The 144,179-nt window shown below is 43.8% G+C and overlaps 6 protein-coding genes across 7 annotated transcripts; 3 read left to right on the forward strand and 3 right to left on the reverse strand.

Moving 5' to 3' along the window:
- Positions 1-7,127: 7,127 nt before the first annotated feature.
- jcadb (junctional cadherin 5 associated b) lies at positions 7,128-16,208 on the reverse strand (the record flags this gene model as incomplete). The annotated part of the gene is made up of 3 exons (XM_080011233.1): positions 7,128-7,162; positions 8,303-12,180; positions 15,805-16,208. 3 exons carry the CDS (start codon positions 16,206-16,208, stop codon positions 7,128-7,130), a joined length of 4,317 nt encoding a protein of 1,438 aa, XP_079867359.1.
- A 15,543-nt stretch (positions 16,209-31,751) lies between these two features.
- Positions 31,752-46,481, reverse strand: kcnj9 (potassium inwardly rectifying channel subfamily J member 9; the record flags this gene model as incomplete). Its single annotated transcript, XM_080010634.1, has 7 exons — positions 31,752-32,033; positions 33,572-33,702; positions 34,289-34,486; positions 34,679-34,871; positions 38,246-38,447; positions 42,403-42,616; positions 46,142-46,481. 7 exons carry the CDS (start codon positions 46,479-46,481, stop codon positions 31,752-31,754), a joined length of 1,560 nt encoding a protein of 519 aa, XP_079866760.1.
- Positions 46,482-49,382: 2,901 nt separating this feature from the next.
- eif3f (eukaryotic translation initiation factor 3, subunit F) lies at positions 49,383-56,502 on the forward strand. The gene is made up of 8 exons (XM_080010784.1): positions 49,383-49,511; positions 50,187-50,257; positions 50,365-50,444; positions 50,535-50,672; positions 50,761-50,852; positions 51,265-51,401; positions 52,145-52,258; positions 56,322-56,502. The coding sequence occupies exons 1-8, from the start codon at positions 49,400-49,402 to the stop codon at positions 56,397-56,399; spliced, it is 822 nt and encodes a 273-aa protein (XP_079866910.1). The 5' UTR covers positions 49,383-49,399; the 3' UTR covers positions 56,400-56,502.
- Positions 56,503-57,121: 619 nt separating this feature from the next.
- LOC307237969 (MICOS complex subunit MIC26-like) lies at positions 57,122-57,928 on the reverse strand. The gene has a single exon (XM_080010785.1). The coding sequence runs from the start codon at positions 57,849-57,851 to the stop codon at positions 57,333-57,335; it is 519 nt and encodes a 172-aa protein (XP_079866911.1). The 5' UTR covers positions 57,852-57,928; the 3' UTR covers positions 57,122-57,332.
- A 1,202-nt stretch (positions 57,929-59,130) lies between these two features.
- dnaaf6 (dynein axonemal assembly factor 6) lies at positions 59,131-61,663 on the forward strand (the record flags this gene model as incomplete). Its single annotated transcript, XM_080011234.1, has 6 exons — positions 59,131-59,226; positions 59,334-59,406; positions 59,951-60,056; positions 60,289-60,385; positions 61,345-61,430; positions 61,534-61,663. The coding sequence occupies 6 exons, from the start codon at positions 59,131-59,133 to the stop codon at positions 61,661-61,663; spliced, it is 588 nt and encodes a 195-aa protein (XP_079867360.1).
- A 6,310-nt stretch (positions 61,664-67,973) lies between these two features.
- On the forward strand, positions 67,974-99,278 carry pip4p1a (phosphatidylinositol-4,5-bisphosphate 4-phosphatase 1a). Of its 2 annotated transcripts, none has more exons than XM_080011412.1 (7): positions 67,974-68,133; positions 69,325-69,518; positions 78,174-78,280; positions 85,284-85,389; positions 86,819-86,871; positions 93,702-93,792; positions 96,810-99,278. In XM_080011412.1, exons 1-7 carry the CDS (start codon positions 67,986-67,988, stop codon positions 96,951-96,953), a joined length of 843 nt encoding a protein of 280 aa, XP_079867538.1. In that variant the 5' UTR covers positions 67,974-67,985; the 3' UTR covers positions 96,954-99,278. The 2 variants fall into 2 exon arrangements, with proteins under 2 accessions (XP_079867538.1, XP_079867537.1); XM_080011411.1 differs by lacking the exon at positions 67,974-68,133 and adding an exon at positions 69,163-69,196.
- The last annotated feature ends 44,901 nt before the right edge of the window (positions 99,279-144,179 follow it).

Raw genomic sequence — 144,179 nt, forward strand, 5'->3', positions numbered from 1 at the left:
TGTGGCAGGAAGAATTAAATTTGCCCCGATTGTATGCAGCTTACCAGGCTTGGCTATGAGTCGGACGACCCGATAGGACGCTTCCACTGCCTTTGCGTTCCTGGTGCCCATGATGTGTCAATGACTTTATTCTTGCCCTGATACTCCTTGAGTTTATTAACGAAAAATTCATGCGGCTTGGACATGTACTGTTGGTGTTTTGTCCCGAGGTGACGGTTCAGTTTACACGGCTTCAGAGCTTCATTTGATAAAATCTCGGAACACACCACGCACAGCAGTAACGGTTCATCTTCGTTGGCTGTCCAAATAAATGCCAATGATAAATATTCAGCGTTATACTTTCTCTGAACCTTTGTTTTTTTCAGGCGGGACTGTCCCGCCTGTCTAATCCATTTTGACCGCAAGTTTGAAAATGTACAGGTGCATCATTTTTTATTTATTTTTTCAATAAAAGTGTTTTGCCCATGATTTGGCGGCCCACTTGCAATACCCTCGCGGCCCACCAGTGTAGAAGACAAGGCAAACCTTATAATAATAATTAATTGTAAATAATCAACGTCCAGGTCCAGAAAGTACATTAAAAAAAAAGGTATTAAAAAAGAAAAGTACTCCAATGTCCAATGTTGCCTTTGGACAAAAATGTAAAAGGTGCTGCCTTGGTTTTGCTCCGATAGTCCAGGGGTTCTCAAGCTTTTTTCAACCAAGGGCCCCTAATATGAGAGGGAATAAACAGAAGACTCCATCACGTATGTTCCAAAAAATAATTTGATATGAGGCCTATTTCTTCCACTGTGTGGAAAAACAACTATTAGAATTTGTATAAGTATATATTTTAATATTATTACTATTTGAAACATTTGAAACAATCAAGGGAAATGTATTAGAATTATTTGTATTGCACCATTTCAAAATACAGAATATGAAAAAAATGTGTTAAATTAAGATACATTTAATTTAATAAAACAGAAAATCTCAAGCACAAATCATTATATATGTTTATATATATGTAAAAATATATTTAATTTTATATTGATGTATATTTTATAAATATATATTTCTATTTATTTATATTATATATATTTCTATTATATATTATATCATATTTATATTTTATTTACCCCCTGGCTAAGTGCCACCGACCCATGGGGGTCCCTGGACCCCACTTTAAGGATCCCTGCACCAGTCTACTGAACCAACGGATCCACATTTTGTTTTAAGATTTATAGTCAGAACACCAGCTAACCCGCCATAGCGTTAGCGCCATTTCACACAGAGCAGCCTCTCATTTTCAAAATAAGAGTGCCATAATAAAAAAAAACACATTTTATTTTTTGTCTTAAATGTCAACGTTCACGCGACTAAGAGCGCTTAAACTATACGTTTCTGATCTGACAACACAAATTGTGGCAGAGGGATTGGAGGTTGCACGACATGGGAGCTGACTGTCGAGTGTAGCTAGCTACCCAGAGCTAGCTGTGACTTTCAACTGATAGCGATCAATATCAGTTCAAAAGCAATAACTAAAGTGACCATTACGAGACGCCAGCGAGTCTCCGGTATCCTTATCTGTTTCAGTTCTAATGTGCATATTTATTATTCAACCATGCAGTTTATGGTAGAAATGCTGTAAAGCTATGTACTGTTAACTTTATGAAACGTTTTTTGGTGGAAAAAACGGGTTTTTTTTAACTTAAATGAAGCTTTTTAAATTTTTTTTTTTTTACTAGTTTAAAATATGGGCGAAAGATGCTCTTTAAGCATGTGTAGCAGTACACGCCTGCCCCACGCCCCACACGTGGTGTTTTCACAGCGACATGGAGACACAGGCGATGGGGTTGAAAAGCACCAGTTTTAATGTAGTGTCGAGAGTGGGCGAGGTGAAACAAGCCCGGAGCAGAGGAAAACATGTCATGACAGAGTCAGTAAGCTTTTTTATATTATGCTATAGTCATTACTTAAAGTTTAAAGTCCTGACTTTGTTGCTTGCGTGCGTGCAGACACACACATACACACACACACACACACACACACACACACACACACACACACACACACACACACACACACACACACACACACATTACTCTCTGTTCCTGTCTCAAAGAAGACTTTGGAGTCATGAATTGTAATTTTTAATTTGGGAGGAGTGGTCTGTGAAACTATAACTGTTTAATTTCAAAATTATTTCACTGTTTTAAAGTCATGGCACTGGCATTTAGACAAAATAGGTTACCATTGGCCCTAGTTATTGTTAAATGTAACTTTAAGTATAGACGATAGATAGACAGATAGATAGATAGATAGATAGATAGATAGACAGATAGATAGATAGATAGATAGATAGATATATAGATAGATAGACAGATAGATAGATAGATAGATAGATAGATAGATAGATATATAGATAGATAGATAGATAGATAGATAGACAGATAGATAGATAGATAGATAGATAGATAGATAGATAGATATATAGATAGATAGATAGATAGATAGATAGATAGATAGATAGAAAGATAGATAGATAGATAGATAGATAGATAGATAGATAGACAGATAGATAGATAGATAGATAGATAGATAGATAGAAAGATAGATAGATAGATAGATAGATAGATAGATAGATAGATAGATGGATGGATCCAAAATAGGCAGTAAAGTATAAAGAATGAAAAAAATGGCAATATGCAATAAATCTAAGAATTGGCGAAACAATAGAAATATTGGCAATAGACAGTGGAAAACACCTAAAATGAACAAGCACATAAAAGAACATATACAAAAACATAAATAATTACAATGAGAAATTTACCAGAAAAAATGCACCTAAAAATAAACAATGAACTATAAAAAATGGCAATATACAATAAACCTAATAATAAACAATAAAAAATACACCTAAAATGAAAACAAAAACGAGAAAAAATAGAAGTTTATCATTAAACTTGTAAATAACTCCAAAATACAATTCCATTGTAATTGAGGTCAGAAATTGTCAGTAACGCACAAACGAGCTCTCGTCAACGGCCCTGTTGGGAATAGGAACACAGACACGGCCTTCATGCAAAGAGTTTATTTATGAATCAGACTGCAGTTTTATACAACGGTAGCACAATCATATGACTATGGATTATGCTCATATTTATAGATACAAAGATAAAGGTATGCCGGGAAAAAGAAACAAAGGTGAATGAGCCTTCTTTTGATTTACTCTAAAAATAGCTTTTACTTGGCATAGTCTTGAAAATCAAGTTATGAAACATAATGTCTTGCCCGTTGGTTTTGCTATCGGAGTACCAAATGCAAATATACTTTATGAAAAACATTTTTTTCCTCCTCTCTCTCGCATTTCATGCAAGGAAGGGGAAAAAGATGTCTGTGAGTACAAAAAGCACTTAAATCTCATATGAAAATAGAAAATATTACAAGTGTGCATAATCACTCTGCGTTGCACGTAACCTGCAGTACAAAAAGGTCAAATGACACCATGTTCAAGTGTACCTGACAAGCCAATTAGTGTGTGTGTGTGTGTGTGTGTGTGTGTGTGTGTGTGTGTGTGTGTGTATGGATGCGTGTGTGGTGATTGCGGGTGGTTGTGTACCGAAATAGCCGTGTTTGTGTTGTGTTGTTTTAGTCCGGGGGCAGTTAAGATATGAGTCTTACCAAATGAATTAGAGGCGAAATGTGTGTTTTTGAAACTCAGCGGACGTGGGGGCTCGTCTTTCCCTGTAATCGTTGACCGCGGGGCTCGATTCGGAACACTTGAATCCTCATCCTTTGCAATCGAGTAAAAATTACACGCTTGAAGTGTCATCTGAAGTTCACAGTTTCGATTCAATGTTTTTATCCAACAAATAAAAACCTAGCATGGAACGGACTGCTACTAGACCTCTCTCCAGCTGCAGAGCCGCAGGGTTTGATTGTAAGAGAGCTAAGATATGGAACAGTGCTTAGTACATTAGTAGTATTTGGCATTGCCTCAAATATAATGTAATGCACACGTAATAAGGCGACATGATCATTCCAGATTTACAGCAAATATGTCATCAAAATCCGAGTCGATAAAAATGCTACAGCTGCAGAAATGCTACATAACAATAGAGCGGAACTTGATCGATGGTCGAACAGGGAGGGACTTCTACAGGTCGGTCGTCGATGGGTGAAGCCGGCTTTACACCGAATCCGACAAACTGGAAGAATAGACCGGAAGTCCATTCATCCCTATGTAGAGTCGGATTCGGCACACGAAGAGTCATGGCGCACTGCGGTGCCAGATTTCGGCGATCAAAGCTCCATTACGTGTTCAAAATGTTAAACTCTTGCAAAAGTTCTGGATCGACACTACGACCGGAAGCCACCGTTGCTAAGCAACTGCTAAGCGGCGTTGTTGAACCTGCTTTAAACTGCAAGTTACATATAAACCCTTTATATGTGTGTATATTATTGATGTTGGCTGTTGCTATAATCACCATTAAGAAAGCTTCTATTGTACGGTCGGAATGAATTTTGCTAATAAAGAGAAAATTAAAAAATATGAAAAGATCAAAAGGCATGTAAGTAAAGCTCTTTTCAAACACTATAAAAAGGGTGTTTTGTAGAGCACTGTCATCCAATGAAAATGTCAAAGGCAAGTTTTTGGGAAAACAGAACAAAGATAGAATAGAGATAGTGTGGTGGCGTAACCTAGATGCAGTTCATCCGACGGCCACCGGGGGGAGGAGGATCCGACTGTGGGATGCATTATCGAACTCAGCGCAAAGCCGGCTTTACACTTTACACTTCACCGTCGCAGAAAAAAAACAAGGTCGATGCGATTATCGGGCCTTTTTCTTCCTCTCTCCTTGGATCAAACGCGGTCTAACTAAGCAGAGCTTTGTCGTCGCACTTTTCTCTTCGCAAATACCTGCTTTTTATCTGCGGAAAAAAGACGAGGCCATAACACATTTGTATCCCTTACCGGTGAGAAGTGTCAGCGACGGACCATTTACTGTACACAGAATGGATACACAGAAAGAAAGACAGAAGGAGGAAATTGTGTCCGCACGGATAAAAACAGCGTATTTTCACATTTCTTTTTATTTCTAAACGTGTCGGTACGAACCGTTAACAAACATGATTTGGGCTTAGAAGACGTACAAAGACAAACGGAAATACCCCGAACAAACAAACAATCGAACAAACAAAGGAACCCATATAATTATTTTGAACATAGAACATAGCAAATACAGCCGGGATGGAATGACGGTAGTTAAATATCACAAAGAGCGTCCACCATCAACTCTTATTTTCTTTCTTTTTTGCGTTTATGAAAAACAAGAAGAAGCATTTATCAAACTATGGCACAATCGAGGGGGGTGGGGCATTCCCAGCAAATGAACGGCTTCAGCGGCGACGCGCCCTGACCTCTCCAAACCCCGAACAAACTGTGCGAGCAAGGCACGCTTACTAAAAATCGCTCGTAAGATTTTTTTGTTTGTTTTGTTTTGTTTAAAGCACTAGAAAAAGTAAGTATACTCTTAATATGATACTATACAGACGTATGGTTTACTTTCAGCTTGATATAAGCGCGGGGGAGGAAATCATAAATCCGATGGCTAAAATACAAAATATCTCTTAAAATATTTAAAATAGATTTTATTTTCATTTACTTTTTTGTACACTATGCAAACCGATTGACAATTCGATGGTTTTTAAAAAAAATAAATATTCAGTGAAATGCTGTCTCTTTTCGACACAGATGCGTGGAAATGTAGATTTCTATAACAATAAATAAATAAATAAATAAATAAATAAATAAATAAATAAAAAAGCCCCCCCCCATCCTATCGATACCCTGACGCGATTCCCTGTAATATTTAATTCCAACAACACTTGACGACGGTTGCACATGGTTTTTTGAGCTGTTCAGACAACAATATTGCTCGTTTCTTTTGTTGTTCTTCACCCAGTTAACTCTTGTTTTCTCTTTTGTTTCTATTTTTTTTCTCCGCCTTTATTGCTTCCGGAAGAAATTACCTGGGAATTTAGTTTAGAGTTCTGCAGTGGGACGGGTCAGTGGAATATCCGGAGACTACAAAAAGGCTGAGTAACACACACACACACACACACCCACACCCACACACGTGCACGCACACACACACGTATACAATCACGCACGTGCGTCTGGATACAGAAGGCAACTCTCTCTCTTTCTCTCTCCCACGAAGAACCGATGCAGATGTGATCTTCTCTGTTGATCACATCTGCATCGATAAGTCAAGCTCTTCACTGAAGAGCTCGGCGGGAAAGGGTTTTACAGCGTGAGACGAGGGGCACAATGTCAGAAACAAACAAACAAACAGACAAATAAATAAATAAATAAATAAATAAATAATCAAACAAACAAATAAATATATAAAATAAGGCTGATTTAAATAGGGTCCGAAAAAGCAAAACAGTTTTTGAGCCAGAGACAGTGGTAGTGTCCGGTTATCGCCCCCTACCGCCACAATCGAGAATGCAGTTTCGTTTTGGTGTAGTTCCAACTACTGATCCCCCTCACCCCACCCCCACGTATACGTTATGAAAAAAATCAAAATAAAAAATACAAAGTAAGCGCTTACATTCATACCCCTCTCTCTCTCTCCCCGCTCTCTGGGGGGGGGGGGGGGGGGGTGGGAGCAGGGGGTGAGGGGCGAGGTGAGGGCAGAAATCTCTCTGGATGGAGGCCGGCAGATGAGGGTCAAGCCGCTAGCTCGTAGAAACCCCATAAGAGGGGAAGTGGAGTCGGGACTGGGACAGGGACCTGGAAGCCTGGAACCCCCCCCTAATTTGCGAGGGGGGTGGGCGTGGGGGTGGGACACCTCCCTTTTGGCAGTGGAACAGCACTCTCAGAAGTCAACGGCCGCACGCCCAGGGGTGAGGAGGGTCGGGTGCGTGTACACAATGCTCTCGTCGGACAAGAAGGCCATTTCAGTTTGTTTGTTTGTCGTTGTTGTTGTCTTTTTTTTTTTGCTCTCTTGTTTTTTTCTTTCTCCCAGGGATAAGGATGAAGGCATTCTAAGTAGGCAGCCAGGTCACAGTGTTGGAGCTTAAAAAAAAAACTCTGATGGTGATGATGGTCGCGATCTTTCTTTTGTTTCGTTTTTTTACACTCTCTCCACTCGGCCTGGGTCGCTCGGATCTGGGGTGTAGAGATGAAAAAAATTATCATTTGAGTTAGTTTGCACTGCTTCTCAATTCATGTTTCATTACTGTAAATAAGACAGTGGTTCCAAACTGGGGCATGAAGGCCCCCTAGAGGTCTTCAAAGGGATTTCAGGGGATCTGCAGCAAAATTATTAATATATATGTTGATTTCTTTTTATTTTTCACACGTTATCATTTCTCCACCACAAACTATATTTACTCAACTCCACAAATTATGCTGATTTTTGTTGTGAGATTTGCCACTTTGTTGTCAGTTTAAGTTACATATTAGAACTGCAGTTTATTATAGGCAGACAAAGTATTTTGACTTTTTTTTTTGAGGAGGGGGTCCTCTACTAGTGTGTCGAGTGTCGTCCTCCAGTTTGGGAACCCCTGTGATAAGAAACCAGGAATTCCAAATAGGAAATGCAACTCAAATAGGCCACAGTGAGCAATAGAGAAAACATCAATGTATCATGAAAGGTGATTTTTTTTTCGAAGTAAATTAGTGATTAGAGACATATTAAAAGAGCTGTCATTGTCATGAAATTTCAAGTGACGATTAATGGTCATACAAATAGTTGCTATCGACCATTTTTCTTCTTTATTTTATCATGGGAACATAAATCATTTTTGGACTGAAGATGGAGGGGGTTCATCCATTTTTGTGAAATTACACCATCAAGTTGCGATTTGATCCAATTGCGTTATAAGAGTTCAAGATAGGGGCAAACCCAAACAATCTTTTACAAACAATGTATGAGCCTAAACCAAAACATTTCCTAAACATTTTCTGTATAATTTATCAAAGCTACGGAAAAATGAATGGAAGTCTAAATTTGCACTGGCATTTGTTGTAGAATAACAAACGTCAGTCAAGCATAAATAACATTGGGGCAATACTGCTTTGGATCATAATGTGTCACAGCGGTTCATTTTGAATATTTTTTTTTCAAATCACACAATTTGCTGTTATTTGAGCTTTCAGATCAAGAACAAATTGTGAATCACAAACATCACATACATGTATTGTCCAGGGTACAATCATATTCAAACATGCAAGATTAACATTATAATCTCCATTGGCTTTTTTGACATCCAATAAAAACTACGAGAATGTCAATGCAAACTGTACCTGATGACGCTTCTGCATCTTGCACCACTGTCTCTACAGAAGCCTGTTGTGAATGGGTGACCAAACTATCATAGACTTGGTCTCTCTGTGGGGTAGGGAGGGTCTCCTCCTTCTGCCCCTCTTCCCCCTCTATTTCCCCCTCTCCAGAGTCAGTGCTACGGATGCTGAGCCGCCTCATGCGGTAGACAGCGTCCACCTCCCTCATCTGTGGGGGCCGGTCAAAGGGCACCCGGATAGGGGAAGCAGCCATCTTGTCCTGCATGCTTACTGAGCGGCTGGGTGGCCCTCGCACCCTCCTCTCCCCTTCCAAGCTCAAAGACAGCCTGCGGTCTGGGTTCAGGGGCACTGAGAGCGGCAATCTGTCTGGCGGGAACTCCGGTAACCCCGGGTGGTCCCTCCCCAGATGGGTCCGCAAGACGACTCTATGCTCCGAGACAGCAAACGGCCTCTTCTCTTGGTCCTGTCTATTGTCAGATGTCACAGAGCCCTGTCCCTGGCATCCATCTTTCACCTTCTGGGTCTGTTTGTCTCCATCGCCTTCTGTTGCGTCCCCTGTTGCGGCATCTCTGTCAGCTAACTTTTCTTCCTTAGTGAGAGGTTCTCTAACACTCTGTTCCCCTGTGACTTGGGACTCTAGAGGCACATCCATCTCTGATACCCTGACTGCGCCCTCATCTATAGCTTTGTTCTCTATTTTGATCTCTGCTGTCTTAATTGCACGGAAGCTGTTTGTGTCCTCTGCCGAAGCGGCATCTGGTCTCTGGACCTCTCTCTCCTTGTCCTCCATTGACGAATGTTGCTCAATCATTTCAAGGCATAGGTTAGACCCTAAAGGGTTAAATCTAAACTCACTGGGCTCCTTTGCTTTTGTATCCTCCTCTGGGCTTTCCATTGCAGCGCGTTGCGGCGGACTGCCGTTTTGATTAGTCGAACTGTCCGAGCTGTTCTCTTCATGGAGCGGAGGCAGTGGACCTTGTCTCAACTGATTCTCTAGTTCTCGTTTGCAAATCGGGCACTCCTCCTCGGAGTCAGCGTTGAGATCTCGAGGAGGCTCTCCGGAACTGCCTGCGGAGGCTGCGTTGACATCGGCAGAGTCTCTGGACTGGCGCAAAGCCTGGCATATGTCCTCGTAATCAGGTGGACTGGTGAGTGTGGAGGCATCCTGCATGGGCTGTCTGTCTGCCCAAGGAACCTCGGCCGCCACTGTGTTGGTCGTTGGGCTAAAGTCACAAATCTGCGTCTCGATCGGTTCATCCGGCAAGTCGAGCTTCACCGTCCTACCATCACTGCTGCTCCTCCTGCGCGAAAGATGCGCCATGACCCTGTATTCTCTGAAGCCTGTCTCCCGAGGTGGGACGGGGAGCTCCTCCCGAAGCTGCTTACTGAAGGTTACGGACTTTGTTGCAGGTCTGGAAAAGGCGCTCTTGACCTCCCTGTACTCTGGATCAACAGACCAGCTCACTGCGCTGCGCCTAAGGCTGCTTGGTTTGTTGAGGGGTTCCGATGTCAACCTTATCTTGATACGTTCAGGGATCTGCACAGAACCATTGGGTACTTTATTGCTGGCAGTGCCTAGCTCCAAGATGTCTTTGTAGGCCTCATTGAGGTCCTCTATGCACTTGTCAACACTGGGCTGTTTGCTGTTCTGTTGCTCCTGATCCTGAATGTCTTTGTTGACAGTCTCTAGCTCTTTGACAGCATCCCATGGTCGTTGGCCAACCGGCTTCAGGAGGAACTGACCAAACGCCTCCTGCCCACCACTCGCTGCTGGTTTGGCCTCCTCCATGTTTCCTGAGGGTGGGGCTGCTTGCGTTTGAGCTGTGCTCTTGTTCAGCTGGTTGGAGAAAGTGGAGGTCAGGGAGAAGGCGCTGTTGCTGGACAGTTTTAAACTCTTCACCCCCTTTATGGGAAAAGTGAAGGCAGTGTTCACCACAGTGCTGCTATCCGGGGGAGCATCGCTGCCCTGGGGGACAGGGTCTTGTTGTGCTTCCTTGTTTTCTGTCTCGGGAGCCGCTGGTTTTTGGACTTCCGGACTTGTTTGCGTCTCCTGGTCTCTGTATTGGTTTGCAGGCCAGGATCCCGACAGTTTGAGCTCCTTGTAATGGTTTATCTTAGGAGGTCTGCAGGGTAATCTTTTCACCATTTTGCTGCTGGCTCGGCTGCTTGTTTTGCTGCTTGCTATGCTACCAGTCAGTGCTTGCAGCTCAGCCTCAGCCGAAGATGTGCTTTGGAGACTTTGGTTTGTTAAGTGGCCGGTCTTGTTCTCACTAGGACTGTCCACTGGGTCTAGCGGCTTCTCGTCATTGTTATTCTGGTCACGTGATGATCCACCGATCTGTGGGGTAACGGGAACCGACACCAAACAAAAAATGGTCTCACTAAGTTTCTTTTTTAAATTCTTGGATTTGTCTTTCTCAGGCGGTTCCGGGGGCTCCGTCTTTTTGACCTCTGTCACAGTTTCCACTGTACCCTGGTCGGGAGGCTTGATTGGTGGCGGTGGAGGTTTACCTAGGATGGACGAAGGAAAAAACTGACTTCGGCTTTGCTCAGGAGCTACACTATCACTACCTTTGTTTATTCCCCTGTTGGACCACCGATTGCTGCTGTCGTTGTCATTGAGAGATGTCTTGTGGATGTCAGAATTGAGAGCTAGCCCCTGTTGTGGGGGAAAGGCACTATCATGTGTAGATTGTCCTAAAACCTTAGCGCAGGGAATCTCTTTGTTGATGTTCCGGATCTTGTCCGAGTCAGTGAGAGAATTTCCAACGGGCCCTCCTGAGATTTGTCTCACTCTTGGGTCTTCAATGGGTAAGTAACGGGCATGACCTGGAGGTTCTTCATACCCAGACCGTGCTGGTTTCCGATAGGATGCACCTCGATCCCCATAGTGTTCCAGCCATGAACCTGCCTGTCTCGACAACCATCTACCAGGATCTGAGTTGGGCATCTGCAGGGCCTCTGCCCTCCATCTAAGGTTTGCCATTTCGTTGCGGTTTAGTTGAACTGCTCTTTGAGGTGGGGCTCTTTTATAGGAAGGGGGTGGTATGTAACCAGGAGGTTCAATACCAAAGATGGCAGAGTGTTGTGCGAAATAGTCCTGTCTCTGCAACTCCCCACCCCTGGGATAGTAGACAAGCCTGTCTTTTTGTCTGGCACCCTGATCTATAGCGAGCATTTCTGCGCTACCCCTAGTCTGCTGGTGAATCTCGTATGATGGAGGCTTTAACGGCCTGCTAAACCTGGGCTTTGGTAAAAGTGCAACATGGCTGCTTGGCCAGGCATTCCGGCCCCACCTGTCTCTGCTGACAGCACCGCTGTAGATGTACCGACTGTAAGGCCCAGTGAAAACAGTGCTATTCATTCTCTGCTGTCTGTCAGGTAAGCTTGGCCTGGATGCAACAAGTTCTCTGCGTTCGGTCCCATCCGGCGACAAAACCCTAGGGAGAGACTGTGACTTTGCTTTAGTTCTGGGATGGAAAGTACCCTCACTAGTCCTCAGGCGGTACTGTTCCAGAGCCCACCTATCCCCTTCCCCATCAGACAGCTGCCTCCCCAGCCCCACTGCGGGTTTCCATTCCTCAGTGCCCAGGCTCTGGCACTTCCTCTCCCCCGTCACCCTCAACTGGCCGGGGGCAGCGTCCAGGTCCCTCAGCCAGGAAATGTCCTCCCATAGCTGCTGTGCATGTCTCTCTGCCCTGTGTTCTTCCGCTGCGATCAAGGCCTGTGGCCTCCAGGCACCGGCGGAGGCCCTCAGCTCCCTGCCATCAGCATAGTCCAAAAGTACGCTAAAGTCCTGGCCCCGCCTTCTCCAGTAGGAGACGTCCCTCTCCTCATGGCTTAATGGCTCAGAGTAAGTCAAACTAGGGACATCATAGAACCTGGGAAGACAGAAATGTTCAGTGTTAGCAAGTTTCTTAAACAGCGAAAAAAAGGATGAAAAAATAGCACATTACTTTAATTGTCATTTTAATGGCTAAAATGTTTCTTATAGAAAATACTAAAATGTTTTTCAAAACAACAAGTAAGCTTCAGTCAAAATAATAATAATAATAATAATAATAATAATAATGATTATAATAATAATAATAATAATAGATAGCTGCAGGCAGCAATACACAGTTTCCAGTTTAGTCATGTTTGGTACATATTACAGGTGTCCGAGGTTCAGAGGTTCTCGAATCTGCGCTCTGTGATTAAATGCGGGGACATTTGGAGCGGTCCGAGGGGACTCGCTCCTACCGCAAATTCTTTCTTTAATTGCTCTCCTTTTGCAGGGATGGGGGCTGCACTGGGCTCGGGTTGGAAGGACTGTGAGTTCAAGTTCAACTAGTGTTTTAGGAAGACCCGCTGTATCAGCTCAGGGGGGCCTCATCCTCCTTATTACAATTTCACGGATTCTATTATTCTACACCGACACGGTACGAATGGATATTCTGAACCATAACGTGCACATCTATAGTACATAGTATGATGCCGTCACAAAGCGTCTTACTCTAAATCTCATCTCGTTCCATTAGTTTTCGAATGTTGGCATGTCGGTGACGCACGACCGTCCAGCTACTTTAGGTCAGATTTTTGGGGTTTTCACAAATTTCTGCTCTGTAAACTGTTTTCGTAGCTTTTGCCGTTGTTCTGTTCCAGAGTTTCAGCCCGAAATATTCTGAGGAAAAGAATCGAACAATAACAATAGCTGCAGACAGCAATACATGGTGTCTGTAATCGACACCAATTAGAAATGTTCGAGTTCCCATGGAACGTAGCCTCAGTTTGTGCTGTCGCTCATCTTTACATCAGCATTACGTCGAAAACTAGTTCAATTTTTCCAGTTTCCAATGAAGGCAGCATTAACTCATGTATTGACGCTGTGAGTCAAGTTTTCCGAGTCCTGGTGACACGTAGAATTACTTATACAAGGATGGTTTGTGATGTCACGTAGCGCCTTGCTTCACAAACCAATCAAGGTAGAACAAAATTCTTCAACTTCCTGTTAATTTTCGTTGGTTTTTCACTAATTCCTGCTCCTAATGGAGATCGATATGGATCAAACTTGAACCACGAGAGGTCTGGGATGTCCCGTTTCTAATGAGACCTCAACCATGTTGTGGGATCAGTGATTGTGGTGTGTGCAGGCTGGACCCCTAATAATAATGATAAGACAGATACACGTTGCATATTTCAAGCTACATTTGTTTATTTATGTATATATATATATATATATATTGACCTTTCGCTGACCTATCACACAAAGATGAAAAGATGAAGGTCAAGCTAAATATTTGGCTGACTCAAAAACAAAACAACAACCAGCAAATATCAAACAAGTACTTGTTTCAAGATTTCTCATCCAATTTAAAACCTTAAATCTTGCTGTTCAGCATTTTGTGATAATGAGAATTAAGCATATTGCACGTTTGTAAAATAATGCTTTGTGCTTTCAGCATCAGCGTTGCTTTGGGGACCAGAGGGGAATAAGTCTCCCCAGTAGAACTTGATAGAGAAGGGGCCGGCTCACCTGAGGCCAGGGTGCTTAGGTCGGCAGCTCTCTGCTCTCGTGAAGATGCCACAAAATTGTGCAAGTACTGCAATATTATATACATATTAGATTTGCTCTTTCGAGTCCCAGCCTGGGAAAAAAAAGCCTTTGTTTGCTTTCAAGTTTAACTTCAAAACTTCAAAAAAGGATGAGCGCTCTTACATTCTTCATTTTCAATTCAGCTCATTATTATTATTAAGCATATGCGCAATATAGGACGCTTTCAAAAATAGTATTCATTCACTATGAAATGGGGGTTTTCTCCCAAAATGTCCACCAGGTCAACAGTTCTGTCATGGATCACCCTGACCACAGCTTTTAGACAGGAGCTGAGACATCTGTATTTACATTTATTTATTTAGCACTTTTGTCCAAAGAGACTAGAAACAATTGAAGGATACATCGACCATTGGAGCAACCTCAAATTAAAGTGCCTGAGCACCCTGTTTCTAAATTCAACCAGATACAAGTGCAAGATGCTGTAAGGAATCTATATATATTTGGAATATGAAGTACTCATATTTTGTTAGTGCAATATGTTAATACAACTCTTAAAACGAGCCAACATCAACAAGAACAGGAAAAGTTAGTCACAGGTAAGCTAGGATCAGGTATTAAGGTGTTCCTAAAAGAACAGGGTCTTCAGGTTGCCATTAGTGGTTTTAATTCCTGCTCTACAACAGCTCAAGAGCTCGGGTGGCCATTAAAAACCTGTGGAAATGGGATCCTGGTCAAACGTTACATACACCAGTCCCTTCCTTGCTATAAAGAAAATAACAACAGCAACCAGACATTCAGAAAAAAAAATCAAAATCAAAAAAATCGAAAGTAATATAGAAATACAGAACAACCTTCACAATTAACCTTTTGGGGGGGGCAGTTTGTATCAGTGGAGCGCGAGTGTGCGCAAGAGAGAGAGGCTGAGTCAGTGCGCTAGTGACTGCCCGACTCATTCATTTAAGCAGCGCAGCGAGCAGATCTCGGGCGGCGGCATATGCTCGGCTGTGCAGCGGTGGGAAGCCGCGCTGTGCACACTTGCCCAGCAACATGCTTACATCACAGAGCACGTGCTGGGCGTTATGCGACGTTGCCCGTGTTTACAGTGGAGTGATTACGCGCGTGCCTGTCTTTGGGCATGTTCCGTTCTCTCCTCTCCATTGCAGTCTAAGGGGATCGAGCAAACCTTCACATGCTCGAATACTGTAGGTGCGATTTCAAAATATGGCTGTGAAAAAGGCAAAGGCCATCTCTCGAGATTCCTCAAATCCCGACGTAGGAGAAGGCAGTGGTGCCGCTGCGGCCACCAGTGTTCTGCAGCTGCGGATGGACCAAAGTAAAGATGGGAGGGAGGGAGGCAGGGAGGGGGCAGGGAGAGGGGAAGAATGGGAAGGAGGGAGGGAGGGAGGAAGCAAGGAAGGTAACGGAGGAGGTAACGATGGAAGTAAGGAAGGAAGGGATTTAGGGAGGAAGGGGATAGTAGGGGGGAAGGAAGGAAGGAAGGTTGACAGTAATGATGGAAGTAAGGGAGGCAGGGAGGGATGGAGGGAGCAAGGACAAAATGAAGGGAGGGAAAGAGCAATGGAGGAAATAATGATGGAAGGAAGGGAGGCAGGAAAGGGGAGGATGAAAATGAAGGAGGGAGGGAGAGACAATGGGGGAAGTAACAATGGAAGTAAGGAAGGAAGGGATTTAGGGAGGAAGGAAGGGAGGTGGGGGGGTGGAAAGGAGGAAGGAAGTTAAGGAGGGAAGGGGAAGAAAAAGAAGGAGGCTGTGTGGGTAGGGGGGACCCTGCGCAGTGCAGACGTGGGTTTGCAAAGCAATACCAGGGGGCCACATCGAGGGTGTGTGTGTGTGTGTGTGTGTGTGTGTGAGAAGCATGTGTGTGTGCGTGAACTCCTGGGTGTGTATTAAGATGTGAAGTTGGGGAGGAGGAAAGGGGGGAGGAGGAGGGGGAGAAGGCAGTACTCACCCGCTGTCGGTGGCCAGCGAGTCCCCCAGGGGCTGGATGTCCATGAGACTGACCAGGCCCAGCTCCTTCCTCCTCAGGCCGCGCTCCCCGGCCTCGCCGTCCAGCGCCGGGTAACCCTTGAGCAGCGCCTGCCTGCTGCCATAGATCCCACTGGCAGGGGCCCCACGCTCTGCCTCATACCCATTGAAGGTCCCGTCCCGCCGGCCCGCCCGGCTGCTGAGACCGAGACCGAGGCCGAGACCACTGCTGCCAAGCCCACCGCTGAGACCGCCGGTGTCCAGCAGCTCCCGCGCCGGGCAGTCAGTGGGCCGCTTGTCATAGGAGGGCGTGGCCGACGGTGGCGGCGGGGCACTCCTGGGCAGTTTGTATCCGTGGGAAATGAGGAGGTCCTCTACGCTGTACATGGTGGCTCTCTCTCTCTCTCTCTCTCTCTCTCTCTCTCTCTCTCTCTCTCTCTCTCTCTCTCTCTCTCTCTCTCTCTCTCTCTCTCTCTCTCTCTCGAGGGCAGAGAGGTGTGTGTGTGTGTGTGTGTGTGTGTGTGTGTGTGTGTGTGTGTGTGTGTGTGTGTGTGTATGTGTGTGTGTGTGTGTGTGTGTGTTGACTTATGCGCAGAGCTACTTCTTCTGCTTGTGTTGGCGGAGGCTGGAGCTCTTTGGCTGAGCGGAGGTCATCACTGCGTGGGACAAAAAAGGCAGGGTTAACTACTACTACTACTACTACTACTTCTACTACTACTCAAAGTTTTTTTTAATGAGAATAACAACACAATAAATAAACAAATCTGTAGAAATTTGATGTGTAAGTGATGATGCAGGGTGAGGGATGGGAAACTGATTCAGGAATTGGAACATAATTTAATAGTAATGAAAATGAAAATAATAACAGTAATACTTATACAAAAAAATTTAATAAAATAACTAAATAAATAACCCCCAGAAACAAACACTATACGCACTTTGATCAACAACCACACAATCAACAAATTTAATTTAGTCACCTAATTTTCCTATTTCAATATGCATTTGACAGTAGACAAAGCTAGTTTGGTAAGATCAACCAGAGTGTAATGGCTATGGAATAATGACACCACCAGCCATTAGCCGATGGGCGGACGGTGGAGCAATCTACTCCAGCTAGATCATAAACCCTTGAATATAAAAACGACTTATTTAAATCGGTTGAGAAATGTAAACGTTATGGTGCTTTTTAATCCACAAAAAGCGCAGCTCCCTGTTAACTTGTATTTGTTTACAGGCCAGTCTTGCCCGTTCCAATATGGCGCCGACCTTGACCTATCGCAGCAACGAGCCGAACCAGTCAATGCGGCGTCTATGTACGTCTATTATGTCTATGATTGAACCAAAAGAAATAAAATTTAACTAAAATTGTGACAATTTCAATTCACCTCTTCAGTGAACATGCTTCTCTCTTCTCTAATTTCCCTCTAAAGTAGTGTTAATCAGATGTTGAGACCTCTGAGGAAAACGTTGCGACAGCGGCACAAAAATTGTCAATTGCCCCTTTAACGAAAGAAAACTCTCCTGCTAACTGACTTAAACAAAAACCCTCTAAAATAATATCAAATTTTCAAATTAAATGATATGTTTGTATCATAATAAGAATAATAATAATAGTAAGAATAACAAGAATAAGAATAAAAAACACAGCTGCAGGCAGCAATACGCAGGGTGCAGTTTAGTCGTGTTAGGTATGTATTACAGTTTCCCAGGTTCTCTGAAATGCAGCGCGATCTTCCGCGTTTACTTTCAACGCAGCATGGGCTCCCCCCTGTCTGTCGTCTCCTGGTTGCTCGTCTTGCAGAGCAACCACGATGCGGTTTACACAGCGCAACCCGACTGTCTTTACCCGACTGTCTCCTGCCTCCGGGTCCTATTGTAGTTTTCCGATGCGTTTCATGGGCTTGAAACGCATCGGAAAACTACAGGACTACAGTTTGTTACGACTTCCTCGAATCCCACAAAGTAAGGAGGAGACACAACACTGCATCTAACACCGGGTTAGATGTGAACAGAATCCCTTCGTTTACAAAAAGAACCCTGCAGTCTGGACCCTTAAAAATAATAAGAAGAAGAAGAAGAATAAGATAAAACCGTCTCAATGACCTACAGTTTGTTTATAGAGTTAAAACACATTGATGACACGGCAAGTGTCACTGTCAATTGTCCATCAATGGACTTGCCGTATAGTAGTATATTCTGTATATTTTTATATATTTGGCTATTTCTGTCCTGTATTTGTGTATTTTTGGCTATTTTTATTGTATTCGCATTTTATAATTGTTATTTATTGTTATTTATTTATCTTTTTTACTGTTTATTATCAGTAGAGAAATGCAAATTCCTTATGTTTGAAACTGTACTTGGCGGAATAAACTCATTCTGATTCCGATTCTACTGCATTGTTTTTTAGCTTTCTAGGGTTCAAGTTCAAGTTCAAGTTCAAGAGATTATTTGTCACATACATATACATACGGTGATACATATATGCAGTGAAATGTCTTGACACCCGGTGATTATGCACAGTAAGCTCTATAAGCTCTAAAAATACTAAAAATACAAAAATGTGGGTTATGGCTAGCGGTCAGCCATATCATATCATGTGTCATGTGAAGTGGTTGTGTGAAGAAAATTACTACAAGAAGAGAAAAATGCATGAAGTCTGTACAGTGAAAATGAACAATTGATTTTCCATTGGTTTCGTAGGATTATAAGAATACATGTTGTGTGTGTGTGTGTGTGTGTGTGTGTGTGTGTGTGTGTGTGTGTGTGTGTGTGTGTTGTGACTAAGCAGACGATTTTGGCGTCAGGGGCCAAAGTCTTTGAAAGACGAGCGGCGGGTTTTTGCCCTAAAAAGGCTTCGGCAACTTTTGCCCTTTCTGTTTAGGACGTGACGCAAACGATCCACAGCCTTCCTCGGGCGACATCTCTGAGAATGAATATACAGCCTAGTCTAGTGACTATCCAAGAACCACATGTTATGTTAACGAGGCTAGACGAAAATTTGCCTGTTTAAAGTGGAAATCCATAAGTCTCAGAATTCCATTCAAACCGGCCATGTTTGAGTTTATATCTGGGTTTTACGAACAAATTACTTTCTCAAAAGTTCCACAGTATGCCTTGTGATCAAATAATTGCAAATAATTGTTTTTTCTTGGTCACTTAAGGTGGCCTTTCGTTTCTTGCAGGTCACCCCGATCTTTGCGTTTTCGCCCGGAAAGGTGGACCCCGCCACCAACAATGGAGACAGCACATAGTGGACGCAAATCCATAACACAAACACAGATTAGCACTTTAAAGTACTCTGTTGAATGAAAGAATGCAATTAGCTGGGAAGACCCCACCGTTTGCATTCTGGGAATTGTAGTTTACCAGTGATACGTTTTTTCATGCACGCCATCTCAAAAGTGCCACCTTCTGAAAAACTATCATTGTTATGAAACAATAAATGCATAAATGCACAGAATAATAGACGGGCCATGCTACTATAGTGAGCATGAACTTAGAATGAACAAAAAATGTACTTAAACTAAAAATTAAAGGATTAACTTGGATCATGCATTTTCCAATATGTTTTGTAAATAAATGATTCAAATACTATTTCAGAATACATTATATCATTGAAAGAGTACAGCACTATCCAAATGTAACCATTAAAAGCACTAATTGTGTTTTTAAATGTGTATTTTGTGCTGCAAAAGTCTGAAAATGCTTTTAAAACTTTAAAACAGAACTTCTGTTTCCAAAACCTTAATCTTTAATAAGTCATAGCTTCCCAAATATTTGCTTGATTCCCACAAGTGATACATTGTTTCTAAGCTCTACACTTTCATATTATGTGAAATTTAGAAATGTGACCATAAAGTACCCGGCTGTCACATATATGTGCAGGTTGTGTCTCTGGGGGCTCTCGCATGGGGCGAGGTGCGCGGTGTGCTGCAGTCTAGACTCTATTGGTGTGTATTGGTTGCTTGGCGCAGGATCTGTGCGGTCCATTTTTGTTTGAACGTCCAAATTTGTTTGAACTGATGCTGTGTTCAGTGGGAGCTCGGAAAATTGTAATTCGGCTCGGAAAACTCAAATTTGTGACTAACGAGACTAACCCGGACCCTGTGCATTGCTGCCTGCAGCTATATTAACATTAATATGATTAATTAATTGTTTGTGTTTTTTTTGCATTGACCAGGAAACGTGACTTACATGTGCATTACAATATAAAATAAGATAAAATGGTACTGTATTGATACCCCACAGGGAAAATTTGGACATTGCAGCAGCTCAGTATATACATTCGAAAGAAAAAGATAATTTAGATAAAGTAATAAATGAATGATTGTAATAATGAATGTAGCTCCCATGTAATAAACAATGATGTGATTATTCCGGTTATCAAGACATTATTCGCAGGGATGTCAAAAAAAAGCTGACGGGGACGCAGCCCCACCCTCGGGAGCCGCCACCCCGGAGGTCCCCGTTTGCTGGCGAAACAAACTTTCCAAAACCAACACTCGCTCCCATGACCTTAACATGACCTCAGCAGTCACTCACGCACACTTTGCAGACGGGAGTTTATTTTTGTTATTGTGACTGAGTGTAAACTGGCGTCCCAAGTCCTCCTCCAATCAGAAAGCAAATCGCAACTGCACCAAAGGCAGTATACGAAATACAAACAACCCCCGTCGACACCATAGGGGGGAACCTTCTCGACGAGTCAAAGTAGACCCCGGGACCCCGGCGGGCCGCGCCTAAAACTTGTATTTTTCCCGATGAGACAAGATGAGAAGTGCCACTTTTGACAAGGTCGCGACTGGGGGGGTGGGGGTGGGGCAGCTGGAGAAGCAGGGCACATCTGCCTTATTGCATAGCAACAGGGGAAGTGTCACGATTGATCACAACATAATTGTGACAGTTTGTTTTTTTTACCTGCGTGTTATCGATTCCTCCGTTCCTGGCGGAAAGCCCTCGATACAGTCAATGGGAGGGTTCTGGAGAGTCGTTTTCTTTGCAGGCCAGAATTGGTACCCATATTCGCTTTTCGCAGGCGAATATCGCCAAACAACAAACGACATGGCATGAAACGCTCTTGGGGGTCTCTGAGATAAGTTGGATGGGGCCTGGATTGACTTCGAACTTGCTTTCTACACATACACACACACACACACACACACACACACACACACACACACACACACACACACCCTGGTGGGTGGGGAGGCCCCCAATGTGCAGGCCAGAGGAGTCTGCATGCACAGGTAGGCCTATAGCAGCCACTGTAACACATCAGCACTAGCAGGCAGCACCACCCTAATTGCTAAGGGAGCATACCTACGTCTTACCTAGTGACAGGGAGATGGGGAGGGTGGGGAGGGTGCGGAGGAAAAGGGGTGGGGGGCGAGGGGAGGAGAGAAGGGGGAGAGAGGGGAGGGTGATCATAAAAAAAAAAAGAGAAGAAAACGCTTATCTCAACTAATATCAGCAATACATAATTAAGGGAAGGACTTGGTCGAGAACATGCGATTTCCACGCAAAACACATCTGCCCGGTGACTGGCTTCTCCCCTCTTCTCCCCGGGCCCTGACATTATATGAATGAATAATGATTTGCAATAGATCTATTATATCATCGCGCGTGCCTATCAATAATACATCACCGGAGTCAGAATAACAGGATAGGTGTACAGATAAATATGTACACGCGTGGATACAGTGCATGTGTTATATGACCTACTCCAGCCTTGCTACACTGCGGTGTTATATGGCACAGCCTGCATCAAATTCACTGCTTTGAAACGATTTTCCAGTCCACACAGTTGCGCCCAATTCCGCAAGTGCAGTGCTTATAATAATAATAATAATAATAATAATAATAATAATAATAAATAAAAATCTCTACACCTGCACGCAACTGTAAGTTGAAGATTTCTGCAGATGCGTGTTTACCGCCAAGACCCGCTGCCCCTGCACTGGGAAGGGAAAAAATGTACAGTATATACAGCCTATATATATATATATATATATATATATAGAATACAACCCCTCCCTGCAATGAAAAATGACGGTTGACATGGGAAGGAAAAAAAACTAAAAAAAAAAAACAATCTTGCAAAAAAAAAAAAAGCATGGATGCCACAACATTGCAAAAGAAAGGGCGTAGCGGCGGAGAGAGAGAGAGAGAGAGAGGGAGCGAGAGGGAGAGAGGGAGGCTCCTACCTGGGAGGATGCGTGGCACGGCCGCTGCGGTTCCCCTGCGCCCCGCTTCAGTGAGAGAGAGAGAGAGGGAGAGAGGGAGAGGGAGAGGGAAGCGAGCACCGCGCAGGGGCCGTGGTGCGGGAGCCGTGCGGAGCCGAGCGGAGCGCGCCTATTGGCGGGCAGGGGCGCGCCGGTTGCTGACTGCCTGGAGTGGGCTCTCCGCCTTTCGCCGGGGGTTGCCAGGTCGCGCGGCGGTTTCCAGCCCGGAGGTCCGCTTCAAAATCCCGGCCCCGCCCTCCCGCCCCTCTGCCCCCAAGAAACTTCGTGACGTTCCCATTTCATCCGTCCACACAATTTCCTTAGGCTTCAGGCGGTTACTTGGATTATAATATATTCTGTTTTTCATCGTTTTATTATTTTCTATTCTATTATTTATATACACCGATCAGCCACAACATTAAAACCACTGACAGGTGAAGTGAATAACATTGCTCATCTCGTTCCAATGGCACCTGTCAAGAGGTGGGATATATTAAGCAGCAAGTGAACAGTCAGTTCTTGAAGTTGATGTGTTGGAAGCAGGAAAAATTGGCAAGCGTAAGGATCTGAGTGACTTTGACAAGGGTCAAACTGTAATGGCCGGACGACTGGATCAGAGCATCTCCACAACGGCAGGTTAGTACCTAGCAAAAGTGGTCCAAGGATGAACCGGTGAGTCATGGGCGCCCATGGGCTCATTGATGCATGTGGGGAGCCAAGTCCAGCCCGTCTGATCTGATCCCACAGAGGAGCTACTGTAGCACAAATTGCTGAAAAAGTTAATGCTGCTATGATAGAAAGGAGTCAGAACACACAGTGCATTGCAGCTTGCTGCGTATGGGACTGAGTGTCCATGCCTGACCCCTGTCCACCACCAAAAGCGCCTACAATGGCCACGTAAGCATCAGAACTGGACCATGGAGCAATGGAGAAGGTGACCAGTCCAAGACCAAGACCTCTCTCAAGGCGTTTCCGTTCGCAGAACTGCCGCTCACTGGATGTTCTTTGTTTTTCGCACCCTTCTGAGTAAACTCTACAGAGTGTTGTGCATGAAAATCCCAGGAGATCAGCAGTTACAGAAATACTCAAACCAGCCCGTCTGGCGCCAACAATCATGCCATAGTCGAAAACACTGAGATAACATATTTTCCCCATTCTGATGGTTCATGTGAACATTAACTGAGGCTGCTATCCCGTATCTGCATGATATTATACATAATATATCCAATATTTCATTTTTGATTCTATTATTTTTTAGGTTTATACTATTGCCAAGTGTTTCTGTGTTATGTTTTTTTTTTGCATATTGCCAACATATTGTTTCTAATTATTCTATCTATCTATCTATGTATCTATCTATGTATGTATTTATCTATCTATGTATCTATGTATGTATCTATGTATGTATGTATGTATCTATCTATCTATCTATCTATCTATCTATCTATCTATCTATCTATCTATCTATCTATCTGTCTATCTATCTATCTATCTATCTATCTATCTATCTATCTATCTATCTATCTATCTATCTATCTATCTATCTATCTGTCTATCTATCTATCTATCTATCTGTCTATCTATCTATCTATCTATCTATCTATCTATCTATCTATCTATCTATCTATCTATCTATCTATCTATCTATCTATCTATCTATCTATCTATCTGTCTATTTATCTATCTATCTATTTATATAATATAATATAATATTTTTATTATATTATATTATATTATATTATAGAGAATTATACTATATTATTCTATATTATAAGAACCTCTACTATACTATATATAATATAATATCATATAATATGATTATATTAATAATTATGATATTATATTATATGTTAAGATGACTGAAATGCAGCTCTCCATTCATTTCAGCTAGTTTGACGGTTAGTAGTTATGGTTACTAGTGAACCACGTGAGGCGCACGTGCTTCGCACGCTTGCTACGTTTCCAAAATAGTGGCAAAAAAAAACAAGCCACGCTCATCCTGTGCCTCACATCCAAAGTAGCTCCGATTTATGTGGAGAGAAAACAAAATCCTGTGAAGCTGGCAACCGTGCTCCTGCTGAGGCAGGGTGCGCTCCTCGCAGAGAGGGGTGTCGAAATGGTTTCTTCCAAAGTGTTTATCACAAGTTTGCAGTTTTTTGATAGCAACCTCCATTGCGTCATGGATAGAGTGGCCTTTTGACATGGACGTCAATGAAGGCGACGGGTTATGTGTGACTCTCACGTAGGCCCCTGAAACTGTCTTTCTTTCTTTCTTTCTTTCTTCCAAATACAGAAAGAGAGCTAGAGAGAGTGCCAGACCCCTGGGGGCCCCCTTTTATAGGATGAAAAGGTAAGCCTTGAGTTCTAACACGATCCATCTGAACATCCGAAATAAGTTATTTTAAAAAATATATTTTTTTAATTATTAAAATTGTAAAAATAAATGTGTTTTTCCACTTTATAACCACCCCACCCCTCCCAGATACAGAATGTCAAATTAAGAATCAGAATCATAATGAGTTTTATTTTCCGCCAAACACATTTTCACGTACAAGGAATTCGTCATGTCTGAAAAACAAAGAAATTAAAATATTGAAAACAATTAAATAAAAATAAAAATAGCCTCATATCGGCAAATAGCCAAAAATACAGAACAGTCTGAAAAAAGCCAAATATATACAAATAGTCCAAAATGCAGAATATAAATAGCTAAATATCTAAAAAATATACAGAATACTGTATACAACATACGACTCTATGCCCTGGATAAATTATTGGTATATGTATATTGGGTATAAATGATACATTATAACTGTACTTACTAAGTTATTACAGTCTACGGTGTTATAACAGTGTTATTGTATTATTTTGCACACATATTACACAAGTTGTGTGAATGTGTATGTGTGTGTGAATCTATAGTGCTGTAACCGGTACGGCCTTCAACGTACAGCTGCCACGCCCTTGGTGATGGTGATGACTCGTCAGGCGGTGTGGTGTCCCCTTGAATTGGGATGTAATTGGGCGTCCTCAATCAGATTTTAAATGGTGTCAAAACCTTGCCGTCCAGAGCCGGACCACGTGGATTGCGGCTCATTGAATCTCATCAGCTGGCACAGGAAGTACATCCTCTGCTGCCGCTGCCACTAAACATACAGTGTGCATACTAAACACATGGGCTGTGTGCAAGGTGTCCATTTGCCTTTGTTAAAGACGCTACTATTTTCTGAATGAGCCGCCGGCTGTTAATTGCGTTTGTTAATGAGAAGAGGGTCCACCTTTCGGCCAGCCTTGTCTGTCTATTCCTGTCGGTGTAGACTTCAACTCTGAATCCAACACCACTCTCCAAATCCTTTTCTCAAATGTTGACTCTTGTGGGGACTTTCCTGTTGCCTGGAGCAGATGCTATTGTCTTTCTCTCCACAGAACAAGGGCTCGTTTTCAACGTCTTGTCCTGTTGTTGGTGCTGTACCACGTGAAGGTTAGGGTGCTGTAGCAACTTTTCTGTAACCTGAAAGTGCCATGGCATCACCATCTTGTTGGTGAGATACACCACTTTCAAGACCTCTGAAGGTGTCCTGTGGTATCTGGCACCAAGACGTTAGCAGCAGATCATTTAAGTGCTGTAAGTTGTGAGGTGGGGCCTCCATGAATCGGGCTTGTTGTTCCAGCACATCCCACAGATGCTCCATCAGATCGCACATCGCTTCCATTGCTCCATCATCCAGTTCGCTCACATGCCCATTTGTAGACGCTGTCGGTGGTGGACAGGAGTCTGCATGGGCACTCTGAACGGTCTGCGGCTACGCAGCCCCATATGCAGTAAGCTGTGTTCTGAAACCTTTCTATCATAACCAGCATAAACTTTTTCACTAATTTGTGCTACAGTAGCTGTTCTGTGAGATCTGACCAGACATCTAGACTTTGCTCCGCACGCCCATGACCCTTAACACCCCACAAGACCTGCCGTTGTCAAATCTGCTCAGATCCTTACACTTGCCCATTTTTCCTGCTTCCAACACGTCATCTTCAAGAACTGACTGTTCACTTGCTGCCTAATATATCCCACCTCTTGACATGAGCCATTGTAACGAGATGAGCAATGTTATTCACTTCACCTGTCAGTGGATTTAATGTTGCCGCTGATCGGTGTGTGTCGTATGGAACATGCTTCTATCCAATAAGCCAAACAGTACAGTTGTTGCTCCACCAAATAGCAACATAATGCCACATAACACTTAGTATTTTTTGTATTTTTCGAGCTTATAGAGCTTATTGTGCGTAATCACTGGGTGTCATGACATTTCACTGCATATATTTATGACCGTATGTATATGTATGTGACAAATAATCTCTTGAACTCGAACTTCAACTATCTACTAAAGCACACATTGACTACTGAGGTCACAACGCCACGTGCGGTCACCTGAAGACTGGTATAATAATGTTTCATAAAATACTTAGTGAAATAGGTTTGAAATGTCATCATCAAATATCATCATTCATCATTTCGATTAGTCACACGCTAATATAATTTCGGGACCTAAAAACAGGCTCATGGGCCAAAAAAGGGTTGCGAACCCCTGGACCAAAGCCTCCTGACTTTAGCGCCCTCATGAGTCTGACATTTTGTTCAATTTTTGAGCCCATTCATTCCATTTTCTCCCTCAAATATTCTCTGTTGTGAACACACACACACACACACACACACACACACACACACACACACACACACACACACACACACACACACACACACACACACACACAAAAAACAATTTATTCTCTCCATCCTCTGCCTTCACAGACCATTGGGACATTGTTAAGCTCTGTTCAGGCTGTTGACACATTTGACTTTACCATGATACAATACCAATATTTAAGCATGTTTGACAAAGTGTAGGACACATTGGGATTGTGCAATGTACAGAAAGTCTCAAAAAGGAAAGTGATGAATAACAAAGTCAGTGAAGAATTCAAGATGATCACCATTAAGAACATGGATTGGGAAATTAATTATAAGAATTAGCAGATCTTCAGCAGGAGTTTCATATTAATTAGAGATTTCTAGGGATCATCAGATTTCTTTTAAATCTAGCGACGGCCTGAATAACGGATATTCCTCATCTGAGAAGAGATATTATTTAGTGAAGTGAATGGTTACAGCCTCCTAGCATTCCAGAGCTTGATCTAACACGACCAGAAACAATAGTCATAACATAATTAAAGAACCCAGAATTGCGATTGTGGCCCCGCCCCTTGCGGCCGCCTGTGCGAGCGCCTTCTGTCGATTACGCACATTTTAGTATTTTTAGTATTTTTGCAGCTTATAGAGCTTATTGTGCGTAATCACCAGGTGTCACGACATTTCACTGCATATATGTATATATATATATATATGACCGTATGTATATGTATGTGACAAATAATCTCTTGAACTTGAACTTGAACTTGATCTTGAATTACTATGCGCTGCATTCCAGAGTGCTATTCACACTCATTACAGCAGGTGGGCGCTATTTAGTGAAACTATAGACAAATCCATGTAATAGCCACAAGTAGCCCACCCTACATTACTGCAGTGTTTAGCCATTACTAGACTCATTTCGTGGATTTGGAAGGTGTATTTCCTTATTTTCAATGGAGTTATAGGCTAGTTTATCCCATCTGCAGCCATGCATTGAACTAACACAGTTAGGATGCAGCCCGTCAATGTCTAGGTTCTGGACACACAGGGGTGAAATGAGTGTTGACCTTCTTGTCTGAATCTGGGCGAGATTCCCCTTAAAAAAACGAATTCCCTGCAAAAAGTTGAAGTATCCCTTTAAGCAATACCGGCGATTGTCTTTTGATGTGTCCTGTAGACTGCCACATCCATATTTTGTTTAAAAAAATATATATATAATAATATTAATAAAAAAAGTAGAGGAATTGTGGAAGAATGGTCTAGAATGGTCAAGTAATATCCTGCTCTACCTCCTCTGCAAAGCCATTTCTTTTCAACATTTCCGGGAAGAAATTGACTTTTTGGTAGAGGAGGGTACTTTCGGTTCTCAGTTCTTGGTTAGGAGGTGAGAATGAAGGCTCTGTGGCAGGTATTCAACAATTTTATATTGGTCGTATTTATTAAAAGTCAATTGAGTGTTCAATATTAATAAAATACTGTAATATATCGGACTGTAATATATCGGGTGTACTAATAATGTATACCGGATATACCTATAACGTAATCTGTGCATAGAATTGCATTTTGTATATTCTGTATATTTTTGCCTATTTCTGTTCTGTATACGGTATTTGGCTATTTGTGTATATTTGGCAATTTTTTATTATCATTATATATTTTTTTATATAAAGATGAATATTTTTTCAGACCGTTAAGCTTGCTCAACTCATTCTGATTCTGATTCAAAGCCTTTATCTTTTGAGATGATTCAAATTCTACGCAGCCAAATTGCCCCTTGACAACTATAGGTCGAGGATATGTAAGTACTTCATATACATTAGCAAATATTCCAAATTGAAGAATGCACAAATGCATGGCAGAAGAGGAATTTGAATAAATTATAGTGGCTGGGGGACGGAGAAAGATACATCTCCATTTATATATACATTATAAAGGTGTCATGGGTATGTGCGTACCCTTACCTTGTCAATGCTGATAAAAATAAATTTATATTTGGAACCCAAATTCCTACCCATAATGGTGGCTTGGATGCCAAGCCACCATTCCAATAACACTGTCAATATCACATATTGTATACACAGTAGATGTAGAGCTTGTCATAGCTTACATGTTATATAAAGCTGGGCCTATTTCAATGTTTAATCCCTGCATCCACTCTCCTTTAAGACGTTGATAGGTTTTGGAAATGCGCAGTTATTATTACAAGGCAAACAAATGATGGGCTACTTCTAACTTGACCAGTGGCATGGGGAGTTGGCCTCTCATCCTAAAAGCAGGAAAGATCTGACGTTGGATTTAGTTCGGGTAGATAAACACCTCATTAATTCCCCCAACTAGAGATTGGCTTTTTATTAGTATCGCCAAACAAGACTTTGTCTCACTATTCATCCCCCTTTGATATTAAGCCGCTCCTGTCACATTGGGAAACCTTGGGGGTTATCTGCGACTGACAGGCGGCCATTACAGCAAAGACCAACGCCCATCATGCCCTTTTCCCTATAAATGACAATTCACTCACTGTCAATTCACTCATCTGTCTGGTGCACAGATGTAACATCACAACGTGGCATTTTATTTAACCGTTGCACGAGCCCCCGTGTCGAGCTAAACTCCCCTGATCTGGTCTGGAAGCCTCGCTTATCCCCTTTCACACACACACACACACACACACACACACACACACACACACACACACACTGCTTGCCATCGCCCTGTCCCCAACCCCGGTTGCCTAGGAGACAGCTGAGACGGGGACCCCTTTCATTATAGAGCAACAGGACTGTGACTGGCTGGAGGAAGCGTACGATTCCTATTGCCACCTGGTGGTCTAAATGGAAATCGCAGCCAGAGAAGTTCACAATTCTGCCTAGTAACCCATGATGCTGTGACGCTGCCCTATACATCCATCATATAGATTACTATTTAAAGGACTATTAGCACGCATATATACACGCTTGGCCAAATGATAACACTTTTACATTCAGGGATGATCGCAAACTCGGGGTAATGATTTTGATTTTGAGGGAGCGCTTGCATTGTAAAGAATTACTTTCACTGTCCTTCTCTGTTCTCCATTGTCAGATTTTATTGCAATCTTCTCCTGGCCTGACTCCAGCAATTGTGTCTGGAAAGTTTAAACAAAGTATATAAAGGTTGACGTCATCGGGAAAAGGGACGCTGTCAAAACCGTAAAATAACGGCTGTCGCGGCCCACGGTGAAAACCTTTAAAATATACTATACATCCCGTGGGATTAAAGTAACATCGCCGTACACACCGTGGATGCGCTTTGTAAATCATCGCAGTAATAATGTCACCGGACGGGAGACGGTGGTGTTATGGCATTGCACTTATCTATTGGCCCTTAATGTGATAAACGGCGTGTACTGCTGACTAGAAAAACTGTCGGTAGAAGAATATAGAAGAGAGCCCTAATGAAGGATATTTCATGGAGAAGAACAAAAAGCAATCGTCAGACAGGGTGATTTGGAATATAGTGAATATAGAGTAGTTTATTCATTCTAGTAGTGTGTGTTATATTACATATTAAAAACAAGTATAAAGGCTCACGTATGTACAAAGCAGCAGAAGAAAGCTAGAGGTTTGGGATAAACTGAGCGGGACACCGTTGTGCTTTTTGAACTCCTACTCGCAAAAGACAAAAAGAACATTACTCCCTGTGCTACTCGAGTGGTACGTGGAAACAATTTGACAGAGATATACACAGATGGTCTCGTTATACACACACGGCCTCGTTGCCAGGGCGTCCCGGGTCGGAGCCGTTTTCTCAACCCTCGGTTTGGCGTGCGAGTTCACATTAGTGCTTGACATTGACGAACACGACCAACCTAAAATCTCCGGAGTGGGGATTCGCCACTGACGTTAATTAGAATTCATTTCACGCCCCGGTCACACCTGCTTCACCGACAAAACCATTTTTAAGAACGGCATTTGTGGGCTAATTCATCAGGATAACATGATCACTTTGCTCGTTCCTCGGACGTCACCTCGAAACAAAACATCCACAGGTCTAGACGCTAAGGACTTGTATACTCTATACCAGGGTTTCCCAACCTTTTTTCCTGCCACGCCACTCTTTTCCACTTTGTTAACCACTAAACACGTCAGAAACATGTAGAACTGCGCTTATTATTGTAGCCTACTAGTAGTGATGCAAGACTCGCAACCAACACTTTTAAATGACTCTGGAGTCTGCAGTGACTCCGGCAAAAGGGCGGGAGGGGGAGTGAATCTTCAATTCACAAACTGAAAATAATTAACTCTCATTCATGCGTTAAACCAACCGAATCAAACAGAGTTGGAAAGAGTTGGAAAAGTGAACGACTTGTTATATATATATATATATATATATATATATATATATATATATAAAAAACACAACTACTAGCAGTTGGCACTTTCAGAGTTAGACTTGTTCTGATGAACACAGAGCTGGTGTTCTGGATGGAGCTGATGAATTAGATCCATTAGTACAGCCTAGCAATTTTGACCTTGCAACACAAAAGCTAATCTCCATTATTTCTTTTTCTATTTTTCGTAAGCGGAATTTGAAAATGTTTTTACGGCATACTAGTGTGTCGCGGCACAGCGGTTGAAAGAACACTGCTCTAAAGAGACACGGCGGACCCTTTAACCGGGGTGCGTACTCTTCCGTTACTCAGATTACATTCCCAGGACAAACGTTTTCTCCAGTTAAACACACAGTCCGGGTCTACGCCTTTATTGTCGACCCAGCTTGAAGCATAGTGTTGTCATTTAAATATTGATATAGGCAAGGGTGATTGGAGCAAACACAATAAAATAAATAAATAGCACTCACACACACGCACGCACACTTGCACACACACACACACACACACACACTTGTGACGGAGATCAACTAAAAATCAAAGACGAGATAACGACAAATAAAATTTCCCATATGTTAACTAGTAACACTTAGCTATTCCCGCTATCGCGTGATCCCCGCCGCCTCTCCTTATAAACGTTCCGTAGGTTAGGCCTCTGATTCTGATTGGTCAGTGGTGGTGGCGGTGGTGATGCTGCCGTTCAGCTCCCCCAGCCCCGATTGTTCCTGGATGCCCGTGATCCCCCCGACCGTGAAGGCGGGGCCCACCCCCCCTTTGCCATTGGCCGAGTCGCCATCCGGCTTCTGGGCCGCTTGGTTGGCCAGCGTGGGCTCCTCATCCAGCCTGCTGGATATGGACCAGTACAGGTGAGCCTCCAGCCTGGCCGCTGCCAATGAGAGCTCTCGCGCCGAACTGGAGGGCGTGTCTACCTGGAATAAGAGACACACCTTATCAGAGTGGTTTAATAGTAAGCCAGAAACCTTTAAGAGGTTTTTTTTAAATCTCCGCAAAGCCAGTGCAGGCCATGCGCACTAGTGAGTCGAGACACGCCAAGGATGCGATGGTGGTGAGCTCGAGCTTGCGTTCTTCTAACTAAATCCATAATTCTTTTAATGATTTTCACAAGAATACCGTGTCCACCAGAGCGATCCGACTCTTCTGATACTCATAACCATGCATCCCACCAAATGCATCAAATGAACAAAGAGACGAGAAATCGAACGACTCTTCTCACGGAGTGACTCGTCAGGAACTGAATCTCAAAAAAGAATCAAACCTTTCTTCAGTAGTGTGTACCTTGGCCTTTAAAGGATACTTAGTGCCATATTTTGTGGCCATATGATTTAGTGTAAATTGAACAGAGTAACATATTTCATGATGGCATGAAAATCTAAAGCTTATGGGGGGTCTAGTGGAATATTTCTATGCTTCATTACTGCCACTTGTAAAAGTGAGTGTCATTTTCAGCCCAAATCGTAAAGGGGATTGTTTCAATCCAATGGAAGGTTATGAAACAAAAAAGAATATTCACCAGAATCCATATACTTTCTGTTAAATTGTGTGTCTCCACTCAATTGATACCAGATAACTGTTAATGAATGTTTCTTCTCTGGAAGCGATGGCAAAAAACTACTGTGGGACTATGTCCAGCTTATGAACTTTAAATCTTATTATATAACAATAGCAATACCCATAGACTATATAAAGTAATGTTAATTGAACTTTACATTTTTTTCCAATGTAATGCTTGTCACTGCAGTGACTGCAACAACTGCTGTACTGTATGTTCCGTCTGAATTTCCAACACATTATTAAGCCTTGTGAAACGCTGCCGCTACTGGCAACGGAGGAGTATTGCCACAACATATACTTTCTCCGCCATAAAATATTGAGCTTTCAGTATAGAATGAGAAACGGAGGAGTGAGGCAATCTACATTGCAAGAAAGGGGAACAAGGTGTTGAAAAGTGCATGGTTGAACCCATGACTATGGGGAGGAGGTTAGATAAGACATAATCTCACAGGTTTTTTTTGTTTTTACATAGTATACTATATTTTATACACATACATCACCTTAGCACCTTAACTACATGAGTTGAAATTGTTGTTTTTCTTCACCAAGATGCGAACTGCAGCACGTGATATTTACATGCTTACAAGTACTAATAGTAATTTCAGTGATGGGATTGCGTCTTGGCTACGTTTACTGAATTTCATTTGTTTTATGTGTATTTTCGTCTGTCCGATGCCCACCGGATCTCGCAGGATACTGAAAATCGTTTCTTTCTTTCGAAAAAAGTTCTTAAATCGAATCACAATAAGGCTGGATCTATGGAGCTTTTATTTAGGGAAGGCCCTGTTTCAAATGGGTGTTATGTTAATTTTGTTAAATATGTGTTTAAATATATGAAGACAGTTCTCTGAAACACTTGAGTCCCCCGTTGGGCATAGTTTGAAACGGTGGCTACCTCGAACGTGTGATGGAAGGCCCCGTAGTCCACGTCGAAGAAGCCCTCGGCTAGCGACATCATCGGACTGAATCGGTGTCCCCAGAGCACTTCCTCCGCTAGGTAGGAACTTCTTGCCTGGCATGTCATACCTGCCAGACATTATTATGTACAATGTTGAAGACCCAAAGTTTCCAAATCCTTTCAGTAAAATGAATATGTCCGTCACATACAGTATGTAAAAGCCCAAATAACTAACTCAGTGACTCATTCAATTATAAACGCCCAGATTTGGTTCTGTAACAAAGTACCGCTAACAAACGGTGATCAGACGTCCTGGTTTGTCGGAGACTGTCCTGGTTTCAAGCTGTGTTTCCCAGTTCCCAACAGTAAAATGTCCCGGTTTTCAACATTCACTACCTAATTGTCTCCGTCGCCAACAGAGTGCCGGACGTGCGTCACTGACGAGAATTTCCACATTAAATACATTTAAAACCTTATTTTTTCTCATTTGAAATTCATGGGGAGGGGCTGGCAGGTTCAAACCATAGGGCATGCAAAACATACTGCATATTTACATTACATTTAAGACATTTAGCATTAGGCTGTACATGCTCATGTGCCAATTCCCCCAAGCAGCTCAGCCCATAAAGGATCTGCTAAAGATCTTTGGCTGATCCTTTATTACCCAATCAAGCTTTTTTGTTTTTTAAACCGATAGAGAAGAAGCATCCTCACCGGTGGCCTCCACCATGCCCTCCAAGATGACGACGATCTCAAAGTCCTCCTTGGTCAGCTGCGCCTGGGACATGTCCCAGAAGGGAGAGCGCAGGTCGATCTCATGAGAGATGACCAGAGGGGAGACCAGGAAGAGGCGGTCGTCACCCGTCTCAAAGCCCACGCTGATGTCCGTCTGGTCCAGCGGGATGAACTCACCTGGAAAGAGGAGAAGATGAGAGGAGGAAGGTAGAGGAGAGAAGAGTGGATGTGAGTCGAGGGGAGAGGAGCTATAGCTACATGTTTCTATAGACATTACTCATTGGAACCCTATGTTCCAAAGGGTTCAAAGAGGAGTAAGTAAGTAAGTCGATAAGTCAATCAACCAATCGTGAAGCGTGCAGGTCTCACCCTCCTGGGTCTGTTTAGACTTGATGAGCTTGGCCCTCATGTTGGCCCCTACGATGTGGGAGCTCCGCAGGTCGCCCACGCGGTACATCAGGCACAGCTTGTCGTCCCTCAGTGAGATGACGGCGTGTTTGGAGAACACCAGTGTCTCCGCACGCTTGTTGGGCTGGGAGATCTTCACGAACATGCAGCCCACCTGAACACACATCGGAGGAAGAGGACCTTCATCGACCATCATTGTCACACCCAATGATGGATACCTTTTTATTTGACTTACTCCTGTCTATTCGTCTTTTGATAAGCTTTTACTTATACATTACTACTTAAGTCACTTTAAGAGAAGTTGGGTCAGTTAGGTGCCATCTTGGTAACACTCCTGGACAATCACGTTTGTGGCCAACAAGAAGAGACTCCTATATCTTCGGGGGGAATGGGGAGTCTATTTCTGTTATTCCTACACATATCACCGTTTCCATTTAATATTCAGACACACCAATGAAGTGTCAACAATGCAGAGTGTTATTCCATTGGACATTTATCACAGCAAAACCTCATCGTTACATTTTTCAAGTTAACTATGCTTCCACGCCTTCAAGACAAGCATGATCCGACCAACCAGGCATGATGGATGGATTTTCTTTATGATCGTGAACATTATCGCGTGGTAATCGGACAGTTTTGCTGACACCATGTCTGCCATCTTTACTGCTTTAGATTTTCCCATTAAAAACTGGTAGAGTGCTCTGTCTCCTCTATAATAACGCTGTCTCTGCTGTTGCTATATGAATTACATTAGGGATAACCCTAAACTTACATTCTGTCTTTAATGAATAATTCCATTAAAGGGGCAATCACAATCATTGGACAATTGGCGAAGAACAGCGCCCTCTAATGGAAGCCAAACGACAACGTTGCCAAACGTGAAGGTCCTCCTCCATGAAGCTTCTTAGCCTTCGTACTGTATCAAAGGGGTCGTTTACAGATTGAATGTAAATCAAAGCACGTTGGGGATGTAAAGAGAGAGTGCTGACTGGACTGCCTGTTTTGAGAGCATGAAATCTCAGAAAACATCTCTGTTATGCAGCACTTCCTGGTGTAGCGTGGGCAGGCTCGCCCAATCAGGACGTGAACAGCCTGGTGGAGCCTCGATACCAAAGATAATTTAGTTGATATCAATTTTGATTTATAATTGGATTAAATAATTGCTTGATTGTTGAGAGTGCGATGAGAGATGAGAGATGCCTGTAAAAAAAAAAAATCAAGAGCTCAGATCACCATAATGGAGCACTAGTCTGGTACAAAAACAGTTGTTTGTTTTTGTGTATCAGCCATATTTATTTTTTTCCCACTAGCGAAAAATACTCCAGTAGTGAGAGAATAAATAACTGATCATCACTCATTCCAATTTACATTCACAGTGGAACAACCCACTCATTTTACATTCTTTCCTCGTGTAGCATATTTTTGGATCAATAATATGCATACAGTAAGCCTGATTCTGCTCGGATGGCCATCTTCATCTGTGTGAAGAAATGGAGACCGTTCAGCGTTTTCCAAGTGAAAAGTTCCTTTTGCGAGAGGCAAAGCCATCTGCGCTGAATGAACTTAATATATTGCATGTTGGTTTCACACATTTGATCTGCTCCAAAGGCTTGGAATGCATCAACACTAGGACTGCCCCCTGAAAGTCCACAAGTCCAATCATCAGTCAGAAACCCGTCAGTCAACTGAGACTCTTCAAGTCGAGCAGTCGTTTTTTGTTTTTCTTTCAGTCAGTGTGCATTACAATAAAAGGATAAACAGATAGAGGCTTACAAAATGCACAGGGATAACATTTCAATGGAGAATTATATATAAGGGGAATCATGAATATATTTTTATGTGACGTGTGAATCGGACACGGCTCTCCGTGTGCCCTGATGGCTGTGCCCCGTTCCTCCAAATAAAACAACTAAAAACAATCAGGGGACAGGGCACCGAGGAGCGGGGCACAACTTGTAGACTATACTGTTAAGATTATTTTCTGCGCATAACGCATGGAGAGGGGCTGATCGGGGAGAGAGAGTCAGTGTCCCCATAAGGAGACGTAAAATAACCTACATCTAAAATAAAAACACACTGTTTTGGCACTCCGATCGTGGACACCCCATCGCTAGCGCGCGTTGTCTGTACCATCAGAGAGGGATACAGGTGCGCAAAATCTGCCCCGATTGCTCCCTCTCTGCGGTCCCCCTCGGGATGGCACCCTAGGCGTCTCGGCGAGATGGGCGGCCCCCCTGGCCGCAAGATCAAAATTGCCAGGCTATACTTATTTGTCTAATTCATCAGTTGCAGCTGGAATAGCAGCTCTGTGTTCATCAAAACAAGCTCCAGTTCGAGCAAGGGAGGGCTCCCTGAAGATGAATGAGAGTCAGAAGTATTTTGGTGGAATGCAAGCTGTAAATCACATTCATCAGACATCAGGTCCATCCAAGTCCAGCCCGCCCGGTCCAATAGAAGAGCTACTGGAGCACAAAAGAAAAGTCGCTGAAAAAGTTAATGCTGCTATGATAGAAAGGTGTCAGAGTAGCTTGCTGCGTATGGGGCTACGCAGCCGCAGACCGCTCAGAGTGCCCATGCTGACCCCTGTCCACCACCGACAGCGCCTACAATGAGCACATGAGCGTCAGAACTGGACCATGGAGCAATGGAAGAAGGTGGCCTGGTCTGATGAATCATGTTTTCTTCTACATCATGTGGATGGTCGGGGTTCAGGTCCGATCTGATGGAGCATCTGTGGGATGTGCTGGAACAACAAGCCAGATCCATGCAGGCCCCACCTCACAACTTACAGCACTTAAAGGATCTGCTGCTAACGTCTTGGTGCCAGATACCACAGGACACCTTCAGAGGTCTTGTGGAGTCCATGCCTCCATGGTCAGAGCTGTTTTGGCGGAACGAGGGGGAGCTACAAAATATTAGTGTTTATTAGTGGTGGTTTTAATGTTGTGGCTGATCAGCGTGTGTGTTTGTATGTATATGGTATAAAGGGTTTGATTTCACAATGAGCCACCTTGGATAATCATTTATCACTTTTTGCCAATTTTTGCAAATTCATGGAATAACTTCTACAATTAGTGTCAAATCAGGGTATCAACGTATTGCAGCAGGGAGAGCCATTGAAAAACTATTTTTAGAAAGGTCGAACTACAATCACTGTAATCATTGCAATCTTTTCTCTTGTCAATGTTTGTTTTTCATTTTCAATTAGTGCACAAATTGTTGTGATTATTGTTATTGTATATTTTTTTATTTTATGAATAAAATATTATTATTTATTTTTAAATGTATTTCTAGTTGTATTTTCTATATTTTATGAATTTATGACAATCTTAAAATTATCTATATATTTTTTCATTCCTCCAATGGAATTGGGTGTGGCTAAAGTGACGCATTGATGACGAAATAACATGTTGTAAGTGTTCCAGTTCCAGTTCCAACCACCCTAATATACCCATTCATCAGCCATCATCATCATCATCATCACCATTGCAGAAGACCCTGGACGTGATAACAGAAGGTTTCTCTCACCATGAAGGCGTTGACCATGGACCCCAGGATGGCCTGCAGCAGCAGCAGTATGGTGCCTACGGGACACTGGTCGGTGATGACGCGGTGGCCGTAGCCGATGGTGGTCTCCGTCTCAATGGAGAATAGGAAGGCCGAGATGAAGCCATTCACGTTGTTGACACAGGGTGTCCACGTCTCGTCCTCCAGGTGGTCCAGATCGCCTCTATTTTGGGTGAGATGGGGTGGGAAATGGATGGAGAGAGAGGGAGGTGAGAGTGGGGGTGTTTGGAAGTGGGAAAATTATATTTAGACGGTGGCACACAAACATACAGTGTGAGTGAGTCACCCAGCTTGTCTGGTTTTTATTTTAGAATCTCTCCACGGTCTTCAGTCCAAATTCGACATTTCTGAGATCACTTATTGTAGATCACTGTTTTTCAACCACTGCGCCATGGCACACTGGAGTGCTGTGAGAGCTCGCCAGGTGTGCCTGGTGAAACACTTTCAAATTCCACTATATAATGGAAAAGGGCTTTTGTGTTGCAAGATTAAAATTGCAAGGTAGTACTAATTAATCGAATTCATCAGTTCCAGCCAGTATAACAGCTGCAGCAAACAAGAACAGGCTCTGAAATTGATTATGTACGCAGTGGTGAAAGGTTTGATAATTTTTCGAGATTCAAATTTGCGATGAATCATTCTGTACAATGTGTCTGGATTTTCCGACTCTTCGTTCGTTCAGTTCAGTTGGTGCAAGGCACCGTGAACCAGAGTCAGAAGATTCGGTTTGCCTCTGAGTTCTCAACAAAAAACGCAACGGAATTATGAGGGATGATAATTTTGAATATATTTTTTCTGACCGATAGCCAACCCTCGTTAACCGATCATTAGCCGTTATCTGACGAAATTAAAATGTTTGGACACTGTCCCCCGAAAAAAAAAAAGATTATGGTCTTTTTTTATTGGACTTCACAATTATTCCCAGTGTCCTGCTGCAGGCAGCAATACACAGTCTGTTTAGTCGTGTTTGGTGTGTTTTACAGTTTCCCGGGTTCTCGGAAAAGCAGCATGAAAAACAGCACGTCATTTATTTGTTGAGTTTTTTACTTGGATTACATTTTCAGTAAGTACTGTTTCCATGAAATACGAAAAACAATGTGGTATTTCTGTGGGTAATGACCATTGCACGGCGTCTATTTTTCCGACGCCTCGCTAAATCTTGAACGCATCACTCAGTTGCACATTTCAGTGTAATGGAGGGATGCGCTGATGAATTTTTAAGGATTAGTTTTTATTCTTTTTTTCATTAATCCAGCACAAGAGAACTGTCTTCCAAGTACAGTTATGTGGACCACAGATTTAAAACATCAATCGAACAGATCTACTGACATCTACCAAATAAGAAGCGATATAAATATACACATAAATCTATAGTTTGGTAACGTCTGAAGACTACAACATGACCACGCTGGACGATATCATAAAGCATCTTACTTTAAATCTCATCTCGTTCATTTTAGAATGAGACGCGCGATGTGTCAGTTAACCAAGGTCAACAGAATATTTCAGGTCGAAGTTGTTTGGTTTTTCACTCATATCTGCTCCGTATGTGGATCGATTTGGATGAAATTGAAACCGCAAGATACTTGTGACATAGCGGCTTAAACGACACCTCAAATGTGTTCGTAGCTTATGCCGAAGTATGGGTTCCATATACTTAACTGGGTTGAACATATTTCATCGTCAGAAGTACTGGCTCGTCCGTGTTAAAATGTCTCAAAATTTGGTCACTTTTTCGCTAATATCTGCTCCATATGTGGCTCGATTTGGATGAAACTTTGTGACAGCGCAGTTCAAACAAGGCATTAACCGTGTTCGTGTGTTATGCTGAAGTTGGCGTTCCAGATCGTAGAATACCCCCTCGTAGAATTTTCGCATTGAACAACCGAATCCGATTCGACTGACACAATTCTGAGTCGGGTACAGCCCTAGAAATAATTAACAATAATTGGAGACATACAAAATAAATCCCCCATATGTTTAATGGACTGTCCCTCTCTATTTTTCTTTTACCTTGCAACAAATTATTTTTTTATTTACTTATTTATTTATAATAATATTTTAACTGTTTAACTGATAGATAGTATTAATCAAAATCCTTATTGTCCGTTAATGATTAAACCGTTAATCATTAACATCCCTAATAGGAATCATATACTTCTGTAAAAACTATTCATTTTGGTGGCATGCAAAGAGTAAATCAGTCACATTCAACATTAATTGTGTCAAATGACTTGGCCTTTTCTGCCTTGGACTTTAATTTGGTCCCCTGTATTTTTTCCCAGTTTGTCAATTGAAGATTCACTGGCTCGCTTGCTCTTTTGCCAGGGTGAGTCATTTAAGGATTTGTTCATTACGAATGAATCGCTCGTGAGTCTTGCGTTTCTACTATTAGGTCATAATCGTACAAACAGTTTCTATTTGTTTCTGACTTTTTAGTGGTTAACAGGATAGTGGTGTGTTGTGGGATTATTACATTGTAAAAAGTGTGCCGTGGCAGAAAAAAGGTTGGTAGATAGTGTGTTGTTGTTGTTGTTGTTATCCTGTTTCAACTGGTTATTCACCTTCCAATGCTGCTTCCCATGCATGTTTTCCTATCTTCCCTGACCTGGTAAAAAGATATTTTTGCGCAGCATATACAGTAACGTCACGCATCTTGGCTGTATCTGCCTCCTAACCCACCACGGAACCACCCACATATACACAGACTGACACACGCACGCACGCAGGCACAAGCACGCACGCACGCACGCACGTACGCACATACGCACGCACACACACACACATACAACTGAGAATGTAACCTTTTCTCTGTTGTAAAGCACAGTCGGAAAGACCTTTTGCTGAGCCTTCACTCTGGATAGCAGCGGACTAAACCCTGCTCTGCGGTCTATATCCTTGTGCCTTGTGTCTGTGTAAACCTAGTCAGGATGACCCCGTTCCGACACTATGTGTGGACGAGTCTGCCAGACAGGCAGGCTTGTAGCTTATGACTTGTATCTTTTAGAAGTGGATGTTTTACTGTCATGGGTCTCATTGGCACTCGCATTAGAACTGAAGTTGGTGCTGATAGCATCAGTATATACAGTATACTGTGTGTGTGTGTGTGTGTATATATTGTGGTGTGGGGAGGGTGGGGTTTGAGCAGCCACACCTGTCCTGGGGCTAGGTGTTATAAGCCCAGGAGCAGATGGAGATGTGTCATGAGAAGGGTTTCTCTCCTGAGTATGTGTGGGGATGGGGGTTTTACCTGATGCTCGCTACAATACAATATTGCTGTTAGACCAACCAACGAGCAACAGGTACGCAGCCACTCTGATCCTGGGCCCCAATTACCTAGACCCAAGAAAGGTGTGGCTGCTCAAACCACACATCCCCACACCACATATATATATTTATATATACACACACACACACACACACACACACACACACACACACACACACACACATATATATATACATATATTTAATATTTACAGTATTTAGCAGTGATAGCGGTAAACTAGATTCTGATGGATTGGACATTTGTATTTCTTTCAAGTTTTGCACAAACAGCTGTCCACAAAGAACAGTTATTCACACAATTCTCTTTATTGAACAGAACAAAAACAAAACGTAATATTTTCGCCCTGAACTTGGGAGTCACTCCGCCAAAAGAGTTGTTCGTTCGCAACTGCACAGGCACAGGCTCAACTGAAACTAGACTCAAAAAATGTACGGATGTTTTGACTGAGTCCCTTGTAAATAGCAGAACCCCCAAAATGAGGTGAACCTTTCATTACTGATCACATGTATTTTCCTCTCTTTCCGCTCTTCCTGTGCCCATTTGTCACATGGGGCAAAGCAGTGTTGCCATTGGTCCAAGGAAAAGCGAGAAATTAGGAGTTCTGCAGAATAATTGTCTTGCAGAAATTAGATCGCATTGCGTCGTGAATCAAGGTTGCGATTCTAAAACGATTAATCGCGCAGTTAGATGCAAAGACAAAATCCAGCTACAGGCAATATGTACTTGTCTGATGAAATCCATCTCACCATCCTTCTGAAGCACTTACATGTAAGCTGGTTCAACGTGGTTTGGAAAAGCGAAACTTACACACTTAGCTTACACCCCTCACCTGCAGTAAGCGATGAGGTACCAGATGGCGCCGAAGAAGAGCCAGGTGATGGCGTAGGCCATGACGAAGACGATGAGCGAGCAGCGCCAGTTGAGGTCCACCAGCGTGGTGAAAATGTCTGTCAGGTAGCGGTAGGTCTCACGCATGTTGCCGTGCTGCACATTACAGCGGCCATTCTTCTCCACGTAGCGCTGCCGCTTGCGCCGGCTCCGGCCTGAGATAGATGGATGGATGGATAGATAGATAGATAGATAGATAGATAGATAGATAGATAGATAGATAGATAGATAGATAGATAGATAGATAGATAGATAGATAGATAGATAGATAGATAGATAGATAGATAGATAGATAGATAGATAGATAGATAAAATGATAATATGCATAATGCAATAAACCTAGGAATTTGAGAGAAACATTTTAAATATCCATTAAGTTAACGAGGAGACGGAGGAATTAACAACTAGGAAAATTAACAAAACATTGGATCTGAAAATCTCTCTCCTGCTCGCCAAGCGTTTAACTGCTCGCTTGCAAGTGGTTTTCTTTTTGGCAGTAAGTAGGTGGACCCAGTCACCGTTGTATCCCTCAATATAATTGCTCAGTTGTCGTCTTTTATGATTGGCCGTTATAACTGAAGAGGGATATCAAAGCGGGAGAGCCAGGAGAAGTTAATCTGCCAGGTAAAAAAATATAAATATACGTATATAACAATATGAAATACACATAATAAATAAATAATTATAATTTAATAAAATTACATATATATCTTTTAGACAACTGTATGTATGCACATTTAAACACCCATACATCCTCAAAGTGAAAGACAGAATGTTTAGATGTTTTGTTATTTTATTTTTTATCATTAGTTGAAGAGCGCAATAGAAAATGGAAAAATCTTAAGGACACCTCCAGAAGGGAGGGAAGTAAAGAGAAAGAGAGGGACAGGAGTGGTGTGTAATGTTGCATATTAATATTTTATATGTTACTATGTTATAAACAAATATAAATAATATAAAAATAACCGCATCACTTCAAAATAAATATATTTGCAAACAACATCTCAATAAATGTATGCAGCTCTGTGCACATGAAGCGATGAGTTGAACAGGACCACTTGTGGTGTGAGCTAGAAGCGACTAGACTAGACTAGAAGCTATGGCGATTGAGCTTACAGAAGCAATAAAATCTATTCTGGTGTGAGCGTATGGTCAGGAAGCATTGAGAGGGGTACAGTGTTCCTTCGTCCTTTCTTGTTTACTTGCACCGGTACAAAGACAACAGCCAATCATGGAAGAGCAAGACTGTAACCAATTATGGTTAAGTGGGTCCGCCCACTTACTGCCAAAAAGAAAAAAACAATCATGAGCGAGCAGGTGAAAGTTTTACGAGCAGGAGAGCAATGAGAGATGTTGTGCGTTCGGGGATAACAAACATGCGCTCCTTCGGATTCTGCGTGCTGAAAGCATGGTTTTCTCCCTGCAGGCTACGATATTGCTCGCGCGAGCAGAGCTATTATATGTGTGTGCTGTGAAGTCGCATTTTGGCACTGATATGGCGCCAAACAGCACGTGCAATTTAGTGGCACTAAATGCACGTCGCAGAATGCAACTACGTATGTGGCGATGCAAGGTTGCCAGTTCCCAGCGAAACTGGATTCAACATATATTAATAGACTTCCTGTGGACGAACTGCGTCTATTCTATATATAGGTCAGTGGGAGCAGCTCCCGAGAGGAGGTGACACGTTGACGTTGTGGTGTCACGTTCCAAAATCCAGACTAGGTTGCAACAAAACGAATGCATGCCTACATGTGATGTCTTGAGTGTTGTGTAAAAAGCAGAGAGGCCCGGGAAGTGGTACCGGCTTCAGACGAGGTATGGTCAGCGTCTCAATGAGCTCTGCAGATCTTTGTGTTTTTCAATAGTCCAGAGCCAAAAATACGTAGAGATGGTGGACTGTGTGAGACGATTGATTTGTTTTGCAGGCGGCCCTTTTTCTTTCCTGCTGTCGAAAGCTGAGATCACGGGCCCGGGGTGAATCATTACTCCACCTGCAGAGTCTCTCCATCCTTAAAATGTCTCAATCTTCTACTTCACTCAAGCGCTCATCCTGACACATTGGTGATGTAATATCTGAAAGCCGAAGGACTGACTACAGCTAACAACGGCGGATAAAGATCGATGCCTGTTAACGAGAAAATCTGAACTCAACATCGAATTATGTCCTTTTCCGAAACTTCGGTCTGGGATCTTAAAAGATGAGCAACCAGTGATAATGCAAAGAAACACAGCTCTGCGGAGGTTGTCAAGCAGGGGAGAAACAATAACACCTGCCTGATACTAGCAACTCTTTAGGACCTTCTCATCTATGCCATTTCTTCAAAACGCTGAATGACGTCCTAAATCCACTGAGGCTGGACGATTAAGACAAAAATGCATATTGTCTTGCCCTCTCTGTGGGTCAGACTATTGGGGGGAGACAGAAAACAGTGGGTGTAAGAAGTCTCCGAATGGATGAAGGGGAAACCAGCAACCAGAATTAAGAAAGAGCAGGACGAGAGGAGAACCTACTGAAAAAGAAGTGGAACTGAGTGGAGCTGGGCTGAGAAGCCAACTAAGGGAAGAAGTATTTGAATGTGGAGGAGAGAGGGCAAGGGAGAGGAAGAGGGAGAGAGAGAGAGAGAGAGAGAGCAATAGGAGCCACCGGATTCACGGTCATAGCCATTGGCATTCTACCAGTTGGGAAAGGCAACTAGCCATCGATGTGGACAGATCCACCCACAGCCTCTACTATTATGACACGGCGAGTACTACAGTATTTGCAGATGATACGCTATTATTCATTCCGCATCCCTCTTTTACAATCTGCACTTTGTATCTCACAGATGCAGCAACTGTTGTCCGACTGCGCTCGATAAAAAGGGGAATCCCACCCTCAAGGCCCAGGCCCTTCGTTGTCTGACAGCGTGGTTAGATTTAGTAGATATTCTTTCATGCTTTTCCTGTGAAGACATGCTTTTATACTTTTTACTATGAAGGGCTACGTTGCGAAACATTGCCACTTGTTGGATCATAACACCAACATTTTCGTGAACATTTTTTTAGCAAATGGACCTACTATCCTAACTATGGCCAAAGTAGCAGATGATATTTTTCTCATGCAAAAACGGCAAGTCGCTACATTTTGAATTAAAAGTAAAAAATGTATTCTAATAAGCTTTTTCCCCCGTCAAATAGTTCCCTTTCTTCTTGATAGCATGGATGTTGTACACTTGGGGCGACCCGATATAAGGTCAAATAGGGTGTCAAAAAGTATTTCCTGCAAAGATCTGATAACAAGAACCTTATCAAACATGTCAGGAATTTAAGAAAGGCCATTTTCAAATCATGTCACATATAGATTCCTAAATGTCTCCAATGAAGAAGAGTGAGTTACATCCTAAAGTATAGTATTTGTTTGGACCCCAAACTAGCCTTTAAGGTCTCTTCGTATTGGCTGTTTGGTGAAAGTAATCAAATGGCTACTCAGTATGAGATGATATTTACAGTTAAGAGCTCTGAATTGGTACTGGCAGACAAGGGGGTCGTGGCGTCACCCCTGTGGCATACTGTAGTTATGATACGGCATACTGTACCATGAAGGCAAATCATTGTTAGACCTTTAATTACCACAAATTGCCCAGACTTATTTGCTTTCCTTGACCAACCATCAAAACCAGTATCCAACCTTTCCTCACCCCAGCCGAAGCGGCCCCGGACCTTCTCCGTTCCCGGGGTTTTCTTCCTGCTCTGATTGGCGGTGGCCTCCCGCTCCGCCAGCTTGGACTGGAACGACCTTTTGACCTTGGCCGCAGGAGGTGCGTCCATCGTCTGCCCCTCCCCCTCCATCGCCTGTGTGGGGGCCGTCTCCGCGGTGACGATGTGGCCCAGCTCCTCCGACAGGTTGAAGACTCCTGTGGGTGCAGGGGTCTCGGCGGCGGCGGCGGTCACCTCTGCTCCCTCCCCTTCTCCTCTCTCCTCCACGGGCAGGGAGAGAGATTCTGGACGAGAGGGGAAGACCGAGTTCTCCAGCGCCATGGCGATGGCAGCGTCTTCGGTTGTTGTGTTTGTTTGTGTGTGTGCGTGTCGAGTGTGTGTGCCGAGTGTTATTGGGTTATAAATAATCCTCCCTATGGCAGAAACTGTCCAGCGGTTATTGATTGGACCATTTGTTGTTCCTTGACCGGGAGCCTGGGTAGACAGGAGGAAGGGGTGGAGGGTCACGTGACAGAATGGAATTGATTAAGCTGCTGTTCAGTCAGATTGGTGAGACAAGATATTGAGAAAAAAAGATGGGGGGGCTACTTTTCTTTGAAAGCCATATCTTCAAGCTTGCGTAGTACGTAGGTTAAGACCACTTTAAGTGTTACATCTTTCATAAGCTCCTTGTGCTAATTGTGTGTGTGTTCATGCAGAGTGCTTTATTCTGTCAGATTTCATTGACAACCCCCAACAGGCCTACTGAGGTTAGATTGTTCTTACATAAGTCTTTTAAGGAAACCCCTTTGGATGGGTGTTTAGCAGCATATATTCCCTCAAACGGTTTCAACACTGAGATTGAATCCCATTCCATTCGATTATGTCATGAACCCACTTTGGCGGGTCAGTGGATGGACGCATTAGGAAATTGAGCATGAAGGTCAGGATGGATGACGCATTACGCACGGTAGACGAGAATAAACTTGTTCAACTCTGTAATTGAGTTGAATTTAATAAATCTCTCCATCTAGTAAATACTACGATTTTTTGAATATTATACATTTATCTTGGAAAAGGATTGTGGATTCACAATATAAATGAAATCAAACATAGAATAACAAAAAAAAACCATTAAAAAAAAACTCAATAAATAAATACATTACTGGGACGCAAACGTTCTCCTATAATTACGTTATTAGTAATAATAATAATAATAATAATAATAATAATAATAATAATAATAATAATAATAATAATAATAATAACGCATTATTATATTTTAAATATTAATTAATATAAATAATACAATTTCTAAAACAATTCAATTTTTTGTATGTTTGATTAAATTGCTATTGTAATGTTAGAATGTGGTTTTCACAATCGTATGTTTCGGTTTTCTGTTCCATTCGCTGCTGATCTTTCTCTGACATTGTTTTATAATAATAATAATAATAATAATAATAATAATAATAATAATAATAATAATAATAATAACAAATGTATACAAAACCACAATAGGCTTATTACACGGATGGCTACACAAAATAAACAATTAAATCGTACCTGTTCAGCAACAACACCGTGTAATAAAAGACTTTGCTCCTTTTTACTTTAGGGAAATAATGTCCAAGAACGAGCCGGGATCGCACCCTCGGCTTCAATGACACCCATTCCCGGTGTTTAGCAGCGATCGGGTCGGGTGGGCGAGCGACGCAGCATCAGTTCACTCCGGATCGATTTGTATCCAGGAAAACAAGGAACAAAACCACCGATCCCGATCCCGATCAGACGGGTCAGCTTCTCATCGTCATCGACAACAAAAATAATAACAATCAGATGTTACGCGTCTGTAGAGGCGTAGATGGACGTGGTAAATGGAGGCGGCGGGAGAGGAGAGCACCACCGTTTGCACCGGCGGCTGCGCAGGTGCTGGATGCAGGGATGCTGTCGTATGCTGCGTTCGAGTGAGGTTGAAACTCGGAAAGAACATCCCACTCTCGGGAAAGCCGCAATGGAACGGGCATTCAAGTCGGAATTCGGGGCATTTCGGGGAAGGTCCGTCACTTCGAGTCAGCCGAGATTAAAAATCCAAAAAAGGAATGAATTGACCTCAACATGGCGCCACACACCACTGACGGTGAAAAAAAATGCCTTTTTTTTGGGGGGTTCTTATTTGAAAATACGCCTAACTCTTCACTCTTTCTTTTTTTTTTACCAAGAGCTTGCCCAAACAGACCTACATTTTCTGCCGGCCATCTTCTCCCCGAACAGACCCAACAGAACAACATTTAGCAAGGAAGTGGGGACAAGCGGCCTGGAATTATATGAATATATTACATTTCCGAGTTTGAAGAGAACGCATCAACAGAGCCAGCCTCCATGCACACTCTGTAAGTTGCATTTCCACAACAGATGGGAGGTAAATTCACCCAAATTGTTTTCTTAATTCATTAACATTGTTAAGGAGGTATTTCGCCATGTAGATGTAACATTAAAACACATTGCGTTTTAAATAGATAGATAGATAGATAGATAGATAGATAGATAGATAGATAGATAGATAGATAGATAGATAGATAGATAGATAGATAGATAGATAGATAGATAGATAGATAGATAGATAGATAGATAGATAGATAGACAGACAGACAGACAGACAGACAGACAGACAGACAGACAGACAGACAGACAGATAGATAGATAGATAGATAGATAGATAGATAGATAGATAGATAGATAGATAGATAGATAGATAGATAGATAGACAGATAGACAGACAGATAGATAGATAGATAGAGATAGATAGATAGATAGATAGATAGATAGATAGATAGACAGACAGACAGACAGACAGACAGACAGACAGACAGATAGATAGACAGACAGACAGACAGATAGATAGACAGATAGATAGATAGATAGATAGATAGATAGATAGACAGACAGACAGACAGACAGACAGACAGACAGACAGACAGACAGACAGACAGACAGACAGATAGATAGATAGATAGATAGATAGATAGATAGATAGATAGATAGATAGATAGATAGATAGATAGATAGATAGTAGTCATGTTCATGGAATAGAACTAACCAGCTAAATACAGTGTATCATTAACACTATGGATCGTTTATCTGATTGTAAAGAAAGGGCGATTCGCACGCCAGCCTCTAGGTGGTGCTGTGATCGCTCCCGGACACATTTTCACTAACCAATCAGACACATTCTCACGGGACTGGCTTCCTTTTCCAAGATGTCGGTGTACGGGCCAGTGGTGAAAATTCACCCCGTCGTTATCGCCTCTATCGGCGACTCGTACGAGCGGAGAAACGAGGGAGCGAGCCGTGTGATCGGAACCCTGCTGGGTAAGCCGCGGTTTGGGACATCCTGCCGTCCCGCCCGGCCCGTTTGTCGACTGTCACAGAAAGAGATGTGTAGCTAGCTTCGCTTAGTTTAGCATGCTAACGCGTGCTCGCCCGTACAATGAATTACAGGCTAACAGGCTCGGTTGCGCTGTGGCTAAAACACCCAAGACCAGGAACTGCGACATATGGAGCCATTAATCGTTTACTTTCACGAAATATAAATATTTACGTCATGTGTTTTAGTTGATGTTAATGATGATGCAGCGCTCATTCGCTGCTGTAGTCAATTATTATCATTGGGTTATCAGGTGCTTGAAGCGCTTGAATTTTGTTCTCAGACATTGAAATATTGGAATACCTTGAAATTAACCCCATTTAGGACTGAAAACTCCTTGGATAAGAACCCCGATCATCGAAAACACGTGATATGCCCTGTGGCTTTGTTCTTAAATTCGTAATTATAACAAAACATATACAGAATCTATGTGTTTGTATTATGTTGTTCATTTTTAAATTTGTTGTATATGACATTAACATTTTTTTCTATTAATTGTTACTTTTTAGGTTTGTTGTGTATGTTTCTGTTACTTTATTATTATTGCCACTAGTTCCCTCCAGGGATGAATTGAGTAGTTATTTATCCAGCTAACTAAAATGTCACCCATGTCCTTCCAGGAACCATTGAAAAGCACTCTGTGGAAGTCACCAACTGTTTCTCCGTCCCCCACAATGAGTCGGAAGACGAGGTACGTCGTTGCTTAGCGCAGATCGGTGACTCATCGATGTGTTCCGCATTTCAGAATGAAATGGATCAAAAAAATCATAATTCAATCAAAAACTCTCCTGGCAACAGGTTGCTGTGGACATGGAGTTTGCCAAGAACATGTACGAGCTCCACAAGCGCGTGTCGCCCAGCGAGGTCATCATCGGATGGTGAGAAGACGGAGAAAAAATAGACGTCTGTAAAATATTGGCTTGTGTTCCCATGCACCGACTGACCTGCCGTCCTTTGTTTTCTTTCAGGTATGCCACAGGGTTCGACATCACAGAGCACTCTGTGTTGATCCACGAGTACTACAGCCGCGAGGCCACCAACCCCATCCACCTAACTGTGGACACAGCCCTGCAGAGCGGCAAGATGAACATCCGGGCCTACGTCAGGTACTCCGCCACTTTCATGTCACGCCCCTTCCCGCAGGTGATGTCCGACTTCATTTATTTTTATCTTTTTTCGTCTGTTTTCTTCCAGCGCTCAGATGGGCGTCCCGGGGAAGACCGTTGGAGTTATGTTTACCCCGCTGAGTGTCAAGTATATCTATTATGACACAGAGAGGATAGGCGGTGAGATCCAACTACAACTCCATAGTTGTTTTGAATTTGGCCTCTTCAAGTGTCATCTTATTTTTTCAAATATTTGTTACAAATATTGTTTACTGTTGACATTTTACAGTTCACCTGTTGTTTTTATTTTTGCTGTTTTTTACATTTATATGACAAATGTAATTGTTTAAACAAGTATTGTTTACTCTTTACATTTTGAAGTGTATTTTTTTTTTTAATCTGATTTTTGTGCTTATATTTTATGCTTATTAGATGTTTTGTACATTATACATTTTTCCTATCTTTAGGTTTATCTTTCTGGTTCACCAATATATTGCCATTTTATTCTATTGTTTTATTATTGGTGCCTTTTTTATGTGAGCTGCTCTTATGCTCTATCTGTGCTCTAACTCTAACTTCCGGTGTGTTCCAGTGGACCTACTGCAGAGAACGCGCATCGCTGCAAGCCGCAGCAAGGGACTGACCTCTGACCTGTCGCAGGTGGCCGGTTCAGCCGCCAGGGTGCAGGACATGCTTGCCACCGTGCTCTCCTACATTGAGGATGTGCTGGTGAGTTGGCAGGCTGCCACAATGTGACTGACCCCGGAGAGTGAGTGAGTGTGTGTGAATGATGTAATTTCTTTGTTATAAACTCATTGAATCTAGGGATTGGCATGATTAGTCGGCTGGGCCATGACGTAGACTCCTGAGAAACTATTCATGATTAATAAGTGCAGCTCACGAGAAACTCCGCCCGGACTCTTAAGTGTAGCACACAGAAGAACGTGGTTGTATGAGAGAATGATGGCAGCGAGACAGCTAAGTGTAGTGTTATTTCACCCAATTTGAGAAAAATGTAGAGTGCTCATTTTGTGCGATGAGGCTGTCTTACCACAGTTCTACTACTGTGATGTGGAGTCAATTGGAATTTTCGTTTTCCTGTTTTTCATTTTTGTCTCTGGGAAGACTTGTTTTTGTTTGGTCACTGTAGCACTTGTTTGGCCTATTTGGAAAAAATTAAAGAATAATTTTAAATAGCACATGTTGTAGTTATATTATTTATGTACTGGTAACTGTTTTAACGTGCTCTTAATGGTCATCTGTGGGGTGATGACATCACGGCTAGTCGACTAATCAAGTGAAATTCTTGTTAGTCGTCGATCACTAAAAAAAGAAAATGCCCATCTGTAATAGAAACAGTAAAAAATAATTGGCGTATAGCTGGGTGTATTTTACGAAGCATAACTCTACTTTGGTAAACTGCTGGCTAGGATGTAAGCGAGGCTGGGGGGGTTTTCTTTTTCCCTCTTCAGTCGGGCAAGGCGGCGGCAGACAACAGCGTGGGGCGCTTCCTGATGGACCTGGTCAAAAAGGTGCCCACCATCTCAGCTGAGGACTTCGAGACCATGCTCAATTCCAATATTAATGTGAGTGTCGCCAACTCAATTACCAATTCTGTTCAGGGTACCGCGGGGTCTTAAAAAGTCTAAAATTCAATGATCTGAACTTTAGGCTTTAAAATATCAATGTGTTAAATACGATTTTTGACAGGTCTTAAAAATTGATCGTATTATCAAGTTCAGGGATGCAAACAACTTGCTTTTCGGTGAATATTGCCTTTTTCACGTGTGTGTGTGTGTGCATGTCCGTGTGTGTGTGTGTGTTTGTGTCCCCGTGTGTGTTTGTGTCCCCGTATGTGTCCGTCCAAGAGAATGCCAGCCATCATTTATTAACTAGTGGACTCTGGTATTGTGTTCTCTGGTATTGCGTTTGAAGACCCTGACACAGCTCTCCCGTAGCCCCGTTTTGTCCCCCGCTGGTTGTTTTCATTGGGACTTCTGAAAAGCTGGGTCCCGTCAAAAACGCAGCCGTCCTTGCCAAATGCTACTCAAACCCAAATAGCGAAAAAAGTATAGCTCAGTTTACAACACAACCTACCTTGTAGGACCCTGGAACATATGTGATAACCTGATAAGATGGCGCCATATGTCAGTTGTGTGTAAATGCCAAAAATAAGCAATAGAAAGATGATTTCCGCATTCAAAGTGTCAGCCTGAACCTTCTTCTTTGCCGCTGACATTGTTCCTGCTGCTCCCTTACAAGATGCTAACTGTTGCAACTGGTGATTAGAAGATATACAGGTACTCCTCACTTAAGGACTTACCTGTTTAACGACCGTTCAGACTTACGACCAGCTCTCTGACCAGTCTGTATTGTGCCCTGCGTACAACACCGCAGCGTCTCAGCCGCAAACATCTCATCTTATCCACGTTCTCAGTCTCGTTCCCGCAGTCTATCAGTATTCACTACACTAGCGTTCAGGGGCGGGTCCTCGCGTATCAATCAATTCGCTTAACGACCTGGTCATTAAGTGGAGGAGTACCTGTATTGCAGCAATTGGGTTGTAGTAAGCAACAGAGGTTATAAAAACTATTCAAATAAATCAACACTTACATCTAGGTAAGAGTTGTATATCTAAAATAAATAATATTCATACATAATTAAAATGCCTTGTACACCGCGTTCCAAATTATTATGCAAATGATATTTTTCTCTGATTTTCCCAAGTAGTCGATGCAAATGACAGTCAGTATAATTTTCAAGTCATCAACCCTTAGGGTATAATTTGAATGTTATTGAACAAACCTCCCAATGATAACAGTATTTTTTTCAAAAATAAAAAGCTCACTGTTCCAAATTATTATGCACAACAAAGTTTCAAAACATTTTATAGGTTGTAAAGAACTGAAAATGGTCATTTGTTGAATGTGCAGCATTAGGTCATATTTACTGAAATCAAAAGCTATTTCAATCAAAAACATCTTAACAGGCCAAGTTACATGTTGACATAGGACCCTTCTTTGATATCACCTTTGCATACCTTGATATGTGAAGATGGAAAAGTTTTTCCATATCCATTGAAATTGTGAGTTTTTGGAGAGTTTCTGCTTGAAATTCTTTGTGGGATGTCAGAATAGCCTCCCAGAGCTGCTGTTTTGATGCCAACTGCCTCCCACCCTCATAGATCTTTTGCTTGACGATGCTCCAAAGGTTTTCAATAAGGTTGAGGTCAGGGAGGATGGGGGCCACACCATGAGTTTCTCTTCTTTTAATGCCCATAGCAGCCAAGGACACAGAGATATTCTTTGCAGCATGAGATGGTGCATTCTCATGCATGAAGATGATTTTGCTACGAAAGGCACGGTTCTTCTTTTTGTACCATGGAAGAAAGTGGTCATTCAGAAACTCTATACTTTGCCGGGGTCATTTTAACACCTTCAGGGATCCTAAAGGGGCCCACCAGCTCTCTCCCCATGATTCTAGCCCAAAACATGACTCCGCCACCTCCTTGCTGACGTAGCAGCCTTGTTGGGACATGGTGGCCATCCACCAACCATCCACTACTCCATCCGTCTGGGCCATCCAGGGTTGCACGGCACTCATCAGTAAACAAGACTGTTTGAAAATGAGTCTCCATGTATTTCTGGGCCCAGTGCAACCATCTCTGCTTGTGAGCATTGGTTAGGGGTGGCCCAATAGTAGGTTTATGCACAACTGCAAGCCTCTGGAGGATCCTACACCTTGAGGTTCACGGGACTCCAGAGGCACCAGCAGCTTCAAATACCTGTTTGCTGCTTTGTAATGGCATTTTAGCAGCTGATTTCAGTGATCCAAAGAGCCCTAAGACACAATGCCATCCATGAGTTTAATTGAAAAACAAAAAATGTAATGTTTGACACTTAAATCCAATTTGCATAATATTTTGGAACGGTGTAAGTCACCATTTGATGTATTGAGTATTCTTATGGACAGTTTTTAAAAAGGTAGGGTCAATAATTCTGTCCACAGCTTTACTGGACAATATAAAAATGATCTACATAGAACAGCAAATGAGGGAAAGGTGAACATACATTGACTTACCTTTTACATCACTTTCCCAAAAAGTCCAACACATGCGCTGTAAAAAAAAAAAAAAAAGAATTAAAAACACTTCCCCCTTACAAGTGTTTTTAATGCTGCCTTTTGTTGCTTTTTGGGTGGAAATGGGGAAACCTCATCAATGATGACGTCTATATTATCTATGTTTTCCACACCCGCAAATATCTTTTTGTTTGGACAACTATCAAACTTTGACCTTCAGCTGGGCAACGCATCCCAATACATAACAATTGTTTCAATATATTTTCCCACCACCAGTTGTAGCAGTGAGTGTCTTGTTAGGGAGCAGCAGGAAAAATGCAGGCAGCAAAGAAGGAGCCATCCGGCTGACAACTTGAATGCGGAAATTAGCGTTTCCATCGCTTATTTTTGGCATTTACACAAAACCGCCATTGCGTTATTGCCTTGGGTTATCACAAATAAGTTAGTCCTTAAGGGTAGTTTGTGTTGTAAAGTGCGCTGTACTTTTTTCACTATTTCAGTTTAAGTAGCACTTTGCCAAGGATGGCTGCATTTTTGATGGAACCCTGCGTTGCAGAAGTCCCAATGACAACAACAAGCAGGGGACCAAATGGGGCTAGCTCTCTGGTTGAGGCAGGAGGAACTCGGGGTGTCGGAAGTGATGCTGTGGCTTAAGCCCTGGTTATACCAGAGTATAAGGCGTGTATTGCTGCACATTCTCTGTTGCGGTATTCTCGGAAAACAACAGGTGGCAGTAAAGAGTATATTTTTAAGCAGGAAGTAGTCAAGGAAGAAGAGGGTTAGTAGACACCAGCCAGCCCACAAATGTGGCTGCACGCACAGAATCAGAGCTTGTGCCGAGGAGGAATATCTGTTGGGCTGAAAATTAGATGAATGTTCAGCTTTGGTTGCCAGGCCTGGTTGACATGTTCATTTGTGTGAAGTAGAATCTCGCTCTATAGTCATCTCGGTTCAAGTTCATGGTCCATTTGTTGTTATTTTTAACTTATTTGGACCAATTCATTATTAAATGATCAAAATAGTAATATTTACTCTAGTTCTGCTCTTGCGGTTGATGCCCTTCAATATATGGTTGGGTTTTAAGGTCGTTTTATTTTGTTTGATGCACTATTCCCATCACTTATAGTTAAGTGGTAAATATAATGGCCCTCCTGTTGGCCACTTGCCAGAAGCACCTGTTAAGATAAGTTTTTCTGTTAATTTAAGCTTCTTCTACACAAGTTTTTACACATAAGGAGTGCGATGCGTCTGCTACAGAAATTCAACTCAGAACCTTCTCACCATCCCGCTTTTGGTTTGGCTGCTCCACTCTTGGATTCTCCTCAATCGCCTAAAAGAGCAGACTCATTCCAGAACTGCTCACTGCAAATACCCACTTCTGTGGATTTGATCGCTGACTTTTGACTGCTTACTAATTTATAACTGATCAATGTGAGTGTGAAATAAGCTGAACTTAGCCTTTAATGTGTTTATGGTGATCTGTGACATTCTGTATTTTTTTTTTTTTTAGTATACATATTTGGCTTTTTGGAAACAATATGTGAATTATTTATTTGCTCTGTGTTGCAGGACCTGTTGATGGTTACCTACTTGTCCAACCTCACCCAAGCTCAGATCGCCCTAAACGAGAAGCTGGTGCTGCTCTGAGTTCTGGGAAAGGATCATCATTGGAGTTGTTGATATTTAAATTTAGTATTTTTTTTTTTTTTTTTTTTTTGGGCTGAGATGGAATAAAGATGTTAAACAGTCATGTATGGTTTAATCAATCTTGTGCTGTATTTGATTTGCGATGCAATTTTTAAACAGTTCATTTCGTCTAAAATACTAAATATTGGGAGTAGTTTTGAAGAGAAATCGTCACGGGTGTAATCGGCGTTTACTATTATGTGTTGGTATTTCATGGCTCAGCTTACTGAAATAACCGCAATAACAATAATTGACAAGTGTAAGAGCTTATGGTCAACAATGGCTTTATTATGAGCAACAAGATAAATATACATTCAAGTTTGAAACGAAATCATTCATCAAGTTTAAAGCCCTTGTGACAGGCGATGCCCCACCTGAGAAACGCCCCCTAGTGCAAAAAAGCTGGAGTACAGAATTCTGAGTTTTTTTTTTTTTTTTTTTTTTTTTGGGCTGAGATGGAATAAAGATGTTAAACAGTCATGTATGGTTTAATCAATCTTGTGCTGTATTTGATTTGCGATGCAATTTTTAAACAGTTCATTTCGTCTAAAATACTAAATATTGGGAGTAGTTTTGAAGAGAAATCGTCACGGGTGTAATCGGCGTTTACTATTATGTGTTGGTATTTCATGGCTCAGCTTACTGAAATAACCGCAATAACAATAATTGACAAGTGTAAGAGCTTATGGTCAACAATGGCTTTATTATGAGCAACAAGATAAATATACATTCAAGTTTGAAACGAAATCATTCATCAAGTTTAAAGCCCTTGTGACAGGCGATGCCCCACCTGAGAAACGCCCCCTAGTGCAAAAAAGCTGGAGTACAGAATTCTGAGTTTTTTCATCAACTACATCAAAAATACTTCTGACCATATGGTCGCTGCTGTTGTGATCAAGGGTCAGAGTCCGTGTCCTTCCCCGGTTTGCTCGCGGGCCTCAGCATCTTGTCCAGGGCGACGTACCCCCCCAGAGCCAACTCGTACAAGGAGTCTCCCGAGGACTTGACGATCGCCACCGCCCGCTCCGGGTAGTACGCGGCCGCTCCGACGGCCATCAGGCCCACGGGGTAGATCGCCCGCTTCACCCGGGATCCTCTCGCCAGAAGTAGCCCCGCTACGCCGGCGAAGGCGATGATCCCCGCGCGCGGGTAGAAGTTCTCCGGTGCGTCGTCCAGGAAGGCGCGGAGCTCGGTCCCCACCCGGGCGACCCCCCGCACCCTGGGGGTCCAGTCGCCGTAGGCTGCCTGACACCAGGCGGAGAAGGGCTCCGCCGTTTGCCGCAGGGCGGCCACGCCGCTCTCCAGCCGCCCTGTTTCCGACTCCACGTACGGGAACTTCTGCTGCGGCGCAGTATACAGGGACAGGTCATCTCTGTTTATGGCGGCGCTCGCTTCGTCCCCGGCGGACGACATGAGGCCTCCAGGTGCCCGCGTGGTGCTGCGTCCGGTACCTGTCACCTTGAGCCGAGGCCCATGCGTGGAGTACGGTGTCCGAGCAGGGACAGCACTGGCGCGCCAAACGGAGAATGTCGCCGCCCTCTGGTATAGAGGCGTCGTTGCATAAGCACTTACTTCATAATATTATATCAAGACTTTCGTGTCGGTTAGGCACATTTTAGTATTTCTATTTCCAGATCACCGGGTATCACGACCTCACTGCATATATGTATGAACGTATGTATATGTATGTGACAAATAACCTCTCGAATCTTACTAATATATATTTAAAAATATCTTTCTTGGCTTGCATCGTTTGCTGCTGTAACACCTGAACCCCCCGTGGATTAATACAGTTCTTAATCCAACACACTGAGTTGAGAAGAAGACACGTGTGCGCGTTACGTGACGCTATAACATTTAATTCAACATGTTAAGCAGCAGAACTGCTGTATACAATCTAGTTACGTTCACGTCACAGTGCGTTCTGTTCGGTAGAACATGGGGCAGAATGAAACGATCGAGATAACACAATATGTTGTGACCCAAATGTTCACTAGTCAATAATCGCAAGAAAAATACGTGTGCAAAATACATATATAAAAAAATGTAATTATTATATTTTCAATCTCATGTTGCATAAGCCTATATCCCATTCACATCTCTATTTCTTATCTCTAGAGTAATTTCGTCAAAAGTAATTTAGAAATACGGGAAATCTCACCTTTTTTTTTTAATTGATTGAAATTAGCACCGAATAGAACAGCGCACAGATTGGTTCAAATAACAATCACAATGCACATATGGATTACGATAACCATAAAGTTATCACAATTTAATCAAACATTAAATAAAAAATATCAACATAAATAAAGAATAACATGAAAAGAAATACCTCCCAAGACAGCAAGAACTTGATCTCCAGGGGCGTTTTCAAAGAGTGATGTCTAGTATTAAACACAATTTAAAAAAGAAAACGGTAGGATTGGTTCCTTATTGTTAATCTAACCTAATAACGCTCAGACGCTTGTGGACTGAAGTCAATTCAAAATCTCGCGGGGAGTCAATCGCTCGCGGTTTGGCGGCGAGGCGTCGCGCCCCATTCGGTGACGTTTGTTTGGTTTCCATGGCAGCCTTGGAGGCCCGGCGTCGCCAGGGGAACGGCGGCTCGCTCCTCTCGCGCCGTCCCGTTGAGGATCACCGATGCAAATGAAGGATCCTTGACCAACTTTCAGCAAAGCTTTCGGCTCAAGAGATGGAGAGCGCGGGGTTTTCAACCTTCCAAAACCTGCAGGCCCTCTCTGCCCTGCTGTCCACCCAGGAGGAAGATGAAGATGAGGACGATACTAAAGTAAGAACCTGCGCAGTGAGCAAAATACAAACATTCTGAAAAGTATGTTACTGTGTATGTAGGCTATGGAACCTTAATTAACGATAAATGAAATGCACTTTTAACAGGACACGGCGCCCTCTGCAGGATTTGGCCCTGGAAACATTGGCCCCCCACCCAAAACCAGCAATGACAAACAGGGTGACAAATAAGTCATGATCTTCATGAACATATCCCTTACCATACCTTACCCTACCTTACCATACCCTTTTTTCTTCCACCGGCACACTGTCCTGTTAACCACTTACAACGTCAGAAACGTGTATAAGGAGGCCAATAAGGACGGAGCTAGAGTCTATGTGAAATAGAACTGTGCTTATCGCTCTCAGCGAAACAAATCGAACCACATCTCAAATAAAAGAGTCGGACTGTATTTCTTTTTCGTCATGACGAATAGTCGCCACTTTCAGAGTGAAACTTGTTCTGATTAACACAGAGATGGTATTCTGTCTGCAAGTGACCCATTAAATGAATTTGTGCAGCCTTGCAATTTTGATCTTGCAACACAAAAAGCGAATTATTAACCTTCAAGTAGTAGCCAGGACAGGGTCATTGAAAGCAACATGGGTGTTCACTGAAAGCGGCTTCCTTTTCACCATTTGATTATCTGAGCTTGTTTGTGTTATGGTCCCATAGGCCCATTACATTATGGCCAGTTGTTTTACTGTTTGTTTTTTTCATCCAGTGTCCACTGCGTACACAAAGAGGGACAGTAAAGATATCTGGTGCGAGGAGGAGGTGCCGGAGGGTTCCCAGTATGATGATTTGGCTGATCCACGGCCACAGCCCAAGTATGAAAACACGTCTACTGAAGTCAGATAACTGTAAGAGCGGGAGTGTATTGGAATAGTGTTGTTGCCAGTACTTCTGTGTTCATGTTTTTCCCACTTGTGTTGGAAGGGGGTCAGTTGCGGCACACCACCTCCAAGAACCACTAGAAATCCACTGCCCTCCTGGTGAATATCGAGTATTTGAAGCTGGGAAGATGTTTGCTTTAGATGTGTGTATGCCCCATGTGTGCAGATATGAAGTCATCCTGAAGCAGACCGTGGGGACAGAGGATCTGTTCTTGGGGTTGAGCAGAAAGGACCCGTCGTCCATGTGCTGCGACGCCATGCTGGTAATGCCCTGCAGCAAAAAATAATCTATAGCCTACCAGGAAAACCTTTGAATGCGTGGCAGGAAAACAATGTTGAAAATCGAACATGAAATTCACACCAAATGATGAGAAAAAAATCCTTATTGGTGGAAAAGAGAAGTTGACTGAGGAAAACCAATGCATTGCAGCAAAAAGTGCCCTCCAGATCAAAACTGAGAATATACTGACTGTTAGGATGTGAGCCAGCAGTTATGAGAAGTGCAGAGCACTAGAAAAAAGGAACAACAGTCTAGAAATGGGTTCAGAGCTCAAACTAATTATTATATATATTTTTTATTATTTGATCCTATTTTATTTCAGTGTGACATAGTGCAAGACACAAAAATACCCACACAAGTAAATGAAAAATCTGCTTTAAATATTTAGCTTATACACAGGGGAGCTACAAAACAGCAAGTGAGATTTAAAGACAGCTATAAATATTAATGATTTAATTAGGCTTCAATGTGCAATACAGGGATTCTACAAAGAAATGCTAGATTAAATATGACTATTGCCTGATGGAGAAAATAAAAGAACGAGAAGAACAATCCCCGCCCCCACCTCCAAGCCCAATTTGTGGAGTCCTAACTGCTAATACCTGGGAGAGAACAGGTGCAGGTGCGTCTGAACCAAGAAGTGGACCTCAGAGGAAAACAATGATTAAAAATAAAGGAACTGAATAATATAACAAAGAAACTAGATGACATATTTTAACAAAATGCAAAATAAAACAAATGTATTTATCAACTCAACAAACTTTAATAAATGTAATTAAATAATAAACTCAAACAAAAGGCTGTTCACCGGACTTATGAGCGGATGGGCGCAGCTCTCTCACAGTTGTATAATACAGTGAAATTCAGACGTGCATTATTTAATAGGACAAAAGTGAACGGTATTAAACGTGTTTATTTGATTAGGTTGTTTCTTATTCTTAGGTGAAAATCCAACTGCCAGAAACGAAAGCGACAGATATAGTCCTGGACGTGAAGGAGAAGTTTCTCGATCTGAGGACGCCAAAATAGTAAGGAATGATGTCAGATCGTTTTTTATTCCTAACGGAAGCATGTTCCCCAAACGTTTTCCTTCTCGTCCTCCCTGATCATGTCTCTCTTCTCTTTCCTCAGCAAACTGGGCCTCCATCTGCCCCACCCGGTGCACAGCCAGGAAGGAAAGGCCCAGTTCTCCAGCGAACGGGCGGAGCTGGAAGTGACTCTGCTCATGAACCGCCCCATGGATATTATCAACCGGCAGTGACTGAAGCCGGCTTCACACTGACAGGACGAGCGACAGGAACAAGCAGGAAGTCCATTCCTTCCTATGGAGCGTTGGATTCCGCATGCCAAAAGCTGCGACGCTCTGCGGTGCAGTGTCTCCGCGTCCGATAAACGCTCTGGGATGCATTCAAATTTTCCAACTCATGCGACAAGCTTTAGTCCGACAGTATGCCTACTACCGGAAGTGACCTCGGTTACGTTTTTGGGCTTAAAACTAAGTAAATGAGCCTAGTATTTCAAAATAATGATGTTTTTGACGTTAACCTTGGATATCACCCTATTCACTACCAATAAATCTCTTTTTATGTAAGTGAATTTTGTGTATTTGTTATTTTTTTCATTCATGGAACATAGTAAATGTCCAGCTGAGAAAACTACTGACTGTTCTGGAAAACACAAGTTCTCCCATTTTCCCCGACATACAGTATTTTGGGATGCGAAACCCATTCGCAGTTCATCCGGCGGCCACTAGGGAAGAGGATCCGACTGTCGCATGCGACGGACTAGTTGTGAAGGTATGGAACACCATTTTAGTCAATACTGTATTAAATAAATACATTAATATGCTGATGAAAGAAATATTTCTATGAAATACATTCTGAAATAAATGAATGTGCGATAAATATATGAATACTTGTAAATATAAATATATAAACAAGTTTTCTTCTTCTTTCGGCTGCTCCTGTTAGGGGTCGCCACAGCAGATCCCTTACACCAACCGCCTGCATGTCCTCCCTCACCACATCCATAAACCTTCTCTTTGGCCTTCCTCTTTATTTTAACTTTTAATTTATTTAACTATATATACTTGTTTATAAATATGTAAACAAGTAAATATAGTTAAATTAATATATTTTTTTAATGTAAAAAATAGGGCGTTTTTCAAAATACTGTTTTTAATCATTTCAGGGGACTTGTATTTGACAATTACACATATATTTCAGGAGACTTTTATTTCATAATGCCACATTTCAATCAGTTATATTGAAATGAACGGGGCGTGGTTATCTCAGATTCTGAGTCAGCAGAAAGAGGGGGAGCCAGCCCTGCCGTTCACGATCTCCCACGTCAAGTGGACCCGGGTGGTGGCCCTCCACTGTGACCGGCTCGCTCCCTACTGACCCCTGGCTCCAACCGAGGAGGTATTGGGAGCTGAGGACCAATTCAGAGCAATCTCTCCTACTGCTGTTGCTTAGGTGAGCGGTAACGGCAGTGCCAGTTCTCCCTCTCTCAGCTGTAGAGAGATGGGAAGATGTTTTCCGCTATTAGATAAGATAAGATGAAATAAATTCTAATATAATAAAAATAACATATATATATATATATATATATATATATATATATATTTATATATACACAATAAAATGGAATAAAAAGTAATTACACAAGTCTGGCCAACTTTAAATGCATATTCAAATTTCTTTCGAGTGTCCAACAGAGTGATGAGTATGAAGCTGGAAATTGAAGGTGTGATGATGAATGTTGTCAGCTCATATGGGTGTCTTCTTCTTCTGGTGTATGTCCTTTGACCTTCAGCTCCGTTGAGGCGAGCCAGTCCAGCATCCTAGCATCAAGGTCAATTATACCACGTTTGCCGTTCAGGGGCCGGTGTTTGGGGCAGCTAGTTAGAATGTGTTCCACAGTTTGTAGTGGGTCTCCGCACTCGCATTGGGCAGTGTCCGTGATTCCCCTCTTCTGCATTGCTGCCCCGAAGCGTCCCACACCTGTCCTCAGGCGGTTGAGGGTTGTTCACTGCTTTCGGGGCAGGTGCTCGCCAGGAATGTCCGTGGGATCTTCAATGTAGTGGCGAATCCTAGATGGTTCTGCTGACTTCCACTGGTCCCTCCAACTTGCCTTGACCCATGAGGCCTTGGAGATGTCGACTGGTGTTGTGCGCAGCAGTTCTTGGGCGTGAATGGAAAAGGGGCGCCGGGACTTGAGGCGCATGCGCTGTGGTGTCTCCATGGCGATTTTGTGGAGGAGGTGGGATTCACTCGTCTGTGCCTTTTGAGCAAGAGCCAGCATGGCTCCTTCTCGCCTGACCTCTGCTGGAGTGATTCCTCCAAGGACGGGCAGTTGGTTTGTTGGAGTGGCTCGTAGGCATCCGGAGACAGTCCATAGGGCGGTGTTAAGGGCAATGTCCAGCTTGTTGACGTGGGGGCTACAGCACCAGACTGGAGCACAGTACTCAGCCCTGGAGAACACCCGGGCCTCAGTGGAAATGCGCAGTGTCTTTGTGGAGGCTTCCAAGGGGGCCATTACTTAGCAGCAGCGATGCGATGAAGTTTGCGGTGATGGGGCACTGTGCTGGGGTTGTTGACCTTCCGGTCAGCTTATTCATGGTCTGCCACGCCCGGCAGCTGGAGTGTGTGAAGTCAATAGATTCCACAGTCTCTATCCATCGTTGCCTCCGTTTCTCGTTTAGCCTACAGAGTAGATCGTCTGCTGCTTTGTCCCTGTCTTCGCTGGTGTGTGCTTCTGCATGGGAGTGAAGTAGGTCTTCACATTTGTCATCCCAGCAGGGAACGTAGGCTTTGCATATACCGCGCGGGATGTTCTTATTGGCGGCGGCCAGCAGCATCTTGCAGTACAAGTCGTAGGCATTGTTCAGGTTGTTGCGGCACGGGTGTGGTAGGCCAGCAGCTGCCTTGTTCGCTAGTGTCGTGAAGCCTGCCCAGTTTGCTTTGCGGAAGTTCCACCTCTTGGCATCCCTCCCTTGCACTGGTTGGACCAGGGTTGGGATGGTGATGAACGACGGTCGATGGTGTGACCGGGGGAACGTGTCCAGGATGTGTCTAACAGGGAGTGGCTGGTTGTTGTGCCATTTTGCAAATGCCAGATCTGGATTGGTGGTGCTGTACCATCGTGCATAGTAGAAAGTGCTTAGCTCCTTCAGATCGTATAGGAGTGTCGCCTCAGCATTAGAGGCCCAGTCTACCAGGAAGTCACCATCAGCGTTGGAGCTACTGCAGTCCCATTCTGTATGATGGCAATTGAAGTCTCCAGCGTACACGGCAGGGGCTGGGACATTTGGCAGCGACAATGGGGTCAGTCTGCTTGGAGGTGGCTTGTAGATGTTGACGATGGTAGTGTCTTGCACTTTTGTTGTGATCCATTCTACCTCTACCTCTGCACTTTCTAAAGCTAACGCTAACGCTAGCGCTGCGGTCTGCAGACGTTGTGAAGACATTGGTTTCGCATGGGAGCATGCAAAATTGCAACTACTCTTAGCTACTTGTAGGGGCGGCCACGTAGAGGCTGTCTTTCTTCTCCTTATGGGTGTTAGATGGAAGAAAAAGAAGAATTCTGGAGTGAGTTGGATGAAGTGGTGGAGAGTGAACCAATGGAGGAGAGAGTGGTGATTTGAGTGGACTTCAATGGGCATGTTGGTAAAGGGAACAGAGGTGATGAGGAGGTGATGGGCCACCCTGTTTCATTTTGTTACCGAGGACACCTCAAGCTCGGGTTATGGAAATAAAACCGGGTTCAGTTGATTTTTGTTTTTTGTTTTTTTTACCTGTGCTGTCAGCAAGCTGGGCATACAACACAGAGTATTTGTATGCCATTGCATCTAGGACAGAGTTAGTCTGCAAGTGGAGTTCAAGTTCTCAACCTTCAATGCCACTCTTTATTAATTCTTAAATTACAAGAACTGCTGCAATAACTCTGTCCTGAGGACGACCTGTAGAATGACAAGAACACAGTTTTTGGTTGTAGAGAACTACCACCAATCCCCCTCTTTGGAGAACTATTTATCATGTTTGGGTCTATAAACAACTGATCACTACTCCATGAGGGGGAGATTAACCATGGGTGTCACAATTAACATAAAACCAAACAACATTTACATGAAAATATAAACATTGGACGACAACATGTCTTGAAAAACAGAGTAAATCAGGTCCAGGAAAACTAAAACTGCAACTGGTCACGTGGCCTCTTCCAGTCATAGTTATGGCGCTAAATGAGGGAGGAAAGGAGAGGAATGCAACAAGGAGGGTGTTGGGGTGCACTCAAAGCAGGTGTGGTGGTGTGTGTGTGTGTGTGATGGGACCACCTGTATGTGTGTGTGTGTGTGTGTGTGTGTACATGACTCATCCCAATTGGCTCTGGTGTATACGGTCGGTGTTATGTCGTGGCACCTCCAAGCAGCGGAAATGGCCCCGAAGCCGTCTCCGAGCTCCGCAGCTGCGTAGAGACCCTACAGCTGCAGGAAAGCCCTGAGCACCCTGCCGTGCAGCCACAGAAGACCACCGAGCCCCCAGAGAAGCCGGAGGCCTGCGGAGCAACCCCTATGCCTGGCCCCGAGGAGCATAACCCAGTCCCAGGGAGCACGAGGAGACTCCGCACCCTTGAGGCGCACACATACAACCAACCTCCAGGTGCAGGTACAAGACGCAGCCGCAGGGAACCCGGGAAGCGGGCGCCAGGCATGGACGGCAGGCCCGGATCCAGGCCCCGCACCAACAGACTGACACCCCACCTGAACTGCCCGCCCTGCCGGAGGAAACCCCATGCCCACCCACGACCTGCGTAAGGACGAGGCCCACCCACCGCAGCCGTCCAGATGCCCCACCTGGCCACAAGCACAGAGCGCCCATCCACGTGGCAGAGTGTGCTCAGTGCTGGGCACCGGATGTTAGCCCCTGCCCCCGCCGATGCCAGCAGGCAGGCACCCGGGGCACCTGTCTCAGAGAAGCCACACAGCGGGAGCAAAGGCCGACAGCCGCCCCCTGCACCCCAACCCACACCCACAACAACAAGCAACCCCCCAGGAACCTGTTGACGCTCTCCGCAGCCCTGCCAGGTCGCAGCACACCTTAAGCCACCAGGCACAAGCCGCCAGGGCTCCAGCCTAGCCGGCGGGGGGCCCACCCGGCCGCCCCCCTGGCCAACCACACCCCCACCCCGACACGCCAGCGACCCGCCACCCCAGAAAACCCTAGTGCTCAATGTGTGCTGTTGGCAATTGCAGTTAAAATTGTGAGGTGTGGGGGTGTGAGTCCTTCAGGCAAGTCAAACCTGAATAACTCGCACCCTTCCTGCTCCGCAGACCCTGGTCTGGTGGAGTGATTTTTGGAGTAGGATTGGTGTGCGAGTGTATGTGTTCTAGGCTAATATGAGTGGGATTAAAATTTCGGGACATATGAGAAGCACGTTGGGGCAGGAGCGTGATAGGCAAGATGGCAGTCGCCTGCTACATCTCCACCCACATAGCTCGCACCCCACCCATCCCGCAAGCCCTAGGCCTATTGTATGGTGTATGTACTGAGTATGAGTTTTGGCACTGGGAGAGATAGGCGAAGCACGACCAGATCGACGCAGGGGTGCAGCAGGCCCGGGAGAGACCACATGGACCCCACTCCGGACCCGACCGCGCCCTAGCACCCCTACCTCCCGTACCTGGTGGCACCCAACTTACAGCGACAAGCCACAGGTGCATAGCGGCCCGTCATGCGCCTCCGCCATGCCTGGCAGCTCCGCGCCCCCATCAGCCCCCTGGTTAGACCCCGGCCGCCGAGCATGCGGACCACAGAACAGAGGCCAGCAGAAGGCCCCACCACCCACAGCCCGACCCCTCAGTGACGAACGCCCTGCGGACCCAGAGCGCCAGAGGACAGTGCCACCGAAGGAGGCCACATGGTGAGCCCCGTGCCGTCACATGGTGAGCCCCGTGCCGTCACATGGTGAGCCCCGCACTGTTCTTCTCCATCCGTTCAGTTACCCTTGTAACGCTGCAATAAAATACATATCGATACAGTTTCACAAATGACACAATCTTTATTTGTTAATTGTAATGCTTATCCATCTATCTAATGTGATTTATCAGATTCTTTATATTTCAGAATATTTGTTCCATTTACATTTTTTTTATTGAACAAAATTAGGCAAACGAGGTGAGAGTATATAATCAGCAGCCAATTGGACAGCGAACAGATAGCTGACGTTTACAACTGTGATGACGTAACATTACATGACGTCATCCAGAAATAAGTCCCAAACCAACTGTACATCAGCCACAGCGAGCTAAACCTCCCCGAGGATTAAGTAGCACTAGTAGAGATAGAGATTGAATGTGCCAGATTCCAACGTTAGGACGACGGTCGTGTTAAGCGTTCATTCAATTAAAAGGTAAGAACAATTAAAAGAACTCAGCACAGCGGAGGGAAGCCAGTGGGCCATTAGGCCACGCCCCCGCCCCCGCCCCCGCCGTTACCGCAGCGGCGGTGGCGTGACCACGTGACGCGCGCGGCCCGGCGTCTCCCTCCTCCTCCCCTCCCGCCCCACGCCTCGCTCTCGGTATGGCGGACGGCGAGAGGTCTCCGTTGCTGTCAGACGTGGGAGATGGCGCGCTCGGCAGCGGGAACGGCGGGGCGTCTCCCGGCGGGGCGTCTCCCGGCGCGGCGTCTCCCGGCGCGGCGCCCTACGGTGGGCCCAACAAGCCACCGGGTGAGTACGCCCGGCGCTGCGGCGGGGTCCGCCACACTCCCAGCCTCCCAGCCTCCCTCTCTCCTCCTCCGGCGGCGGCGGGCTGGGCATCCCGGTTAGCTAGCCGACTGCATCAGCCATGCTAACTGGTTAGCTGTGCGTAAACGTCACGACAGCGTGGCAGTTTGAAAATAAGATGAACACTTTGAGTCACTCGGGCCGCTTTGCTTGATTTGATAACGCGCGGGGCTCGGTGCGGTTGATTTTTGTGAACGTTTTCTGACGTGACACTCCAGGCACTTGCCCAAAATGCTAACTATGAGTGGCTAAGGAGAAACGCCTCATTTGATTGACATCTAGTCCAGCTACTAGGGGAGCTGCTGGACCGCGGCGTCGCACCCTTCCGACCAATGGCAGGTCGCGAAGGGCGGGTCAACGTGCCTAAGCGATTGGAATGGGAAACGCATGTGTGTGGCTGTTATTAGTTTTTCTTCTTCTCCGTTGAATGAATACTTTCCTACTTTGCCTTGTTTGTTTATGGGTAAAAAATAGGTTAGCTATTATGTTCGGTTTACAACTTATTGTGCATAATCTCATGGTGCGTTGCGTGTGCGTTATACTTACGTATAAAAGTATGTATGTGACAAATAAACCCCTTGAATCTTGAATTTTTAACCTTTCGTGAAAGGGGGCTTGGTTGGGGTAAGCCTAACCCTTTTAGAACGAGGTCTGTTCCCTGTTTCTTCACTCCCAAAGCCCCTGTCCACATTCCGGGAGTTTTTAACTATATAAAGCCCCCATTCACATCAACTCTCGACACAAATCAGATTTTCTCGTTAATCTTAACTCAGGTCACTTGTCATGAGAATTAACCGTCTTTGCGAGCGTCTCGTGACCGCCTTCCTTCCATTATCCATTCATAGGTGGCTCAGTGTGGCATGGAGGAAAGGTGTCCGGGGACCCTAAAATTCAAGCACATGAGGTTTACCACTGCTGCCGATGCATTCGAGCAAGGCATCGGTCAAGAGCTGGAGTTGGTCCCCGGACGCCACACGACCCACTGCCTCCTAAATCCTCAGGATGGGTTAATATAATAATACTAATAATAATAATAATAATAATAATAAAGTTCTTTATTCTTCTATTTCACTTATCTGCCCTCCTACTTCCCTTTTTGTTTTATTTTATTTTTATTTTTTTTTTATCTCCAAGGTTTACCTCCCTTTCCCAGCCTCACCCAGCCCTCGGTGCTCCTGGGGGAGGACCCGCCACCCTACTCCCCGCTTACCTCCCCGGAGAGCGGCAGCGCCCCGGTAATCAGCTGCCGCGTGTGCCAGAGCCTGATCTCCGTGGAGGGCAAGATCCACCAGCACGTGGTGAAGTGCAGCATTTGCAACGAGGCTACGGTAGGCCTGCCCAATGCCTACATACTAATGTACCAGAAATACGATGATATTGTGTATACAATAACAGATTCACTTTATGACCTTTTCCGAGTGGTGTTTACGACTTAACTTACGACTTTACTAAGAACTGATATTCAGAGGGACAATTATAACTTCTAATACAAAATTATGATTCACCTACCGTTAAATAAGGCTCCATAAGTACTCAGCCGAGGATAGTGTTCTACATATATACTAGGGCCTGCACGATATTGGAAAAAAACTGACATTTAAATATGTATTTTTATTCTGCTATGTATATGTATGTATGTATGTGTGTGTGTGTGTATGTATGTGTGTATATATATATATATATATATATATATATATATATATATATATATATATATATATATATATATATATATATATTGCGATATGAAAAAATCCAGAAATTTTCACCAGATGACTTGAATAGCTCTATTTGGATATAATTAATAGTTCTAGAATGATTAAGGTGATTTTGTTGGGGCGTGCATCTGCAATGAATAAAAATAATATCTTTATTCTTGGCACATTTAGACTATAATCAGTAAACTGTCAACTGAGACGGTAAGGTTTATTTTTCCCTTCATTATTATAAAAATACATCTTACATCTTACATAATGAATGATCAACAAATCAATTACAAACAAAACTCTTTAAATAAATAATGGAAGTAAGTAAAGTAAAAGTACATACAAAAATTTTGTACAGCTAAGCCAAACTTTCGAGCGTTTGCTGCGGTCAGCCATTGGCCAGGATGTTAACAGAAGTGTGTGTGTGTGTGTGTGTGTGTGTGTGTGTGTGTGTGTGTGTGTGTGTGTGTGTGTGTGTGTGTGTGTGTGTGTGTGTGTGTGTGTGTGTGTGTGTGTGTGTGTGTGTGTGCACCCTGATGCTGTTTCTATTGCTATGTCGCAAAACTGCTTTACGGCAATATTTCACGCCACGGTGCTTTACGTTATCTAGCACATGGGGGAAAGTTGTGCTTTGGGAAATTACTCATTGGATTAATTATTACAACATTTGCTAGTCTGCTACCGCACCGCAACAACATAAGGTGAGCGAGTTGGAAGCACAACTGAAATATGCAGAAGTTAGGAACCCATAAGCAGAACCGAAATGCATGTGTCTTATTCAATCCACGCTTCTTGGAAATTTGGAACCGGTTCTTGTTACCCATCCACTCCTACCAAGAACCCTTAAATCAGAGTTATATACATTATATTAGACAGACTTCTCTTGTAAATTAGTCATGGAAAATTAGAGCTGTGCAAAGTTTCCTTTTGTGTCAAAGCAGCAAAATAGTTGTAGCATGACGTGTTTGTTGTTCCAGCACATCCCATAGATGCTCGATCGGATTGAGATCTGGGGAATTTGGAGGCCAAATCAACACCTTGAACCCTTTGTCATGTTCCTCAAACCATTCCTGAACAATTTTTGCAGTGTGGCAGGGCACATTATCCATCTGAAAGAGGCCACTACCATCAGGGAATACCGTTGCCCTGAAGGGGTGTTATTGGTCTACAACAGTGTTTAGGTAGGTGATATGTACGTGTCAAAGTATCATCCACATGACCACCAGGACCCAGGGTTTCCCAGAAGAACATTGCCCGGAGCATCACACTGCCTCCGCCGGCTTGCCTTCTTCCCATAGGGCCTCCTGGTGCCATCTCTTCCCCAGCTAAACCATGCACACACACCTGGCCATCCACATGATGTAGAAGAAAATGTGATTCATCAGACCAGGCCACCTTCTTCCATCTCTCCATGGTCCAGTTCTGACTCTCATGTGCCCATTGAAGGCAATTTCAGAGGTGGACAGGGGTCGGCATGGGCACTCTAACCGGTCTGCGGCTGCACAGCCCCATACGCAGCAAGCTGTGATGCACTGTGTGTTCTGACACATTTCTACCGTAGCAACATTAACTTTTTCAGTAATTTGTGCTACAGTAGCTCTTCTGTGGGATCAGACCAGACGGGCTAGCCTTCGCTGCCCACACACATCAATGAGCCTTGGGCTCCCATGACCCTATCAGCGGTTCACCGTGTGTCCCTCCTTGGACCACTTTTAGTAGGTACTAACCACTGCATACTGGGAACACCCCCCACAAGACCTGAGGTTTTGGAGATGCTCTGACCCAGTCGTCTTGCCATCACAATTTGGCCCTTGTTAAAGTCGTTCAGATCCTTACGCTTGCCCCTTTTTCCTGCTTCCAACACATCAACTTCAAGAACCTACTGTTCACTTGCTGCTTAATATATCCCACCTCTTGACCGGTGGCATTGGAATGAGATGAGCATTGTTATTAACTTCACCTGTCAGTGGTTTTAATGTTGTGGCTGACCAATTTTGGTGTATAGGTTGTTCCATCACACACTTCCTCTCTGTTTGTTTGCTTCCCTGTACTTTAATTGGACAAAACCACGGCCACATTAAGTGCTCATCACATCGAATCCAATGATATTTACTTTTATATTTATGCTTCATGTGACTCAACCCTTTCTCCCCATGGGCATTCAACAAATCTCAAAAAACACTCAATTAGATAAATATAGAAATGCTTTGATGTAGGCCTGGGCGATAAAACAATATAGATTATTTTCACAACAGCATTTCCACGATAACTATGATACATTTATGAGATTAAATTAGATAGTTATTTTTCAGTCTGTTTTCCTCCACCTACAAAGACACTACTACATGAACAGCCAATTGTACAGAGCAGAGAAACAAACATGTGGTTGACCCATGTTTCCGGCCCCGCCCACTCACAACAACTCAGAATGACCACCTGTGTAGCCTATTCAGAAGAAAATTAGCGTGAGTGAAACAGAGTGCGAGGAAACTGCCGCCAACGATGAAGAAATTGTACTGAAGAAAGGTCATAACACTTGGGTTATTTGGAAATTGTTTGGCTACCTGTAGTCCGACCAAACACAGACCAGCATTAGGTGCAAAATATGTCGGCCATCAGTCCACAGCGGAATGGGAAACACCATCAACCTCTTCCAGCAGCAGTTGTTTACTAGAGATGCACCGACCCATCGGCCGTTGACCGGACCTGGCCGGTTTTCAGATTGATCGGCCATGTGCGGTGACCGGCCAATCGCCTGGCAGTATTCCAAAATTGTGCAGACTAACAGACTCGATTAGTGGTCGAGCGACTGATCGGTCGGCCGATTAATTATCTGCCAGCTCGATGCCCATCCGCGCTTAAAAAAAACAAACAAACAAACAGAAATAAAAAAACATGGCACTAAAGGCCACCATGGACATCAAGGGGCAGGTGCAGCCCCCCATCATACTTGCCTGCCTGTGTGTCCTGTGGCGTGTTACGCTGTCTCCCTGTTTCTTTCCATTGCCATGCGACTTAATTTAGAAAAAGCTGGAAGTTTTGTGTCAATACTTTATTTGTAAATAATAAATCCTATCCTTCTGTAACGGGGAGACTTCAATATGATGCTCTTAATTTTTATAGTATGAATTATTTTCATTCACAAGTATTTCTTTTTTATTTTTCATAAAGTTTAGTTTTTTGATTACCTTTGGACATTTTTTTTTTATTTGATGCATTTATTTATTTAAAATAAGATCTCTGCAGAGACCGTGCAGACAATAGCATTAGTGTTAAATACATTTTTATTTGAGTTCAGCAATTTTGTGTCTCATACGCTATTATATAGCTGTATTTTATCAGATGCAAAAAAACAACAACATGATATGGGCATTATATATTGGCCATCGACCACCTCCCTCTATAAATATCAGCATCGGCCATTGAAAAAAACATATTGGTCAACCACTACTGCATGTCCATCGCTGTCAGTACAGCAGAGTTTCTGCCCTGGTTGTTCCTAGCGCACAAGCTCGGCTTGTGATGAAAGGTTTGGACTCTTTTTTTGAGACTGTTCTTGACGAGTCACAGTAAAACGAAGCTTTTGATTTGATTCGGATTGTTTTATTCACGGTGAACGAAGGAGGACTTCCTGTGAACGAAAGTGAGAAGAGTCGACCATTTATTATTATTATTATTTTTTAATGGTTGCAATTCATTTTGGAATGGCAAGTACCATATATTTATATGGTACTTTCCATTCCAAAATGAATAGGTATATTTGCACTTGAAGTGAAAGAGATTTATTTAAAGTTTGAACTGGACATTTCCATGTTAGTTATATGTTACTAAAACTCAGTGAGAGTTACAGGCTGTGCGATACTGAAACTTGCCAACCGTCCCGTATTCTATTTTATTGGAACTCCTGGCAGTTTCATGTTCTATTATTGTTTCATAGGGAAAAATGAACAATAATAAACAAACAGTGTCAAAATCAGCAATCTCACTATTGTGGTAACTGAAAATTGCAGCGGTAGTCCATATGTGCTGCCATGCTAACCCCTGAGCGTGATCAGATCATACAATATATTTGTGACCCACCACATGCTGACCCGGCACATTTCGGAGCAGCCTACTTTTAACTAGACGTGGAAAAACATCGGAAATGCATTTTCTCGTCTAAAATGAGACTAGATAAGATTTGTTCCTCGAGTTGTTTTCTATCTCTCTCTGCAAGATCATCCTTTGATATTCCAAGTGATGTCAAGTCAGAATATGAAACCGTTTTGATAAAATATGGTTATAAATTAACCTGAACAACACCGGGTCTTTTTCGCGTGATTAAAAAAAAAACTGCTCGCTTAGAGGACACAAAGAACAAGAGCTATCGTCACTTCCGTAAGCAATGTTTTAATGCAACAACAACAAATAAACGACAGAATCAAGAAATTTCACTTCTCTGTGAAAGCGTAATCTCGGTGTTGTTATGTATTATGAGAAGAGAGTGGCAGAGACTCACGTATATCGCAGAACAACAACTCCCAGCATGCAAATGACAAGAAGGACCCTGCCATTTTCATTCTGGGAATTGTTCCCTGGAGATAGGTTTTCATGTGCCTGATCTGAAAAGTGACACTTTCTTACCATTTAAAACACTAATTGTGTATCTAAATGTATGATGAAACAAGATCATGAAACAAGCCGTTCAGATTTGCAGCCCCTTTCTATGTCAAGTAGGGCTTCATTAGAATTAGAACCACCATCCTGAGTTACTCCAACCACAGCTGGAAAATAACAAGCGCCACTGGGAGCTCCTCTGTTGGTTAACAGACTAGCTCAAATCTTTTAAAAGAAAGAGAAATTAAAACCAACTGTACATAAAGAAACTACAGATGATGGAAATGTAAGTATTAAAAAAATAATTCTGTCTGTTTCTTTTTCTTAAAAAAAAAAAAAAAAGTAAAGTATGCAGTAGATAGACTGTAGGCTGCTGTGCGACAAACAAAACCGATGAAAAAATAGTCTGTATTTATTTTATTTTCAGACGTTTACATGAAACAAATCCCCATGTGCAGTGTTCCGGTGCAGCGTCTGTGTCCCCCACAAGCTTGAAGCACGCCAATGAAAGTCCGAACAAACTTTTAAATTTGGCCTTGTAGATCTAATATGAGTGAAGATTCAGCAGCTGGATTGCTTATTTCTCGCCTTAAATTTGTCCAGAAACACATTTTGGTGGACTGATAAGGTGAAATCTGTGAAAATTTATGGAATAAATACACCGCGTTCCAAATTATTATGCAAATTGGATTAAAGTGTCCTAAACATAAATTTTTTGTTTTTCAATTAAACTCATGGATGGTATTGTGGCTCAGGGCTCTTTAGATCACTGAAATCAATCTCAGACACCTGTGATAATTAGTTTGCCAGGTGAGCCCAATTAAAGGAAAACTACTGAAGAAGGACGTTCCACATTATTAAGCAGACCACAGGTTTCAAGCAATATGGGAAAGAAAAACGATCTCTGTGCTGCCGAAAAGCCTCAAATAGTGCAATGCCTTGGACAAGGTATGAAAACATTAGATATTTCACAAAAACTTATGCGTGATCATCGTACTGTGAAGAGATTTGTGGCCGATTCAGAGCACAGATGGGTTGGTGCAGATAAAGGCATAATGAGGAAGGTTTCTGCCAGACAAATTCATGGGATTAAGAGAGCAGCTGCTAAAATGCCATTACAAAGCAGCAAACAGGTATTTGAAGCTGCTGGTGCCTCTGGAGTCCCGTGAACCTCAAGGTGTAGGATCCTCCAGAGGCTTGCAGTTGTGCATAAACCTACTATTGGGCCACCCCTAACCAATGCTCACAAGCAGAGATGGTTGCACTGGGCCCAGAAATACATGAAGACTCATTTTCAAACAGTCTTGTTTACTGATGAGTGCCGTGCAACCCTGGATGGTCCAGATGGATGGAGTAGTGGACGGAGTAGTGGATGGTTAGTGGATGGCCCAACAAGGCTACAACGTCAGCAATGAGTTGGCGGAGTCATGTTTTGGACCCGAATCATGGGGAGAGAGCTGGTAGGCTTGAGGGTCCCTGAAGGTGGGAAAATGACCTCGGCAAAGTATATAGAGTTTCTGACGGACCACTTTCTTCCATGGTACAAAAAGAAGAACCGTGCCTTCTGTAGCAAAATCACCTTCATGCATGACAATGCATTTGCATTGTGAGTTTTTTATTTTTGAAAAAAATACTGTTAACATTGGGAGGTTTGTTCAATAACATTCGAATTATACCCTAACGGTTGATGACTTGAAAATTATACTGTCATTTGCATCGACTATTTAGGAAAATCAGAGAAAAATATCATTTGCATAATAATTTTGAACGCAGTGTACAACAGAACCCGGAAGTCAAGGTCAGGCTCACAGAACCTGGAATTTGTGCTCAAGCCCCATTGGCTCACAGAACAAGGGGCCTCAGGAGGGTGGTGCCACTCCACAGAAATGTCTTCTGTCCTGGACCTGGAGAGTTATAGAGGCATGTTAGAATGGCTAGAATGCATAATCTGAGTGGTATTTTCAGCAAAAAAGACTTCCAAAACATATTTTGGGGACCTCAGATACCTATATTAACTTGTTGAAAAAGAGCATAATGGGTAAAAAATAATATACAGACTGTTTGCAGTTTCAGTTTATATCTATTTCTTTTTATTTTCTTTAGTCACTTTTGTTTATCTGGAAATTATTTTAAACACATTTCAACCGTTCGTCTGAGTTGATGAGTTTAACATCTAACTATTGTTTTTTATTTATTTTTTGAGCCATTACTTTCTCCATGTTCCAGCACTGTCCTCCACACCAACCTTTATAAGGCAATTTCACTGTCGGTTTCAAAGCCGCGCTTATTGTCTTGTGTGAGATTTTCCACATTCTGCATAATCTCATTTCAACCCGGGCTTGAAATTGACACCATCTGTCTACGCTTGCGATGTCCCGGTAATGATGAAAATTATCTGCAGGGCACACTTAATTGTAATTGTTGGACTTTATTATTTTCTGACGTACTGGCCACTAAAAAATAACCAACAGGAGTAATTTGACATTTCATTTTACAAGAGGCCTTCAGCTCCCAACATTGAAGCGAAAGCTTCGTAATGTTCTACGAAATGCAGCTCAGGCTCCAAATTTGAGTGAATCTATCTTAGCTGTGTAAATATGTGGCATTTGAATGAAGTTTTGGGACGGCCAGTTTTAGGGGGGGTTAGTGACAATTTTGTAGTGATGTAAGGTTCAAGTTTATTTTCTCAAACCTATTCGAACCGCTCAGTAAAAAGAGTTGTTAAATTTTCAGACTCTTCGTTCACTTGATTCATGTGGTTTAACACAATGCTGAGCTAGGGAGGACTTAGGATGAACAACGGATGACTCCCTTGGATGTGGAATTCTCGCTAAAACGACATTTAATTCTGCCCAAATTGTTGATTTTGATGGAGAATGTGTGGATCTCATGATGTTTAAATGTCATGTCCTCATCTCCCCTTATCTTTTCATTCCTTATCAGAATTTCTGGAAAAAAAATTTTTTTGTTCTCCTATTGTGGTAACTTTTGCGATGTATTATAATTGCAGTATTAATCATCTAAAAAGTGTCAATTATTGTGATCCAAGATTCAAAGACGCAATGTTGAGACCATGTTGCTTAGAGGAACGTCCCTTCTTTCAATTCACAATTCACTTCTTTCTTCTTTATTCCTACAACATCACAGAGCTCTGTAATTTTAATTTGTATTTGTGAGGTTTTAAAATATAGCTATCTTTGTATCTTGAAAGCATGAAAAAGTCATTTATTTATTATATGGATCCATTTTTAAAGGCTTTTAGAGCTTTACATGGTTGCACATGTTCCTTGGGCACACAAGAAAATGACTCGTGCAACTACTTTCATTAGTTTGGCAATTCTAATGTTATATTTGAAGAGAAATTGGCTTTGAATTGAGTTTCGAGCGGTGAGAGAAGTTTCTTCCGGGGCTCCTTAAAAGTTGTCTGAATTGAAACATAAATGGGGGGGGGGGGGGGGACAGGACAGGATCGTGGAGCTGGAGCGTCCCTCGGCACCCCGCTTGGAGGCTGCAGCAGCCACTGGTTGCTTTAGGTGACTCTCCTTCCCTCCCCTCTTCCCTTGTTCGCCGGGAAATAATCGCCTAGTTATCTGCCCCGGCTCCTAACACACCGCCACTCTGCTCTCTCCCTCTCTGTCGTTATCTCCTCCTGTCCTGCGCTCCTCTGCCGTCCCTCTGCAGCCCATTAAGAACGCTCCGGCGGGGAAAAAGTACGTGCGCTGCCCCTGTAACTGTCTGCTCATCTGCAAAGTCACTTCCCAGAGGATCGCCTGTCCCCGGCCATACTGGTGAGTGTGTGTGTGTGTGTGTTGGGACACACATGTTGTTTTATACTTTTGCGTAAATGCGAGTGGGCGCACACATGCACTGTGCCAGATGACAAAGGCGTGCAATGTGGAAAGACCCCAAAAAGCGGTGTGTGTGTTAGAAGCAGACAGTGTGTTAATTAGGCCTCTGCACCTGTTCTGCTCTGAAGGAGATGGATGAGAGAATATGAGCCTCATTAAAACAGCCACGTCGTATTTTGGTATGCCTGGTATGGGTTGGTGTTTTGTCGGGGGATGATGTTTTTTTTGGGGGTGGGGTTGGGTCCCTATTTTATTAAGGGTTAAGATCGGGGTCTTATCTGATGAAACTTGATTCACCTTTAAAAATGGTCACACTTGAAATATTATTTTTAAAGGAAGACATGAAATTTATATCCGGCTTTAAAGAGACTTTTTCAGCTGTAAACTGAAATATATTACTGTTCTGTACAAAAAAAATATCAGTTCTAGTCATAATACTAACATTTCTTTGCATATGCGATCAAATTGGCATTACTGATTGTAAGGGTGACTTGGCGCCACCTACTGCTTAAAATCGGCACAGAGCTTTTAGGTAGGTTGCTGATATAGATTATTAATTTTAGTCTCCATGTCACAAATTTGTGGGGGTGAAAAGGGGTGTGCAATCTGCACCAACAACTGCATTGACTGATCGGGGGACAGGGACTGGGCTCATGCTCACTTTTGAAATCGAGACGCTCCCACTCCTCTCTCACTTTTTGTCATTTCTCAGAATTGGGCAGTGGGTGAGGTGAGGCTTAAACCAGGGGGTGAAATTGCTCATTTAATGGTGTCTGAAATGGAGACAGGTACGTGGGGACTTGGATGTCTTCAACCAGTGTTTCCCAAAGTGGGACGTGAAGGTACTGCAGGTGGGCCCCAAGAGGTTATTTAGTATAAATAAATAAAACGTTTTTAATTTTCAATTTTATAATTAAGTTTGAAATTACCATAAAATATTTATGATTAGCTATCTTTATTTAAAATGACCTATATTTGACCCGGATCATATATTATGTCTTGTCATTGGCGCGGAATCTCAATTGACGGAATACCTTAGCATTGGTGAGGAAAAGCGTTAAAATAAAAGCGTAGAACTGCGTAGAAAGTTTATTAAATAAAAAATATGTAGGGAAATACTTCATCTTAGTCTCGCGTGTTGATCATAGTTGTAATTAATGGTTCGGGTGGGCCGCAGAAGATTTTCAAAAAAATCAAAGAAATTTAAGATTTTGGGCTGCGGCATTTTTAATTTTAGGAATATCTGTCCTTAGATGATAGACATGTAAGCAAAAGATCCAAGGGCTGCTCTCTCATTGACAAAGTTAAAAAGCCGAACTTCTAATTGCTCATGCATGTCACAAAGGCAACTATTTTGAGGATAAATGCAGCCTGATTGACAGAGGTTTTGCACCGCCTGGCAAAAGCGCTTTTGTGTGGCGGTATTCCATGGAGAAGGTGTTCTATGGTGTAGCAACTCAATTATGTGGCTGTTTGGTGATTACATCAGTGCATCGGGCAACGATGACAACACAGCAGTCGACGCTACAAAGGCGATTTTTCGCCTTTGTAAGTATTTCGCTTGAGAAACATTTCTGTAGATCAAGAAATTTGCGAAAGCAAACGGCAAAAAAAGTCCACCCACCCCCCAGAAGCAATTTCAATTTCTTGGACCAAAGAGATCTCGGTGCATTTGCTTTTTCCCCTTTATCTCCAAAAAGCACACACTATTCTGCACACCACACTGCAACAGAATGTTGGAATTGCTCGGATTTAAAATTCTCCCATTAAGACCCTACGCAAAAAATGCATGTAAAGAATGTGTTTGAAAGAGCGCAATGTCACATCTGTTGTGATAAAGATCTCTAACCTTGAAAAGAAGGTGCCAGTCAGTTAAAAATATCAAGTCTCAAAATCATGCCATAGACCAAAAGGAGTCTCCATGTTTAATCGTTCACCTTAAAAAAAAATAAAATATAAAATAAAAAATCAAACAATTACAAAACATTCCACGACTTAATACTGCCAACCAATTATTGTTGATCGATACAAAGTATATCCAAATTTTACATAGGTTTACATACATGGGTTTTGGTTGTTATCTCTAATGACCAACAATTTGTGATAATGTAATTTGATGGCCATACGATCCAAGATGGTAATCTCGGATAATCTCTGTATATTTTTTTCTCTACCCCCAGCTGGTCACCGTATTTCCTTATCTGAAAATATCTAAGTTGCCATTTTTGTCTTTTTTAATGATTTCTTTTTTTTATATATATTTTGTAATATCACATAAGGTCAAGACACACACACACACACACACATACATACATACATACATACATACATATATACATATATACATATATATAGATATATAGATATATAGATATATAGTTATAGATATAGATATATAGATATAGATATAGATATATATATAAACACACACACACACACACACTACTCACAAAAAGTTAGGGATATTTGGCTTTCGGGTGAAATTTATGAAAAATGTAAAAAGTTCACGCTACAGTGATATTATATCATGAAAGGAGGGCATTTAAGTAGAAGCATGCAATGGTGATTTCCTCATCTCAAACAATTTATTGAAACAAAAGCCAACAACAGTGGTGGGTTTACCACAACAAACAATGTCAATGTCTCAATAACTTGTCATGTGCCCTTGAGCATCAATTACAGCTTGACAACGACGTCTCATGCTGTTCACAAGTCGACTTATTGTCTGCTGAGGCCTGGCCCCCCACTCTTCTTGAAGGGCGGCCCTCAGGTCATTGAGGTTCTGGGGTACGGAGTGACGAGCCTCTACACGGCGACTCAGCTGATCCCATAGGTTTTCTATGGGATTCAGGTCTGGAGAAAGTGCAGGCCACTCCATTTGAGGTGCCCCAGTCTCCAGCAGCCGTTCCCTAATGATGCGACCCCGATGAGCTGGAGCATTGTCGTCCATGAAGATGAAATGAGGCCTGTGTTGTTCATGCAGGGGCACAATGACTGGATTAATGATGTTATTTAGGTAGTATGGGCTTGTCACTGTACCATTCACAAAGTGTAGAGCAGTTCTGTATTGACTAGACACACCTGCCCACATTGTAACACCGTCACCACCAAAGGCTCGTCTGGTGACAACAGTGGCATTTTATCTTCATCCTGAAATTTAACCCGAAAGCCGAATATCCCTAACTTTTTGTGAGTAGTGTATATGGATGGATGGATGGATGGATCGCTGGATAGATACACAGACAATTACCCGGATCAGTACTCTGTGTGCAATTAGTTGAATCGAATCTAATCTAAACGCACACACACAGACGGACAGTGTTTCCCACAGGCTTAGATTCTATTTGCGGTGGTAGCAGAGAGAGTGACTGAAAGAATGTCCCTGTTTCATTCAATAAGGAAATTGAGTAAAATATATATACATCTAAAATAATACGTGTTTTTATATGTTTTATTTAGAGCAGCGGTGTCAAACTCATTTTTACCCCGGGCCACATCAGCATTACGGTTGCCCTCAAAGGGCCGGTTGTAACTGTGAGACTATATAAATGTAACTACTCCTTAACATATTGTTAAATAGCTGTCTCTGCATTTGATTATTATTTATTCAAGTGTCCAAATATTGTACATTCATTTGCATAAATGTAAAAATATATGTAAGCACATTGCTCTGTGTTATCATAACATAAATCCCTTTAATTTATCTGGTTAAGAAACCCACATTACTCCATCAATCAAAGATCAAACGTTTCAAGTTAATAACAAAGACAAATATCATAAAACACAAGTTATTACATCAACATTGTTCAAAACTTTTTTGTTTACAGTTGAGAGGGGCAGAACTATGGTACAACAAATAATTGTGAGCTGCTAAGAACGTGGCATTTTACAAAAACAAGATGTGGCATTTAAAAAAAACAAATGGCTGCAGACAGCCTTTCAGAGGGCATCAAACACATCCTACTAATGAGAGATGCTTTTGATTGCAGTAAACATTTGGCTGCATGAACACATACACCTGTAAACACACTGAATACATTGCCACACATACACAATTGTATATAATTCACTCAAAATAACAAGGGTTGTCTCAGTTCACAACTATATTGGTCAAGTTCTGGGTGAAGTTGATGAGGTGATGCTGCTTGGCCTCAGACACTATCACGCACCGTCTTCATCCATTGATCATCTGAAAATAACAACAAACACAAAACAAAATGTAAGCACAACCATTAAATTGACCACATATTACACTGTACTTATCTTTGGTTGAAATACATTTTATTATATTTTTAATTCAGGTTTTTAAAATGTTTACCTATTTGTTTTCTGGCTGGATGTCTGACACTGTTTTCCAGTGGTCAGTCCGTCAATGTCTGGCTTTAGATCTTGTGCCGTAACAATCCGTAAAACAGCGTGGAGGTTGTCATTGGTGATGCGTGATCTGTGCTTGGTCTTGTTTAGATTCATTATTGAAAACATCTGTTCGCACAGGTAGGTGCTCTCAAACATGGACAGAACACGAGAAGCATAAAGTCAGCTGTGGCATCAAGGCAGGGGGCAGTACACGGTAAAAGTCCTCGATTGCAGCATCCCTGGACTTTGCTCTCAGGCCACTATTGCTTTGAAGCTCGAATAACTCCATCTGAAGGAGATGGGGCGCACTGTCGATGACGGCGGTGAAAGGATTGGCAAAGCCTGAGTGCTGTGTTCTAAAGTCTGAGAAGCACCGATCAAATTCATTAATTAAACGGTTCACTTGGTAGCCAACCGAGTGCATGAAAAAGCACCGGGAACTGAGGCTGAGATGCTCTGAAGAGCAGAAAAGTGGGCAAGATTGTCCTGTTCCAGTTGGTACTTGCATAGGGGCAGTTTACGCTGGAAAGCTGTGATCATGTCTGACAACTGCATGATGACTTGTTTGCGTCCCTGCAGCCTCTGATTGAGTTCGGCGAGATGCTCCATTATGTCACAACATAGCAAAATCACAGAGCCAATTTGGTTCAGGCAAGGATTTTCCTTTACTTTGCATGAAATGAGCAATTTCTTCCCTTAGCTCAAAAAATCGTTTGAGGACCGCGCTCCTACTCAGCCACCTTACCACTGTATGGTACGGCACATCTCCATGCTCCGAGCCCACCTCCTTCAAATAACAGCTGGAACTCGCAGTGATTCAGGCCATGTGTCCGAATTAAGTTTACTATTTTCATGATCCTGGTCATTATATCATCCAGTTCCAGAACTTTTAAACACAGAGCTTCTTGGTGGATAATGCACTGATAAGTTATCAGAGCTGTGTGGCAGTTACTTTTTTGCATTTTCTCCTTCACTAGTCCAACCAAGCCTGTTTTTTTTCTGTACACAATTCAGGTGCGCCATCGGTAGTTAGCACCACCAGCGTTTCCCAGGGTAATTTAGTTCTCCTTTTTTCACAACTATTCACATACCTTTAGCATGCACCGCTTAAAAAATGCACCCTCTGAAAAACACTTGGAAGTTCGGGCGATTTCTTCAGCCACAATGAAGTAACCTTTCACTGCTGCATCATTTTTGGCTGTAGATTTGTAAACATATTCTTCTCTGATTGCAGTCTGCCTTTTAATTCTTGGACAATTTGTTTTTCTTGGAGGCTAAATTGAGCATACTTGGCTCCGCGTTTGGTATCAAAATGCCGACGTAAATTGTATTGATCACAGACACTGCCTCGTAACACAGAAGACATACCGTTTTTTCTCCTTGAAGCACAAACATGTATTCGCTATCCCATCTTTCATTAAATTGCTTTCCCTCTTCCCCCAATTTTTCTCTTGTTGGCGATTTTGAGATTATTTATAGATCTTTTTCAACTCCATTACTTGTTAGAAAACTGCTTCAGTTAAACGCCGATGTGGAAACACTGCAATCTAGCGGCAGGATGCAGTCATTTCGCAATTCACAAAATAGACATGCATTGTGGGAGATGTAGTTTATGCCTTTTAAAAACCCCATTTGTCCTTTATTACTTTTCATATAATCTTCACATGTAACATATTGACAATTTATCAACCGTTATCTGTAGTGAAAACTTTAAAACCATAATGTGACATTGACGAGCGCAGCTGCTCGACCAAAAGTTAAAAGGCGAGTCACACGGTAGAGCAAAGTGTCATATAGAGGATTTCAAGCGGGGCACTCCAAAAGATAATGTTGAGTGAAGGCGTGTGTGGCTGTTTCTGAACACCAGAGGGTGAATATTTTGATTGGCAGCTTGGGCATGGCACCAAAATCTGCGTTCCCCCCACACACACACACACACACACACACACACACACACACACACACACACACACACACACACACACACACACACACACACACACACACACACACACACACACACACACACACACACACACACACACACACACACACACAGGAGAGGAGCCCATGTCATGATATGCTGTCCATCTGCTCCGGGGCTTGTTCCACCTAGCCCTCTCTATACAATAAAATGGTATGTTGTCAACCCTATCGTCTGTGTCTCTGTGCCAAAGGGCCCTGAAAATGCCATGCTATTTCAATCAGATCATAAACATTCTGAAATGATGAAAATGTCTATAAATAAGTATTAATGTGTGGTGTGAATTCTCAAATATGTATATACCAACCAGAGAACTTAAACTGGGTACTTAATACTTAAATAAATGAATCATGATAATAGTTTATTAACCGTGTGGCAGTCAGTCATTAAATTGCTTGCAAAATGTCCACGGGAAGATACCTATACAGTTTACCCAGTGCACTCATATCGTGTGTGTGTGTGTGTGTGTGTGTGTGTGTGTGTGTGTGTGTGTGTGTGTGTGTGTGTGTGTGTGTGTGTGTGTGTGTGTGTGTGTGTGTGTGTGTGTGTGTGTGTGTGTGTGTGTGTGTGTGTGTGTGTGTGTGTGTGTGTGTGTTCCTCCAGCAAGAGGATAATCAACCTGGGCCCAGTGCACCCTGGTCCTGCCACCCCAGACCCCCAGCCTGCTGGGGCCAGGGTCTCCTGCGGACACTGCAGCAACACTTTCCTGGTATGAGGATACACTTGTGTAGAACATGACGAGTCTAAAGCTCTAATAAAGCCACAATACATCAGCTGCAGTTATCTAAATGAACTATTAAGAGTAAAGCAATAAAGCTTCAGTCATGATGGAAGTCCGACGGATGTGAAGGGTTAAAAATACTTTTTAAAAAAAGGGTCCAAACAACAAACAAAACATAACGTTTCCTGGTTCAGTTCCTTCGCTGCAGACTAGCAGTGTAACGATACACTTATTCGTATTGAACCGTTCTGTATGAGGCTTTCGGTTCGGTATGCATTAAAAACCGAATGATTCGTTGGACTAATCCATTCATGATTATACTGGTATAATTTGTAATAAAGAAATATACAAATATTCATATTGCGATAATGGCACAACGACGTTATGGATGGGCATGAATAGGACGTCAGTATTCGTTCATTTTATAGAGTAATTGCATTTTTACTAGAGTGCACACAATAATAAGGTTATCGTATTACTTTAATGAATATATAATCCAGTCACACAGTGTTACTTCATTTCAAACAGTTAATTCTATATATAGCATTTTCATTTTGTGACTTGGTTTCGTTTGTAAACGGCTAAGCTTACCGTGCACAGCACTTCCGGGTTGGGAAAACTGCGTAAGCTGTCCTATTGTGTGTGTTGTAAATACTATTTACTTTGTGACTTTTGTGAAATAACACTGAAAAGAATAACTATATTTTTGTTCTCTAAACATTTTACCTCTTTGCAAGTAATATTTAATTAAACATATTTATCAATGTTTTAACTTGAACATACTGTATTTATGGCTCACGCTTCCCAAGAGCCGTATCTGGAGTTTGTTCCTGCCTGAACATTTTTTTTTATATAATTTTGCCATGTCCCCCATCCCTAATTTCAACTTTTTTTCCATATCAAAAACGTACCCAACCGTGACATCACTGTCGTACGTAATCATAATGCTGTCCACATTTTCTGGAAAAGGATATTAGTGTCCACACTGCACAGTCCAACTGTGTTGAAGTTCAGAGGTGTACAAAAGAAAACAGACATACATGTTTTTGCGATAAGTGATTTTACACCATTGCATAATTAATTATAAATATTTTTTGGGGGGGGTTGCGTTGATTTCTGTGGCTATAGCAGATCTCTTAGCTCATCTGATTCCACAGCATGTTGGATCGGAAAATAATATCCCTTGTCTACCAGTTGCTTTGGTACAGACAATAGTATAATTAATGAAAAACTCTGCATAGTATGTCAATCATCCTTTAAATTCAAATTTGTTTAAATTAAGTTCTGTGAGAAGTATATTTCCAGAAACAAAATTCAGTTAATCTCCTCTTATTTTGAGTTTTAGTTCCATCTGCTTTAACGCCGGCATTCAGAATAATTCCTCCTTCCTTATTTTTGTGTGTCTTGTTTGTTTCAGTGGACAGAGTTTACGGACAGGACGTTGGCCAGATGCCCACACTGCAGGAAAGTGTAAGAAGCCATAAAAACACTGCCTCTCATGCTGTCTTCAATTCATTAAAACTGACATTGTGGCCATTAAGCTGACCTTCCCATCCAAGAGGCTGGATTAAAGAAGTTGGTTCTGGCTGCTGAAGAGCACTTCAGAACACAGGATCTTGTGATAAAGGTGTTAGACCTCTTGGAATTATTTGTTGGTCTACGTGGTTTTGAGGCCCAGGATTTTCCGGACCGCATTCTTTTTGGTCATTAAGCCCCTTTATGAAATTATAAGTTTAAGCTCTTTCAGGTTGTCGCCATTTCACAACATGGTTTTTGTATTTCATATCAGTCAACCCGCGACTGTATGGGGAAGCCTCGCCAAGAGGTGGAGCTGTCTGGGAGACTATAGCATTAAGCTGTACTACCGGCGGACACATTGTCACCAGCTATAAATATGGTTGCTTGTTCTCTTTTTGCCACATTTGAGATTGGTTTGTATCCCATTGAGACAGACTATCGTGACTTAAACTAAAGACGCACATATTGGATAGCTTGCTGTACGCCACCGTGAGCGGCTCTGCCCACAGAGCCATGGATGATACAATTGGGGTTTTTTTTGTTTTTTTTTATCTCTTTAGAGGTTATTATAATTATATATAATATTTTTTGGTATATTTATTGTAATAATTTATTTTTGAATAAATAGAATAACATATATACATATTAAAATCAAAATAGTAATGATATATATATATATATATATATATATATATATATAGTAGATTTATAAAAATACATTTGAGCTGATAGGAGCTTCTGCGTCCGAAAGGGCGAATGCTACCCGAGGCTACTCCACCCTCTCGTATTCCTGCAGTACACTGTTGAATCTGTGGTGTTGCATTTCTGGACATGTTACAGGATGGCTCGGCCCCTGGTGACATCCCGCACACTCTGCCAGAACGGCTCCTGAGGGTGGACTCAAGTGTGCAAAGGCCCCTGAGGGGGAAGCATGCCAGGAAGCGCAGATGTGAGGTTGACCTGCAGCAGTTGCATATGTGAATGCCTATCACGCATCTTCATTGTCAGTCAGGCTGGCCTGCACCAATTCCCTGTTAGTGATCTATCTGGAGGGGCTGCTGCAGGACATCTGTCCTCTACTGCCCATAGTGGAGAAGCTGCAGTGATGCTGTTGTTGGTTAAAATGTTGTTTCGGGGGACAAGTACTCATGGCAGGCCCTGAGGCAGTCCATGGCCTCTATGGTCCAGTCCAATCTGTTTGAAAGGGACTGCAGACAGGACTGCAGGGCCATCCTTGCAGCTCCAGTCATCCTTGGGGAAGTTTTTGGACTGCCAGCAGAGTCTACTCTGGAGCAGTCTCTGCGAGCCCCCTTTGGTCTGGCTCCAGCTCCATGCTCTTTCACAAAGTGCACGGATGCAACACTCATTCCATTCCGTCCCCAAGGCATTCACATAGCGAAGGATGGATGTGAGGATGATCATAACAGAAGCCTCTGAGACCGTCTGGGGAGCTCTTTGGGGAGGAAACCCCATTCAAAGTTCAAAGTGTTTTATTTGTCAAGTGTACAGTACAACACAAGGTCATTCGGTACAATGAAATTCTTGGGGCATGACAGGCAACAACTGCGTAGTGGGTATAAAAAGATTAAAATAACAAGGCAACTATAAGGAGGAAATAATTTTTTATTATCATTATTTTTTAAGTAAAATAAGAGTCGAATATAAAAAAATTAAAAAAAAAAACATAAAAAGTAAGAGTCGATGTTACAAATACGGGCAAGAGGTCACAGTGTATGTACATAATTGAAAATAAGAAAAATAATCCTAAAACAGAAACTAAAATAATTTGAACATTATAGCAGTTCCAACAGAAATAGGTCAGTCTATTGTACAAGATATGGTTATAAATATAAAGTGAAGGAGTGCCGGTGGATATGTATAGTACATGTAGTTGTGGTGATGTACATTTAATTTACATAGGTGACTACAGATGTTGCAGGTTGAGAAGCCTGATGGCCTGATTGTAAAAGCTGTTGGTGAGTCTGGTATTCCGTGCCTGGATGCTCCGGAAACGTTTGCCTTACGGCAGCAATGTGAACAGTCCGTAGCCTTGCTGGCTGTAGCCCTTTATGAATTTCCGTGCTTTCATAAGGAATCGTATGCGGTCGATGCCTTGCACGGAGGGGAGGTGGCAACCAATGATGCGCTCCGCTGTCTTCACCACCCTCTGGAGCGCCTTGCAATCAGCAGCGGAGCAGCTGCCGTACCAGGCGGTGATGCAGCCAGTGAGAATGCTCTCAATGGTGCATCGGTAGAAGCTGGTGAGAGTCTGATTGCCTGGACCAGGAGAGGTCATCACTGATAGACACACCGAGGAACTTGAAGTGGGAGACTCTCTCCACTTCAGCTCTGTCGACGTGGAGCTGAAGTGGACCTGTTGTTTCCTGTAGTCCACGATCATCTCTTTAGTCTTGCAGACGTTGAGAGAGAGAGGTTGTTATCCTGGCACCATGTTGCCAAGACACTGACTTCCTCTCTGTAAGAGGACTCATCGTTGTTGGAGATGAGACCTAGGATGGTGGTGTCGTCCGCAACCCAAGGATGGTGTTGGTGCTGCGCGTGGCCACAAAGTCATGTGTGAACAGGGCGTACAAGAGGGGACTGAGTACACAGCCCTGCAGGACTTTGATGCTCAGGGTCAGTGCAGAGGAGGAGAGATTTCCCATTCTCACCACCTGGGGTCTGCCCGTCAGGAAGTCCAGGATCCAGTTACAGAGGGAAGTGTTAAGACCCAGGGTCCTGAGCTTGGGAACAAGCTTACCGGCCCCATTGTGTTGAATTCTGAGCTGTCATCTACAAACAGTATCCTTACGCATGTGTTGCTCTTGTCCAGGTGGGAGAGGGTGGTGTGCACTGCCAGGGCCATGGCGTCATCCGTAGATCTGTTCGGGCGATATGCAAATTGAAGGGGGTCCAGGGTGTCAGGAAGGGAGGAGCAGATGTGGTTCTGACTAGCCACTCAAAGCACTTCATGATGGTAGAGGTCAGTGCTATGGGGCGATAGTCATTCAGGCAAACCGTGCTCTGAGCTTAGCACAGACATCACCATTAACCCAGGGCTTTGGGTTGGGGAAAGTCCTGACCTTGACTCTTGGGACAACGTCATCAATGCACTTGGAGATGTAGGCTGAGACAGTCTGTGTATGCATCGATGTCCCCATCACCTGCAACACAGAACATCTGCCAGTCTGTGGTATCGAAACAGTCCTGGAGAGTGGCAGTGGATTCCTCACTCCAGCTTTGGACTGTTCGACAAACCGGTTTTCCTTGTGTTCATCGTTGTCTGTAGGTTGGTAGGAGAAGAATGGAGGTGTGATCCGCCTTACCCAAGGCAAGGCAAGGCAGGGCGGGGGAGGGGTTTGTAGCTGGCCCGTAATTGTGAATAACAATGGTCGAGAGTCTGATCACCCCTGGTAGGAAAGTTGATATGCTGGTGATATTTAGGCAAAACTTTCCTCATATTGGCCCTATTGAAGTCGCCACAAACAATAGAAGCTGCCTCAGGGTGAGTGTTCTCCAGTCCATTGATTACTCCGTAATGGTCCTCTAATGCGCACGTTTTATCTTCCTGCGGGGGTATGTAGACTGCCGCGACTATAGCGGAGCTAAATTCCCGTGGGAGGTAGAAGGGATGGACTTTCAAGGTTAAGAGCTCCAGGTCCAGAGAGCAGTGTTTTGAAAGTACTGATATATCCGAACCCCAGCGAGAGGTAATCATAATTCAGACCCCACCGCCTCTGCGTTTACCTGACTCTGTGGTTCTGTCGTGCCTGTAGATGGAAAATCCAGCCGGAGTAACAGCAGAGTCCGGCACCGTAGCATCCAGCCGGGTTTCTGTGAACGCCAACACACAGCAGTTCACGATGCCCCGCTGGGTCTTAATCCGTGCGTGTAGTTCGTCCATTTTATTGTCCAGGGATTGAACATTTGCCAGTAAGATGCTCGGTAGCGGTGGGTTGCAGTATCTCGTCCGAGATCTGCATAGAATTCCGGCACGTTTGCCTCTTCTCTTCCTCCTTCACCGTCGTATTGTAAGGGGATGGTAGCTCAGGCGGTAGAGCTGGTGGTCTAGTGATCTAAAGGTTGCTGGTTCGATCCCAGGCTCCTCCTGCTAGCATGCTGTAGTGTCCTTGAGCAAGACACTTATCCCCTAGCGTCCGTCGGTGTTTGAACAATTGTAAGTCGCTTTGGATAAAAGCGTCTGCTAAATGTAATGTAATGTAAAAACACAGTGGCGGCAGGACAAAGGGATTGCAGCATGTACTCCAGTAAGTTGCGAAAAAGTCTGTATTAAGTGTCGAACGGACGTCCAGGAGTTCTTGTCGTTCATATTGTAAGAGTGACAGTGCACTGTGTGGAAAAAAAATAAGAACAATAGAAATAATAATAAACATTCAGGGCCTGTGGTGCCCCTCATGGGATGGGGTTCACATGAACCTCCTGGAAACGGTGGCAGTGTTACGGGCCCTTCTTAATTTCCTTTTGATGGTGCAGGAGAGGCATCTCGTTAGTCAGACTGACAGCTCTACAGTGGTGTCAAACGTCAACTGCCAGGGTGTTTAGAGCTCTCCCTCTCTGCATGCCAAGGCGCAATAGCTCCTCCTGAGGGCTGTCAACCTTCTTAGGACGGCCAATGTGGCAGATGATCTTCTGTCCAGGGGTGGCCCTGGACCCTGGGAGTGGCGTCTTCACCCAGACAGCATGCATGTACTCACTGGTGTGACCCGAAGGGACATTGGTGAGGATGCGTTGGCAAACCAATAGTCTGAGGCTTTTTATTATGCTTTCCCTCCTTTTCCTCTTCTTCCAGTTGTTCTGGATAAGATAAGGGTATCTAGGGCAGAGGTCCTGCTTGGATCCCGAGACGGGCCCCACCAGCTGTGTATGGAAGATCTGAGAGAGTTACTTGTTGGGGCCCCATGCGACTCCCACTCATAGTAAACATGCTGTCAGGGGCTGCTGTGGCCCTCTACGCACAGAGATGGGGAAGGTGCCCCTCACTGGTGCCACTCCAGGGGATCGGACAGTGTCATGTGACGTCACGGTGGCACTATCGTTTCTTCAGTCCCCCTTTGAGATGGTGCTCGCTGAGGCAACGCTGAGGGGCTATTTTGCTGCTATATCTAACCGCCTTGACCATATTGGTGACCAGACAATTGGCTTACAACCTCTTGCAGGCTTATTCCTAAAGGGGGAAGGCAGCTTTGCCCACCAAGGGCCTTCGTGCTTCTCTTTTGGGCCTTGTCCTGAATACTCTTGCTGAGCCTCCCTCTGTTTGAGCCCTTGACCGGTCTAAAGTTTGAAACTCCTGTCGCTCAAGACTGCCTTTTGGCTTGCCAATGCCTCTGCAAGGCCTGTGAGTGAATTACATACACTGTCTGTACACCCCTCATGTATGCGGCTTGCGGAAGTGGGCTCTGCCGTTTTCTCCTTCCAAATCCTGCTTTTAAACTCAAAGTCCGACCTCAAGCTTTTGTTTCTCACCCATTGGTTTTGGAGGCTTTTCATTAGAGTGGAACCAATTGCTGTTTTTTCCGGTCTGGTGTATGAGCCAAAACCCATTTGATTGTACGCAAATGGAATTTACTGGCATTTGTCATTATGAGACGTTCTGGCAAATTAAAAGGTAGCCTACATCCACAATCTGTGCCGACAGCATCACGCCGCTAAATCCAACTTGTATTGCATTAGTAATAACCAATATGACAACATGATTAAAACATGTCTATAAACGGACTAATGTTTGCTATGATGATTAAGTGCGAGGCCAAGCCTTGTCTAAGCAGCGTCTGGCCCACTGTGTTGTTGATGCAATAGCTATTGCTTACAGCAGTTCAGGTGTGCCCCCTCCCACCAATGTGGTGACCCACTCCACCAGGGGTATGGCTGGCTCATGGGCTTAATTTCGGGGTGCTTTGCTGGATGATATTTGTACAGCAGCTGACCAGGCTTCGTCCCTAACCTTCGCCAGGTTTTATCGCCTAAATGTGGCATCATTAGGTGTGGCACACCTAACGGGTCCGTACCACACACTTTGGTCTGGTTTTGTTTGTTTTTTCCCTATGCATTGTAGGAATTTAGACCTTGGAACTCCTTTGCATAATTATTCAATAAAAATTCTATCATGAGCTTGGTTGCCACACCACCTCCCCTCCTGGCTTAATTTGCTCTGCTGTTGACCGATATGAAATAGAACAAATGGTTACATAGGGTAATGTTGTCTCTATGAATGAAGGTCAATACGCTACTTGGCGTGATCACTCAGGGAATTCTATGGACTTCAGTCGGCAAAAGAAACTACGCACGGACAGACAGCCTTTTTATGGCTTGTGATGATTAAAGCTTAAACTGTTTAAATGTCCAAAAATCACCAATTGAATGTTGCCGTTGGATAGATTGAATATAAATTATGCATAACTTGCTGAACTAGTTCTGTCAGACAACTTGACGGCGCCACACGCTTCCACGTCCTTATGGGCCGGTGGGGAGATTGAAGCTCATCACTCCTATATCTATAGCTATCCAAGTATGCCTATGTGTACTGCTCAATTCACCGGGAGTGATGAGCAGTCGAATGGAGACGCTGAACTCAAACGATGCAAAATAAATTAAAATAATTTAAAAGTAAATCTGAGAGTTGTCTGTCAGAAATGCATTTTTTTTTTTTTAAACCTCACGCCATATGCTTGTACACATCTACAATACACCCACCAAATCTTGAATATTGTTTTAGAAAAATAGTTCCCCTCTCCTAACTCCTTGTAACTTTTCCCACCACGCAGTTCCTCTATTGGTCAGAGGTACCCCCGAAGGCGGAGCCTGTGGTGCTTCCTTCTCTGCTTACTCTTCAGCATTTCGACCGCCGGGCTGATGGTGAGTGACAACGTCAAATTTTCTAGCCACAGCTTGGCTAACAAACAGATTACCCATTGGTTTGGACTGTCTCAAAAAGGAGGATGTATTGGTTATCAAGCCAACTTTAAACGTGGTGTGGATCACTGTTTTTTACCAGGGTTATTGCCATGGTAACTTGTGCTATACACCTACTCAAGGTCAGATTAAGTTCTGTGTGACGGATCCGATTTAAGGGATATTTTCCAAATTTCCAAGAACCAGGGATTCGATAAGACCCGCGCATTTCGATTCTGCTTATCGGTTCCTAACTTTCGCATATTTCAGTCGCACTCCCGACTCGCTCACCTTATGTTGTAATGTTGGAATAATCCAATCAATGAGTAATGTCCCGTAGCTTACCATCTTTTGGTTATGTTTACGTTTTTCGTTTGTCTTTGATTTATTACCCTTCCTACTTGTATGAAAGTTGGAATTAGCCAGGAACAGACATGTCATGACAGGGCTGCTCTCTGGAGTGTGTGTGGGGATGGCAGTTGTACCTGCTGCTCTTTAGACCAACCAACAAGCAACAGGTACGCAGCCACTCTGATCCAATCACCTAGATCCAGGTCAGGTGTGGCTGCTCAACCAAACCATCCCCACATGGAGTAAATTATGTTATCAGACAGGCTTCTCTTGTAGATTAGTCATGGAAAACCGTGCAAGTTTTCTTTTTGTATCAAGCAGCAAAAACGTTGTAGCAGGACGTCTTCAGTTAATTTGCCGTGCTTGACATTGCACGCCCTGCGATGTGACTATTGCACACATCGCCATGATGATTCATGGTGTAACAGAACTTAGTTAATACGTACTGTACGGGACGCCCCCCACGGTTCAATTCTGAAACAATTTCATGAAATGTAGTTTGTTACAAACGTGAGAAATTAGAGATGATACTGGTTTCTTATTGGAATTAAATTCAGTTACTGGGGGCGGATCTAAACATTTTTTTATTCACTACCATGTTCAAAGGAAAAAAGGTTTCATGTGTTCCTCCTATTGCGCTTTAATTTAACAATTGGGTATTTAAGTAAGATTTTATTGAAACATTGGACATCTTTTATGTTTTCATTTAAGACCATGGGCAAAAGTTTGTTGCTTTAAGTGTTTTACAGAATAGAAAGAAAGCAAAGTTATATTTTTCTCCCCCTTTATTTACTTTTTTGCTGATCCGACCTGTGAGTTTTGTGATCTGTTGTACCCCTAATGACGATGCTGAAACGATATATCATGCAGCTCAAGGGAACTCGACCAGCTCCAGGCTCGAAAGCCTAAAATATCTCAACGCGACCTTCTCCTGCAGGACACGGCATTTGTCGTGGACTTTAAAAAAAGGCTTTTTTGTTGTTGTTTTTGCTTCTGACCAATTCTCATGGCATTTTGCTGACATCAGCCGCAAAGTCTACTCTGACCATTTATGTGAATCGATTCAGAACGGACTCCATCCTAAATGAATTCTATAGAGCTTTGAGTGGTCGTAATGACCAGAACAGTGTCACCTTAACACAATCGCACCACGTACAACTGTTGACGGCCGTCATTTATATCATCTGGTACAGACCAACAGAACCACACTTCACCTGTCGGTAAATTTTTCTGAAGTTCAAAAGGGGATCTAATCATTTTGAGAACTTCCTCTTTAAAGCTGAATAAGTGTCCGACTGCAGAACGTAGAGGCTTTCGTCAGTGCAAGCATCGTCAAACTTTTCGGAGGTCTCTTCCACTAATAAGTGTCAGATTAAGTATTATGGCCCAGAGTGCAGAGTGACTAATTGAGGCTTCACAGCGCTTTTTTTTAAATTTTTTTTTATGGGAGCAAAACTAGCCTGCAGCTGTCTGTAGGACACGTTTTCTGTAAAACATATTGTCTGTCTATTTTTATTTTTTTTGGACTGTCGTTTTGGATTAGGATTGCCCCACCCCCATTTATCAGTTTAATTCTCCCTGATAAACCGCATCTGCCAGAGTCTGGCTAAGGCACAGTGTTTGAACCGAGTGAAACCAAGTGTACATGGGAGACATGCACACACACACACCCCAAATGTGATCTCGCCGCTTTCTACACTGTTTGGAGGGCGAAGCCGTGCTAGTTAGGCATCCAGATCCACGCAGTCCTCCAGGGGCCAAAGGTTTAATCTCGGCAGCTGCTTGTTCCAGCTGAAGTGCACTCAAGCTGAATCCCCACCTGCCCCGACAGTTAAATCAAGCGAAACCTCTTTACCCTTGTAGAATATTAATGATTAACTCATCCATTCGATTTAACTTAAAACTTGCGCTGTTCATCATGTCTTCCCCTTGTGTCAGCAAAGAGGTATTTCAGCAACATGTACCTGTATGAACATGTACCTTCCGTATTAAATATCAATAATACACTTATAACGTGATATTTTAGTTCTGTCAGACAACTCAACGGTGCCACACACTTCCACACCCTTATGGGCCGGCCGATTTAAGTAGCCAGTCCCTCTTTTGCTTACTGCGTTGCTGCCTGCTCTCTTGCTGTATTGCTGCACTCCCTCCACTTCCCCTGCATCCACCTGTTGATCTTTACTCTTTTATCCAATGGGGGGACTCGAGCTCATCTCTCCAGTATTTCTCTGTCATTATATAGTATGTCTGTTTTCTGTACACCTCACCGGGAGTGATGACCAGTAGAGCCCAGACGCCCAAACTCAGGATGCAAAATAAATAAAGATCATTTTGAATTTAATGACTGTCAGAAATGGGGAAAAAGTGAAATATACAAAAAACAATAAAAAAAGTACGCAAACCTCTATTAACAAATGATATAGTAAGTGGTAATGATAATAAGGTTTTTCTGAACATCAGACTGTTCTAGCTCAGTTTCTCTACCTACTTGGTTATAATATCCACCCTGACAATGACTATTTCTCAAATATTTATTGTGTGTAAATAGGTCACAAAAGCAGTTAATACGCAATATCCAAAAGCTATTATCAAAACATATGTTCTGCTCTCCCCGTCTGTCCCTGCAGGCCGGTACGTGGGTGAAGGCCCAGACCTACCAGGGCATCTACGCCTCGTGGGCAGCGCTGCTCCTCCTGGTCCTTCTCACCCTGGGTCGGGCCTTCTACTGGGCCTGCATGCGGGTCAGCCAGCCTCTCCAGAGCTTCACATAGAACCCCCACCCTGCCCCGACTACTCTGCTCCCGACCACACCCGCCAAGCAGGAGGACGGCCAGCTTTAAAACAAAGAAAATATACACTAAACGCTCACACACAAACAAAAGATTATTTATTTAACGTGTTCCCCTCATGTTGTTTATAAGTTCTCATTCAGTTAGGGGCTACCGCTGAAGGCTTTATAGCGACGATATATTATAATAACGCTGCGTAGAGCCGAAAACTTCTCGATGCGTTTTAATCTCGTGGCCAGTGATGGGTTAATTTTAACACTCTTAACACTTTTGTCTCAGTTTCTCTCTCTCTCTCTTTCATGCTGTTGTTTTTAAATTATTGTTACATAACTTAATGAACATTGCATAACGATTAGATATTCACCGGCTCAAACTGGGGATTTGAAGCAGCATTTGGCAGAATTTTCTACGCAGAATTCCAGCCATGTTGAAATTCCATTTGGTCGTCAATAGGGAAAGCACTCTGCAAGCAGCTTTGACTTTAACCCATACAACATTTTCATTTTGAAGTTATAATTTATGTTCTGTTGTGGTATTTGGGCATTTTACGCGATCTCCCCCTCATCGCGGAAGTCGTAATCTCGCGCAAGAGGTTGAGAAGTTGGGATGATTGAATGAAATCCATGCCAGTGAAGCTACAGAGAGCAGCTGTTGACCTCCTTTTCGAAGAGGGGCAAAGAAAAGAGGGAGAAGTACATCGAGGAAATCAGTAAAGCAAAGATGGCAGCGGAAGCTCCGCTGTGGCATTTAAAAACAGTTGATAGTGAATTATCCTCCGAATTACTTTGTTCCAAAGCCTTAAAGTGGAAAAATAGAAATTGTGAGAGACGGAGTAAACACACACACACGCCAGGAGCTCCAAACGACACATGAAAAAATAACAGATGCTAGAGCTGGTGGGAAGCATTTTGGGAGAAAAGGTCCTCTTTCAAGGACGGGGAAATAACGGCACGCTGCCTGTTATTGTTATTATTGATGGAAAGTGAATGATCCTGAAGATGATCACTTTTGCTTTTGACTCAAATGTTTTCAACTTTAAAGTACAATATCGGACTCAGACTTTCAAATTAAAAGTCCCTCCCTCACGTGCGACATAACCTACTATAGTATGAAACGATGACTTTAGATCGGGAAATTGTGCCCTCATTTCATCCCAATACAATCGAGACTATTGACTCAAGCCCACTCTCACACACACTCTCATACACAAATGTTAACATTTTGGACTAGCTATAACTGTTAGCAGCCTGTCTGTGTTTCTGAATGTGGTGGCTCGGATTCTTTTGAAGGTATTTTTTTTTTTTCCCCCCGTTTTGATTGTAAATATCTTTGTCGTCGGCGTGAAAAACGTGACTAAGCGAATTATGTCGCACTACCATGCTTAACACTACTTTTGTGACAGCTGGAACAAGTTTGTATTTATTGTTTTAAAAAAGAGGGTTATTTTTGCAAATGCTATGTTACATATTTAAGAAAATCGATGACCTACTAACCTGACATGCGCCCGGATGTTGCGGTGGTATGTCCGACTCACCCACACACACTTCCTAATATTCCAGTGCTACTATATATCACATTCGCGAGTAATGACATTGGTAATCACACACACACACACACACACACACACACACACACCCACCCCCCCCCCCATACACTCGGTGAGTGAGGACCCATGTGCTGGGTACACTTATAAACCAAAAAATGTGTCAATTTGGAGACTGGTCCCCACGAGTATAACACACACACACACACACGCACTCAGACAGGCAGACCCTAATACTGCATCCATCTAATGAGGTGAGATGAGTTACCCTGCAAGTGTGAACTGAGACAGCAGACAGCGCTAATTCTTCTGAAAATATGCTGTTATTTATTATACATTTCATACATTGCAAAACAAGAAGTCACATTTTACCAAATTTTGTGTCACCTAAAATCTCTTAATAATGGCGAAATCTGCAAATGCAGCAGGATGATGCGAATGAATGCTGAGTGAAATTCAACTTGTTTTAAGCAAGCAAGTGCAGTGATCCAACTACTACTTAAATTTTCAATTTATTCGTTGAATATTGATTCCAGCAACAAATAAGCGTCACTGAAATATCTGAAAATATTTTGCTCCGAAAAATCAACATTTTTATTTGTTTCAAGAACTATGATTTGATAATCATTTGTTTATTTTCTTTTTTTCTGTTTTTTTCTGCAATGTTTTATTTCAGGACTGTACTAATTCTCAACCATGTTACGCCAATAACCCGACCATGGCTGATGCTCTTCTCCAAGAGTTTGTTTACACACAAATAAAGACATGATGTACAATAAGCTCTGTCATTGTGATTATTTACACAAAATGCACAGGATCTCACTACGTCTGGATTAGAATTTCGAGCTAATTTCACACATAAACTCCGGACAATGTCCGGATAATCAGGTCCAGGGAGTTACCCTGTCACACACATAGCTCAGAACTGGAGATTGTCCGTGTCAGACGCATTCACACGACCTGGAAATTGGGGGTGGGCGGACCAAAAGTATGGATACTAGGTCTTGTTTTGAAGATTCTAGTGTCAATAGGAGCGACATCGAAAAAAGATTCATTTCTCCTGTCTCCCATCTGAGAGCCCATTTATTTGTTTCTTTTTTGTGTGAATACAAGACAGAATAATAGGATGATCCTATAACGTATTTGTGCAATACTATCCAGCAAGGTCTCACTTTGGTAATAACATTAAGAGCCAAGTATGGTGAGAATTTGCGTGTTGTGCAAGTCACTCTACCCCCTCGGAGCACAAATTCAAATCGCAAATTAATAAATGGATAATGAATAACAAAAAACATTTATGAACAGAGCAGAAATATTTTTTGTTTCATATGATATCATACACGTTTAATTGCAATATGTGTCTGTAAAGAGTTGTGTAATACCATTTACCATACCATACTATTTCATGAGTAGTGTTTTATTCTTCTGATACAAATAGTTATTATTTAACCATCAATATGGAAAATTTCAAAATGTTACGTTACATTACATTATTTAAGGTAATCTGGTATAAATTTAGTTTAGGTTTAGTTTAAGTACATTGAATGATTTAAGTTATATATGTGCAAATATACCAATCAAAGGTCATAACATTGCTCAATTCTCCAGACAATCACCTACTTTGTTCACACATACGGCTTAATTGGGCACTACACAGACATTGTATGAGGGTGCTAGCTGGCTAAGTTGGGTAATGTCTGGTTCAACTGATTCGGACATTTGCGTTCACACATACAGCTCCTCAGGCTAATATCCGGATAATTTCAGGGTTGCAGTGAATGTGTGAAAGCAGGATGAAAAGTACTTCACAACTATCTAAATTCACCCCAAATTTCTCCTCAGTGAAATGTGTGTACTCTAAGTACGTCCTAAATTGGGAATCCCTTGCACATAGTTAATCTTTACATCCACAAAAGTAGTTGTATTTGTTTAATTAACCTTTTTTTTTTTTTGCTATTTTACTTTCCTCTATAAGGTGGTAAAAAAAAAAAATTCCGACCCCCCCGCCCCCACCTTCACACCTCGCCTTCCCCTCTCCGGCCTCTTGAGTTACACACGGATATTTTTTCCGCCTCTGACACAAAGAGATGGAAGGATTAGGGACATGGAGAAACCTTTCAGGAACCGCAGCCCCACAGGGAGATGGGAGGGGGGAGAAGAGAAGAGTCACCGGTAGAGTGATAAAAATGACAAAAAGAAAGATGGAAGGAAGGAAGGAAGGAAGACAACCGGTCCCTTAACCTTCTGGTTTAAAGTGAGGGCCTTACGACTACTATCACTACTACATCCAGATAGCGTTCATCTGATTGCATTTCTTGCGTAGGTGAGAAAAAGTCAAGTTTTTTGGGTTTTTTTTTTTTTTCATAGTTTTGTTTATTGGGTTGTTCAAAACGTACAAAATTGTCAGTCGATATTGGTGATGAATTTTTCATCTCAACTTTCATCTCAGCTTTTGAAAAAAATAGAAAACAATCAAATCAAATTCCATATAAACAGTGATTCTTTATATTTTAGAAACGCCCCCATTCTACCTCATTATGTATTGGACCTAAATGAAATATGGATTATGAGCACTTTTTTTTTAACCTTTATTTTCAAGGTAAATCCCATTGAGATTACAAGTCTCTTTTTCGAGGGGGTCCTGGCCAAGAAAGAAGCAATAGTGTTTCAAACAACATACAAGCAAACATTAAAAACACATTAAACAAAACTTTGAGTAGCAACTCACAGAATAATATGCCTAAGAAGACAGACAGGAGAAATGGATCGAGCTAAGGAAGAAATTACAAATTCCATTTTAATTTGTCTCCAAACCCTTCACTACATTATGAAATGCCCTTATCGGGGTGAGCTCATCTAGCTGAAAATCTGTCTGCATGTGGTTCCAGGCTGCGAGGCAGAGAACATAAAGGCCTGTTTGCCAATTTCAGTGCGAACCTTTGGGACGGACAGTAAAGCCCCTTTCCCACAAGGAAAAATATCCGGTAAAGGCAGTAGGCATTCATTCACAAATTGGCCTCCTTTACGGAGAAGTTCCGTATGGAGTCTGTTCCGACATTAGATGACTGTTACGGATACAGTACATAATGGGTTAGGGTTAGTACCTTATGTCCAGTGTAGATGCGATCGTTTGGACAATCTGTCGGCTACGGACGTACAATCAGTTTTGTTTTTTTGCTGGCTCTCAGAGACCAGTGCTTCGGTTTCCCCTCCTTGCCCTCCCAGACGGTCTTGATTCCTTCCACTTACGGAGAGGGGACAGAACCCCCCTCCAAAGACACAATAACCCTTACCCACTGTTAGAGTGTAGGACAGGTTGAAAATGATCACACTGATTGACTGACTCTGGAGAAGGAATGTTCTCCACTCGTTCTACCTCTCCCTGTCCGCTTGTTTCCTCTCAGCTCCGTGCTCCGGTACAGCCGGTGGGCAAGCGAAACACTTGTCCCTGATTTCACCGCTCTTGGAGCAGTTCATACTTCCCAAACTGACATACACCATGTAGTGCCCCCCTCAACCCGAACTCTACAAAACACGTCTAGGGGTCTGAGCGGAATTTTAAGATACATACGGTAAAACCCTGTCTCCATAGAGACTGGATGTGGTTCAGTTTCTCGTCTTTGGAGCCGAGTGCCAGGGTTCGGATCAGACTCACCATTTTTCCAAATGTTTTTTTTTTTCTTCCGGAAAACATTTTTTTTTTTTAAGTATCTCTATATACAGTAAGAAATATTCCTAAAAACCCACTATTTGTGCTTTGCCGGTATTAGGATTCGGCTCCACCCTTTCTTTAGGTGCTTGTGCAGGCAATGTTACTTCTTACAATCACTCACACTGCGGTACCGTCATTTTACAGTCAATTATAATAGGTTGAGAGTGGGGAAATTAACGGAACAACTTTCATAGAAAATCACACCGGGTAGCGTTTGGTTAGGGAGAGTGAGGTAAGAGAATGTCATTAGAGCGCGAACAATCGTTACTAGTTTTGAGTGAAATATACCCACAAAGGTACGAGGGGAGCAGATGTTGTGGTTTAATTAGTAACCTGTCATGGTTAAATTTAGTCACCGCACATGAAATGTGTTATTCCTAAATCGATGCAAGAACAACCAAATTTAATACCCAATTTAATATAAAACCAACCCACTTCAAAATACCTTTGAAAAGTAGTACACTCTGAAAAGCACCAGATGGAGCCACGTATGACCAATAGAGGGCACTATCTCCTGAGGTCATGCAAGGGGCATGCCGTGACTGAAGAGTCAGCAGAAATCAGTGTTTCTGTTTTTTTGGCTCAAGTTCGAGTTCAAGTTCAAGTTCAAGAGATTATTTGTCACATAGATACACATACGGTCGTACAACACAATTTTCTGATTATTTTTTGACACAAAAAGAGACAAGATATGTAAACAAGCATCACCATGACTATAAACATATGACAGCAAAGGAAGAAATCAGTTCGGGTTTCGCGAAACCCACTCCAAGTTTTGTTTTGGTGTCTGTACTTTTCTGATACATAATAAAACTTGTACGCATCAGCTTCTGTTCTGTTCCAGTGATTTCTTCCAAGTTTGAAGGTCTCAAGAGTAAGATAAGAGCGCCGAGCCGAGACCCAGTTTTTTCAAACCCCAGGCTGAGTTTCATTTAACGAGCCCGAGGTGCAGGCTTTCTCCTTCACAGTCCTCAGCTGTGAATCTTTTTGACTACGACAAATCACACATTGTGGCCCGAATCTTTTAAGCGACAACAAATGGCAAGCCAAGCCAGGAAAGAACGACGACTAAGACTAAGACCTGGAGACCTGGTGAGGAGCGGACCTGCATATTCTGAGACACTAGAGGCCGCAAAAAAAATATATATATATATATATTTAGCGGTAAGCGGAAGTCTTTTCTTTTTCTGATAATTCGATTTTTTTGTGTCTGAATGCAAGAACTACACCCAAGGTCATAAGGTATCAGAAAAGTCTCTTCTCCAAACGAACCCAGAATATTGACCTTGCAAAATTAAATAAATAACAAAATTTTGACTACATTACGAGTGTAATTATAAAACGGAACTGTGGTGGACAAAGGGGCGTGGTGAAGCACCGGCTGCGGACGACAGCACGGTTCCCTTTTCCCGCAGCACCGCCCTGAGAGCTGAGGGGGGACAGAGAGGGGACAGCACGGGGAGGGGAGAGAGCGTCCCGCAGCACCACAGAACCTGGTGAATCCCGCGTAGTTCCTGGGGTTGGACGTGCGCCCCCCCCTGACGTTGTCCTCTGGGGTACCGTGACGGGCTGGGGGCCCAGTGAATCCCACGTGGGTCCTGGGGACAGACATAACCCCCCCCCCCCCGACGTTGCCCGCCGGGCGCCGTGACGGGCTGGGGGACCGGCGAATCTCGCTTGGGTCCTGGGGACGGACGTAGCGCCCCTTCGACATTGTCCTCCAGCTCAAGGGCACCGCGAAGGGCTGGGGATCCAGGGAATTCCACGTGGGTCATGGGGACGGACGCCAGTCTGGACCTCTGGCCGGCTCCCGGTCAGCGGCGGTGGGCCGGCAGCCAGTCACAGCTACTCCAGGGAGCTCACTCTGGTGAGGACGTGCCCCAGCTGGCAGCAGAGGTACTCCCGCTCCTCCTCCAGTTCCGCGAGGCGTTTCCACAGCCCGCGGTTCGACTCCTTTTACTCGGCGCCCTGCCCCTCTGGGTCCCTACAGGTGCCACTTGTGGGGGCCTCTCCCCACAGGTAAGGGTTTAGGGAGGGAGGCGGAGTCTTTCTGGCTGTGGGCAGCCAGAACATGGCGAGAGTTTTATTGTCCATTTCAATATGTATTTATATATATAACTGAGGAGTATTATAATAATCAGGGTTAATAATAGTCCTCTCGGGCGCAGGATGAATGGTGTTCCTCTGCTGGGCTGCTCACGAGCCTGTGCGCCGATCTCCTCTGTCAAAGACAAACAAAACATTAAGAAAACTCCCTGCCTTGAGTTGGACCGATCAGCGCCGTGCGGGGCTGATTAGGCCGATTCGAGGCTGCTTAGTGGCGGCAGAAAAAAAGAAACGCGCTGTTGTCTGCAGCCGGTGCTTGACCGTGGCCCTCTGTCCGCCACAGGAACCTAAACAGAAACTGATGCAAATAACCTGTATGCGTGCGTATTTTTAACAGTCCGTGGTGTGGAAAAAAACGAGTGAGTCTTTGTTGAATGAAGCTATAATTGGTTGGTGTGTGGTTTGTCTCATGTACACCGGAGGATTGGTATGGTTAACACTAACTGCCGCCAAACATACAGAAAAACCGTAAAGGAAAAGTGTAAGACAGCACATCCATAGTCATAGTTATAGCACTGAGATATTTAATGAAATCTATTGACAAGTTTATTGGGTTTATTGAAAAATAATAGTATAAAATATGAGTTTATAAAATATGAGATTATAAAAGTTCAAGTGGTTTTCTCGTGTTGAGGAAGTGTATCGAGAAAAAAACGAACAATGAGTTTATAAAATATGAGTTTATAAAAGTTCAAGTGGCTTTCTCGTGTTGAGGAACTGTAATGAGAAAGAACAAACTACTAGTCTATAAGGTTCAAGCGACCCTCTAGTGTTGAGAAAACGTGTCTAGGGAAAACAAACTAAGAGAGTTTATAGGTTAAGAATTGTCTAAGAGAGTAGCTAGAGAGGTGACACTTGGCCAAGGAATTGTATATAAGCGTTGTAAATGTTGCTACTATAAGCTATGCAATAAGTAGTGTCTGTAATCCAACCGAGGAAATTGTGTATATACTTGTAAATATAGTTATTATAAACTGTAAAATAAGATTGTGTGCCTGTGATCTGGCTCACATTGGGGATTGTGCACTGCAGCTGTTACTAAAAGGGGTGGGGCATACTAGCAGGATACACACACACACACACACAAAAACACAAACACACACACACACACACACACACACACACACACACATTTTTGCCTGACTAGAATTGGAACGAATCACATACACATTTTTTTCTTGCCAGAGGAGGAGCACACACGAGCATTCTATTCGGCTTGAGCAAGCACACAGGGACAAGGAGGGCAAGCATGGGCAAGATGAACAGCTCATAAAATGAAGATCTGGGCAGATCGCCAAAGTCCTTAATCAAACTCAAACAAAAAACTCCCCAAACGTTTCCCAGAAGCAAGCGTTGCATTACTGGTGGAAAATCAAGGGGATATATAAGTACAAGGAGCTGGTGGAGGACTGCCGCAGGAGTGGTTGGAGGACCAGGTGCATGCCTGTCGAAGTGGGCAGTCGGAGGTTTGCAAGCCATTCCCTCAGCTAGGCCCATGGAGCGCTGGGCATTACGGGCCTTAAGAGGGAAAAAGCCATCAACAACAACGTGGAGGCAGCGGAAAATCTATATAGATGGTTGTGGCTGAAAAGGGGTGACCCCAACCGGACAGACCCAAGGTTAACGATGCAGGACAACGGACAAATGACAATGAGATTACAGTGCATCTGCGGCAAGGCCTGCAAGAACAGGAGGAGATTAAAGATACACCAGGCCAGGATGAGATGCATGACAGGGGAAGTCACGGCACAGCGCACAGAAGCAACTTCTGGTGAGAAGCAGGAGGAGCCAGGCCCGGAAGAAAAACCACAGCCCCCAGAGCCTCCAAGTGTCGCACATACCCACTGCCAGCACTCTACTGGCTACCCCTTTGGCCGGCAGTGCACAGAACCCACAAGCGCCATCAGCTGCCTGATGGCGCAACAACATCGGCTGACAGTGATGGTGCTCCGTCTACCCGACCAAGGATCCAATGGTCCCAGTCCTCAAAAAGAGCTGAGTGGCAACAGCTTGATGGTGGAGACCAGATCTTGGAAAAGACAGCTAAGGGGGGTGTGGACCGCCGGCTGAAAACTATGATCACCATAATAGTAAACATCACACCGCACCATCAGCCAGGATCTCAAGGCGCAGCCAAGGTTTGGGTGAAGTGTGAAGCGGAGGGGATGAGAGTTAACACCTCCAAGTCTGAGGCCATGGTTCTCCGCTGGAAAACGGTGGATTGCTCCCTCCGGGTTGGGAGCGAGTTGCTGCCCCAAGTGTAGGAGTTCAAGTATCTTGGGATCTTGTTCACGAGTGAGGGGAAAAAGGAGCGTAAGATGGACAGGCGGATCGGTGCGGCGTCAGCAGTGATGCAGGCATTGTACCGGACCGTTGTGATGAAGAGGGAGTTGAGCCGGAAGGCAAAGCTCTCAATTTACCAGTCCATCTATGTCCCAACCCTCACCTATGGTCATGAGCTTTGGGTAGTGACTGAAAGAACGAGATCGCGAATACAAGCAGCAGAAATGAGTTTCCTCCGTAGGGTGGCTGGGCTCAGCCTTAGAGATAGGGTGAGGGATAAGTCATGTACACTCACCGGTGGACATCTTAAACACACACCCATGCACGCACGCACGCACACACACATACCTGCTTGGAGTGCACCCCAGCAACCGGGGGTGCTTTCCTCTCCTTTCCTCCCTCATTTACTGCCATAACCTTGACAGGAAGAGGCCACGTGACCAGTTCTAGTTCCAGTTTTCCTGGACCTGATTCAGTTTTTCAATACATGTTGTCGTCCAATGTTCATGTTTTTGTGTAGATGTTGTTTGTTTCTATGTTTATTTGTCTCACCGTGGTGATAAAAAAAAAATATAATAATAATAATAAATAATAAATTTTTAAAAAGGTTGGAGGTTTTCCGGGCACGTCCAAGCTGTAGGAGACCACGGGGTAGACCCAGAACACGCTGGAGGGATTATATATAGTAGATCAGATAATGATAACTTCTGACATTCTGTTTGTTCAATGTCTCGCCATCCATGGCCCAATTGTTGCTCTGGTTGTAACCAAATTGAAGAGGGTTCGCTAGATAGTAGTATCTAAAGTTTGGGACTGCTAGGCCTCCACTTGTATTTTGGGGATGGTAGCTCAGGTGGTAGAGCTGGTGGTCTAGTGATCTAAAGGTTGCTGGTTTGATCCCAGGCTCCTCCTGCTAGCATGCTGTAGTGTCCTTGAGCAAGACACTTAACCCCTAATTGCTCCTGATGGCTGCGTCCGTCGGTGTTTGAACAATTGTAAGTCGCTTTGGATAAAAGCGTCTGCTAAATTAAATGTAATGTAATGTAATGTATTTCCAATAAAATGTATTGACTATTGAGTCTAGAGTATTAAACCAATGTACTGTTGGTTGCACTGGGGTCATTGAAAATATATAGTTTATTTTTGGAAGTATATTCATTTTCACTGCTGCCATCCTAACAATTAGTGAGATGGGTAGGTTGTTCCATCGAACAAGATCTTCTTCAATGGATTTAAGCAGTGGAGTGGTGAAGATATCAATACCAAAGTATCTAATATTGCCCGCTGTGATGGTTAAGGGAAGTTTCTGGGTTGCAAAATTGCAGTCCTCCCCATTGAGTGGTAAAACTGTGGTTTTAGTCCAATTTATTGAATAGTCTGAGATAGCTGAGAATTTAGATATAAGATTGAACACCTCCGGTAGGGATGATATTGGGTTCTGTATGTACAGCAAGATATAGTCTGCATACAAACTGATTTTGTGAACAGAGTTTACTGTTTGTATGCCTTGCGATATTACTGATTTGATGGATGGCCGCCGCGAGGGGTTCAACAAAGATGGTGAATAGTAAAGGGGAGAGCGGACATCCTTGTCTTGTGTCGCATTGTAGAGTGAAACGCTGTGAAGTGTAACCATTGGTGATGACAGAAGCAGATTGGGAGTTGTAGAGGATTCAAATCCATTGAATGAGTAATGTGAGAGAAAAATGCATACAATCAACTATTTTGAATGAGGACAAAGGCCTCTACCTCCAGAAGGGGGTTTAAAAACATTTGTCTCTGTTTCCCTAGGAACCCCCCAGAGTTTATGTAAAGAGAAATGTTTTGCTCTCTACAATGAAAATTCTAATATGAAAGAATCAGATCACATTTGGACATTATTCTGCAGAACAAATAATCTTGAATATTCTCAGTTTTTTTTTTCTTGTAGTGGGCAGAGTAACCTCACCGATTATTGCAGAAGAATTTCTTCCACAGTAACTCTCCAAAGCCCAAATTCTTGAGGATTGAAAATAGATATGTCCAATTAACAATTTTTCGGCATCTAAAGAGGCAATAACAGTATTTAAGTTGTTCCTTTGAGATATGCTGGTAAGACTGAATAAACAACGCATATTGCTGGATGACCCAACCCAAAGCCTGTTTGGTCTGGGTGAATTATTAATGGAATTACTTTTTCAATTCTGTTGGGTTTGAGCAAAACCGAAATGACAGCAGTATTCATGGGGAGGTTGACTTCATCTCTGTAACCATTCTGATGAATAATGGGGATATAATGGCTAGAAGTGTTCATACAATTCCACTGGGTAGCCATCTGATCCAGGTGATTTATTGTTGGGCATAGAGAAGAGCACTTTCCTGAGTTCTTCCAGAGAAAGTGGTTGATATAAGGTGGTAGCCTGCTCTGTTGAAAGTTTAGGAAGGTCAATATGTTTGATATATTAGATTCATTATCCGAGTGATATAGCTTATTACAAATGTCTCTAAATATGTAATCGATATCTTGTTTATCCTACCCTGCGGATCTTTGATGGCAGTGTTCTTTCTCTATCACGTTTCAATTGGCAAGAAATGTATCTGATTTGTCATTGATCTCAAAATAATTTGCTGTTGTTCGTTGCATAAGGAATTGTGTCTTTTGATGGATGATATTATGAAGTTGAGATGTAATTGTCCGGATCTCATTTCAGATTTGCTCAGTGGATGACTGGGCTTGTTGGGAGTGCAACTCCATTAGTCGTCGTCCGAGTTTATTCTTTTTCTTGTGAGTGGAGAATGAAATAATACTACCTCTAAGAATTGCCATAGCTGTTTCCCAGAGTAAGGATGGTGATATTTCTGGGGAGTCAGTTCAATGAAGGAAGTCCATTCTCTGGAAATAAATGGTTAAATTCTTTATCCGTCAAAAGTGAAACTGCCATCTGCCAGGAGGGTTCCGATTTCTTTCATTTATGAGGTTGAAACTAATTGGCCCGTGATCGGAAATTACAATAGGATGGATTTCATGATTAGTGGTTTTGGACATTCGGAGTTACTCGTCAAGAAAAGGTCGATTCTAGAGAAACTTTGGTGGGGTGGTGAATAATATGTGTATTCTCTAGAATGGGGGTTATTTGATCACCAACAATCCCCAAGAGCAAGATCACTCATATATTGTTTTATAGTGTCCGACGAACGCCAGGATTTGTGAATATTTGTGGTTTGAGAATGGTCTAAACTTGGATCCAGTACTGTGTTGAAGTCTCCTCCCAATATAATAATTGATTCAGAGAATTATAAGAGTTTTGAAAATATATTGTGAAAGAAATTTGACTCATCCTCATTGGGGACATAAATATTAGCTATGGGTAATTTGATGTTACCTAAAATTCCAGTAATCCTTATGTAACGCCCTTCTGGGTCTGATATTGTGGTTTTATTTTGATATGGGATACTTTTATTGATCAATGTAGAAACGCCTCTTTTTTTTGAGTTGTATGATGCAAAAAACATCTGATTAATCCATTTCGCTTTGAGTTTGAGGTGCTCGGATGCAGTGAGGTGAGTTTCTTGCAGTAAACAGAAGATGGGGTTCATCCTGGTGAGGTGACTTAGGATTTTGCTACGTTTAGCAGGTGAGACCAAGCCTCTCAGGTTCCAACTAACAAACTTAATGGGTGTCATTGAAGTTAGTTAGGGGGTGATGGCGCAGTGCATCCAAGGCAATAGCTATACTACCGTTCCCATGCTTTCCCATAGATAAGTCTGGGATTTCCTCCTTTACATTCCTTTTCACTGTACTAGTATTGCAGGAGGTTTGTAAGGATATATATCTACACAAACAAATGACAAGTAGACAAAGATAAACATAGAACATTGCAGGATTAGACATACATATAGTGAGAGACAGAATAGAGTGAGAGTGGTGGGAGAAGTAGGGAGCGAGGGATTATTGAGGTGAGATGATAAGAGAAGTAGGGAGGGTGGATTAGGAGTGTGAGATGATGAGAGTAAGCGATATTTTAAATCCTAACATAGATAGCATGCTAATTTCTACATCTTGCTGTATATAATTACCAGAATTACAAGAATACATATATAATGACCATAATAACCAGGGTGTGGTGGAGGAGTCTCAGAGTAACAGATCGTCTATATAAAGTTAATCAACAACCATCGATACGTGTTTACCCTTCTGCTGGTTCTGATTCAGGATGGGGAACAGCTCCTTCCGTTGGTCATTGATCATCTGGGGGAATTGGTCGTTCATGCCCAGCGTGGTTCCTTTCAGCTCCCGTCCTTTGCTTTTAACCAGCTCCTTGTGCTTGAAGTGTTCAAACTTGGCAATGATGGCGCAGGGATGGTTCCCTATACGTTGTCCCAGGCGGTGAACCTGGTGGAAGGTGATCTGCTTCACGGTGTCCGTGGGGAGTTTCAGGGCGGTGTGGAGAAAGTCTTTCACCATGTTTTCTGGGGACTCGGTGTTGTTTTCTAGGATCCCAGAAAAGATGAGGTAGTCCCACATACTTCTGGATTGTATATCAAGGATAGTCTATTTCATTATTTTACTTAATTTTTTTACAACTTCCATCTCCGTTGTGAGACATTTTGCGGAGGTTTTTAGATCCGCATTGTCTTGTTGCATCTCGCCCGACCAAGCATGTCCAGCTTCTTGTTAATCTCATCCAAGACACTAACCTCTACAGCATCCGGGATGAGATTGTCTGTGTCTGTTGCTGAGTCCTGAGTTCTTCTTCCTTTTCAAGGGATTATTGCGGTCCTGGTCATCTTCCATCACATACTCGTTATAAAAAAATATGACAAAATCCTCGAGGTCCCCCACTTTGGTTTCGCGCAGTGTTCCCTTTTAAAAATGTATATACAGTATATATAAATATTTTTTGCAATTTGCTTTTTTATCTGTCTGAGTTGGAGCGGATTGTAAGACTCACTTCTGTCTTCTCGCAAGATCACAGCATGCTCCCCTGCGAGATCACCTGCTCCCCTCCAGCAGGCGGTTGATTGTATTTAACATGTTAATAATAGTCCTTTAAAAGGTTTTAGATGGTCTCAGTTTGAATGCTGGCCATGTTATCATCATATGTGTGTATATGTATATATATATATATATATATATAAAGCAAAGGTGCTAACTTGATTGAAAATGCCAATTAACCTATCAATTGTTCTCTAATCAGACTGCAGAATGAAGTGACTTATAGTTGAATACCCCCTGGCCAAGAGGTAGGACAAGTAGTTTGAAGCTAAACGCATAATTTATGTGAATTTTTAGAAGTTAGGTAACACGACATGACCATGAGACAATAGATAGTTGACCATATGTTATTGATCAACACCAGGCATCTATTAGCTTGATGACTGCTGAAGATCTCAGGCTTATAAATTACAGTTATTAGTTGTACCTTTAAGGGTATAAGTAAAATAGGAACATAGTAATGAACGCTAAATTTTAAAATGTTTTAGTGTGTGAATCGCATTATTTTTACTTACCCTCTCTAGCTGCTTAACTTATTGTTGAAGTTATGTGGAGCCTCTGGTATTGTTTTTTCTGCCACATTACAGAAATGTATTTTGAGTAATTGTGAGTTTATTAATGGCAACACATTAATTTGAATGTTGATAGTTCATTGATTTGCTTGTGTCATGGATACACAGGACTTCCTAAAGTACTTAGTACAGGATGATTACATAGTTTTTTTTCCCTGTAACTCTAGCAGGCACAAAAGAACGTTATTTAATGTAATGAGGCAGCGTTCTATGTTAGCTGTGTAGTTGCCATCTTATGGAGGTGAAACACGTCTTGTTGCATACTATGCTCGGAAACTTGGTGCTGAGGTTGATTACATGCTGTAGCCTTTATCCTGTTACAAAGCAAATCGGCTCATTTCTCTCCAACAACGCCCCTTCATCATCATGTGCAACTTTCACTTCTCATGTCATTTTGAAGTGGTGCACCGATCCTACTCCAACTTCTCATCCTCCCTCTCATATGACTGCTTTGGCAGCGATAGCCATTGTGGCTTCGCCCCGCCCGGATCTTACTACTGAAGCTCTTGAAAACTTAAACTACAATGATTTAGACTCATAAGTACAACTATTAGGAGGATTTTCATTTTGTCTGTTGGTCCATCATCTGTTTTTGTTTAAAACAGTGTTTTGTCTATTGTATATAACCGGTTGTGTTTGTTCAGGTTGTGCTTGTGATTGTCTATTTTGTGATTGTGGTTCTATCTGTTGTAAACTGTCTTTTGTTTTATTTTGATTCCATAAATACGGAGAGGTGTAACTGATTGTGTTATACAGAACATCTGTTTAATGTTTTGACATCATAACCCTTCGACTTTGATATTCCTATTTGCGTTATTTACGTTAATGCACTTGACCCCATCTCTATAGGAAATGTTGTAAACAACGCAGCCGACAAAGCCTCCATACCTCATATTGCTCTGGTCTGATGATGGTTGTTTCCTCCCCAGATTAGGACACGGGATTCCTCACTAATCTTGTTTTTTCTCTACTCACAGGCATTCCGCACTGTTTGTCAAAAAGGAGGGATAGTTAGAGAATTAAGTAAACATAAGGATTATGCCGAGAATAAAACAGGAAGAGGCGATTCCACAGCCATCTGCATTCTCCTTCAAAGACCTCATGATGGGCTCTATCGAGCCTATCCCCTATCATAGTTAAAACATTGTTTGGTCATAATTTACATGTTTTTCTTAATGGAATCCCAGAGAAGGTAAGCTCGACCGAGTTTCATTCCTGCCATTGGTGATGATGGGAAAGTAAGGACGATCACATGGCGTGACCAGGGTACCGGCATGAAGTGCTGACCGGGAGACCAATGCGGTGTCTTCTTTCAACAAAAGCCACATACGAATTATACCACGTAAACCAGTAGTGATCAGATTGTCCAGTTAGTATTCACTTTTAGATATGTATTGATACGTATAGATACTATATGTAGTATTTGATTGCTTTGTTATCTGTCTGAGTTGGAGCGGATTATAAGACTCACTTCCGTCTTCTCGCAAGATCACAGCATGCTCCCCTGCGAGATCACCTGCTCCCCTCCAGCAGGCGGTTGATTGTGTATAACATGTTAATAATAGTCCTTTAAAAGGTTTTAGATGGTCTCAGTTTGAATGCTGACCATGTTATCATCATATGTGTGTATATGTATATATATATATATAAAGTAAAGGTGCTAACTTGATTGAAAATGCCAATTAACCTATCAATTGTTCTCTAATCAGATCAGTATATATAATTGTGTTATAAATAAATATAATTCTGTTGTTACACTAGGGTGCACGCATTTACCTTAGGTGCAAAGACTGTGGTCGACTATTCAGCATATCTGTTTGGGAATTACAGAATTCTTCCACGCACTCCACTTTTTCAATTGTGGACCTAGACCAAACAATGTGGTCAAGATTTCAGTTTCTCACCCAAGTGTTTAAGTCTATGTGCCCAGGTCAAAGTAACCCTACTGTCCCACTTGAAGGACCACTACACGAGCAGAGATGTGACCGATAAGGCAGATGGCTACAACTGGCGCCGAGCCACGTACTCCCAACACCAACCACGCCAGCTCCAGACCCAGACCGCCCCGTCACCTCAGCCTTCACCATAGCGCCCAACCGCTCCAAGGACACCACCGTATCCCACCCATGGCCGACTCCCCTCGCCTCTGCAACTCCAATCCACATGGGCGCTTCCCAAGCCATCATCGACCAGGACGATTGGAACACTGCAGAGCGCCGCTTCGGCTCCAGCAGCGCGATCTCAGCCCGTCGGGGCCGCCCTGCAGCCACTGACTTGGACCACCTGCCTGCGCCGCCTTCCTGGGCCGCCTGCCTGCGGTGGTGCAGGTGCTCTCCTGGCTCGGCTGCTGCTGTCCCTCGGAACGTCTCTGCTGCCAGACCTCCACCCATGCTCATTGTTGGCACCTCCACGGTTCGACACATCACCCTGCCTGCGGCTAAAACCACCTGCTACCCGGGTGCTCTCGTCCGGGATATGGACTCCAGAATCCCACAGCTGCTGGATCAAAACCCGTTTGCCTCCACTGTTCTTATCCACGTCAGAACCAATGATCTCAGGAACAAACAATCGGAGACATTTAAAGAAGACTTTACATACTCAAAACTCATAACCTGGATTTTGCTCTATTAACTGAGACCTGGCTGGATAGAAATGGCTCAGTCGCACTCATTGAGACAGCACCTCCTAATTTCAAGTTCATCCAAAGCACTAGAGCTGACCAGAGAGGAGATGGAATAGCTGCTGTCTTCTCTGATATCTATACCTGCAAGGAAATCCTCCTCTGAGAATTCACGTCTTTTGAACACCTTGCTATATTTATAAACTCCAGTGCCCCGATTTTAATCATCACTGTCTATCGGCCACCAAAATCTAAATATGGCTTTCTTGATGAATTCTCTGAGCTACTGTCCAAGGTCTCCACTGATTATAATTGTGTCATTATCTCAGGTGATTTTAATATTCATGTTGACAATCAAACAGACCCAGATGCTCAACACTTCATTAGCCTATTGGAGGCATTTGTCCTCACTCAGCACGTTTCTGGACCCGCCCACAATAAGGGGCATACTCTGGACTTAGTCATATCAAAAGGACTAAATATCACTGTACCCTATGTTATGGATGTTGCTATTTCAGATCACTGTTGGATTTTCTTTGACGTGTCTGCTCTTCCTGTACAACAGAGGGGAACCCAAACAATAAAAAAATGTATCATTAACAATAATACCATTGAAACCTTTAAGAGATTTGTAAATTAGTTACCAGTGTTCAAGGCATCATCAACTGAGGATCCTGTGAACAACTTCAACTCCAAAGTACAAAATATCATTGATAGGATTGCACCTGTTAAAACTAAAAACATAGAAAAACAAAAAGCCCCCTGGAGAAATGGAGCAGTTATTAGGCAGCTTAAGAGAGAGTGTCGGTTCATCATGAAATTTACAAGGATAGACTCAATCGATACAATATAGAAATTAAACAGGCCAGACAGTCTTTCTTCTCTAAAATGTTAATGAAAACATCAACAATAGTAAAGTGCTCTTCTTCACTGTTGATCGACTTATTAATTCACCATCTACAACCCCATCAGATATGCTCTCCACTGAAAAAAGTGAGGAGTTCGCTACATTCTTCAGTAACAAAATTATAGCTATCAGACAGAATATTAGTGCCTCAACATCCAGAAATGAACCTACCCTTCAGTTCTCCAGTAATATGACTGCTGCCATGCCTCTTTTCGTCCCCTTAGACATAAAAAGACTGGACGATATTGTTGGTCAGCCCAGGTCCTCCACCTGCTGCCTGGACCCCCTCCCTACCACATTTTAAAAAAAAGTTTTTAACTGCCTGGCACATGAGGTATTAGAATTTTTAATTGGCTGTCTTCAATCAGGTTCATTCCCTGCAGCATTTAGAACAGCTGTCATTAAACCACTCCTGAAGAAGAGCAAGCTCGATGCAACAGTAATTGTCAACTACAGGCCCATTTCCAACCTGTCGCTCCTCAGCAAAATACTTGAAAAAACTGTTTACCTTCAGCTTAACAACTATCTAACCTCAAGCAGCCTTTTAGACACTTATCAATCTGGCTTTTGACCTCACCATAGCACAGAAACAGCACTTATTAAAGTTCTGAACGATCTACACATAAACACTGATGCAAAAAAACGATCTGTTCTTCTGCTCCTGATCTCAGTTCTGCCTTCGACACTGTTGACCATCAGATTTTATTAGTGAGATTACAAAAATGGGTTGACCTATCTGGCCCGGTTCTAAATTGGTTCAAAACCTACCTACAGGACAGGCAGTTTTTACTGTCCACTGGAGATTTTGTGTCAAACAAAGTGGATATTGTATGTGGAGTGCCCCAAGGTTCGATTCTGGGACCATTATTGTTAAACCTCTATACGCTTCCACTGGCACATATTGTAAAGAAACACAAAATAAATTACCATAATTATGCAAATGATACACAAACTGTACATATCCTATCTCCTGATGACCTACTCCCAAAACACTCCCTCACTCAGTGTATTAATGATATTAATGCATGGATGTTAAATAACTTTTTTCAATTGAGCAAAGAGAAAACAGAAATACTCGTCTTTGGTGCAAAGGCTCAAAGACAGAAAAGAGCAAGAATGAGCAAGAATGAAGCCAAAAATCTGGGTGTAATCATAGGCGGCAATCTAAATTTTAAATCAAAATAAATAAATCATATAAATCAAATCACAAAATCAGCCTTCTACCATCTAAAAAACATTTCAAAATGAAGAGGCTTCCTATCAAAAGCAGACTCTGAAAAATTAATCCATGCACTCATAACGAGTAGATTGGACTACTGTAATGGCCTATTCACTGGCCTCCCGAAATCAGCTGTGCAGTGGCTACAGTTAATCCAAAATTCAGCTGCACGCGTTCTCACTGGGACAAAAAAGTTTGAACATATCACACCTGTTCTTAGATCTCTACATTGGCTCCCTGTCAAAGCTAGTATTGATTTTAAGATTCTGCTACTTGTATATAAAGCTATAAATGGCCTTGCACCTCAGTATATAAAATAAATGCTAATTATACACGAACCAGCAAGAACTCTCAGGTCCATAGGCAGTGGTCTTTAAACTATCCCTCGTACCAACTCCAAAGCAGGAGAAGCTGCTTTCTGTATCTATGCCCCAAGTAAATGGAACACCCTACCGAGGTACCTGAGAGAGGCCCCCACACTGAATACCAGGTTAAAAACCTTGCTGTTCGCTACAGTCTGTGACTGACTGACTGACATCTGTTTGTCTGTCTGTCTGTCTGTGGTACTGGTGCTGGTGCTGTGGCTGCTGCTAACCTTATACCTCAACTTAACCGTCTCTAACCACCTAACCGGTTCCAGTGAGAGCTACCTGTCAGGGTTCGCCCGGGTCCTACCAGCATCAGCCACTAGATGCCGCCAGTACTGCCTTTTCAAGGTTGCTCTGCTTCACCTATTACTGTTCCTGATTACCCTGCCTCATTAGATGATATGTTTCACCTGTGTCTCGTTTGGTCGTCCCTATTTAGACCCTGTTGTTTGTGTCCTCGGGCGCTCAGTCTTGAGTTTGTTTAACCTCATGACAACGCTCTTGTTCCAAGCTCCCGAGACTTCTTATTTGTTTTTGCCCAGTTTTTGTACTTGTTTTGAGTAAACCTCTATTTTTGCCACCTCGCCTCTGCCTTGTTCTCTGCACCTGGGTTCACTCAGCACACCTCCTAACAGCAAGACTGAGCCCACAACATGGACCCAGCAGAGAGTCGTCCTCCAGAGGTGGAAAGCCTGCGGGTGGCCTTGACGCACCAGGGGACTGCGATTGGCCGACACGAGCGGGTTCTCCAACAGGTCCTGGACAACCTGCAGTCGCTCGCCCAGGCCGTCCAGCAGAGCCAGGCACAGGCTCCACCTATGGCCCCTGCGCCAGCGCTGCCTCCCATGAACCCGCGTCCTCCAGATCACCGCGAACCACGACTGCCGGCGCCAGAGAGGTACGACGGTAACCCAGGAGGGTGTCGTGGTTTTTTGACGCAATGCTCCCTGGCCTTCGAGCTCCAGCCTTCACAGTTCCCCACCCAGCACTCACAGGTGGCATATGTGGTCACGCTACTCACCGGCAAAGCACTCTCCTGGGCCACAGCCATCTGGAATCGGCAAACCCCGGCCTGCTCCAGCTACCAGGCTTTTGCCGGGGAGATGCGCCGAGTGTTTGACCACTCAGTCAGTGGGAGGGAGGCGTCGGCACGGCTACTCCGGCTCCGCCAGGGGGGACAGAGCGCAGCGGACTACGCCATCGCATTCCGCACCCTCGCAGTGGCGTCTGGATGGAACAGCGAGGCACTCATCGCAACCTTCCAGGAGGGCCTCAATGAGGGTGTCAAGGACGAGCTGGCATCCCGGGAGGCGCAGGAGGACCTGGACACGCTCATCAATGCAGCGATTCGGGTGGACAACCGCCTCCGGGAGAGACAAGGGGAACGCGTTTTCCCCGCTTCACCAATACCAGCGCGCAGAGCGGCTCTGGGGACGAGGCCTCCCGAGCATCTCCTGGCTATCCCGAGCTCGCCTCCAGCATCAAGGGAGGAGCCGATGCAAGTAGGCAGCACACGGCTCTCTCGGTCCGAACCTGACCGGCGGGTGAGAGAGCGCTGCTGCTTGTACTGTGGGATCCCGGGGCATTTCCGTTCTTCCTGCCCTGAGCTCTCGGGAAAAGCCAACTCTCGTCCAGGGTAGGGAGAACTGCGACGAGGCCAACCTTCTCTCCCGAGCTCGAGGCGACCAGGGTCCTGCTGGCTGCCTCCCTCGCCTGGGGAGATCAACATCACTCCCTCCAAGCTATGGTGGATTCCGGCGCTGCAGGAAGCTTCCTGGATGTAGGGCTAGCAAAAGCCCTAAAGCTCCCTCTGGCACCTCTAGAGCATCCTCTCACGCTGACTGCCCTGGATGGAAGACCACTGGGTTCCGGTAGCGTGTGCCATCTCACCGCCCCCCTTTGGCTGTCACTGGAGGGAAAACATTCAGAGGTAATCCAGCTCCACCTCATCCACTCTCCTGAGTTTCCACTGGTTCTGGGCTACCCATGGCTAGCCCGTCACAACCCACATCTGGACTGGGCCTCCGGGCGTCTCACCGAATGGGGCCCTGCCTGCCACACCACTGTCTTCGTTCTAGTCCGTCTTCTCACCCTCTCGAGTCTCCAGTCCGTGTCCAAGCTCGGGCCCCTTCCCAAGACCCTGCCCACTCCGGAGTTCCTGTCCGTGTCCTGGCTCCAGTCCGTATTCAAGGTCCCATCCATCCCGAGTTTTCACGAGTGCCCCACGAGTATGCCGATCTGAGGGAGGTCTTCAGCAAGAGACGGGCCACCACGCTTCCTCCCCATCGGTCCTATGACTGCGCCATCGACCTTCTGCCTGGCACCTGCCCTCCTCGGGGACGTCTCTTCTCTCTCTCTGCCCCTGAGACTACAGCCATGGAGGAGTACATCCGGGGGGCGCTCACCTCAGGATTCCTCCGCCCTTCTACCTCCCCGGCGGGCGCAGGGTTTTTCTTCGTGGGTAAGAAGGATGGCGGCCTGCGTCCCTGCATTGATTACAGTGGTCTGAACAAGATCACGGTCAAGAATCGCTACCCCCTTCCTCTCATGTCCACATCTTTCGAGCAACTGCAAGGCGCCACCATCTTCACCAAACTCGATCTTCGAAACGCATACAATCTCGTCCGTGTCCGCGAGGGGGATGAGTGGAAGACCGCCTTCAACACACCTACCGGCCATTATGAATACCTGGTCATGCCTTTTGGATTGGCCAATGCTCCCGCTGTTTTCCAGGCCTTTGTAAACGACGTCCTCCGTGAGTTTCTCAACCGCTCCGTGTTCGTCTACATCGATGACATCCTCATCTTCTCCAGGACCCTTCCCGAACACATACAGCATGTGAGACAGGTCCTTCACCGCCTGCTCGCCAATGGCCTCTATGTGAAGCTGAAGAAGAGTGAGTTCCACGCCACCACCGTTCAGTTCCTGGGGTTTGTCATCACCGAGGGGCACGTCCAGATGGATCCTGCCAAGACCGAAGCCGTCCGGGACTGGCCACCACCCACCTCGGTCAAACAGGTGCAGCGCTTCCTCGGGTTTGCCAATTTTTACAGGCGATTCATTCGGGGTTTTAGCACTGTGGCAGCTCCCCTCACCGCCCTCACTAGGACATCCACAGCCCGCTTCGCCTGGACTGCGGAGGCTGAGGGGGCGTTCAGGGCTCTCAAGATGCGGTTCACCGCTGCCCCTGTCCTGGCCACACCAGAGCCTACCCTACCCTTCGTGGTGGAGGTGGATGCTTCCGATGTGGGAGTGGGGGCCGTTTTGTCCCAAAGGACTCACGACAAGAAGCTCCATCCATGTGCTTTCTTCTCCCGTCGCCTCACCCCAGCGGAACGGAACTATGACATAGGGAACCGGGAGCTACTGGCAGTCAAACTGGCGTTGGAGGAGTGGCGGCACTGGCTGGAGGGGGCCCAACACCCATTTGTCGTCAGGACCGACCACAAGAACCTGACATACATTCAGGATGCCAAACGCCTCAACTCCTGTCAAGCCCGATGGGCCTTGTTCTTCATTCGGTTCAACTTCATCCTGTCGTATCGTCCCGGGTCCAAGAACCTCAAGCCCGACGCTCTCTCCAGACAGTTCGACCCTCCTGAGCTGGTTGAACTCCCCGAGCCCATTCTCCAGAGCTCCTGCATCTTGGCTCCGGTCCGCTGGGGAATCGAGACGCAGGTCCGGCAGGCCCAAAGGAGGGAGGCGGATCCCGGCAATGGGCCCCCGGGTCACCTGTTTGTCCCGAAGGCTGTCCGATCACAAGTCCTGCAATGGGGGCATTCATCCCGCCTCACTGGCCACCCGGGGATCTCCAGGACCCTCGAGTTCCTCCGCAGGCGTTTCTGGTGGCCTACCATGGAGCAGGACGTCCGGTCCTTCGTCGCTGCCTGCACCATCTGCACCCAGAACAAGAACCCCCGGTCACGTCCCAAGGGGCTGCTGCATCCCCTTCCCATCCCCAGTCGGCCCTGGTCACACCTCTCAGTGGACTTCATCACCGGCCTTCCACCGTCTCGGGGCCACACCGCCATCTTCGTCGTTGTGGACCGGTTCTCCAAGGCTTGCCGTTTTATTCCTCTGCCCAAGCTCCCCTCAGCTCTGGAGACTGCTGAGCTCATGGTGCAGCACGTTTTCAGGGTGTTCGGCCTGCCCCTGGACGTGGTGTCAGACCAATCCTGGACCCCTCTCTGATCTAGGATTTCCGCCGTTGCCACCCGACACTCCCTGGAGGAACGTCGGGAGCCGTTCCTAGACGGGGGGGTCCTGTCAGGGTTCGCCCGGGTCCTACCAGCATCAGCCACTAGATGCCGCCAGTACTGCCTTTTCAAGGTTGCTCTGCTTCACCTATTTCTGTTCCTGATTACCCTGCCTCATTAGATGATATGTTTCACCTGTGTCTCGTTTGGTCATCCCTATTTAGATCCTGTTGTTTGTGTCCTCGGGCGCTCAGTCTTGAGTTTGTCTAACCTCATGACAACGCTCTTGTTCCAAGCTCCCGAGACTTCTTATTTGTTTTTGCCCAGTTTTTGTACTTGTTTTTAGTAAAACTCTATTTTTGCCACCTCGCCTCTGCCTTGTTCTCTGCACCTGGGTTCACTCAGCACACCTCCTAACACTACCACTTCCGGTTCCGGTGACTTCTTTGCGTGTCCGTTGCTGTTGTCTTTTTTGCTGTTGTTTTCTGTTGCTGCCGCTGGAGTTGATGTTGCTGCTGCTGTTGTTGTTTTGTGGCTGCGGCTGCTATTTCTGTTGCTGTTGTTGTAGTTGCTGTTGTGATATTACAGTGAGAGGATTAATAAGAAGGGTGTGTTTTTGGAGAGAATTAAAAACAGAATCAGAATTAAAAACTTGACTCGTAATTTAGGGACGCTAATTAGAGGACCGTGACTGGATTAAGATGAGACGGTGCACACAGTTGAAATTTCCGTTTCCGATGAGGGCTACCACTTCCGGTTCCGGTGACGTCTTTGCTCTGCGTTCCTTTGTTGAGATGAGATGGTACACACTGTTGACTCAATACAGATGAGGAGATTTCTGGTTCCGGTGAGAGCTACCACTTCCGGTTCCAGTGACGTCTTTGCTTATGCACTGTTGCTGCTACTATTTCTGCTGCTGTTTTCTGTTGCTGCTATTGTTTCTGCTGGAGCTTATTATGCGTAATCACCGGGTTTCATGACATTTCACTGCATATATGTATGTGTATGTATGTGACAAATAATCTCTTGAACTTGAACTTGGTATTGTCGTTGCTGCTGCTAACCTTATACCTAAACTTAACCATCCACCGTGACTGGATTTAGATGAGATGGTGCACACAGTTGAAATCTCAGTGTCTGGTGAGGGCTGCCACTTTCGGTTCTGGTGACGTCTTTGCTGTGTGTTGCTTCCCTGAAAACTGTTGACTCAATACAGATGAGATTTCTGGCTCCGGTGAGAGCTACCACTTCCGGTTCTGGTGACGTCTTCGCTTGTGCGCTGTTGCTGCTGCTATTGTTGCTGCTGGTACAGTAGCAGCTAGTGTTGTTATTGCTGCTGGTGGTGTTGTTGGTGCTGCTAACCTTATACCTTAACTGATGTTGTTGTTGCCTCTGCTAACCTTATACCTAAACTTAACCATCTCTGACCTTATTCCTTAACCTAATCATCTCGAACATTATACCTAAAAATAACAATCCCTAAACGTATACCTAAACTTAAAAGAGAGAGTACATAAGAAACCAGACAAAAGGATCTCCCTTCCGAGGTCTGATTGAAAACTTGACCCATAACTTAGGGTTGCTAATTAAAGGACCGTGACTGGATTAAGATGAGATGGTGCATACAGTTGAAATTTCCATTTCCAGGGAAGGGCTACCACTTCCAGTTCTGGTGACGTCTTTGCTGTGCTTTACTTCATTGAGATGAGATGGTACACACTGTTGACTCAATACAGATGAGGAGATTTCTGGTTCCGGTGAGAGCTACCACTTCCGGTCCCGGTGGCATCTTCGCTTGTGCGCTGTTGTTGTTTTTGTTGCTGCTGTTGTCTGCTGGTGGTATTGTCACTGCTGGTGTTGCGTTGCTGCTGCTGCTGTTGCTGTTGTTGGTGCCGCTAACCTTATACCTTTACTGGTGTTGTCGTTGCTGCTGCTAACCTTATACCTAAACTTAACTCTTGCTTACCTTATACCTGAACTTAACGTAACCTTATACCTCGACTTAACCATCTCTAACCTGAGTGACCTTTCCAGTTCCAGTGAGAGCTACCACTTCCGGTTCCGGTGACGTCTTTGCGTATACATTGCTGCTGTTGTTGTTGCTGCTGGTGTCGATGTTGCTGCTGCCGTCGTTGTTGTTCTGTGGCTGTTGTTGCTGCTGTTGCTGCCACTGTGGTAAGAGTCGTTTTTATTGTTGTTTTTGTTGTCTTTGTTGTTGCCTTTGTCGTTGCTGTTGTTTCAGGGGCAATCTTTTGTAATGACCGGCTGACAATTATGTTCTCTCTTTCTTATTTGTATTTCTTTGTAAAGCGCATTGTGTTGCCCTGGTATGAAATGCGCTCTATAAATAAAGTGTGACTTGACTTGACTTGACACAGTAGACCCGTTCTCTGCTTGCCCTGCCACAGTGGCAGCTATGTCTTTGTCGGTTTTCCGGTCCCTTCTGGCCGGGGTCCCACCAGCTGCAGCCATCCAACTATGTAAAATATTCGTCAGGGAGCAACGGCGGAACCACGGACTAAGGTCCCAACTCAGAGCTAGGGCTCACCTCAAGCAACTAGTATAACACAAAGATCAAGTAGCCAGACTCATGCTTGTCAATGACAATCTGCATCAGCAGATCTCTACCCTCAATCAACGACTGCAGCGAATTTAGCTGCTGCGGAGGGGAACTTTGTAAACTTCACTGCCAATACGTCACCACAGATGTCTGGTTTCTTATGTACCTGTAATATGAAGGTTGTTGTTATCTGAAGGTTGTCATTTGGTAATCTTTTTCTGTTTATTCCACGTAAAAGATGGTTTGCTTATTCTTTCCATCACAAATATTATATTGCGTATATCCAGTTTTTTGTGATAAACAAATATGACCACTCCAATGTTTATTCACAACAAACCCCTCACCCGTGTTCTCACATACTTCACTGATCCTGTTTTTGCTCCTTATACTCATCACAGTTGTTGTGTTATATTTTTGCATCTTATACCCGACACAGTTGTCGTGTTATGTTTTGCTCCTTATAACTCATCACAGTTGTTGTGTTATGATTTTGTTTCTTACACTCACCACACTTGTTTTATAATTTTTTATACTCACTACATTTGTTGCGTTTTATAGTAGTTTTGTATGTTCACATAGGTTAGTTTGATTATCCGCTCACTTACAGGCATATTTATGTCACACGTATTTTCCTACATTATATCCTGTATGTTCATTGTTACCATCTACAATCCTTATGTTATCCAGCATAACCACTTATAATATTTTATTAATCCTCATTATTTTCATGAGAATGTGACTGTAGGAGTCACAAAGGGGGGAATGTTGTGGTTTAATTAGTAACCTGTTATGGTTAAATTTAATCACCCCACATGAAAACCCACAATGTGATACCAAAATCGATTCAAGATCAACCAAATTGAATACCAAATGTAATATGAAACTATCCCTTCAAAATAACCTTTGAAAAGTACACTCTTAAAACCACCAGATTGAGCCACGTATGACCAATAGTGGGCACTATCTCCTGAGGTCACGTAAGGGACAAGCCGTGACTGAAGAGTCAGCAGAATCCAGTCTTTCTGTTCCAATCAGTTCCAAAACTACAAATGAACGCGACCTTCAAAAGAAGTAGGGTTTCGGCTATGAAGGTTGTGATTGGCTGGCTGAGAAGCGATATCAGAGGACAGCTAGACAAAGATTGGCTCAAAACACATTTCTGATTATTAGATTAGCAAGATATGTAAACAAGGAAACGCCTCACCATGACTATAAAGATATAACAACAAAGGAAGAAATCAGTTCGGGTTTTGCGAAACCCAGTTTCGTTGTTGTGTCTGTACTTTTCTGATACATAATAAAACTTGTACGCATCAGCTTCTGTTCTGTTCCAGTGATTTCTTCCAAGTTTGAAGGTCTCAAGAGGTCGGAGTAAGACAGAGCGCCTAGTAGAGACCCAGTTTTTTCAAACCTCGGGCTGAGTTTTATTTAACAAGCCCGAGGTGCAGGCTCTCTTCTTCACAGGCCTCAGCTGTGAATCTTATTGACTACGATAAATCACTCGCGGCTCGAATCTTTTAAGCGACAACACGGACCAAGGTTGGACTTTGGAATAAATATGTACAAGTGATTGAGTCCGTGCAAGGCCAATGAAAGCTTCTGAACTCTGGCATATGGGGTGCAATGGTGAGTGAGAGCTTTGCAGCCTGTGGCATACCTCAGAGTGCTGTGGTATACAGTATCCAGCCAATGCAAGCATTGGCAACAGATCACCAAAGTCAAGCAAGGGAAGGAACGTAGCCTCAACCATTTTTTTCCTGGCAACATAGGAACAGCAGGATTTGTTTGTAAAATAAAAACCTAGCTTGAGCTGCAGTTTCATTACTATGTTTTCAATTTGAATTTAAAGAGTTAAACGATCATCAATTAGAAAACCTGGAGACTTGTTCTGTGACCCTAATTATATCTGACTGCCCTGCAAGGTTACAATGTTAGGAAGAGGAACGAATGTCTTCCTGGCATTAGAAATCAACATCAATTGGGCAGAGTTTCAGATCAAACAACCGTGACTCTACAATATGAAAAGCAGACTGCAAATACTGAAGTGGTTGGGCAAGGGTGGCACCAGAACAGTAAATTACATTATTGTAAAACTTAAACTGTGCATGAGGGAACATTTTAACCCAGGCTGTTAACGTGATAGTAAACAAAAATGGACCCAAAGCAGAAGCTTGGGGGACCCCTGATGCAACATGTAGTACACTGGAGGAAGTGCCATCAAATTTAACGCATTTTAGAGGTAATTTTCAAACAAGCCAACAGCCTGCTCAGACAACCCAATATTGAGTAGCCATTGCTTCAGGATAAGGTGGTCAACTGTATCGAAGGCCTTTGAAACATCGATAAAAAAAGCAGCACAGGATTTTTTGTGATCCAGTGACTCAGTTATACAGTTTGCAACCTTTGGGGATGCTGTGATGGTACTATGTTGTAATAGAAAATTACTGAACTAACCCTATGCCTGCTTTGGAAACCCATATCTGCTTTACTAACAACAAGAACATTATGCACTACAGGTTAAAGTTGAACTTCCTTGTGAACAAAGGGGAAGTTGCCTTTCCCTTGTCTGACTTATGCACCCCACCAGATGGTCTGGACAGGAAACCAGATTACGCCCGCTGCTACATGATTTATACATTGTTCCCTCTCGTAAGTAACGGTCCACGTAACATAGTTGATATAAACCCTCAAGCAAGTTGGTTCGAGGAAGATGCTCTTTGCAATTCTGTGTGACCTGTAAAGTGCTCCCTGCTGATAATCTTCTATACAATAAACTTAGACTAAGTTACAGTTGTTGTATTTTCCTGAATTATCTTAACCCAACTCATCGCCCACCACCTGAGTGGCTGGAATTTCAACGACAATGTTGTTTCCTGAAGCCAGTACAATGAAAGAATATTATTAGCACACAGGAACTCCTTCAGTTGATCATTTACCAGTCCTTCAAAGACCTTTGATAAGACGGTTACATTGAAATTGGCCTAAAATTGTGAAGTGATGTAGGGTCCCCCCATTAAAAACAGAGGCAGCATGGGCAGATTTCCAAATGGGCAGATTTGGGATGACACTTTGAGTGAGTGAGGTTAAAGATGCTCGATAAGGGTTAAGCAATAGAATAAGCTGCAAATTTAAAAAAGTGTTGCTCAAGTTCCCAGGAAACATTGCAGCGACCACACTCAGGCCAGACATGGTCCTGGTGTCAGAAACCACAAGGCAAGTGGTCCTGCTGGAGTTGACTGTCCACTGAGAAGACCAGATGGAAGAGGCCTTTGAGAGAAAGAGGGCCAAGTATGAGGAGCTGGCAGGTGAGTGCCGAGGCAGGGGATGGCGGACCCGGTGCAACCCCATCGAGGTTGGGTGCAGAGGTTGTCGGCCAGTCACTCATCAGAGCACTGAAGATGCTGGGAGTGAAGGGACTGCACAACAGGAGAGCCATCAGAAATATCACAGATGCTGCAGAAAAGGCATCCAGATGGCTGTAGATCATGTGGGTTGATCCGTGGACACATGCTACTTAGAGACAAGCCGGGACCTGATTACCCCGGCTGGGTCGCCTGGGGGAGGGTGTATGATGTTGAAAGACCCGAAACACCCGATGATCCCAGGTCACATCACTGATGATGTGTCTAAGTTGCACCAAGCGAAGTCTGTTAGAACTGTTCCAGATTATCTGGACCTGCAGGTGTATTGGTGTCCAGAGCTCTGTGAACCTAATAAACAGAGAAGGGAACAAAATAGAAGGGCTGACCATCAAATGCAAACAAATGCTGTTTACTGTTCGGACCACTGCCCGCTCCATAGGCTCCACCGCATGAAGCATATCAATGAGCAGGTCACTCGTTGATACCTGGCTCTCCAGTTTTTTAACTTTAAGGTGGCCCATAGACCGGTAGATAGAGGGTTGTCGCCAACTTCCTCTCCAGCTCGGGGGGGCCGGATGGCTATCCGACCTAAGTCGGTCAGTGGGGGTATGTGACAGACAAGGGGGTGTGGTCAAGGGCCACGCTGCGAGACCTGGCTGAGCTTGATTATCTGATTATCTTTCCTTATGTTTACATTAGCCAGGGAGCCTTTTTTCCTTATAAATAAAACCCGCATTGTCGGCACCTGACTGCCAGAAAGTCTCCCTCCCTGAACCTGTACCTGTGGTTGGAATCTCCCGCAGGGGCATTAGTTAAAAACAAATCAATTAAAGATGATTTATCTGGGTATTTGGGGTAAGGCTGTGTGGGCAGGCAAGAGGGCTAATCTTTTTATATAGTAAAACAGTAGTTTATCATTCTGCTATGCCTATTTCAGAATTGTTTTCCCCCTGCGAGTAGCAATTTAGTGGCGTTTTGAGGAGATGCAAGCAATTCCCTACCTTACCTTTTCCATGTGTTTGTGCATCATGGCCATCATTCTCCAGTGTTTACAACCACGAAAATCATGCAGGACTGAACGGAAGTGATCTGTTCTGCCTATCTCTCCTCTACTCCATTCAGTGCTGGGGACAGTGCCTCGTGGTCCTATCTAAATAGCCTTAACGTATGTCACCAACATTCCAAACCAGCAAAAAAATAAACCAGCTGAATTGTGTCTTACGTTTCCTCTCAGTGTGCCTCTGTCTCTGCCCTAAAATGAGCTTTAGCTTTGCTGCCCTAATATGTCATCTCAGTAATATACGTCACTTCGGTAGAATTCGAACCACCGCCTATCTGAGTTACTCCACCCACAGCTGGGGCGTGACTTGCGTCAACGCAAAGACCTAATCATGGGAAGTGCTCTGTTGGCTGCAGAGACCAGCACAAATCTTTTAAAAGGAAGAGGAATTAATACCAACTGTCCGTGACAAAACTGCAGACAGTGGAAATGTTGTCACGCCCACAGCCTCCTAGCCCCATTAGGAGCAGTCTAAGTTTCATTTTGGAGGATTTAAATGTATATTTAATACAACACAGACAATTAATTCTTTTATATAATTATAGAACCCAGAATTGCGATTGTGGCGCCACCCCTTGCGGCCGCCTGTGCGAGCGCTTCATGTCGATCACATTTTAGTATTTTCAGTATTTTTAGAGCTTATAGAGCTTATTGTGCAATATCACCGGGTGTCATGACATTTCACTGCATATTATGTATGACCGCATGTATATGTATATGTATGAACTTGAACTTGTCTGTTTGTAATTTATCATGGACAGGTCGCCAGGCACTAACCCCCTTCCTGGTCCCCTCGGCCATGCCTTCCTCCTACGCTGTCCCACACACCTGAGGTCCATCATTCCATCAAGCCTACAGTATTTATTTCCCGGGCTTCCATCCACTCATCGCCAGATCGTCAGCTTATCTAACCTATTTAATACCGCTCATGGCTCAGTTATATTTGAGTATTTGTTGATGCAAGTCATCGTGCTAACCTTGCCTTTCTCCCTTCCATGTCCAAGACGTTTCTGTCCTGCCTCGTCGAGCCTGGCTCCCTGACCACCCGTCCGAAACCAAGATCCCTCCTTCCTCGTCCACGCTGTCCCTGTCCTGTCTTGCCTCGTCCTGTCCGGTTGTCCCACCTTCCGGGATCCGTCCACCTGATCCAGACCGACCAGGTTATTTCCCAATAAAGCTCCATTATTGAACCCCGTCTGCCAGCAGTCTCTGTGTTGTGCATTTGAGTCCCCCCTAGCCCTGGTCGTAACAGTACGATCTAGCTGCAACATGGAATCAGCCGTCACAGAGCCTCTCCGTTGTGCGGTACAGAGCCAGGGAGCCCTCCTGGGTCAGCATGACCAAGCCCTCGGGGACATCGTCGACCACCTCCGCAACATCTCGGCGGCCATGAGTTGTCTCCAAGCTCCGCCGTCTCCCGCACTGCTTTCCAGCCTGGCTCCCAGAGATTCCCCTGTCAACCGGTAGCACCATGTTCCAGTCCCGGCGCCATATGACGGTGACTTCGAGGCATGCCAGGCTTTTCTGGGTCAATGCACTGTGGTGTTCGAGCAACAGCCGCTGTCCTACGCCACCGAGATCTCCCGCATCGCTGACCTCAACACCTCCCTGAGGGGGGCAGCTCTCCCCTGGGCTTTGGCGGTGTGGGAACGTTGAGGTCCCGAGAGCTGCTCCTACGAAACCTTTACAAAGGAGATACAGAAAATCGTCGACCACCTGGTCCGTTGAAGAGAAGATGTGAAGAGGCTCCTCCACCAGGGTCCCCACAGCGTGTCCGTGCTCGTTGTGGAGTTCCGGACTCTGGCTGCAGAGAGCGGCTTGAACGAGGACGCGCTACAAGACGCATTCCAGCACACTCTTAATGAAAATCTGCGGGACAAGTTAGTGCTGCGGGATGAGCCCACGAACCTGGACCGGAATGCACGGACCCAGTCCGTGCTTCCTGCTCCGTCAGGTAGGTCCCGGTCGCCCGCTTCAGCAGCCACCGAGTACTCCTGGAGTCTCCCGAGCCATTCACAGGCGGAGCCCACGCAACTTGGGCGAGCTCAACTGCTCCCGAGGAGCGAACTCGCCGCCTACAGACCAGGTCCTGCCTGTACTGTGACAGGACATTTACGGGCCACATGCCCGCTGCGTCCTAGAAACGGATCAGTGTGTGCGACACAGGGGAGGTACATACGAACCGAGCTGTCTGTAACCCTACCTCTTGTCCGTTGCTAAAGTGGCGATAGTGGCGCCGCCCCTTGCGGTCGCCTGCACCGGCGCTCCGGTCGACTTTTGCACATTTTAGTATTCTTTTCCGTTTTTTATCATAATGTCCGCCAAAAAAGCATCGGCAGTTACCTCTTACGACCGCGATGCACTCATGGATATAAAAACTTCCCTAAACGAACAACTTTGGGACTTTTTATCTGTGGAAGCAGAGTGGCTGGCGGAAATCCTACGCGGGAAGACGCTGAACAACAACAACAAAAATGGAGCCGCTGTTCCACGAGTGGGCCCACGGAGCGAGCACCGAGGTAAACGAGACGGCATTCGGGTCAGAATGAGGACGCAACCTTACTGTCCACCTCTGCCAAGCATCCTTCTTGCCAACGTTCAGTCCCTGGAGAACAAGATGGATGAACTTTGAGCGAGGATTAAATTCCAACGAGACACGAGGAACTGTTGTGTCCCCTGTCTGACGGAAACATGGTCGAACCCACTGGTGCCGGATGAAGCCATCCGTCCAGCAGAGTCCTTCTCTGTGTTCCGCGGCGACAGATCGGGGGAGTTGGGGAAATCCAAAGGTGGAGGCGTCTGCCTAATGGCAAACAACCGCTGGTGTAACCCCAACAACACCAAGTTTCTCTCCCGCTCCTGCTCACCGAACCTGGAACAGCTGACAATCTTATGCCGTCCATGTTATGAATTTTAGGAATTCAGCACGGTCATCATCACAGCCGTTTATATCCCACCACAAGTGGACACCGACGCAGCACTATCGGACCTGTACGACGTGTTGTGCGGATTTCAAATTAACATCCCGACTCGGCTGTGGTGGTGACTGGGGACTTTAACAGGTCCAACCTTAAAAAAGTTCTGCCTAATTTCCACCAACACATCACGTGTGCCACCAGGGGAGATAGAACTTTGGACCATTGTTACACACCTTACAAGAAAGGATACAAGACCGTCTCGCTCCCTGCTTTCGGGAAATCTGACCACGCCACGATCTCGCTGGTTCCCGTTTACAGGCCTCTGATCGCGCGAGAACTGTTGGTGAGGAGGGAAGTGAAGCGGTGGACGGACCAATCGGAGGCTGCGCTTCAGGACGCACTCGCTGACGTAGACTGGGACATGTTCCAATCAAGTTCAAGTGACGTCAGCGAGTTTACGGAGGTGGCAATGAGTTTTGTGACTACCGTATCAGATAGCATCATACCCATGGTGAAAGTTCGGATATTTCCAAACCAGAAGCCGTGGGTTGATAAATCCATCCGCAGCGCTCTGAATGCTCGCACGGCCGCTTACAACGACGGTCTCGTATCCGGAAATATGGACAATTACAAAGCGGCGTCGTACAATCTGCGGAGGGCGGTGAAGGACGCTAAACGGACGTACAGAAAGACTGTGGAGCTACAGATGCAGCGGGGGGACACCAGACGCTTGTGGGAGGGGCTGCGGACGATAACAAACTACAAGAGCATCTCCTCCCCAGCCACGAGTGTGGACGCCTCCCTAGCCAACGAACTGAACTCCTTTTATGCGCGGTTATGTATGTGACAAATAATCTCTTGAACTTGAACTTGAGTCTGGCAACAGCACTGCTAGCTCGCCGGCTAATTAGAATTACACCGCTGGGGATGAGCGTGCACTCTGTGTCCGTGCACAAGGTCAGGAACGCTTTGACGCGGGTGAACACCTGGAAAGCTGCGGGCCCAGACAGTAAATCTGGGCGAGTACTGAAGACCTGTGCTAACCAGCTAGCTCCGGTGTTCACTACAATATTCAACATCTCCCTGGCTGAATCAGTGGTCCCGTCCTGCTTCAAGAGGTCCACTGTCGTTTCTGTCCCGAAGATCGCCTCTCCTGCCTGCCTGAATGACTACCGTCCGGTGGCCCTCACCTTGGTGGTCATGAAGTGTTTCGAGAGGCTGATTAAAGATTATATATGCGCCTCCCTCCCTCACACCTTGGACCCGTTGCAGTTTGCGTACCGGCAGAGCAGATCCACGGATAACACGGTTTTGCAGGTACTGCACACCACGCTCACGCACCTGGTCACCATCGATTACAGTTCAGCTTTCAACACCATAGTCCCCACCAGACTGGCTGTCAAGCTGAAGGAGCTCGGACTGAATACAACTCCGTTGTGTGCCTGGATCCTGGACTTCCTCACAGCCCGACCCCAGGTGGTTAGGGTGGGAAAGCACATGTTCAGCTCCCACACCCTGAATACAGGATCCCCCCAGGGCTGCGTCCTCAGCCCCCTACTGTACTCCCTGTACACACATGACTGTGTGGCCAGGTCCAGCTCCAACATCATCATCAAGTTTGCTGACGACACCGTTGTCTTGGGCCTGATCACCGACAGCGACGAGAAGTCCTACCACGAGGAGGTGGCTGACCTGTCACTCTGGTGCCAGGACAACAGTCTACACCTGAACGTCAGCAAAACTAAGGAGCTGATTGTGGACTTTAGGCAAGGATTACAATCGAGGACGCTCACGCCCTTGGTGATTAATGGGACTTCTGTTGACAGGGTGAGCGGCTTCAAGTACCTGGGAGTCCACATCACAGAGGATTTAACATGGACTTTACAAACAGACACTCTGGTGAGAAAGGCGAGACAGCGTCTTTACCACCTCAGGCAGCTGAGGAAATTCCGGGTCTCGTGAGGATCCTCAAGTCCTTCTACTGTGGAGCGGTGGAGAGCATCCTGACAGGCAACCATCTGCCTGGTTTGGGAACTGCACTGCCCAGGACAGACGGGCCCTGCAGAGGGTGGTGCATTCAGCTGAACGTACCACTGGAACTACCCTCCCCTCCCTGCAGGACTTATACACCAGGAGGTGTAGTAGCAGAGCCCGCAGGATCATGAAGGATCCTCATCACCCCAACAACTGACTGTTCCTGCTGCTGCGGTCAGGCAAGCGCCTCCGCAGTCACACAGCGAGAACAGAGAGACTGAGACAGTTTTTTCCCGCAAGCCATTAGAACTGTCAACGCTGACTTCACCAGGGGCCTCACTGAGCCTTACACATAGGCGCCACTACCTTACTGTAACATATGTAGCATACTGTACCGCATACTGTGTCATTGTTCAGGGTTGTTCGGTGATGCCGTATTGCTGCGCCGTACTGTTATATACTGTGCTGTATTATCCCACTAACACTACCTCACTTCATTCACATGCCACTTTAATCCACATATCTGTATATACATAATTGCCTATTCCATATACATAAGCATATTCCATTTATCTATTTTATTTTGTTTTATTTTATTCTATATATATTTATTTTATTCTATAAGTATTATTCGACTTACTGTATTACGTTTTAGGAATAGGCTAGTTGGTCTATTCAAAATAATTTTTTCCCTAGGAGATATTATGTGTTATCACCGGGTGCGTTGCTTTACATTTCACTGCATATATATATGAAAGTATGTATATGTATGTGACGAATAAACCTCTTGAATCTTGAATCTGAGTCTTGAAAGATGCTCCCCTCTCCTGGCGGAACCAGACTCTACATCTCTCAGCTCTCAGATTCCGGCGCAGACGAGAGCGTCTTGGACCAGAGAGTAGCGCACCGGTTGGGCTTGGTGCCCGTTCCCCCTTCCGTGCCCATGGAAGCCAAGGGCCTGACTGGGATGCGTCAGGCCCAGGTAGAGCACCAGACTGTTCCCCTTGAACTGTTGCTTTCAGGTAACCACCATGAGTCAATTGTCTTCCACCTCATTGACTCACCCCAAACCCCCCCTGGTGCTGGGTTACCCCTGGCTCCAGGTCCACAACCCCCACATAGATTGGACCTCAGGTAAAAATTGCCGCCTGGAGTTCTCAGTGCCACTGCCACTCTCCATTCTGCCTCTGCCCCTTCGCCAGTTGTCTCCCCATCCCCATCTGAACCCCCAGACCTGTCCTCCGTGGCCTAACAGCACCAGGATCTAGGTCCGGTTTTTAGTACGCAGCACGCACTGTCCCTACCACCACACCGTCCTTATGTCTGTGCTAGAGATCTGCTGCCTGGAGCTCCTCTCCCCTGTAGCAGATTATATAATCTCTCCCGGCTGGAGCGGGAGGCCATGGAGCTTTGTATTCGGGACTCTCTCGCTGCCGGGATAATCCGTCCCTCATCTTCACTGGTGGGTGCCGGGTTTTTTCTTTGTGGAAAAGAAAGACAAGACCCTCAGCCCCTGCATAGACTTCTGGGGCCTTAATAAAATAACCGTTCAAGTATCCTCTGTGAGGGGACAAGTGATATCCTATTCTGCTAGCAAAAGAGGAAGAAATCCAATCGTGCAACAGAATTGATTGACGGGATTAAAGTGATTGACGAATTACACTCAACATCACCCTCTAATAATCTATACAGAGAGAGAATTTGGCTCCAGACAGAATTTGATTCCCTGACTAACGATAACGCTATAGACCCTCATTTAAAGTCATGTCATAATTTCTATGAACATGGAGAGCGTGTCAGCAAGCTCTTGTGCCATCAACTTAAGCAGTCTGCAGCTGCAGGTTTTATATCTGCAATAAAAGATGGGGATGGTAATATTGTCACAGACCAAAAGGACATTAATATTCAATTTAAGTCTTTTTATGAAAACTTGAATACCTCAGAAGCAAGTAACAAAGAACTAGTGAAGAACTTCTTTCGTAAATTGTAAATGCCCATCTTACAAGAATCAGACAAATCTGGTTTGGAAAGAAATACAGTATAACTTTAGCAGAGATTGATAGTGCAATTAAAAACATGAAGTCCGGAAAGGCACCAGACCCTGATGGGTATCCAACAGAATTTTATAAAAAATTTGCTCCCAATTTACTATCGTTATTGTTAAAGGTATTTGAAGAGGTCCTGCGAAAAAAAAGGCTCTTCCCCCAACTACGACACAGGCCTCTATATAATTATTACTCAAAAAGAATAAAGATCTGTTGTGTGAGTCGTATCGGCCAGTTAGTCTACTATGCTGCGACTATAAAATTCTAACCAAGGTGCTGACAGGTAGACTTGAAAAAATTATGCCTTAATTGATACATCCAGATCAAACAGGTTTCATTTTAGGTAAACAGTTATCAAGCATCCTTCGCCGCATTTTCAATGTTATCAACCAACCTAACGACGTCGAGCCGGAGCTTATAATATCCTTGGACCCACAAAAAGCTTTTGACAGGATTTAATACAACTACCTGTTCACTGCCCTCGAGAGGTTTGGCTTTGATCGTATTTTCTGTGCATGGATCAAAATTATATCTACGGTGCCTCAAGCCTCAGTACAAACGAGCAAGATGATATCCAACTATTTTCCTCTTTTCCGCAGAACAAGACAAGGGTGCCCCCCAAGCCCCAAGATATTTTACATCGCCATCGAGCCCCTGGCAATAATGCTAAGAGTGACCACTAGTCTGGTTGGAGTGCGAAGGGGAGGACAATTGCATGAACTCTTGCTGTACACGGATGATCTTCTCCTTTTCCTTTGATCCATATATTACTATACCGATTGCCCTAGACCTTATTACCATGTTCGGGCGGGTGTCAGGATATAAGTTGAATTTAAACTAGAAAAGTACACTACTAAAAGTATTATATTCCCCATGAATGATAAAGCATGTCAAATGTCGCTTCTGAACTTCCCTTTTTCTGTTAGTAAGGATAGCTTTACTTACTTGGATGTTTGTGTCAGCGCAATAGCGCTTAGTAAGGCCAAACAGAACATGGCGAGATGGTCGGCCCTCCCCTTGTCAGCAGCTGGTAGGATCAATTCTGTAAAAATGACCATCATGCCCAGATTTTTATTCCTGTTTCAAGCAATCCCAGGATTTATTCCCAGATCATTTTTAAGGAATTAAAAAAGTGCACATCTGCTTTTATTTGGAATAAAAATGTACCTTGAATAAGGAAAGAATATTTGGAAAGATATAACGGAGATGTAATCTAGTGTCACTTCGCAATTTAATTTGTGCCCCACTACCCTTAAATAAACGCTGAACAACCCAATTATTCACGGTTCTCTAAAGATATGGTCTCACTTTAGAACCCACCTTGAACTTAAACAAGCTCTTATTACTTCCCCTTTTTTGGCAAATGTCAATTTTGCTCCCTCTCTCACAGACTCATCTTTTTAATTATGGCACAGGAGAGGGATCAAGTGTGTGAAGGACCTTTTTAAGGAAGGGGACTTTATTTCTTCTGGACAGTCAAAGAAGGGTTTTAATATTCCCAAGTCAGATTTCTTTAGATTACTACAGGTTCAAGTTCAAGAGATTATTTATGTACGCAGTTATGTCAAAGCACACTCTCTTACAACTCCACAGAGTACCTGGATAGATAAGGTTCTGAGCATGGATCCAGTTGGCCGGGTCTGGTGTCAGTATTGTAGATTCAAGATTCAAGAGGTTTATTCGTCACATACATATACATACTTTCATATATACATGCAGTGAAATGTCAATGCAACACACCCGGTGATTACGCACAATATGTTCTAGACTGAACACAATAGCTCCTATAAACACAATAGCAACCTATTGTATGGCAATATTCAGAGGTTCGCTTCCCCATCATTTACTCACTTAACAAGGCAGTGGGAGGAAGAGTTGGGAACTACCATATCAGATATAAATTGGCAGGCTGCAATCACCTTGGTACACTTATCATCAATATGCATTAGACATAGGTTGCCGGAGTTTAATGTCCTGTATAGGCTACATTTATCTGCGAGTAAGCTGGCCAAACTCTACCCTGGTTTAGACCCAACCTGCTTCTGGTGCAGTTGAGACCTAGCTAGCCCCAGTCGCATGTTTTGGTTATGTCATAAACTGACCCCATTTTGGACAGGTATATTTAATACCTTTTCTTTTATGTGTAATATGGTTATTGATCCTGATCCATTGACTACATTGTTTGGTGTAGTCCCGCAGGGAACACCGATCACAACCTATCAGGCTGAGGCTATACCATTCTCCACCTTACTTGCTACATGTTTGATTCTCCTCAGTTGGAAGAATGTTATGCTACCATTTCACAGGCGTTGGGTCGAGGAGGTAATGTCCTGTCTTAAGCTTGAACAGCTTAAATACACTGCTCGAGGATCCACTGAGAAGTATTATAAGGTCTGGCACCATTTCTGACCTATTTTTTGATGGAGTTCCCCTTCATTAATACAAGGTAGCCAACCCCTTTCTATTTTATAGTATTTTTATTTTTAATTGGGTAATACATCTTTTATTTCAATTTTTATTTGCCCTTTGTGTTCTTGTTTTGTTTCAAACAGATGTATTCATTAAGTGCCAATTTCTTGTACCAACGTGGTATCTCATTGACGGTTCATAATGCCGAGCAGTAATTAGTTTTTATTTACGTTTGTTTTATTTTGAAGTATTGAGTACTACTGTAAGTGTACAATATATGTGGCAAATCAATAAAAATATTTATATAAAAATAAGTATCCTCTGCCCCTTACTGACTGTTCTTGTTCCCCTCCACGGTGCCACACACTTCACGAAGCTGGACCCCCACAACGCTTACCCTCTATTTCACATCCGCAAACAGGACGAGTGGAAGACTGCCTTCACCATCCCTCTATGCCATTTTGAGTACCTGGTTATGCCCTTCGGTCTATCCAATGCTCCTGCCATGTTACAACCCTTGATTTCCCATGTTCTACGGAACATGTTGAATCATTTCATGTTTGTGTACCTCAACAATATTTAGATTTTTTTTCCCAGTCCCCTGCAGAGCACGAGCAACAAGTACGCCAGGTCCTGCAACGCCTCCTGGAGAACAGGTTGTATGTAAATCAACATGGAATTTGCTGAGGGTATGGTTGGTTTGTTAGGCTCCACTCTTATCCTTTTATCCTGCTTCTCCCTGCTACTACTCGCTGCTTTAGCCATTGTTTTTAAACAAATATTCACCAGTACAAGGACAAGCTTAAAACCAAAAAGTAATTTAAACAATAAGGACAGAGATAATGGAAATGTTTGTACACTCGCTTTGCTATCGCTTTGCTGTTGGCTCTTATTGGTGCCACTCAATGCTTTAATCCACACAAGGCTGAAAAACAAACACCAAAATAGCTGACTACTTTGCATCTTTGAAGGAAATGTCGGGATTGAATTTCCTCAGACATGGATACCTTGTGATTTACTCGATCACCAGGCAAAACAAATATTTTCACGGCACACCAAATAATAACAAACAAAACACTCGGAGAAGAGGAAAGTGGTATGCTCTCAGTATACTACTGATCCTGATTTTATTATCTGGTGACGTACAATTAAACCCCGGCCCGTCAACCCACTTTTTCCTGGAACAAACACCAACAAGTGGATTGACAGAGGGGTGACTGAGTGCGGGCTTCCCTGGAGCAGCAGCCTCCCCTGGAGCGACAGGCTCGGTTGGTGCGACGTGCCTTGAGGCTGCGCATGGGTCGGTCGGAGGGGTGGACATGCTGCTAGGCCTGTACAGGCTGGGGCTTGCGCAGGACACGCTGCACGTTACGACTGACCACCAACGAGACCTCAATCCACCTGGCAGCCCTGTTTTCCACCTGTGGGGACATGAACTGTCCGGTGAGTGTGAACAACCACACTCTCACAGGCGACCCAAGTTGCCAGAGCGGACGATATGCGCAGCTAATGGGATTCTTAAACCACACTGTGAAAAAGGTATCCGATCAGCACGAAAACAGCATGGATTTGGATTTTTCCAGACTGTAAATCATGCAAAGGTGATTTGGGACTCCATGTCTAAACCTAAAGGTATCCTGGGTGGACACTTGAACATTCGGAGTATAATATCAAAAGGAGATCAAATTCAACATCTACTGACGGACTCTAATCTAGACTTCCTAGCTCTGAGTGAAACCTGGCTTAATTGTAATAATTATCGCAACCAGTATGATTGATGATCCCGGCTATGTTTGCTATTAGAAAGGATAGACCATCTGGCAGGGGAGGGGGTGTATTGTTTTATGTCAAAGACACTTTTAATGTAACAAAATCAATCTGGACACATCTTTAGAATGTCTGGCCTTAAATGAAGTATTGTCCCCCAAGATGAATTTTAAATTTGTAATCCTGTATAATCCCCCATCACATGATGTCTAATTTTATCATAGTTTGGATGAATTGCTTAAACTGTTAAATTGTCGCTCTGAATCTCTCTTTTTTTGGACACTTAAGGGACTGAGAGATAGGGTAGTTATGTAACTGCGCAAGGCAAAAACTACATATTTTACGCAACTGGAATCTGAAGAAAATAGCACCTCTCTTTGGAAAAACCTACATAGTCTTACTAAACTTAAGCCCAGTCAAGGAAACTCAGTAACAGAGCTGGAAGAGTAAATTGAATGATTAGAACTGACAGTATAGAAATTGCAAATACATTTAATAAATACTTCATTCAATCAGTGGAGGAGCTTGCTGAAACCTTGCTTTTGAACCAGTAAAACTATCACAGGTTAATAGGATAGACTTATCGCAGTCTTTCTATATTAAGGAGGTTGACCAAGAGAAAATAGGTAAAATCATCAACAAATTAAATAACTCAAAAGCAAAGGATCTGTTTGGGTTGGATACTGCGCATATCAAAACACACAGCTCCACCCTGATCAAACCCATAACGCATTTGATAAACCTCACAATCGGAACTGGTGAAATTCCCACAAAGCTGGAAAACAGTGGTCATAACATCGATTTTAAGGCTGGAGCACCAGACCAAGCAGGCAACTACAGACTAATTTCTATTCTACCCATTCTCTCAAAGGTCTTGGAAAAGATTATTGGAGAACAACTGGTTGATCACCTTGAAAGCAATTAAATGATTTATCCTAAACAATTCAGATTTAGGCCAGGGTACTCAATGGAAATGGCCAACTGCTATCTCACTGAAAACATCAAGACTTCATTAGACAAAAGTAATGTAGTGGGAGCGGTGTTTTTAGACCTTAAATAGGCTTTTGACACTGTGAATCATGAAGCCTTCTGAATAAACTTAGCACCTTTCACTTTTCTGAGCAAGCAACTGGCTGGTTTGCATCATACCTCGAATGTAGAGAGCAACGCGTTAAAATCAGTGCAGATCCGGAATGGGTATTCCACCTCTGCTCTTTAGCTTAAACATAAATGCTTTACCAACATGCTGTAAAGGAACTGGTTGTCAGACGCACGCTGATGACACAATCACGATCGACACAATGATTTAAAATTCCTAGGTGTCATTTTGGACTCCGAACTTAAATTTGATGTTAAAAAGCTATGCAAGACCGTAAAGACAAATCTGAACTGTTTTAGAATGATAAGACATTACATATGTCTCAAGGCAGCTCAACTGTTCATGCATGCTATGATATTTTCACACCTATCCTGTAGTGTTGCTGTATGGAGTCAGGCTTCACAGTCAACTGTCAATCCCATTACATCACTATACAAACAAGCACTGAAAATAATGGCTAAAAAACAAATGAAATAGCATCACTGTATAATTCTGAAAAAGTACAAGCTGCTTAGTTATGACAGCTTCATCAAGTTCTCTTTTAGTAAATTGATATTTAAATGTGTGAACAATCTCGCCCAGCTGTACTTTGTCCATATGTGACAAAAACAAACACCAATAGAATCGCCACTAGGGGATCAGCAAATAACTGCGGGGTGGCACAGCGCAAAACCACTTACGGTCAGTCGTCTTTTTCAGTAAAATGGATACATTTTTGGAATACCCTATCAACTGAAATAAAAACACAAACTGATCTGAAAAAGTGCCCTCTGCCACTCCTTCCTCTTGTGCTGTCCCACACACCTGAGGTCCATCATTCCATCAAGCCTGTATTTATTTCCCGGCCTTCCATCCAGTCATCACCAGATCGTCAGCTTATCTAACCTAGTTAGCGCGTGGCTCCTCCATATTTTGGAGTATTCGTTGATGCAAGTCATTGTTTTAACCTTTCCTTTCTTGCTTCCATGTCCAAGCTGTTGCTGTCCTGCCTCATCGAGCCTGGCTCCCCAACCACCCGTCTGGAAACTGGATCCCTTCTTCCTCGTCCACGCCATCACTGTCCTGTCTTGCCTCGTCCCGTCCGGTAGTCCCGCCTTCCATGACCGTCTGCCTGATCCAGCTCGACCGGGTCGTTCCCAATAAAACTCTGTTGTTGAACAACGTCTGCCAGCAGTCTCGATGTCATGCTAGTCCCCCTAGCCCTGGTCTTAATAAATGTGTGTGTGTGTGTGTGTGTGTGTGTGTGTGTGTGTGTGTGTGTGTGTGTGTGTGTGTGTGTGTGTGTGTGTGTGTGTGTGTGTGTGTGTGTGTGTGTGTGTGTGTCCCCAATCAAAACCGTAGATGTATTTAATTTATCTTATTTTCCGACGTCTCCATAATTTAATTAAACAAAAAGCCCCAAGCTTCGCGCTGGGCCAGACACTGCGGTGAAAGTTGGAACAAGCTTTTAAATGAGGCTTGTAGATCTAATATGAGTAAAGATTCAACAACTGGCTTGCTTATTTCTCACCTCAAATTTGTTCAGAAACAGATTTTGGTGGGCTGGTAAGGTGAAATCGGTAAATTTTACAGACTAGGAACCCGGAATGAAGCTCAAACACCATTGGCTCACTAATTATATAGATATCTGTTAAATAATGCATATAATTATAGATCAAAATTCAAGTTTTTTTTTTTTTTGTTTGTTTTTTTAAAATATAAATGTTAGCATTTCCTCAACCATGTTCCGGACAGGTCACACCAGAGGACATTTACTAGTTTGATTAAAATGTACAACAAATGTAATTATTCACTGTGTAATTTAACATGATGTCCACTTACATATTAAAGCATTTCCATTTTTCACAATTTTAATGATAATATTTGCTTCCTGTTGGAGAAATTCCCCTGCATGGTTGGTGAGATAAATCGTTATAATCAAAAAACAAACGGTTTTTGACTGTTCTTCTGACTTTAGGGCAACCATCTTGAAACTCAAAGCAGTGCATTCTGCTTTTGATTCTAGACTGCATTCAGGCTATAGTCTCGGACCATGTTCGTAATATTGCTTCACTCGAGTCCAACACTGACCCTACAGGATGAGCATACAACTAGCTCTGGAAATCAGCTGGCTACCAGCTAAGCTGGTAGCCAAAGTCACCGACCTCAAGTCCCGTAGCCTGTGCAATAATATCCAAGTCATTGGCCTACTGTACCTGAGTCCATTGAGGCCAAGTAGAGGGTCTCGTCCCATTACGTTTTTCTCTGAGCTGCTGGTGGAGGTTCGTGGCGCTGGCATCCTGGATTCGCCGCCGGAGCATGATAGGGCTCATCGGGCACGTTCTGACAAAGCGAGACCGGGACAGAGACTGAGGCTGTCATCATCCGGTTACATAGGCACCAAGAGAAGGAGAAGATTATCTGCGAAGCCCGGGCTTGGAGAGGCAAGCTACAATATCGACGCACACCCATTGACTACCATCTACGAAGACTACGCTCCGAAGTTGATGGAACAGCGCTAAAAATACAGAGAGGTACTGTCAGAGCTCTACAACCGAGGCCTCAAGCCAGCCCTGCTGTTTCCTGCCTGGATAAACATTGTAGAAGAAGAACAATCTTTATTTGTCACACAGCACACCACACTACAACACATGCACACATACACACATGCACATGCTTTGGATGGTGGCCGGTGAAATGAGGCCTCTGCGTTTAACCCATCCTGGCTTGTTCTTCCTCCGGGGGCACAGCCAGGAGCAGTGGGCAGCATTCGTGGACGCGCCCGGGGACCTGGTGATGAGTGTCCATTGCTGGTCAGACGATGATGTGTGCATGTTTTTTGGGGGAGTCCTTACTGACGTTATGAAGGAGGGTGGTAAGAATTGATTTTCTTCAGTTACTGAAGGCTAGATAGCATTTCTGATTCTACCTGGCATTGGCATGCTATCAACCCCACCGACCAACTGCTGGAATAGCTAGGCTACTTAGATTGCCACTCTTTACTATCTCCAACCTGACTGTTGCTAACCAGCAGGTTAGCCATGTGAGCCTGCTACGGCTGAATTAACTATGCAGGACGGCCGCACTCACTGACTGAGGGTTTTCGTACAGGTTCCGACAACCAGATTTACCCATGGCTAGCTGACCCAAGTTAACTCAATATCTTGGGTTTGTTTTTATACCTTATTGGATGACCTTGGATTGACACGCTCACATTTGGGGCTGTTATCTTATTTACTTATTGATTTTATAATTATTATTTATTTATATATTTTTTCTCTTTATGGGCATGCTTGACAGTGCCTGTGGGTACTCTGTTCCCTCGATTTTGACCTTCTGGCCGTTTCATGGGCTGTTTGGCATGGCCTCCATTCCAGCACTGGCACGAGATGGCACGGTGCATTATTACACGCTCTGGTAGATGAGGGGGCGTGGTTAAGCCACATCCTCAAGTGACGGCTGCCTTTGCTCTGTAGCGGTGCAGCTGTACCGGGTCTGCTGTACCGGGTCCCACATGTTTGGGCCTTGCAAGAA

The sequence above is a fragment of the Zeus faber genome, assembly GCF_960531495.2.
Source record: "Zeus faber genome assembly, chromosome: 12".
Lineage (NCBI taxonomy): Eukaryota > Metazoa > Chordata > Actinopteri > Zeiformes > Zeidae > Zeus > Zeus faber.

Excerpts from the sequence above, each read along its gene's own strand:
- LOC307237969 (XM_080010785.1), bottom strand. The coding sequence starts at position 57,851 with ATGTCGTCCGCCGGGGACGAAGCGAGCGCCGCCATAAACAGAGATGAC.
- eif3f (XM_080010784.1), top strand. The coding sequence starts at position 49,400 with ATGTCGGTGTACGGGCCAGTGGTGAAAATTCACCCCGTCGTTATCGCC. Across the intron at positions 50,673-50,760 it reads AACATCCGGGCCTACGTCAG|CGCTCAGATGGGCGTCCCGG; the intron begins GTACTCCGCCAC and ends GTTTTCTTCCAG. Across the intron at positions 50,853-51,264 it reads TGACACAGAGAGGATAGGCG|TGGACCTACTGCAGAGAACG; the intron begins GTGAGATCCAAC and ends GGTGTGTTCCAG.
- pip4p1a (XM_080011412.1), top strand. The coding sequence starts at position 67,986 with ATGGCGGACGGCGAGAGGTCTCCGTTGCTGTCAGACGTGGGAGATGGC. Across the intron at positions 78,281-85,283 it reads GCCTGTCCCCGGCCATACTG|CAAGAGGATAATCAACCTGG; the intron begins GTGAGTGTGTGT and ends GTGTTCCTCCAG. Across the intron at positions 85,390-86,818 it reads ACTGCAGCAACACTTTCCTG|TGGACAGAGTTTACGGACAG; the intron begins GTATGAGGATAC and ends TGTTTGTTTCAG.